Below are 119,127 nucleotides of genomic sequence, written 5' to 3'. Positions count from 1 at the left end.
AATAACCAGGGATAGCATTTTAAAAATGAAAGAAGAGGAGCACTAGAGCCAGGATTAAGGATTAAGCCAGTTTCTATGTCCATGCAACCCTTTCCATGTGTGACTCCTTTAAGGTACTTTGTAATGATTTCCAACTGCATAACATTTTGTTTTCTGGATTTTGCATCTTACTCATCTTGAGTCCTGGTGCTACAGGTTAACCTTTGTTGAATGTAGTCTTGAGGCCAGAGGAAGACAGGCCGAAACTAGTAATTGATTTAAATTGCCATTAGCAGATAAATGCCAACTTGGTGTTTGTCTTCTGGAATTCGCACAAATCCATCCTCCAATGGTATTTCTAAAATTAGTGTTACTAGAAAGATTTCAGGTCATTACAGGTTTGGGGATGCAGGGATAATCTCATGTACCTCCTCAACCCTAAACTCATTTGTTTGCTTTCCTCTTCAGAATAAAGTGTGGGAGGGAGTTAAATTCAGTATCGCTTATTACTTACTTGGTATTAATATGAGCCAGATCATGCTTGGTACTGGGAGCAGCACAGTGAATTAGGAAGCTCCCTAAAGTTGCCTACAGCCTAGCAATGGACTTAGGGACATCTGGCAGTTTCCACGTGGGCCTGGGACACGGCAGTGAAAGAAGTGCCTTGTGAGAGCAGGGCTTGTTTTTGGATGTTCAGTTCCGTATGACTGGAGCAAGGTGTGTGGTTGGAGGAGTGACAAGAAAAGGCACTGGAGTGTTGGAGGGGCTGGATGATAACAGTGTGCTATGCCAAGCCAGGAAGTTGGAGTCTTATCCTGAAGGTAATGGAGAGCCATTAAAGGATTTTAAGCAGGTGTGTGACATGATCTCATTTACATTATTGGAAGATTCTGGCTTCATTGTTGAGAATGGACTGGAGTGCTGGCCAGACTAGAAGCAAGGATAATAGGTTGTGGCAGCAATCTGGCTGGAAACGATGATATTCCTGAGAAAATGCAGTGGGCCTGGAAAGAAGAATAGTAGATAACATTTACTAAACACATAGTAGGTGCTGACTTGGCATTTCTTACCCCATGGGTGTATTTAAGGTTTAGAGGAACTAAATGACCTGTTCAAGGGAATTAAGAGTTACAGAATCAGTCACTGCTTAAAACCATTGTGTCTCAGACAAAAGTCCAAAAGAAGTGCATGGATTTCAGGGAAACCCAGGTGGAAGGGACACACTTCCTGAATGAATGCCTAGAGGTGTGAGGGAAGGAGAGGAGTTATTAATGGCTTGGGCAGTTGGTAGATGGCTGTGCCATTCACTGAGGGTAAAAAAAAAGCGGGGGGGCGGGCAGCCTGGGTAGCTCACCAGCTTAGCTCTACCTTCGTCAGGCTCCCTGCATGGAGCCTGCTTCTCCCTCTGCCTGTGTCTCTGCCTCTCTCTCTCTCTGTCTCTCATGAATAAATAAATAAAATCTTTAAAAAAAAAAAGGTAGGTTTGTGGTGATGGTGGTGAGGTACGGAAAAAAATAATGAGTTTTGTTGTACAAAAAATAATGTGTTGATTTTGTGCATATGAGAAGATCCAAATGGAAATAGACTTGAGCTGTAAATATTCTTAGGTCCTAGGGATACTGTGGTGAAGATGATGAATGTGGCTTCACTCTTGTGGGTTAGGAAAACTAGCTAACACATAGTATAGGTTGCCTGGGTGGCTCAGTGGTTGAGCGTCTACCTTTGGCTCAGGTCGTGATCCCAGGGTCCCGGGATGGATCCCACATAGGGCTGGCTCCCTGCCTCAGGGAGCCTGCTTCCCTCTCTGCCTCTCTCTGTATCTCTCATGAATAAATAAATAAAAATCTTAACAGAAAAGGTATGGCTTTTAACACAGTGTGGCTTGTGTAGGAACACACATGCTGCTATGGAAAATAGAGAAGAGGGGCCCCATCTAGTCAAGGGTTGAGGAACGGCCTTGAAAAGATGAGGAGCTGAGAGCTCAAGGAAGGATGGGAGTTGGGAGAGGGGGGGAACATTGAGATAAGAGCAGATGTACAAGGGCCTTTAGGTGAGGAGCTCATGGTGTCTGGAAGACCAGAAAGTCCAGTTAGTTCAGTGTAGTTGAAAGCAGGGAAGGTGGGGCAGCCCGGGTGGCTCAGCGGTTTAGCGCCGCCTTCAGCCCAGGGTGTGATCCTGGAGACCCAGAATCGAGTCCCACGTCAGGGTTCCTGCATGGAGCCTGCTTCTCCCTCTGCCTGTGTCTCTGCCTCTCTCTGTGTGTGTCTCTCATGAATAAATAAATAAAATCTATTTAAAAAAAAAAAAAAGGGAAGGAGAGAGTGGAATCTGATGGAGGAGGCAGTTGGGGGAAGTTTGAAGAGAATGGAGAATGTGTGAAGTGGAACTCTGGGAAATGGGAGTGAAAAGACCAGGGAAACCTGTGAGGCCATTGCCTGACATCCTGTCTCTGGCCTGAGGCTCCTCAGCCTCAGTACTATTGATTTTGGGGGGCTGGGAAATTTTCTTTGTGTGGGGGTTGGGGGGTGGGTGTTCTGTGCATTGTGGCATCCCTGGCCTCTGCTCACGATGATAGGTCACTTAAGTTGAGAATCCTCTGTGGCTGAGAACCAATAGGCCCAGCCACTGAGGGTTTCAGGAGAAAAATCATACAAGTTGCAGATGGCTGTTACTGTGCATTCATGCCCTCAGCCTGAGCTCTCAATTCTTCCTGGTTCTCCTGCTGTTTCCCTAATAGTTGAAGTGATGGTTCTCACCTAGAGGATAGGAAGAAGAAAGTGAAGACAGGTTATTTAACTTCTCTAAGCCTCAGATCATGGGGCAATAGATGTTAAGTCAGCACCTATGGAGTGTTCAATAAAGCTTAACTATCATCATTATTTCTGGGAGGGGGCTGATAGGAAATGGAAAGCCTGAATGAAATTGAAGGGACACTATGGTAGGAGTGGACTGAGCAGGGAGGACAGGCTGCTGTGTTCAGAGACGGATTGGTGTTCTAATAAAGACTTCAAAGATTGTGGTAGATTGGATTATCAAAACATCTTCTCTCTACCACACTTTGGAGAGGATTATGCTCTCTGCCCCAATGGCACCAGGCTTGTCAATGAAATGTGAGTGGGAATGAAGTATACTACTACTTTTCTTTTGTCTTCTCTTGTCCTTTCTTTCTTTCTTTCTTTCTTTCTTTCTTTCTTTCTTTTTTTTTTGAGAGGGAGGCAGAGGGAGAGGGAGCGAAAAGCTTAAGCAGGCTCCATGCCCAGCGTGGATCCCAAAGCAGGGCCCAGTCTCACAACTCTGAGATCATAACCTGAACTGAAATAAGAGTCAGATGCTTAACCGACTGAGCCCTCTGGGCGCCCCAAGTATACGGTTTCTGAGCAGAGGTTTAGGGACCATTGTGGGAGTCAGTTGATAGTCCTTTCCCTTAGCATGGAGCTATTGTACCCCCAGAATGGGGGCTGCTTCTTCAGTCTGGCTCCAAGGATGACGAGAACAGGAAGCAGAGCTGTGGCTGTCCTGCAGTGGGCAGCGAAACAAACATTTTATAGGAAGCCACTGAGATCTGGGGCTGTGTTACCACACTGAATTTGAGCTGACTGGTACAAAGGTGGAACGATCCTAGGTGAGGGTAAGTCCCAGCATGGCATTGAGTGAGGGTTCAAGTGTCATGGAAAGGAAAGTTTTTGATGTTGAGGTAGCCAATGAGGGAGGGTCCTGTGAGGTTGGGGTGTTGGATGAGTCATTCATACAACACTGATATTACCCAGGATGGTCACAGGATTGTAGGAACCCAAAGTATATAGTGCATGAATGGAATATCTGGAAGATAAGCAGATGACACAATAAAGGGGGGTCCCCAAGTGTCAAAAGAGCAGAGATGTCTTTGTGGAGGGGTAATGGCCTGGGTGCAGCATAGGGGAAACTGACCACAAGATTCTCTGGGGGAAAGCCAGATATCTTAAGGCAAAGCAACAGGAAAGCGAAGAGTTTGTGAATGCAGACAGGAATGTTTACTATGAAACAATTCATATAGAGTAGTAGTTCAAAACTTGTTTGAGGTCAAGAGGTGGCTGCTCTGGATCCCCTCTCCAGAGAACTGATATATATGTAAAATTTTATATGCAAACCCGAGGAAGTCTAGACTCCCTAAAACTTCCCCTGGACCCTAGATTAAAAACCCTGTTCTAGAACAGTAGCTCTCAAACTTTATAGCAAGCACACAGAACCACTTGGAAGGCTTTGCCAGCAGATTGCCAGGCCCCATATCCAGAGGTCCCACTCGGTAGGTCCAAGTCTCTGTCAGGTTCCCAGGCAGTGAGGAACCACAATCTGAGAATCACTGCTATAGTTTAAAACTATAATTGAGATTTGGGGGAGGGAGAGGAAGAGTATGGAATGGTTAAGGACAAGGTCATGGGATTAAGGATGGGTTTTTGTTCCACTGGACATCTAGCTCTCAGGCAGATCCTCAAATGTTTCTGCCATTCACACAAAACATCTTGCTCAGATGGAGAAGAGAAGGGAGAAAGGAGCAAGGACTCATTTCAGGTTTAGGCCAGGTGTGCAAAAAAAAAAGAGAAAAATCTCTTTTAGGTTAACATGTCTTTAAAGACAATTTTCTTCAACACACAGAAGGGAAGTGATATCCAGCACCACTTAACTGATGAACACATTTAGTCCAGGTAATCCCATCTTGCCTCCTCACAATCTGGGCCTCTTTCCCCTTCATTATAAACCTTGGAAAGAGTCACTAGTGGGAAATAAAACCATGTATTTGAGTCAAATGAAAGAAATGTGAAACCTCTAGTGCCCTAAATTGGGACATTATAACTCAAAAACTCTAGCTATATGCTGCTTGAAACTGGGTAAAGTTGCTAAGGGACACATTTTGGTGAAAACTCTGCTGTCTTCTTTCTCCGTGTGTGTGTGTGTGTGTGTGTGTGTGTGTGTGTGTGAGAGAGAGAGAGAGAGAGACAGAGAGACAGAGACAGAGACGGAGACAGAGACGGAGACAGAGACAGATACTTCTTACCATTAGGAGTTCAGGGATACTTGGCCCTGAATCAGAATTACCCCTTAGCTACTCGCTGGGTGACCTCAGGCAGTTCACATAATGTCTCTAAGCTTCAGCTCACTGATCTGGAAAGCAGAGTGTGGTGGACAAATGAGCTCATGCATGTGAGGTGCGCAGCTGCTGAAATTTCCTCTTCTTGCTGGCATCAGAGCTGGGGCGGCAGTTTCCCCAGGTAGGAGCGCCCAATCAGAGCTCTGGCCTCTTACCCACAAATGTAACCATATTATCCACCAGAGGGCACCAGGAACCTGCAAATCTAAGAGGAAGGGCTTTTGCCCTTAAAATAATTGATTGGGCCTGAGGATAACCCCTTAGGTTCAAGTCTTTATTTAAATATTCTTGCTCCTGGTGCTTGAGGGAATCATTTGTAAAATTTCTTTAAAATCCAGGAGGGAAAACAATAAAATAAAAAAAAAAATAAAATAAAATCCAGGAGGGAGGGCACCTGGATGGCTCAGTGGTTGAGTGTCTGCCTTTGGTCATGATCCCCAGGGTCCTGGGATTGAGTCCTGCATCAGGCTCCCTGCAGACAGCCTGCTTCTCCCTCTGCCTGTGTCTCTGCCTCTCTCTCTGTGTCCCTCATGAATAAATAAATAAAATCTTAAAAAAAAAAAATCCTGGAGGGAAATCTGGAGTAAGAAGTTGAGAGTAAACGGTGCTCTTACTCCACACGAGCCGTCAGAAGAATTATATTTCCATTTTTAAATTTTGTCCATTTCCACCATCCATTCTCTGTCCCTTCAGACTGTCTATAAGCCCGTTACAAATTATTTTCTCAGTGAAAGCATTGGAGTTCCCTTCTCCCTGGTTTATTCCTATTAACTGGACTGCTGTTCTTCCTTTGCTGAGCAGCCTCTCCCCCTGTTCCCCCAGCCAGTGGGGGATGGTGGCAGGGAGCTATTTCTGAGCCTCCGCCTTACTGCCAAGCCTCGGGCTCTTTCCCTGAATCTCTTTGGGGTGTGAGTCTAGTGATGGACAGGTATCCATCACAAGAGGCTGTGTTCTGTGGAAAAAAGCACTTTCTTTATCTGAGGAAGGGGAACAGTCAGGAGAAGTTAAGGCCACCAGTCTCTAGAGCCTCCCTTAAAACATCACAGATTTTATTTTATATTTTTAAAGACTTATTTATTTATGAGAGACAGACAGAGAGAGAGGCAGAGACACAGGCAGAGGGAGAAGGAGGCTCCTCGCAGGGGTCCTGGACCCCAGAATCACAACCTGAGCCGTAGGCAGATGCTCAACCCCTGAGCCACCCAGGCATCCCCGTCACAGATTTTAGGGGGAGCAGTGATATCCAGTGTACACACTGCTTACTCTTTACCTGTCAAGTTTATTCTTTAATTTGGGGGTAGGAGCGGAAATCCAGCCTCAGGTCAACTTCCAACTTGGTACCTAGGAATGCTGGCCCAGACCAGAAAAGCCTGAAAGAAAACCAAAAGGGTATGTCATGCATCATTTTAGGAACACAGAAGTATAGAAAATTTAGGGTGGGTGGAGAGGACTCCCAAGAATCTAGTGCAACCCCTCCTTGCTGGGAGAGGAGAAACAGCAGGACCAGGGTCACAGGGTTGGTTCCTAGAAGACTTGCTCTTCTCTCAGGACCAGAACTTAGCTCTATGGGCAGACATGCTAGTTCCTACCTCACCATCCCCTTTACTCAATCAGTTGTCGCTGACAACAAGTATGTGTTTGGTTTTATCTCCTGTAATCTCCACAACAACCCTATGAAAGTAGTGTAAGGTTATGTGAGGGGCACCTGGGTGGCTCAGTCGGTTGGACGTCTGCCTTCAGCTTGGGTCATGGTCCTGGGGTCAAGCCCCACATCCGGCTCCTGGCTCAGTGGAGAGCCTGCCTCTCCCTTCTCCTCTGCTGCTCCTGCTGCTTGTTTCTCTCTCTCTCTCTCTCTCTCTCTCTCTCTCTCTCTTTCTCTCTCTCTCTCTCTCTGTCAAGTAAATAAAAATCTTAAAAAAGAAGAATTGTAATGTTATGTGAATGCAGTATACTATCTTCGTTTTACAGAAGCATAGAGAAGCCAAATGAAAGGACAAAATTAGCCATTATTCCATTTCAGTATTTCACAAGGACAAGTTTTGTTTTGTTTTGCTTTAGGGACTGTCCCTTGCACAGTAAGGATATTTAGCATCTCTGGCCCCCAAGCACCAAGTGCCCCAGCCGTTAAGGTACTAATTATACCTTCCAGAAACCCCAGAAGGTACAGTAGAGGGGGTCCTGCTGCTTATGGGAACCGCTGACTTAAATGCACGGCCACAGGAAAGGGAGGATTAAACAAAATTGCTCTGCTGCTCTGGTTATTTTTATATTAATGAAAGTCACTAGATGAAGATAACGGGACAAGAGGAAGGAAATCCCGGGAGGCGAGCAGAACTCTGTAAGGGAAGAGGCTAAATTATAAAGGAAGGGAATGAGCACTAGACAAGGAGATCTTCATTTATGCTCCCTGCTAACACAAAGTGCTAGGCCTGGAGTGTGCACAAAGTCTGGCCTCACAAGCTCATACCTGTAGAGACCAGGCAGACCAGAAAGACAGCTGTGTCAGGGACAGGTGGGAGGGCTGGGGCTACAGAAGAGTCTGGAGAGTCATGCCTACATAAAGGGTGTTTTCATGTGGTAATGTGGGCTCATTGCTGTCAGCCTTTCCAGAGAATCCACCAGACCAGATTTTTATAGGAAATCTCTCTATTGTTTTTGTTTCAAAGATTTTATTTATTTATTTGAGAGACAGCGAGAGTGAGCACAAGTGGAGGCGGGAGGGGCAGAGGAGAGGGAAAAGCAGACTCCCTGCTGAGCAGGGAACCTGATGCAGGACTCCATCCCAGGATCCTGAGATCATGACCTGAGCTGAAGGCAGATGCTTAACAGAGAAGTCCCTAAAAACCAGTTTTTAATATTAGTTAGGCCAAGAAAAAGAATTCCTGCAGGTGAATTTGGGGAGTCTGTGACCTGTGGGTCAGGTCATCTCTGAGGGGCCATTCCCATGTAAAGTGCCACAGTGTACACCCACTGTGCTGGGTGACAGAAGGGATGGATGCAGGCACTCTCCTCCCCCCTCCTCACTGCAGACAGCAGGGCAGTCTGGGCAGAGGACTAGTGAGCATTCCCTGAGGACACAGGGCAGCAGAAGTGGTAGTGCAATATTTGGTCCCTCCGGATCTGAGATTCTGGAACTCTAGGTTGTTGCCTTGAAGGCAGAGCTGGGAACATGAAAACTCTAGAGCCTGACCAGCGCCTATAGTGCGAGCAGCTGAGGCCCTGGCCATGGCTTCTCAGTTTGGTCCTGTGTTCCCCCTGATGTGAGGAACGAGGAAGACGCCTCTCCAGGGTCTCTGCTCCCTAGAGGCCCTTCGTCTAGGTCCGGGTACCTGCACTTCACAGATGGAGCTGCCCTTCTTCCCTCTCAGTCAGTGGGACCCTGACACCAACGGCAAGAGCTAAACAACCAGTTTTCCAACTCAGCTGTTCTGCTACACTGAGTTTAAGTTTAAACGCACTTTTCTTTAAAAACCACCGGGAGCTGTCTCTGCTGTCTCCTCTCTGCTCATTTTCTTTCCTGTTAATCCAGCAGAAAGCAGGTACTCAGGGCAGCAGTCTCCAACACACTGAGTGCTGGTGCCCAGAGATCCTGTGTCGGACCCGCAGGTGCCTTCCTCTTAGGGTCACAACGGGGGTCCCGTGGGTCAGAAGGCAACTCCAGCCTCCAGTGCCCCACTCTCCCTACTCTTTGGCGAGGGTCTTGCTCTCTGGTGGCAGTGCTGTGCCTTTAAAAGCAGCGCCTTGACAGCACTGGGGTAGTCAGGGTGGGGGAGGCTGCAGGCCCTTGCCAACCACGCTCCTCTTGTGCAGGAGGCAAAAAGCCAGGCTGCACATGGTAGTACCGAACATGCTAGAAGTGTCTGTTCCAGTTCCCCAGAGCTAATCAGCCTGTGGCTTCTCACGTCCGTCAGCAAGCTGTCTCCTTCAGGGCTTTGCCTACATCCCTCCCCCAGGGGCGGGGGGCAGCTCTCAGGAAGGGAGGGGATGGTCCGGAGCCCCCATGCCAGCCTAGACCAGGTTTTAATGAGCCCCAGAATCTTGGGTGCTACAGCCGGGGAGGATGGTGGAGGTGAAGGCTGCTGACAAGCCATGCAGCGTAATGTGCAGAATGCATCTGGGAGCCTGCCCCAGCGGAGGGAATTTCTGCCTCAGCCTCCCTCTGGCATCCCCAGGAGTCCATCCCTTAGTCTCCTTTACTTCTCCCTTCTCACTGCAGCCTCATATGTGGAAGCCCAGTCCAGGTTGGCTGCCTGTCCTCCACCAGGACCAGGAGAACTCAGCTTGGCTGGGGGTGGTGGTGGATGGTGGTGCCAGTAGGGGGGGCCTGGGCGGTGGTGCCGGGGTGGGGGGGGCCTGGGCAGTGGTGTGCAGGATTTCCCCTCTAGCCACTTTACCTGTAACAAAATTTCAGAATTGTCAACGGGATCGGTGTTTCTAGACATTTGGCTATCACAGATGAATAAAATAAAAAATTTAAAGACACAGAACAACAAAAGCCATATTTATGTTTATAAGATGGGGGCTTACCCATAGGGTTGCTAACCTTTATCTCCTCAAACGAGTATATTTTAAAAACAACTAGTAATAGTACTAGTTACTAGTGTGTGACCACTGCGTTTTCAGAAAGGAAAGGACATGTGAATGCCATATATGTATGAAGGATGTAATCTGCAATAAAGGACAGTCTTTTGAAAGGCATCCTAGAACTTCATGGGGAGAGGATGCCTTATTCTTATTTTTCTAACATCATCCCGGATGCGTCATCATTGTCATCGTCTTCGTCACAGACTTTGTCCACCTCACAGAGGACTGGCGCTGCTGGGTAGTGCTCCCCTCCCACTGTCTGCACCCATTTCTGTCTTTTGTGCTTTGTTGTGAAAGGAAGATAAGCGTCAGGTTAGGAAAAGTTGTGAGAGACTTTGAAATGGGCAGAAAAGATTATTATTGGCTGTCTGGTCTCCCTCTGGATTATCTTTGTCTCCTTTGTCTTTGAACAAAACTGTAGAAAATCGCTAAGAATGCAAATGATTTTGCCCATAGAGATACAAATAGTATCCAGCGGAAATGCAACTGATCATTGCCCTGCAGACACTGACCAGTTCGGGTCTATTCAGCGAATTAAGTGCCGCCTTCTGTTTTTTTTTTTTTTTTTAAACAGTTTTTTTTTTTTTTTTTTTTTTTTTTTTTTTTTTTTTTAATTTTTTTTTTTTTTTTATTTTTTTTTAAACAGTTTTTATTTATTTATTCATAGAGAGAGAGAGAGAGGCAGTGACACAGGCAGAGGGAGAAGCAGGCTCCATGCCGGGAGACTGACATGGGACTCGATCCCGGGTCTCCAGGATCAGGCCCTGGACTGAAGGCAGCACTAAACCGCTGAGCCACCCGGGCTGCCCAAGTGCAGCCTTCCTGATGGATTCCCTGAGCACTTGTGACATCTTACTAGTTCCCTCATGAATTGCCGAATGGAATGGAATCATTGACATGCTTTATTTCTACATTTGCACAAGGGTCTTGATTTGATCTTTAAAACAGTTGTCCGTGGCTGGTGGCTACCTCGGCTGGTGGGTTGGAATGGGGTCACGGACAGCATGCACCTTGCCTTCTTCTGGGTTTCTGAGCCCCAGGGCACCCTGTGTTTTCACAAATAAAATCTTCTGATTAAACTTCTCATGTTACAGTATTAGTGATCTTGACTCCCCAAGGATTTTCATATGTCCGAAGAGGGCCCTGGGGGGAGAAAATAATGCTTTACCCAGAGGAATGGCTATAACGGTGGGATTCCAGAGGGATGCGGTACCCAGGTACAAGTGTGGATATTCAGGGCCAGGTGCCTTTAAAATCACCTGGGGGGGCTCAGTCATTTACATGTCTGCCTTTAGCTTAGGTCAAGGTTGCAGGGTCCTTGGATTGAGCCCCACTTTGGGCTTCTTGTTCAGTGGAGAGTCTGCTTCTCCCTCTTCCATTGCCTGCTGCTTCTCCTCTTCCCCCTCTTGTTCTCTCTCACACGCTGTCAAATAAATGAATAAAAAATCTTTAAAAAAACCCACTTGCCCTGCTGGGGTTCTGCTGCTGAGGACAGCTTGATTTTCCTCCCCCTCTTCCTCTTTCCAGTGCTGGAAGCACCACCTTCCCATGCTAGGGCAGGTGGTTTCAACCTTGTAACCAGGATCTTAAAATATATATGTATAAAATCCTCTCCTCACATCCGTGAAGTGGATGCGTTTATTCCTGCTCTTGATGAAGAGCTAGGAGAGGTTGAATGATTTGCCCAAGGTTGTGTTAGGATTTAAATCTAGGGTCTGAATCCAGAGCTATGGATTTGGGCCATGGAGTGGTCCATCTGGTGGACACTTTTCCCTCCCCCAAACCCATCGCCACTGCTGAAATCCACTGCTGAGTGTCACACGTGGGTCAAAACATTGTTCCCATTAAAATGGAAATGACCTGGAAGACACAGCACACTTGCAATGAAAATAATGTCAGAAACAAATTGATCCAAGGGTTAGAGCGCAGCCAGAGAAGAGCAGGGGCAGGTGACCTTGGAGCTCCTTCCAGCAGGGGCTCACTGTGTTCAGTGGGGATTGAGGCGGGTGGAGGGAGGTGGATAGATTTGACAGGAGAAGGAAGAAGCCAGGGAGGGTCAGACAAGTAGGTTGGTGGGAGAGTGGCGAGCACTTAATCTCTCTCTCCTTGGACTTTGAAAACTGGGGAAGACAGCGAAATGTGCAGGCCTCGGGAACTGGCCAACCCAGTAAATAGTTTTCTGAGGGTTAACCAGACAAAGCTCCTCCTTTGCAGTGTGCTGGGCCGAGGAGACACCATGGCCCCTGCCAGGTGTGGCCGGGCATGAGGATGCTGGGATGGCCCTGATGCTATGGATCAAGGACACTGAGTCAGGCCAGGACAGCGTCTGTGCCAAGCTGGAATACAAGAGGCGTGGACACACAGAAGTCAGGTAAGTGGGTGTCTTGGTGATAGATGGGAGTTCCCTGGCAAGTGTGACCTTTCCCTCCACTGAGTCTGGCTGGGCTGACCCAGGGGCTCCAGGGCCCCCTGTCATCCACTGATTACTTTGTGATTAATGCACTTATTCCCACCTCCTGTCCCTGCTCCATGTGCACCCAGCTCCCATGGTGGACCCTTCTGCACTTGGGTAATTTACTCAGAAATTATCATCCCTAGAATCTCTCAGCATGCTTGGTGTACAGGGAGTGACCAGGGTCTACATGGGGTTCCCCTGCAGAATTCAAAACCCACGACAGACAGACCAATCATAGCAGTAGGGAGAGACTTACGTGTCTGTGGTGAGTAAAGTGGGGCCTAGCTGAAGCCAGAATCTATCCTGCAGGCATCTCAGCTCCCTCCCTGCACATTTCTGGGCTCAGCAGGAAAGGCATGAATTCCCACACGGCAGTCATTCACTGGGGCTGCCTGTGGGGTCCCAGTGCAATTCCATACAGGAAAGCAGCCTAACCCTGATTTGTGTGGGAACCAGAGAACTGCAGACAGAGAAGGGGGAGCCTACCCTCCAGCCCCAGCACCACACCAAGTAGACCCTCCCCTACCAGAGAAAGCAGATGGTCCCAAATGGACAATCTCACTTCTTTCCAAACACTATTTTCACCTTGGCTGGGGGGTTCTGAAACAAAGACTCCATGTCAACTAGCTCGAATGCTGATTTGGCTGCATGGACGTTATAACCTATCAGAGTCGGAAAGACAGATCACATGCTGTTCACAGTCATCCATTCAGCAAATATTTACTGAGTACCAGACAGGAGAGAGGGGTTGTTTGGGTAAGTTTACTGGAAAAGCAGCACACTGTAAGGCTGTATGCTGTTCACTCTCTGATGCTGTAGCAGCACATCTGTCCCTATGCCCCCTGCGGCCCCCCCTCCTTTCCTCAACAGGGCAGATCAAAAATGCTTTTTGCTCTAGTCAAGGAAGCTTTATAAGGTAAAGGATGGGAGACTAATGCTCTGTTTTCAAAATAAGGCCCTGTGTCTCTGCCTCTCTCTGTGTGTCTATGAATAAATAAATAAAATCTTAAAAAGAAATTCTTTTTTCAAGAACTCAGGCAGAGGAAGAGAAGCAGGCTCCATACAGGGAGCCCGATGCGGGACTCAATCCTAGGTCTCCAGGATCACACCCCAGGCTGCAGGCAGCGCCAAACCGCTGCGCCACCAGGGCTGCCCTTGAAACAAGAATTTATTAATTCCCCATGAGGCCAAACAGGAGCTTTGGGAAGAAATTGATCTTCTAGTGGCAAGGGATATTTGGCTTCAGACCTTATTGGAGGAAGCCAGGTGCTGTGAGTGTGGGAAGCCCACATTCAGAGGGCTAGAGGTGGTCTCCTGCAAGGAGTGCTGGGACCAGAGGTCAGCCCTGCCCTCTGCAGAGCCCGCAGGCCTCCCTTCCTGGGTACTGCACTGAGGACACAAGGGCATCCAAGGGTTCCGAAGTGCTTACTCCCTCATTCCCTGACTCTTCTCACTTGCTGCCTCCAAACTCCTCTCCCAGTGAACTCCTCCCCCATCGTGGTTCCCCATGCCCCCACTCAGACATAGCCTGGAGGTCCGTGCACAAGGGAATGCTCCCAGGTTGGGGAACCAGGCGCGGCCTGGCTGAATGAGAGCACATACCACCACTTTGGAAAGGAGCCCCGGCCAGCTGGTCCAGTGGGATGCGGTCATGGCAGTGATAATGGCCTGTGCTTACACAGTGTGCTCTTCTAATCGGATATTTACTCATAGTAGCTCATTAACAACAACCCCATGAAATAGGCATTGTTATGATACAATTTGACAAGTGAATAAACTGAGGCACAGAGAAAAATGATTTGCCGGGTGTCACATAGCATATGGTGACAGAGATTTGAATCTGGGCAATTTGCCTCGAAAGCCCACATACTTAACTATCTATTCTGCCCTCTTAGATGAGCATTCTCTTCTGTTAGACTGTTTTGAATGCAAGTGACAGAAGCACAGTCCAAGGACACTCCAGGTGGAGCGTGCAGCAGTTGCAGAGGTGGGGAGGCCCAAAGGAGAAGGTGAGTGACAGGTGAGGGCTGTAAGTTACTGGGAGCAGAGCTGGAGGGAAGTCACAGCAGGGATTTTCGGTTGAGTCAGGTGCATGGAGGCAGGGGCCTTGCTGCAATGACCCAGAGCTGAGGACACAGGTCATCTTGTCCCTAAGGCCAGGGATGAGGAGAGACACCAAGTATGGCCTGAAACCTGGGCTCTCCTTGGCCTGTGCTCCCCATCCGCTCTCCTACTCCCAACTCTCCTCTTTCCTCATCTACTTTCTATGGTTTTCCAAACCCTTTTCTGCTTCCAGCTCCCCTGGAGAGCCAGTGCTCAAGGGAGGGAGCTTTGATTTGTCTCAGCTCTCTGGGAAGGGTGGTCTCTTGTACAGATTAAGGTGTAGCTGGACACCCATCCGCATGTATATGCTGTTCTTTTAGATAAGATTCAGGGGTGTCTGGCTGGCTCAGTCCATAGAGCTTGTGACTCTAATGTTGGGGTCATGAGTCCCACATTGGGCATAGAGACTATGTAAAAAAACACCCCAGAGATTCAGTAGGATGAGTGCTGTGCCAGGTACTAGGAGCTGTAGTGGGCCAAGGAAGTGGATCTGTGGATCAAAGCCTCTTTTCTTTAGGGCAGGGGTCTTTGATTCATCATTTTCCCCTTTGTACTCCCACCTCTGCCAGTTTTACGATTGGAGTTTTCTCTGAATCTCCACAGTGAGCTGACATAGAAGACAGAGCACCTCTCCTGCACTTCTATCTATTCAACCACCATATTGGATGCAGCTATGGGGTGGGGAGACAAGGTGGCCTGGGGGCCTGGCCAAGCATCTATCAGACAGTGAGAGTGGCTTCCTCCCTCTGCTCCTGCATGTGAACTTGAGCAAGCCAGGCAACCTTCCAGGGCTTCTAGAGTTCTAATGTGTGAGGCAAGGTGGTCTCTAACTGCCCCTTCCGACCTTGCACACAGGGAGCAGCCCCAGGACAGGTGGCATTGAGAGGAGACCCAATGAGCAGAGGCCCAACTCTTCTTCCCCTGAGATGCCCATCAGGTCAGAGGGCTCTCCTGTCCCCCCAGCAGAGTGCAGCTACAAGTACTTCTGGCTGTTCACCGTGGCATCTGTTAGGCTTCTGCAGTTGGGGCACGGGTGTAGGGAGGAGAGAGGGGACTGGAGGGGATACAGTGTCAGAGTGAGTAGGGCAGGGGTGGCAGCTCTGAGTCAACACACTTGGTAGATATGGGCAAAGCAGCTATGAATACAGCCTTTTCCCCTCTCTCCAGCTGGCTGCTGTGCTGACAACTGCAGGCAGATGGACAGGGGGCAGATCTGTTCAGGAAGCAGGAGACAGGGGCACGGGGTGGGCGGAGGGGTCAGAGAACGGTGCTGTCAGTCCATATCTGGGAGGCTTGTGTCCTGTGAAAGACAAGGAGGCCCTGGTTTGAGATTTGGTCTTAACCCCTTCTGCGAATGCCTAGGAGCCCCTGAGAACCGGAAGAAGGGATCTTGGAGATCTCAAGGACAACCGCTTCATTCCACAAGGAGGAAGGCAGAACAGGGAGGGAGAAGGCCAGGCTCAAGGTCTCAGGGCTCCTGGACTGCAGAGCTGAGAGCTAATTACTCACTGAGGGTTTCATACATTGCTGATCATCTCCTGGAAGTGTCTCCCCTAGTCATAACCAATGTATGAATAAGGTAGGGTGGCTCTGGGTGTGACTTCTGATGGCAGGAGCCCCCAGCCCTTGACATCAAGCCTGTTAGATAGTAACTCTATGTGGTCTGGGCTCTGCCCCTAGTTCCTGTGTGACCTTGGCCATGTCTTTTGCCTTCTCTGGGCCTGGTTTCCTCATGTGGAGTAATGATGCCTGCCCTTTTGTGCTTCACAGGGTCAGAGGCTAAAATGGGACCATTATCTCATTTCAGACATCTGCAACTTGATTACAGACTAACTCTTCACCCCACTTGCTGGGAGAGATTCTGAAACGTCCCTGTGAAATTTAGAAGTTCTGGGCTTCATTAACCTGCATCATTTTTCTGGGAATGCAGGCAGGGCGGGAAGACCACAGGCAGGGGCTAGCTGAGTGACGCAGCCACGAGTCTGGGAGTCCCCACCCCTGCCTGAGTAGCACTGCTGTTTGATGGATCCCAGAGGCAAAAAGAGTTTACATTTATGGAGAGGTTTCTTCTTCTTTTATGTTCCAGGTTTTCCGTATGTGTTATTTCATTTGAGTGTCACCACCCACGCAATCATTGCCGACGTTCTCATTTGATACTGAGGCTTGGAAGTATGTCAAGTCACACAGCCTTGTGTCACACAGTGACAGTGGCAGAGCCAGGTCTCTCCACCCAGGGTTTGCTGGGCTCCATGCAGCTTCTCTGCCCTCTGCTTCTGCTGGCCTTGTGGGCCTGGCCAGAGAGGGCGCTGCGGAGGCACTGGAGCCAGGGCTTCCAATGGTAGGGTTGGTGGGGGAGCCTGGGGGTGTGTGGGGGGTGCTGCGGCTGCCACAGGCTTTGCCAGGGTCCCTTGCCAAGGTAGCTTTCAAGCCAGCCCCTCCTTTAGGAAGCCTTCTGGAAGGCCCCAGGGGAGCAGTTCCTGACTATGCTTCCACAACACCTCGCCTGGGCCTCTTTGACAGCATCTCCTTGGGTTAATATGTTAATGTTCTCCTGTGTTGTAGGAAATAGAGTTACACCAGGGCTTCTACCTCATTACCCTGCAAACTCCTTCGGGACAGGGACTTCATTAGGCACTGCCCAGGGCAGCTTGTAGAGGCCCTGCAGAGAGTGGTAGGTGATCAATGAATATTTGTGGAATGAACTCTTAATCGTGATCACTGCAGACTGTCCAAAGTGACTCCATGTACATCGTCTTATTTCCCCATTCATTCAAGTCATATGTGCCTATTGGGCCTCCAATAACATGCCTAGACTTCACTAGAATCCAGGATGTAGAGATAGATTCCACACCTTGCAGGAGGAGCTCATGGTGGGGGGAGGGGCGCGGTGTGGGCAAAGGCAGGAGGCTAAGAGACAAAACAAAATAAAACCTGGAAACACAGACAATTGTAGGATGTGCAGCTAAGGGGACGAGCACAGGTGTTGGTCAAGGCCAGAGGAGGCCCCCAGACTGGGGATGGGGGCAGGAGGAGGAGGGAGGGGGAGGGGGTCGGCCCGAGGCAACAGGGCAGGGCTTCGTGGGCCCCGCAGGAGGGAGGCAGCCAGGAGGGTGGGGGAGGGGAGCCTCTGGGGAACCTGTTTGGGGGGACTGTACACATTTAGTAGTTTGGTATGGCAGCCTGGTGTGAAGAAGGAATTTTGAGAACCTAGGTGGGAAGAGGGGAGGACGGAAATAACACCTTTTATTTGAACCTGAAGTTGGTTTCTATTTCTCAGATCACTTCCACATCTGTGGTCTCAGATCAGCCTGTTACCAACTGAGCCCGTCGTCCACTCAGCGTGTTACCTGCTTCCGTGGGGGGCACACGTGTGTTACCTGGTTCCACGGGGGGCAGTGTGTGTTAGGTGCTTCCACACCCAGCACACGCGTGTTACCTGCTTCAGCCCCCACCACAACCCTGAAAGTACGTGCTGCCGTCACCGCCTGCGAGTGGAAGGGCCTTTGGGGCCTGGAGAACTGGCTTCTCTGGGAGGGGAGGACGGGGTGCTGTCATCGCTCTGCTGTGGAGAACATGGACTCTCGGGGGTTACTGGACATACATCTGCTCCTGTGACATAGGGTGGACTTGGGACTTGAACTCAGGCCTCTAGACTCCCAGCCCAGTGCTCTCCCCTGGAAGCTTCTCTGTCCCTTCAGGCCAAGGTGTCTGAACTAAAGCCAACAGCCAGACTGTGAGCGAAGACCAGCTCAGGCTGCCTGGGCGTTTCTCACGGATGAGCTTGTGCCTCTGACCCGGAAAGGGCCAGGCGGTCACTGCCAACTGCAGCGACCAACGGGGCTGCAAGTGCCCTTCAGTCGGCCAGCTGCTGAAGTGCAGGAGCTAGCCCCTCCCTCTGGGTACCTGTGCCCCAGCCTCCCCTGAAAGCCTCCTGTCTTGCTGCTCAATTCAGTCTGCAAAGTTCATCCGGTGATCCTAATAGTCTCTGGCTTCCCTCCTGGTGCTTCCTGTCCCCTTGCACCCACCTGTCCTGGGGTTTGCAGTCACCAATGAAGCAGAGGCCTCTCTGTTGGTTTCCTCGGGCAGGGTGCAAACTCAGGAGTCCTGCACCACCCATGAAGTCCTTCGTTTTCCTTCCATCCTCAAAATTCCCTCGACTATCGTCGGCTGTAGAAACACAGTCCCCTCTGTCTTCTTGCCTCAAATGGACTTACTTCTGGGGAAGCAATGTTCTTTGTGGCCACACCTGCTATTTCAGCCTGCATCAAAGTCCTCTTCTTTTGAATCCCAGTTTCTGAAATATTTTTTGCTTTTCCTTCTCTTCCTCTCTTTACTACCTGTCTTGTTCTTCCTTCCCAGAGGTTGCTCAGAGCACCACCGTGACAGTGACCCTGGCACTGACCCCACCACCTTCCCTGTAACTACAAACAACTAACCCTCGGTCCTCCAGCTGGATTCTCAGTCTGTGGCCTACTTTGCCTCCTGCCTGTCCCTTTCTACCATCTGGCTCTGTCAATCCTAAAATCTTGCCTGGTGACCCCCATTTGTCATCTCAGATGATTCTGGGATGAATCCTACGTCTACCTGTTCCTTGTACTCACAAATCCTCAGCCACTGGGGCAGGGAGCAGAGTAGATAGGTAATTGGTTCTCAGGGTAGTCTGGCTTGGATTTTGGCCACTGCCCACAGCCATGTGACCTTGACTGAGACTTAACCATATTTCTTTGAGGTGTTGTGCAGAGATCATGAGATGCAAATTGTAAGGCATCTAGTATAGTACAATAACCTTTCAATGAATGGTAGCTATTTAACTACTAATAGTAAAGGCTTTTCAAAGGATTTCTATGATTGTGAATTTGAAAGTGGTTGGAAATTCCAAAGTGCTTTCTCTTCTCAACTGGAAACTCCATGAGGTCAAGGGCCTTATCTTTTGTCCATGAGGTCTGGTGTTTGGTAGACTCTTAATGTACATGCAGTAGTTCCCCGCGCACCCATGGTTTTACTTTCCATGGTTTGGTTGCCTATGCTCAGCTGTGGTCTGGAAGCCGGTGATCCTCCTCCTGACCTATCCTCAGAAGATCAGTAGTAGCCTAATGCTACGTCACTGTGTCTACATCATTCCTCTCACTTCATCTCATCATGAAGGCATTTTATCATCTCAAGAAGAGTGAGTACAGTACAGTAAGAGATTTCAAGAAAGACTGCATTCACATAAGTTATTACAGTGAATTATTATAATTGTTCTATTTTTTTTTTTAATTTTATTTATTTATGATAGTCACATACAGAGAGAGAGAGATAGAGGCAGAGACATAGGCAGAGGGAGAAGCAGGCTCCACGCACCGGGAGCCCGACGTGGGATTCGATCCTGGGTCTCCAGGATCGTGCCCTGGGCCAAAGGCAGGCGCCAAACCACTGCGCCACCCAGGGATCCCTAATTGTTCTATTTTGTTACTAATTATTGTTAATCACTGTGACTAGTTTATAAATTAAACTTTATCAAGGTATGTATTTATAGGAAAAAACATAGGCTACATAGGGTTTGGTACTATCTGTGGTTTCAGGCATCCACTGGGGGTCTTGGAACATATTTCCCACAGGTAAGGGGGGAGACTACTGTATTTATTTTTGGATGAATGAATAAATCTATGCTATCTTTAATTCTGATTCTAGGATTCCTTTTTTCATATTAAATTTTTCCTGATTATAGAAGTAACACATGTTAATTACAGAAAAATCAGAAAATAATTTCAAAAACTGGGAAACAGAAACTAGCTATGGGCTTGCTCCCTCGAGATGGCCACAGTTGATGTTTTGGTAAATTTCCCTGCAGACTTTTTCTGTGCTTATACATATTTAAAATTTTTTATATATATTTTTTCAGTTGACCAAATGAGCATTTCCCTGTGCTATTAAATAATCTTCACAAGCATAATTTCAAGTGCTAGATATATTATTCTGTGATATGAATGATCACAATTTATGTAACCATTATACAGTGGTTGGATATTCAAGTTGTTCCAATTTTTCACCATTATAAATAAAGCTTCAGTGAACATCCTCCTGCATAAATCTTTGTATATATCCCTGAATTAAGATTTTTCTACCACAAATAAATTCTAAAAAGTCAATTACTGGATTTAAGAGTGAACATTTTAAGGCCCCTGATACTGTTAAATGATTCTTCATAGAGTTTGTACTAGTTGATTTTCCTCCTACTATCAACATAGGAGAATTCTCACCACTCAATGTTGTCATTTAATATAAAATAATTTTTGCTAAATGGAGAAGTGATAATAGAATCTACCTTTATCTGGTGATGTTCCCACCTTAGACATACATGGTGTATTCAGTTATACCAGAGCTTTTCCATGGCAGCACTATTGATGGTTGGATTGTATGATTCTTTGTTGTGGGGGGCTGTCCTGAGCATTGCAGGGTGTGTAACAGCACCCACAAGCTCTACCCACTCTTGGCTGCCTAGTTCCGATAACCAAAAATGTCTTCAGATATTACCAAATGTCCCCTGGGGAACAAAGTCACCCCAGTTTGAGAATGACTGAGTTATACCCCACTAACTATTTATTGGTGGCAAGTAACAGAAACTAACTCTAAGCAAAAATCGAGACTTTATAAGAAGAATCATAGGGTATCAGGGACCCCAAGGGCATAGATATAACTGGGTCTTCTCTTTCTAGGTCTGGCTCATTCTTTTCTTTTGCTCCAGGCCAGCTTCTTCCGTATTTTTGCCTGTGTAGAGGAGAATGGCCATCATTAACATTTCTGAAGCTTATAGCCCTCTCATTTATGAGAAAGCCAGACCTCACTGGAATCTCTCAATTCCAAATTCTCAAGGAAGAATTGGCTCAGCTCAGGTGGTCTTCTATTGCTGGTCTAACTGCATGGCTGCAGCAGGAGCATAAAGTGGGACTATTGCTGTGACCACGTGAATGTGCAGTTTCTAGAAAAGGGGCTGCTGGGCTGCTGATCCTCTGAGAATCTCCTGTATGTCCATGTATCTGGAGGCAGTTTATCAGGTGTGCCCAGGCATTACTGTACAGACATCCAGACTGCACACTTTCCTGGGAGGCCAGGGACTATATGTCTCAACTGGTGTTCCCCTCCCAGCTCTTCCTAGACTTGCAGGCATTGGTTTAGGGCACTTGCAAGATGGAGGGGCCCATTTCTCTGTGGCTGATTGACAGGGCATACTCACGCATGTCCAACTGAGCGAGCCAACTTTGGAGCTCAGTATTTGCAAGTCCATAAAGGTGTTTTATGTGGAAAATAATGGCTGGTCCTCCTTCATAAAGCTGGCTTTGGAGTGTGCAGCCGCTGAGGCAGAGGAGCCCTATGCCATCCCCACACCATGCTAAGCTCCAAAGCAGTGTCAGACAAGAGCAGATTGGTGCATGGGCAGCATGCTCCTGAACCACGGAGTGGAGACATTTCCACCCACAGATGGCCTTGGACCACTGGAAAGTGGCAGAAGGGAAGGCTGTTCCCAAACACATAGGAAAGACAAGCTCGCTTCATCCTATCTTGAAAGTCCTTCAATCTCACGGATACCATTCCCACCCTTGCCATCCTGTGACCGTGGATGAGTCACTTCTCTCAGGGTTTCAGTTTCCTTATCAGAAATAGGAGGATCTCTGCTTCTTCATAGCACCTCAAAAAGATCTTTGGTAGGAAAGCGCTGTCAGAGTATATGCAAAAGCAGCACAAATCTTATTGTAGTAAAGGCATTTGTGATCATTAATTTACCTCCTTTGAGGCCTCCTGTTGCTCAGCAGAGGCCCAGCAGGAGCCATTGTTTCCTCCAAGGCAACCCTCTTAGACCTGGAGCTGACTCCAGATTTCTGCTGCAATATGACTATTTCAAGGAAGTTTCATCTAGAAATCTATGAGGTTGTATGTGAGTTGGGTCTCACCCGTGTGACCATGGGCATGTTAATTAACCTCTCCAGGCTTCGGGCTCAGCCTCTGTAAATGGGTACAGTAGTGGCATTTACCTCTTAGATTAATACGTGTAGAGGACTTGGCAGAGAGCAAGTGTTCACTCAGTGTATTTATATCACAATGTGCCAGTCTCCATGCCAAGTGCTGAGAAAGAGAGACGAAGAGAATGTGACCTGGCCCTTATGATCTTCGTGGGGTAGCAGAGGATGTAGGTACTGAGGCATGTTATAAAGCAATATGGGAAATCCAATGACAGTGATCCATCTGCCCCCGGGGTTGGGCCCCTCTCCAATTCCCTGTTCAAGCCCAGGCTCTGGGGCTCCAGAGAGGCCAGGTAAGGCAAGACACAGAGAAACACCATTTTGCCAGGCTCTCTGCAGAGCACACATTCTAGGACTTAACTGCTCCAAGATTCAGGAGGAATATACTCCTCATCTCTCAGGCTCATAGGGAACACTTTGGTAGGGGGAAACCCTCTTTTTAAAAAATAAAAAAAAAGAATAATTGCCCAACATTTCCAACTGTAGGCAGTGGTTAGGTTGAGAACATCTTGTAGATGGGATAGAATGCATCAGCGAAGCTGATAGCACACGGATTGTGTATGACGTGGAAAAGCACGTGGTATGTTGTAGAGTTGCTGGTCCCTGATGGCCCAACCCCTCCGGTCAGGAAGGAATCGCAGGGATCACACAACTGTTAGTTGTGTGAAAACCTGCCAGCCACCTCAGACCAAGGAAAGGAGGGGTCAGGGGGCTCTATTGAGAGAAGGCAGAGACGGATACCTGGGGGGCTCAGCGGTTGAGCATCTGCCTTCGGCCCAGGGCATGATCCTGGAGATCAGGGATGGAGTCCCATGTTGGGCTCCCCGTAGGCAGCCTGCTTCTTCCTCTGCCTGTGTCTCTGCCTCTCTCTCTGTGTCTCTCATGAATAAATAAATACAATATTAAAAAGAGAGAGAGAGAAGGTGGAGGTGCCTCAGTGCTGGGGGAGTGGCTGCTCCACAGCCAAGGAGTCAGTGACTCGAACCACAGAGGGACAGTGATGCACTCAGAGGGAGAAGGATCTGGACACTGACAGCAGATGCAAGGACAGTGCATAGAGCTGGACCCCAGTCTGGTGGGAGGAGGGCCGTGGGGAGGGAATGGCCAGGAGGAGGTGACTAGTAAGGAGTTTGCTGTCTGCAGTGGAGGACTTTGCTGGATGGGGCATGGCTTTGCTGTCTTCAGCTGGCGATCAACCCTAATAACCTAGAGCCTAAAGCCTTGGCCTCCCTCATCTCCCAAGGCAGACATGACAGAGGGCCTTGCCTCTCAAGTGTGTGTGTGTGTGTGTGTGTAAGAGAGAGAGAGAGAGTCAGGAAGCAGAATACAGAATTCTGGCATCATTATGATTATAGTGAGGTGAAATCACACACGCACATGTGTGAAGACAGGAAATGTAAACAGGTTCTTTAGGGCAGTAGAGGGGCAGTTTGCCTCTCTTTAGACCCATTCCCCATTTCTCTTTGTCTTGTTGAGATGTGTTCTGCATCCACACATCTCCATCTGCACTTGTTCACACCCGTGTCTGTCCCCATCCATGTCCATATCCATACCTACGCTTACACAGACCTGTATCCGCCTATCTGGTAAGAAGCAACCTTCTCACTGCACGTAAATGTCAGTTTCCAGAAGTTTAAAAAAAAAAAAAAAAGTCCAGCAGTAGTCCTGCTGGATTGGCTGCCCCAGGCCTGGCTCTCCTTCCTTCTCGCCTTACCCTTCCTTTCCTTTCCCTCCTGTACCTCTTTACTCTCCTGTGTGTCCCCTCTCCCCCTCAGGTGCCCCCAGAGCTCCCCATTCCTACTCTCAGTCTGCCAAACCCACCCCCACCTGAGTGGGGGTCCTGAAGTTTCTGACCAGGTTTCTTTTCCCAAGAGGAGGAACCCCAGCTGTCTGCATTTTGATGAGGATTGGAAAGAAGACCCAACTTTGGGGTTCAGAGGGAGGCGGAGGAGGCAGCTGTGGCACACAGGAGGTACCATGCACGACCCTTGCAGAGACTAGGCCTACTTTGCCATCCCTTCACTTTGTCCGGGGCAGTTTCTCCATCTCTTGGCTTCAACAGCAGCCTAAACGTACCAGTGCCTCCCAGAGCTACTCCTCATCTCTGAACTTTAGAGCCATAAATTTAAATGCCCACTGGCCACCCGACTGTCCCTTGGCTGTTTCAAATGCTTCCCGAAGCTAGTGTGTCTAAGACCAGAGTCCCATCCCACATGCAGGCCAGGTCTCCTCCAGCAGACCCTCCATGGGGCCCCTTACCCAACCCCCAGGGCCTGGGGCCGAACAGGGAATCCCTCCCAACCCTCCTCTGTCCTTCACCCCAGTTCATCATCGCCGATTTCACTTGTCTCTGTCTCCCTCCCCATTGAGCTGCCTTGGTTGACTTTTCTTTCTTTTTTTAAAAATAGGATTTATTTGTGTTTTTGTTTTTTTGTTTTTTTAAGAGCTGTTTTAGATTCACAGCGAACTGAACAGAAAGTATTAAGATTTCCAATATCTCCCAGCCCCACACATGCAGCCTCACTCATTATCACCATCCCCACCAGAGGGGTGCCCATGAACCGACACTGACACATTATCATCACCCACAGTCCGTGGTTGACATGAGGGCTCACTCCTGGTGGTGTCCATTCTGTGGGTTTGGACAAACGGTAATGACAAGGGTCCATCACTGTAGTCTCATACAGAGTTTTGCTGCCCCCCAAATTCTCTGTACTTCACCTGTTCATCCCTCCCACCCCCACCCCATGGCAAACACTGCTGTTTTTACCATCTCCAGAGTTTTGTCTTTTCCAGAATCTCCTGTAGTTGGAATCACATAATAAGTAGTGTTTTCAGATCAGCTTCTTTCACTTAGTCACATGCATTTAAGCTTCTTCTATGTCCTTTCATGATTTGATAGCTCATTTTTTAGTGCTAAATAATATTCCATTGTCTGAATGTACTGTAGTTTACTTATTCAACTACTGAAGGACATCTTTGCTTCTAATTTCTGGCACTGATGAATAAAGCAGCTGTAAACATCCCTGTGCAGGTTTTTGTGTAAACATAAATTTTTAACTCCTTTGGGTAAATACTAAGCAGGGTGATTTCTGGATCATATGCCAAGAGTTTTGATAAGAAACTGCCAAATTGTCTTCCAAAGTGACTATACCTTTTCACATTCCCACCAGAAACGAACGAGAGTTCTTGTTGCTCCACATCCCCAGCAGCGTCTGGTGCTGTCAATGTTCTGGACTTTGGTCATTCTGATAGGTTGTGTGGTGTTTTAATTTGCATTTTCCTGATGCCATATGATGTGGGGCCTCTTCTGTGCTCATTTGCCATCTGCGTATCTTCTTCAGTGAGGTGCCTGTTCAGATCTTCTGCCCATCTTTTTAAAAAATTATTTTATTTATTTATTCATGAGAGGCAGAGACACAGGCAGAGGGAGAAGCAGGCTTGCTGCGGGGAGCCCGATGCAGGACTCAATGCCAGAACTCTGGGATCACGTCTGAGCCAAAGGCAGATGCTCAACCACTGAGCTCCCAGGCGTCCCCTCCCGCCCATCTTTTAATCAGATTGTCCGTTTTTTGACTCTTGAATGTTAAAAGTTTTTTGTATATTTCAGATAGCTGTCCTCTATCAGATGTGTCTTTTGCAGGCATTCCCTCCCAGTCTGTGGCTTGTCCTCTTATTCTTTTGACAGTGTCTTTCACACAGCAGAGGTTTGTAATGTTAATGAGTCCGGCTCATCCATTTTTTCCCTCATGGGCCATGCCTTTGGTGCTGTACCTTTTACGGGGACCACAGCAATGGTCTCCTGACTGCTGGCTCCTCCAGGTCCTTCATCTCCACCCCCCACCCTGCCCTGCGCTTTGAGGATCTCTGTGAACTCCATTAACACAGGCCTTTCATGTCCTCAGATGGTTTTACTTGCTGCTACCTCTGCCCAGCCACCTCTGGCCCATCCTGTGAAATTCAGCTCGTGAATTTCCTTAGGGACATCTTCCCTGAGGTCCTTGTCCAGCTGGGCATCCCTCCTAGCCCCTGGCTTCTACTTCCTCCCACGGGTCACAATTGTAAGATTCAGCTTCCTGCTAAGATGTAAGGTCCTTAAGGGCAGGTGTAATTTCTTTATTGATCCACTGTTTATCTCTGCCTCGGACTGTGTTTTGATCATGGCACTAATGATTATTTTTTTAAAAGATTTTATTTTTAAGTAATCTCTATACCCAATGTGGGACTTGAACTCACAATCTCAAGAGTCACAGGCTCCACTGACTAAGCCAGTCAGGCACCCTAGTAATGCTTATTTTAATAGCAAATACATCGACAGTGGTATGTGCCAGAAACCCTCCAAAGCAGGTTGCATATTTGACTTAACTCTGCAATAACTCTATGAGTCAGTATTCGATTACTTCTAGTTCATAGACAAGGTATCTGAAGTATAGTTTGTCCAAGATCACAGGGCGAGTAAGTGAAAGAGCTGGGGTTCAAACCCAGAAAATCTGGCTCCTGAGCTGGTGTTCTTTGTTGTACTAGACTGCTTCTCAAGTTCATTATACCTTTGTTGAATAAATGACTGTATCAGAAAGAAAGACAGAGACAGAGATGATGAGGAAATAGTACAAGAGAGCAGGTGGCTAAAGATCAGAGTGAATGAAAGAGGCGTTTGCCTCTGAAAAGCTCCTTAAGGTTGTTGATTGACTGATGGGATGGCTTCTGGAACAGGGATGCTATCCTGCCCCAGCCCCTCCTTCCTTCTGGGATGAGCAGCACGAGGCAGATAATTGACGAGACAGAGCCTGAGTCTTCTGTGAGGGGTGCGTGTGTTGGAAGGGTGCCACGGGGCACGTTAGGCCTGAGCCTCGGATAATGACTGCGGAGATGTTTGGGACAGCAATTAAAGACATTCCGTCAGTCATTCCCAGAAGCTCTGGCTCAGCCACAGCCTTTTAAGGGGAAGACACTGGAGCATCCAGGGGGCCCTGAGGTCACAGCCCCACACCTGTGTCTGACCCAGTTTGGGTCACATCAGGGGTCTCCATTGCAGCGGGTCCTCCTCCCCTTCCCAGTCACCCTGTGCCAGGAGATTTTGCTCTCCAGTTGTGTCATGTATAAAAGTGATTTTCCCAGGCAGTGAACATATAATTGAGCAGCCTTGGGGAATGTTCTGCTCCTCCCTGGGGAACACCTGGATGTCCTGCCCTCAATCGACAAGGCTGGTTCCTTGAGCTAACTTGTTCATTCTGTGAGTCAAGGCATTCCTGTTGTTCCTGCTCTTTGAAGGAGAAAAGCAGCACTTTTTACACGGGGAACAGAGACTTGGTGGGCCTCTGGAAAGGCAAGCCCACTTTGACAGAGCTAAGGGGCGTGGGGCAGGTGCTGACTCCCAGAGAAGCTGGTGTGAAGGCCGAAGCCCCAGCAGAGATTGCGTCCACTGTAGCTCAAGAACTGGCAAAATCAATCTATGGCAAGGAAAATTAGAATAGTGGTAGCCTCTGCTGGGAACTTCCTGGTGTGATGGGAATGTTCTATGTCTTGATTTAGGTGTTTGTTACATGGTGTATACAGTTTTCTAAGTGTACTGAACTATAGACTCAGGATGTCAAATAAATACACAAAATAACCCTATCTCACTGTTTTTAGGGAAGAGATTTTCCCACTCTTCTAGACTGTAGATAGGTGGCTGGCTAGGCCCCCTGGGAAGTCGTCTAGTGTAGCAGGAAGCACACTGGCTTTGCAGTCAGTCTCTGGTTCTAATTCTATTCTCTCACTACCATTGTGACCTTGAATAAGCTGCTCTCTGATTTCCTAATCTTTAAAATGAGCTGGGAGGGGCGCCTGGGTGGCTCAGTCAGTTAAGCATCTGCCTTTAGCTCAGGTCATTATCTCAGGGTCCTGGGACTGAGCAACCCCCCCCCCCCCACACACACATACACGGTGACAGGCTTCCTGCTCAGAGTGGAGTCTGCTTCTCCCTCTCCTTCCCCCTCCCTCATCCCTCCCCTCCCTCCTCCTCCCCTGGTCATGCATGCACATGCACATGTGCTCTCTCTCAAATAAATAAAATCTTTAAAGAAAAGTAAAATGAGCTGGAAAATTGTTATAAGTAATAAGCTATACAGCAAATTGCCTGGCATGTAGATGGTACCCAGACATCACCTCCTACAAGAAGCCTCCCCTGCCTTCTCCAGCCTGTGTCAGATATATATTCCTCATTTCCACATAACCAGCCTCAGTGTGTGTGTAGTTCAAATCTGTGTCTCAACAACAGTGCACATTTCTGACAGTCACAGACCTCTGTGGTTGCTTATTAAATAGTCACACAGCAAATATGGAATCTACAAATACCAAGAGTCACTTTTATTGTAATATATTTTTAAAGATTTTATTTGTTTATATGGCAGAGACAGAGATTGTGACCAAGAGTGCATGAGGCATAGGGAGAAGCAGACACTCCACTGAGCAGGGAGCCTGATGTGGGGCCCGATCCCAGGATCCTGAGATCATGACCTGAGCTGAAGGCAGACACTTAACTGACTGAGCCACCCAGGTGCCCCTATTGTAATATTTTTATCTTTCTGGTCCCCACCCCTCCCCCAAGCCTCTCAGATCTTAAGGGCAAGTGCTGGGTGTTGCTCAGCTTTTTATCTCCTCTGCTATAACAAGTGCTCAATAGAAGTTTGACCAGTGAGTGAGCAAATAATATATAAATTAGTACAAACGTGAGTCATTGAATTGATGCATGAAAGAATGCACGCACTAGTGAATGTATGAATAAATGAATGAGTCCAGCAGGGCATAAGTGAGGTGAATGGTGAATCAGAGAAAGAGGAGAAAGCTGAATGAAGGCAGAAATGAAGGCTGTTTGAGGGACAGATCTGAGGGCTCAGCCATTGGAACTCTCCAAATACAACTATTCCAGAGACTTCTCTCCCCTTCCTTCCATCCACCATCCACCACTGCTTTGTGGACATAGCTGAGCTGAGGGACTGTGAGGCAGGGCAAGCTTCCAGGAGGCAGGGAGCGAAGTCCATGGCTCCCCCCTTGGACGCCGTGTCCCCAGCAGATCACCCCTGTCTTGTCGGCAGCAGCACAGAGCGGCTGTCAGGAGTTTGCATTATTTATCTGCTCTGTAACATTTACTGGGATGTAGTGTTTAATAACTGTCACTCCAATATATCTTTTCTTAATCCCTTCAGATCTGCTGCTGTAGCAATTTTAAATATTTATAAACACTCTTCTTGTATTCGGTGGTTGGGTTGCAATTTTCTTGTAATTAAAGATTTACAAGACACTGCTTGAGATTTACAAAGGATTGGTATAGATCAAAGGGGGAGCAGGGGAGAGATCCAGTCCTGGAATCTGTTGCTGGGAATTCCCAAGCTGGAGTTTTCTCTTCCCCTGGGAAAGTTGGAGGCTCCTTCACTGGCTCCCACTGTCACCTCCTTTCCCCTCTTTTCCCACAGCTCAGCCTTCTAGTAAGCAGACCCTTCAGTGAGATCTAGGCCTCGGTGTGGTCCTGCCTCCCTCTGGAGCCCCCATCACCACATGCCAGCCTGGGGCTGGGTGCTGGGGGGCAGCAGGGAGCTAGGCAGGAAGCATCCCTGTTGACATGGGGCTTACACTCATGGCAGAGGCAGACAATAAACGTCAACAAATGTTTTTTAAAGGAAGTTTATTTTATTTTTTAAATTATTATTATTATTATTATTATTATTATTATTATTATTATTATTTTGAGAGACAGAGTAGTGTGCATGAGCTTGCAAGCAGGGAGGGGCAGAGAGAAAAGGAGAGAGAATCCTAAGCAGGCTGGATCTCACGACTCAGAGATCCTGACCTAAGCCAAAATCAAGAGTCGAACACTTAACTGACTGAGCCACCCAGGCACCCCAGAAATTGACAAATTTTGAAAAATCATTTTGGATTTTGAAAACTGCTGTGGAAGGAGTAAGCAGAGAGTGACTGAGGATGGGAAACTAGTATCTGAGTTCTTTCCCTTGAGCAATAGAGATTGACTCAGCAAAAAGAAATTTCTGGAAGGATAAGGGAAGTTCATAAGGGATCAAAGCAAAGGATGGAAGAGAAAAAGGATAGGGGAAGCATAGGAACCAGGGTTATTTTGTGGCAGGCACCAAAAGACATTCTCTTCAGAGGGTGGCCTTTGGGAAAAATGTCTCCTGACAGTGTTCTTTTTCTGTCACATGCTGCTCAGGAGTCACAGTCCAGAGACGGGGGTGTTCCCTCTTGGGCAGGGGAGAGAGGGACTCCCTGCTCACAGTTTCACCAGGACTGGTTCTGTTGGGGGAGAGGTAGTCACCCAAAACGTAGTCTGAGTGATGAAACTCAAAGAAGGGGTCACAGGTGATGGCATGCTGAAACATCAGGTGCACAGTCATTTATTTATTTAAAAATTTTTATTTAAATTCAATTAATCAGGTATCCCTGGGTGGCGCAGCGGTTTGGCGCCTGCCTTTGGCCCAGGGCGCGATCCTGGAGACCCGGGATCGAATCCCACATCAGGCTCCCGGTGCATGGAGCCTGCTTCTCCCTCCGCCTGTGTCTCTGCCTCTCTCTCTCTGTGACTATCATAAATAAAAAAATAAAAATTAAAAAAAAATAAATTCAATTAATCAACATGTAATGTATTATTGGTTTCAGAGGGAGAGGTCAGTGCTTCATCAGTCTTTTATTTGTTTTGTTTTTATTTTTTAAAAGATTTTATTTATTTGAGAGAGAGAGAGAGAGAGAGAGAAGGATGGCATGACCTGGGGGAGGAGCAGAGGGAGAGGGAGAAGCAGGGAGCCAGACACGGGGCTCGATCCCAGGACCCTGATCATGACCTAAGCCAAAGGCAAACGCCCAACCAACTGAACCACCCAGGTGCCCTGTCATGACTTACATACCACCCAGTGCTCATTACATCACGTGTCCTCCCCGGTGTTCATCCCTTACTTACCCCATCCCCCCACCTACCTCCCCTCCAGCGACCCTCAGTTTGTTTCCTATGATTAAGTGTTTCTTATGGTTTGTCTTGCATTTTTCCTGTTTGTTTTTTATTTTTTATTTTTTGATTTTTTTTGTCTTGCTCTTTGATTTCATCTTGTTTTATTTTTCCTCCTCTTCCCCTATTTTTCTTTGTTTGTTTGTTTGTCTCAGGTGAACCTTTATCTCAGAAGGCTTCCCAGGGGATATCTGAGCTGACATAAAATGATGAGAAGGGGCCGGACCCATGAAGAACCGAGGGGAGGATGAGCTAGCAAGGGCCTATGGTAGGAAGGCGATGGATTTTCAAGGGTCTGGGTGGCTGGTTCCGTCTCCCCTCACAGACTGGGCTTGGGAATGGGCCCATCTCTAGGTTCACACAGGCATACCTGGGCCATATTATAGAGCCAAAATGTTGTTAATTCTAGATGGAATGGAGTAAAAGTCTCAGGCCCAGGAGGCATTCTCTAGCTCCTGAAACAGGGAAACTAGTGAGGGTAGAATCTGGGTCATGTCAAGTCATGTTTCTGAAGGCCTGTGGGGGACCAGGCATTGTATTCAGTTCTGTAGATTAAGGATGGATAAGATATGTGCACAGTCCTCAGGGTGCTTACACCCTTGTAGGGGAGATGCACACAGATCACAACAGCAGGACAGTGATAGCAGTAAGCCCGGAGAGGTGATTTGAGAGCTTGCTTCTTTTCTATACCATGTGTTTAGTGCTATAAATTCTCTGTAAGGACCTCTGTGATTTTTGTTTTTTTCTCTAAGTCTCTCTTTATCAAGTACAAGATGAGAATAATATTAATACCTTATTCACATGAAATTTTTCTGGGGATTAAATGAGATAATATACGTGAAGTGCTTACATATATGTGGCACATAGAAATAAGTGCATGAAAAATGTTAGCTATTATGATTAATAATAAAAGTCCTGTGAATACTACTATCCTGACACCAACAATTTTGATATGTTGTATTTTTATTTTCATTCAATTCAAAGCACTTCCTGATTTCCCTTTGCTTTGGCCCATGAATTGTTTAGAGGGGTGTTACTTAGTTCTCAGATATTTAGGGATTTTCTAGTTAACTGTTTGCATTGATTTCCAATTTATTTCTCTTGTGGTCAGAGAGCATACTTGGTATGACTTCAATCCTTTAAAATTTATTGAGTGTTATTTATTGCCTAGAAGATGATCTTTCTTGATCAAAGTTTCGTGTTTACTTGAAAGAATATGTGCTCCTGGAATTGTTGGGTAGAGTGTTCTGTAGAGGTAACTAGGTCCAGTCAGGTGAGAATGTTGTTCAAATCGTCGATAGCCTTACTCATGTTCTGACTGCTTGTTTTACCAATTATTGAGAGTGGGGGATGGAATTCTCTGATAGTAATTATGAGTTTGTTTTTTCTTGAGGTTCTATCAATTTTCCCCTTGCATTTTGAGACCAATTTCATGACTTTGGAGCTCTGTTATATGGTATATAAATGTTTACAATTGGTATACAATAAAGAAAACTATCTGGCCCAAAAATGTCAATTGGGAGAGTTGAGAAGTCATAATCTAGAGCTAGTGAGATAAGACTCTCTGATGTGCCCTCTTCAGTGCCCCCATATGTCAGGGCACCATTTCCAGCTTGTATGAGTGGTGAGCACTGTTAACCTTAAACCTTAACCCTTTCGGTTTCCTCCCCTTTCTCCCTCCACGCAGATTCCTCACATGCACCTGCTGACGAGCACTCAGCTGAGTAATGGAGGGAGATTCTCTTTGTGCATCTCCAGAGTTCACCCTCTGTACAACTCTTTCTCTCCAGTTTCTTTCCTGCAAATTCTACCTGCCCTGCACCCTCAGCATTGTCTCCTCAACTCCAGGAGACCACCAGATGCCACCTGGGAGTCCCGCTCTCCTGTGGCCTGGACATCCTCTGAAGTTAGGGAGCCTGAACAATCATAGAGATGATCTTATTTATTTCCCATCTCAAAAGGATCACTGTGCTGCATCGCTGGCATGCCATGTCCTGTAGAGGGTTGTTTCATATAGTTTGTCTGGGTTTTTGTTGTTTTAGGGTGGGAGGGTAAGTCCTATCCCTGTTGCTTCATCTTGGCTGGAAGCTGGTCCCCTTGGATTTTGAGATCAATTTTATGATGCTGATGCCACATGTGGCAAACTCAGTAGGAGCATCCCAGTGGAGGTCCTGAGGCATCAGAAGCAAGCATACACTCAGTTTGTCAGGTCACTCTTCTTTTCAGCATTAGTTTTGGCTTTGTCCTGGCCCTGATGGATAAGACCCCTGACCCTTGGATAACACATGAACTTGCAGCCAAAGCTACTCAACATGTGGACCAAGCCATAAATTCAGACATGCACAGTAGCACCTCCTCATTGAGCACAAATGATATCAATAGAACTTGGCCAAGCAGATACCAATGGCTCATGTAAGTTCTAGTAGCAAGTGACTCACACTCTTGAGTGTGCCCACTCTTGTGGCTCTGCCTCCTCTTTCTCAATCTACACCCATAGATTCATGGAAAGTTCACCAAGGAGAGAATGATCAAGATTGCTTTGCAAGACTCTTCATGATATGCTATTATTCACCCAAAGTAAGCTACCTTAGCATTATAGCTCTTCAGAAATGTCCCTGAAATAGAGAAAAGATATCCTCCTGGTGGGAGACTTTGAGTAGTACAACTTGTTGACTACTTTGCTTAGAAGGAAAGATGGCCTGAGGTAAGGTTCTCACTAATTCATGTGCTTTACTAATGGTTTGGCCAGATGGTCAAGAACTTGAAAGGGAGGGACGTCTGGGTGGCTCAGTGGTTGAGCATCTGCCTTCGGCTCAGGGTGTGATCCCGGGGGTCCAAGAAGGGGTCCTGCATCAGGCTCTCTGCAGGGGGATTGCTCCTCACTCTGCCTGTGTCTCTGTCTCTCTCTCTGTTTCTCATGAAAAAACAAAAAAAGAAAAGAAAATCTTAAAAAAAAAAAAAAAAAAAAAGATGGGGCAGCCGGGGTGGCTCAGCGGTTTAGTGTCACCTTCAGCCCAGGGCCTGATCCTGGAGTCCTGGGATCGAGTCCCACGTCGGGCTCCCTGCATGGAGCCTGCTTCTCCCTCTGCCCGTGTCTCTGCCTCTCTCTCTGTGTGTCTCTCATGAATGAATAAAAATAAATAAAATCTTAAAAAAAAAAAAGACTAACTTACCATTGTTAAATGCCCACCATCCCATAAGCAAAAATCTGCCCTGAGTTCCTGACTTGGTTCAATAACCTATGGGGGCCGGTCAGCTGCTTTAGGCCAGGTTGGTTACCTCAGACCCCATCCATGGAGAGGTTATGATTTGTTCTCCTGAAACAGACAATTTTTCCTAGTAGAATGAGGGTCCTTGCTATCCAGGGTCACTTTTGTCATGATGGGGGTCTGCAGAGCTTTGTTTTCCCAAGGAATAGATTCCTGGAATAGAAGCAGGCTGTGGCAGACAGATTTGGCTGCCATGGGTGGATCATCAAGAGGGTTAAGAGACAGACTGGGGGGGTGGTACATGAGCCAGAGCTGGTTATAGGAATGAATGAAGAGCCAAGTCCTGAAACATTTATGTTTTGCACAGAGTTCAGTGATTGTTGTGGTGTCTGTGTCAGTGTGTGTGTGTGTGTGTGTGTGTGTGTGTGTGCGTGTGTGTTGCATGCCAATATCTCATTGTTCTGATTAGCCAGGGAGGGCTTTCAGGCAAGGGATGATTAAAGAGTTCTCAGAGGGAAGGGAAGAGTGAGGTAGTCTCTTTATTCAGGGGCTAGCATAGGTTCTATCACAGAGTAGCTTCATTTGTTGAATGAGAAAAAAGAACAGGAGAAAAGTGAGTAAATCTGTGTACCTTCAGCTTAGAAGGGATCTCAGAGATGATCCAGCATCATCCCTAATTGTATGGAGACTGTCTTTGTTGACCTCCCCCAACTGGTAGCCCTCTCATGTTCTATATAATGATTGTTCTAGCTACAATTTTATCAAGTACTTTCTTACCCTTGTAAGGTAAGGTTAACCTCATCTAAGCCTCAAGACTCGAGGAGGTAATTATGTGTATGTCCCAGTGAAGAAAGAGTTTCAAGTAACTTCATCAAAGTCAGTAAATGAGAGAGTCAGGAATTGAAGCCAGATGTATCTGACTTGGTAGCTTCCGTTCGCAAACACTCGGCTGTACTCGTCGGAATATGTACTGTGTCAGAGCTCTCACCACCTCACAAGATAACGCAGGCTCTAGATATAGACACAGATAGAAACGATAGCTTATGTATGGGATATATATAACTTAGCCAGCTTTGGCTGTTAGAAAATTCCCTTACGTCAGGTTGAAGCCTACCTCCCTGCAACTTGTGCAGCCTGCTCTGAGTGTCCTCCGAGGACTTCTGAGCGCCACTCTCCGCTCTCTTCCCTGCGACCATCCTACTGCTGGCTGAAGCTGGCTCTCACAAGCTGCGGTGTGGAAGGGTGTCATCTGGCCCTGCCTCTGGGCCGCTCGCTGACCGCTGGCCGGCCCCACTTTATGGATTCTTTTAGCATATGGTGCTAAGGCCGGGCAAGGTGAGGCCTGCCCAGCACAGAGACTTTCCAGACCATTGCCTCCTGTCTAGACACTGCACTATTATTAATGCCGCTTCACCTTGCGTTAGCTTTTTTGGCAAGAGAAATTCTTCCACTGCTCTGGCCTGTTTGGCCAAATGACTGTGGAACTTAGCTCAGAGCAGGAATTAATATGAGAGGGCAGAAACGACAAGCTCCCTTGGGTCTGGTCTGAGTCACCCATGATTCTGGTCTCTGGGTCTAAGTGCTGGGCCGGGAGGGCAGGAGGGGAACTTGCACATGAGCTGGAGCACTGGTCCTGATTTGTGGGGTGAGGCTTGGCAGCAGTCTCTTCCGGAGCAGAGTTGTGCTCTGTGTGTGTGTGTGTGTGTGTCTGTGTGTGATGTACCCGAGTAATCTAGAAAACAGTTGTTGAGCACTTCTCTCAGCCTCATCTATCTGGGCCTTTCCATTCTTACTTTGGGTGTGATTGAATCTCATTTCCCTGGAAAAAGCATCTTCTAGACCGAGCTGAGCTCTGCACATGAGATAACCTCCAGACCACCCCCATACCTCCAGCCCTCAGTGCAAAAGATAAGTCAGGAGGCTATAGCCATAGGCAGTATACTGGGCAGGGGGGAGCCAAGAGGTCCAGAAGCCAAGTTCTGGCAGCCTGTCCCAGGCTACAAGGAGTTGGCATTCTACTGCTCCCCCTGTGCCTGGGCAGAGTCCTCTGGGGCCTGTGCATGTGGGGTTCTCCACAGATGTGTTCCTTGCACACGACCTCTGCTAATTGCCTTGGATTTCCTCCTAATGAAGATGTAACGTGGTTCCTGATGCATAGAAGGGGATGAGCACAAGAGATCCTGGACACTATCTGACTCATTTCCTGGAATGGGTAAGAATGGGGAGCCAAATGCACCCAGGGGCAAAGAGAAAGGGCGGCGTGGGGCTCTGCTCTCCCCTACCCATCACATCATGGCTGTTGAGAGAGGGCAGGCATCTTGGGCTACCATCCCAACATTGCCGTCAAGTGGTGGTGTGTCAAAGGGCTACATTTCACCCACCTGCCACATGAGGGAGTGGCTCTGGGACCAGACAGACTCTGGTTTGAATCCTGGACCTGATCCTGGGTAAATCACATAAACTTTCTGGCCCTTTGTCTATAAAATGAGGTTAAAACTCTTCACCTCCTGGGATTTCTGGGATGATCGGAGATAATGTATGCAAAACACCTGTTCTCACAAGGATGCTTGAAGAATAGTAGCTATCATTGTAAGGAGCCCTTGCCTGCCACTTCCACCCTCTCAGTGAGAGCATAGGAGTAACAGGCTGATGGAAGTAAAAGCTCTTTGGGGTCCTGCATGCTGTTACTATTTAGCATAATAACAACAGAGTATTTACATAAAATTCCCTAGTACTCCGTGTTCCTAGAATGTACGGTTCTGGGGGCCCCAGGAGAGTACCAGCACTTTGGGATGGATCCCCTTCTGTATGCCTCTCCCCTAGATCATTGCTCTTTCCTTCCAAATGTTCCCAGTTTGGAGATTCACTGTTTATCAGTTGCAGGAAAAAGATTCAGGATGCTGTAGGGGAGATTTTTCTTGTGCTAAGTCTCTCCACTCTGCAGGGAATGGCCAATTATAGCCCAGCTCGGAGAGATGCATCACTGTCACACCTGGCTCCCGGGGCCCCCTGGTCAGGCTGGCTCCCTGGGCCATAGGCCGTAGATCATAACTGTCTCCTAGCAATAAGCAGGAGGGCTGAAGGGGGAAGGACATGATCACTGGGCAAAAGCTGGGAAGCCAGGGAGGCCTTGAAGAAACCATAAACTTTTCATTCTTCAGTGTCACAGGACAGTGGACAGCTAAATAAATTCAAATACACCAATAATCCAGAGCCTTGGATCAGATTCCAAAGGAACTTCAGTGTTTGTGTTTCATTTGCTTGGTCCTCGCCCTGTTTTGCCTACCCTCATTTCCCATAACTCTGGGGAGCACTGAAGGCCAGAAGACAAGGAAGAAGTCAAAAGACCTGGGTAATTTTAAACTTGACATTAGTGACTACATGTTAGAACACTTTATGTGGGTGGAAGGAGGCTGGAAGTTGGCCAGCTCTTCACTCCTCCCGTGTCTCATTAGTCTCATGATTCAGGCCTCCGTGCACTTATTCACACATTCATTCACTCATCAAAAACTTATAATGAACAATAGCCAAACTGTGGAAGGAGCCTCCGTGTCCATCGAAAGATGAATGGATAAAGAAGCTGTGGTCTATGTATACAATGGAATATTACTCAGCCATTAGAAACGACAAATACCCACCATTTGCTTCAACGTGGATGGAACTGGAGGGTATTATGCTGAGTGAAATAAGTCAATCGGAGAAGGACAAACAGTGTATGTTCTCATTCATTTGGGGAATATAAATAATAGTGAAAGGGAATATAAGGGAAGGGAGAAGAAATGAGTGGGAAATATCAGAAAGGGAGACAGAACATAAAGACTCCTAACTCGGGATCCCTGGGTGGCGCAGCGGTTTGGCGCCTGCCTTTGGCCCAGGGCGCGATCCTGGAGACTCGGGATCGAATCCCACGTCAGGCTCCCGGTGCATGGAGCCTGCTTCTCCCTCTGCCTATGTCTCTGCCTCTCTCTCTCTCTCACTGTGTGCCTATCATAAATAAATAAAATAAGATTAAAAAAAAAAAAAGACTCCTAACTCTGGGAAACGAACTAGGGGTGGTGGAAGGGGAGGAGGGTGGGGGGTGGGGGTGAATCGGTGACGGGCACTGAGGGGGGCACTTGACGGGATGAGCACTGGGTGTTATTCTGTATGTTGGCAAATTGAACACCAATAAAAAATAAATTTATTAAACAAACAAACAAACAAAAAAACTTATAATGAACACCTACACCGAACCGGGTTGTGTTCTAGAAGCCAGGGATAAAATGTGAACAAGAAGAAAAAAAAAATGTGAACAAGACTCTGTTCCTTTCCCAAGACCTAGTGCTTTAGGAACACAAGCACGTCACCCCGGAATGCACCCAGTGTGAGAAGCCTCTCATGGTCCCCATGGTAATGCCTGGCAAGAGGCTCCAACTCAGAATCGAGGAGGCCAAGGAAGGCTTCCTGGAGGAAGTGACATCTAAGCTAAGACTATTCATCTATTCTAAGGATGAATAGAACCAGCTAGATGAAGAGAGGAAGGATGGTGTTATGGGGAGAATGTTCCAAGTTGAGAGAACACTGTAAGCAATGTCCCAAGATAGATAGCTAGGATGGTATGTTCTAGCAATTGAAACTCATCCATGTGGCTGGATCTCACACAGCAAATGTACTGAGAGGTAGGCAGAGCAGGGTGGTGAAGTGCTATGATGATAGTGTCCAGGAGTTTAGTTTGAGGGCTGTGGGGAGCCATGACACATTTTAAGCAGGAAGGTAATAGGATTGGATTTGAATTTTGGAAGGAGCCTTTTGGCTCCTGATTTCCTGCCACATATAAGAAGGGAGGCCAGGAGGCCAGGTTGGAGACTGTCACAATGGTTCGGGGGAGAGTGGACGGTGGCCTGGACTTCCACACCTGTCTCCTCAGCCAGCCTCTCCCCCTTTCATCTCCTTGCCCTGAGCTATGACCACCTCCCCACCCCTGCCCCCCGCAGCCAGCTCAGGAGGGGGTGGCAGCCCTGCTCTCTTTACCCCAAATCTTTCTCATTGCTGAGTGCTCCTGAGCTGGAGCTATTACATGAGCACCATTGTTCTTGGGCATTTGCTTTACTCACTGCCTTGGAAGTTCTTGGTTTTTTGTTCCTCTCAGGCCTGCTGGAGGACAGGGCTCAGCAGGGCCCAGGAGATGGCCATGGAACCGCCCTGGACACAGAGTTGGGGGCTCTGAGGAGAAGGCAGTGGGGGACAGGGCCACACTCGTTCAGACTAGACCGAGGTTCTCATTTCAAGTCTGGAGGTGCCGGGGAGCCCCTTGTGCTCAGTGACCTCTTAAAAACAAAGCAGCGGGGCAGCCCCGGTGGCGCAGCGGTTTAGCGCCGCCTGCAGCCCAGGGCGTGATCCTGGAGACCCTGGATAGAGTCCCATGTCAGGCTCTCTGTATGATGCCTGCTTCTCCCTCTGCCTGTGTCTCTGCCTCTCTCTCTCTTTGTCTCTATGAATAAATGCAAAATCTTAAAAAAACAAACAAACAAACAAAAAACAAAGCAGGGTGGAGAAGCTGGAGCCCTTGTGTGCTGCTGGTGGGAATGCAAAATGGTGCGGCCGCTGTGGACAGCGCTATGGTGGTTCTTCAGAAAATTAAAAATAGGGCAACCCCAGTGACTTAGCGGTTTAGTGCTGCCTTCAGCCCAGGGCATGATCCTGGATCTGGGGATTGAGTCCCACATCGGGCTCCCTGCATGGAGCCTGCTTCTCCCTCTGCCTGTCTGTTTGTCTGTCTCTCTCTCTCTCTGTATCTCTAATAAATAAATAAAATCTTTAAAAAAAATTAAAAATAGAATTGCTATATGGTCCTGTAATTCCACTTCAGGGTATATACCCAAAAGAAGTGGAAGTGAGGTCTCAAAAAAGATGTTTGCACACCCTTGTTCACAGCAGCATTATGCCCAATAGCTAAAAGTTGGAAGCACATCAGGTGCCCATTGATGGAGAAATATATAAGAAAATGCGGTTTATACATACAAGGAAATATTATTCAGCGTTACAAAAGGAAAGAAATTCTGACACAGGCTACAGCATGGATGGACCTTCAGGACTTTATGCTCAGTGAAATAAGCCAGTCACAAAAAGGCTGTATGGCTCCATTTATTTGAAGTCAAATTCACAGAAACGGAAAGTAGCATGGTGGTACCCAGGGGCTGGGGGAGGGGACAATGGGGACTTGTTACTTAATCGGTACAATTTCAGGTTTGGAAGATGAAAAAATCCAGATCCTGGTTGCAGAACAGTGTGAATACCCTTAACATTTCTGAACTGCACACTTAGAAATGGTTATTAAAGTAAATTTTTTTAAAGATTTTTATTTATGAGAGAGAGAGAGAGGCAGAGACACAGGCAGAGGGAGAAGCAGGCTCCATGCAGGGAGCCCGATGTGGGACTCGATCCCCAGATCCAGGATCATGCCCTGAGCAGAAGGCAGACGCCCAACCGCTGAACCACCCAGGCATCCCTATGATAGTAAATTTCATGTTATGTGTTTTTTTAACCACAATTAAGAATTAAAAAAGGGATGCATGGGTGGCTCAGCGATTGAGCATCTGCCTTTGGCTCAGGGTGTGATCCTGGAGACCCAAGACTGAGTCTCACATGGGGCTCCCTGCATGGAGCCTGCTTCTCCCTCTGCTTGTGTCTCTGCCTCTCTCTGTATGTCTCTCATGAATAAATAAATAAAAATCTTTAAAAAAATTAAAATAAAGAAACCATATCATTTACACAAAAAAAATTTTTTTTAAAGCCAAGCAGGAACAAGGGTGGGTGGTGGGGGTATTAGCAGCAACCTTTCTCCGAGGGCAGCAGGGAGTGAAAGAAGGTGAATCCAGATTGGGACTCCCCTCACGGGGGCTGCCCCAGTAAGGACGTTAGATCCCCAGGCTCCCCTTGTCCTCACTGGGCTTTGAGGGGTACTGAGAGGCAGCTGGGGGAGGAGGAGAAGCAGCTGAGCATTTAGCTGGTACCCACATGGCCTAGGATCACAGCAGCCAACTCCTCAGCTGCATCCCTTCTGCATGTACACTCTTCCCCTTCGAATACATATTTACAACTTCCCCTTTGTATAAATCTTAGCCTGTTTCTTCTCTGCAAAAATAATGGGGAGGCTAAGAGGTGGGAAAAGTGGTCCCACACTCCTCTAGCGGTGTCTCTCCCTCCCTCTTGCTCTTGCCTAGTTTCTCCCCAGAAAACTAGTTGAGGTGCAGCAGGAGGCAGGGCATGACAGCGGGGAGGTCCCTTTGGTCCCTATGGGGAGGAGACACCGTGGAGGGAAGGTTGCTGAAATTTCCCTTTTGCTCACGTGTCACGTTGCCCTTCCTCATGCCCCCTCTGCTAAAGCAGCCGGATGCCCTGGGGTCCCAGCATGGGCCTGCGGGCAGCCCACCACCATGGGCTGGGCCTCGGTCAACCAGGGGCTTGCATGGCTTCTCAGATGCACCCTTCTCTGCTATCTTGGGGGTTCCTCCAGCCCCAGGCCCCGCCCTGCCATCTGGCCTGACATGTTTGCGCTGTGGGGTCTGGACCACACACCCGAGGGTTGAGCTCCTCCACGTGCTGGGTGCTCCGTCTTCCTATGCTTTGGGGCTTCTCTCCACCAGGATGCGGTGGGTGCTGTCAAGGGGAAGGGGAAGGCTCAGGGCTGACGGTGTCTTTCTTAAAAACAGGCTCCCTGGGATGCCGGGGTGGCTCAGTGGTTGAGCGTCTGCCTTCGGCTCAGGGTGTGATCCCGGGGTTCAGGATCGAATCCTGCGTCAGGCTCCCTGCATGGAGCCTGCTTCTCCCTCTGCCTCTGTCTCTGCCTCTCTCTCTGTGTCTCTCATGAATAAAAAATAAAATATTTTAAAAAACAAAAACAGGCTCCCTCTTGGCAAGGCCTCCCTAGTCTTTGTTGGTTCTCTTCTTCCAAGTTCTTAATCTGTGCTCCCCTGATCTGACTCTGGCTCGCCACTGTCGTGTGTCACTGGCATAGTACAGGAATGCTTTCACTGGGGGAGACTTGACTCCCTAATCACAGGGTAGACTCCTGGGCTTGGGGAGGGGGTGGGGGGGACAGGCTCTTCATTTCTTCTTTGACGCAGGTTTTGTTTTGTAAAAATGCTGGAGCGCTTCATCCGTTTCCCATGGGCCTCAATTTTTTTTTCTCTCCAGCTCATTTACTTCTGAGGGAGCTGTTGTGTCATGATCCCTGTTGATTTTCTCGTCTCCAGTTATTTATTGATCCCCCTCTGAGCCTTATTTTCTCAGTGGCTCTGTGGGTGATTTAAACACTGCTTTAAAGTTGGGGCCCCAGAGGCGTGATGTCAGGGCTTTTGTATCGTATCTGTTTGGGGGGGCAACGAGCACCCACGGTGAGCAGAGGCCGGCAGAGACCCCTGAGGCTGTGGACGCCCGGGAACCGGCAGTTGAGTGGGGGTTAAGGTCAGAGTGTGGTCGGCACCTGGGTGAGTATTTTGGGTAACGGTCACCTTCATGTCCCTGCACAACCTGTGGGAGCTGGAGAGTTCTCTCGCAGGTGGTGAGGGCCTCTGTCTCCCCCTTTCGGACTCCCAATCTGCCAGGCCTGCATCCCTCCCGCCCCTGGAGGAGCCCACGAGCCCCAGGGGCGAGGGGAAGCCTGGGCTAGGTGCTCCCCGAGTTCAGAGCTGATGAGTAGGGATTTCGGGTCAGTCTAAGGAAGAACTTTTAAACAAGTAGCATTGCTAAACCGGATGGGCTGCTTTATGAGGTGATGAGCTCTCTGTCACTTAAAGTATTTAGGCGGGGATGAGATGAGGAGGCAGCCGTAGAGCGAGCTTCTATACGGGTGAGCGGTAGGGCTGGAGGACCCTTCCAGATCCGAGAGCCAATTAGTCTCTGTCTTTTGTATCACGGTAGGAACTCCTGAGGACAGGGCTGGCTTTTATTCGTCCGTGTCCCCCCAAGCACAGCATCAATACAGCCAAAGCACCTTAGCTGATGATTGAGCAAGTGCCTGCCTGGGTTCGTTGAGTGTGGGAACCAGTCCTCATCGTCCCAATGGGCCTCAGCGCCTGGCCACTCTAGAAGCCAAAGGAAAGGTGATTTCCCCATAGTCCTTCCTGTGGAAACCAGAGCGGGCAGCTGCGCCCCCAAAAGGAGAGAGGTCCTGAAAAGAGGGGCAGCTGGCACAGGCATAAAGGAGCTCTTAGTACAGTGACTCTCAACCTTGACTGTACATTTAAGTCACTCAGGGAGCTTTTAAAAAAGGTAGCAATGGCTGTATCTCACCCCCAGAGACTCCAATTTAATTGGTCTGTGGAGTTGGGCTTCAGTTTTTAAAGCTCCCAGGTGATTCTAATGCACAGCTAAGGCTGAGAACCACTACGTTGATAAGTGCCAGGTGCTTTACATGTATTTTCTCATTAATTCTCACAACACCTCATGAGTCAGGTCATAGCTTCTTAGAGCATGGTCCTGAATCCTCAGCATCACCTTGGGAACCTGTGTTAGAAATGCAGATTTTCGAGCTGCACTCCAGAGTCAGGGGACTGGAGCCTCTGGGGTTGAGTCCAGCAATCTGGGGCTTGACCATCCTCCAGGTGGTTGTGATGTGAGCTCCTGGTTGTCTGTGAGGACCAGAGTTAGGGCTTAGCTGCCCTCATGCACAGATGAGGTGGACAGGCACAGTCACTAGTAAGGATCACAGCAGGGATTTGAATCCATCCGTATTCCTCTGTCCAGACCTGGATGTCACCCCTTTTATGTGTGGTCCTCTCGGGTCAAAGCCAAGACACAGCACACTGCTTGTGGGGAGGCGACTGGGTTCTCCTGCTAGACCTGGGTTGATTCTTTCTCCTTCCTTCACTGTCAATATGTAGCTCCATCTGGAGCCCAACTGCTCTTGCCCTAGGGAAGCAAAGGGCAGACTACCATAGGATTCATTCTGAAACAGTTTTGTTAGGTGCTTAAAATAGCTTCTAGCAGATGGTGTGTAGAATGGGGGATGGGAGCAGAGCTGCAAATGACATTTACAAAGTTGTGTGTGTTTTTGCAAGCACACACATATGCACGTGTGCACACAGCTGGTGTGTGTACACACAGGGTGGGAAGAGGTGGTCAGAGAACTTGAAGAACTGTGGAAGGGGAACTAGAGGAGATTTAGAACAGGATGGTTGATTCTAATCTACCTAAGATTAAAGAGGAAAAAGGCTTGGGAGACTGGTCTTCCCAAGGCACTTGGGTGCATCCTGTGCCAGCCCAGGGCATACAGTAGCCAGAGAGATGTTGTGGATCTCTAATGTGGCTCTTAGGGTTGGGGAACCCACGGAGTTGACATGGGGGTGCTGCAGAGTTCCAGGAAGCTTGCCAGTTTTGATGAGCTGAAGCCTGAAGTTAATTGAAAGTTAGGGGCAGACATAGAAGCCCTTGCTTTACAAATGAAAATACTGGGAATTCATTTTCCTCATTTTAAAGGAAATATCTTTATGTGTAAGTCTGAATCCCATTTAGGTGCAGAGATGATGGGTGTCATCAATCAGATCCTCCCGAACAGACTCTCAAACTAGTGGGGGTCTCTGTTTCCCGTGGCAACTCCCAACTGGCTTTGTACTTGTGAATGTGTCTCTTGGACCTTCTAATGTGGTGATTCTTGATTTTTCGGAGTTTCGGACCCATTTCAGAGTCTTATTAAATCCAAGGTGCCTCTCTGCAGAAACCTTTACAATCATATACACAGAAAAATTTGTCAGCAAATCAAAGAGGCCCATGGGCTCTCCAAGTCCATCTTTGAAGCACTGACTCTAGTGGAGGGCCCTGAGGTGGATGGCCCTCCTCTTCTGATGGCTCAGCCCAGCCCAGCCCTGAGTGAGGACACTAGAGTGCTAGTTCCCTTGCACCCCTCACTGTGATGTGAATGGAGATAATGACATTGAAGCCATTAGAAGGCAGGAGCTGGAGTCAAATGACTGTGCCTGGCTTCAGCTGCGAGAATTGGGACTACACCAAGTGGTGGCCGGTGGCCATTGGGCTCTGGAACTAGGACTTGCCGCAGCCCACTCTCTCTGCTGAGGCTCCTCTGCTCAGTGAGCTCCACTCCTATGACTCCTGGGACTCTTGCTCCTGCCCACCACACATCCATTCCTTTAATCCTTGCCGGTACCAGTAAGAGCATCTCCTTTTTATTCTCTGTCATTTGTGCCTGATTATTACCATCTAGTGTCTCATAGCCCCCAAGAGGAGTGCACTCCATTTGCTTTCTTGTTTTCGATGTAGAAGGTGGATAGAGCATGGGAGTTTGGAATTAAAACACCTGTGTTCAAATTCCAGCTCTACCCTTACTTATTGGTGTGTGACCTTGGGTAAGTTATTTAAATTTCGAGCCTCAGTCTCCTTACCTATGAAATGGCGATAATAATCCTATTTGGGCTAACTCCTTTAGTTCTTAAAAGCAGATGAGAAAGTAGATATCCATGAGCTTAGTAATGGGCTGCAGTGGGCCTCACATTAGCCTTATGAGGATGAGCCTGGGTTCCTTCTTCCCTCCTTATAGGCTGACAGCCTGCCCCTTTTTGATCTCTGACGATGGCAATGAGGGGATGAAGTAGAGATCTTACCACAATGTCAACCTACTTGTGTCCTCTTGTTGCCAAGGGAGCTGCCATTTTTCAATGATGGCTCTTTTTTTTTTTTTTTTTTTACCTTTCATGATTGAGTGGAGGTATTTTTTCTTTTTTTTTATTTTTTTTATTTGTATTTATTTATGATAGTCACACAGAGAGAGACAGAGAGGCAGAGACACAGGCAGAGGGAGAAGCAGGCTCAATGCACCGGGAGCCCGACATGGGACTCGATCCCGGGTCTCCAGGATCGCGCCCTGGGCCAAAGGCAGGCGCCAAACCACTGCGCCACCCAGGGATCCCTCAATGATGGCTCTTTAAGAGCTCTAAGACATCCACCAGCAAGACCACCTCTCTCAGTGATGCTGAAGATGGGAGTGGTGAAATGTAAGAACTGGAAATTTCTACAAATGAGGCAGAGAGAAACTCTGGGTTCTTTGGTTGGGGACTGTAGAGGCACAAAGACTCTGAGTGTTTTATGGGGACAGGGTGGGGGCACTGACTCACGACTATAGCTGGGGAGTGGAAGGTCACAAGCAGTAGAACTAGCTTTTGGGTGACGATAAAAGAATGGCTCAGGCAAGCATTGTGGTAGGACAGTGATCTGGGCCACTTGGCCAGAAGGAGGCCACCAGGACCACATTTTCTAATCAAAGCTATAAAATGGGTACAAAGGCCAGATGAAGCAGCCACGGGTACTCCTGCCATCTAGATACTTGCTTGGTGCCTTGCTCGGCTCTGAGGAGCTCCTGACTTGCCCAGTTGATGTCTGGGCTCAGAAGCAATGGAAACCCACTGGCAGAGGCTGCTTCAGACATAATTCTGACCAACAAAAAAAGAACCAGTTGGTGGGGAGAGACCAGAACCCCTGGTGGAAGCCACTACGAAGTTCTAGAGTTCACATTATCTAAGGAAGGGGAGGATGGGGGGCAAAAATCAGACACACACACTCCCCAGACCCCTACAAAGCATGCTTCAAAATTCAGAGAAAGGAATCAAAAGTGTGATTCTCAAGAGAATAGAGTTCAAGAGGTTTTAACACTGAAGTCCTGACAATGAAGTCACAAATTATCCTGAGTGTATAAAAAAAAAAAAGAAAGAAAAGAAAAGAGGGCAGCATCTAAAAATAAAGGTGGCTGCACAGGGGATCTCCTCAGTGCGTGCAGATTTTAGAAGTTCTCGCGTTCTTGAAAAACTACTGACATACTTTTAAAGTATATGAATTTGAATTTGAATATAGTCGAGCAGCGTTGTTAAACCTGGGCCCTTGGCATCAGATGGTGTTTGAATCCTGGCTCTGTCACCTACTAGCTGTATAACCTTGGATAAGTCATTTAACCTTTCTGGGCTCTGATATCTAAATTTGTAAAATGGGGGTAGTAGTATCCCCTCTATAAGTTGGCTGGAAATGAAATGAAATGGGGCACGTGAGTGCCTATCAGAGGGGCTGGCACATAGGAAATGCTCAGTAGCCACCATTACTACCATCCTATAAAAAATACAGGAGATGCTCTTGATCAGTGGGCAACTGCAAAAGGATCACACAGAAGGGTAAGAATTGTATGGGGAAGATCAAAGACGGGTTGATCTGACACTTGGGAAAACTCTGCAGAACACACAAGGGTTCTCTTGCTAAAATCATCAAGAAGGAAGGTAGATGTCAGGCCTGGAACAGCCAGCACGTTGTTGGCACTGACAGAGGAAGGTAGGGTAGGGACTCCTACTGTCCCTGCAGCCTCTCCCTCAGAGGCACCTGCCTGGTGACAAGCACAAGGTGGCACTGATGGCCAGTCAAGGTCATTCCTCATGCCCTTGAATGTGTTCCACTTGCCCTTGCTGGGCAGGGCACAGACAAAACCTGCCAACGTGATGGAGCTACTTTGAAGAATCACTGTGACAGGCAGAGCAGTTATGAGTCTGCAAAAGAGTCAGTGTGGCTTTGATTTTCAAAAATGGGCAAGAGGATAGATTTAGAAGTACAGAGATGCTTAGTGCCCATGCCCAGTAAAGCTCTAGAAGGGCTGACTAAACAGAGAGGATTATTAGAGAGGCCCACCTGGGACACCACAGCCAGAGGGATTCCCTCAAGTCCAGTCATGCCACACCTGCCCAGGACCCTGCTGTGGTGCCCCTTCTAATGAGAGGGAAAGTGCACGCCCCTCCATCAGCCTGACGAGGCCTGACCTGAACCCCCAGCTACTTGTCTGAGCTCACAGTTGCCCCCCTTTCTTTTCTTCTCTTGCTGTGGCCAAGCTGACCTCCTTGCTCTTAGCTTTCACCCTTGGTGGTCTCTGCCTGGATTCCTCTTCCCCCAGACAATGGCTTGGCTCCCTCCCCCAAGTCTTGGCTCCAAAGTCAGCTTCTCAGTGAGGCCTTCCCCACGCACCTCATATAGGGCTCCAGCCTCCCATCCTCTTCCCTGAGTTATGCTTTTCTCCATAGTTCTTATCACCATCCTACATACTATTGATTCGTACTTATGTGTCCTGTTCATCAACTTGCCCCACTCACAAAAATGCAAGGTCCTTGGGCCCAGAGATCTGTACCTGCATCCCCATTTCCTACCACTGTGCCAACCACATACTTGTGTTCAGTAACTATTTGTTGGTTGGGAGAGATAGGAAGGAAGGAAGGCACAGAAAGAGGCTGCTAGGCTAGGGTGACCAGTCATCCCAGTTTGTCCAGGACTGGGACACTTCCTGAAACGAAGGATTTTTTTGGTACTGAGACCAGTAAAATTCTAATCCGTCACCTCCACCAACTTAGCCAACCGCGTTTCCTTCTCTGATGCCAGGGCTAGAGGCTAGCTCTCAGGAATGCCTCCAGCTCACTATCTCCGCATTTCACACGGTCTCCCACAAAGTCTGTGTGAGGGTGCAGAAATGTGGGCTGCAAGATAGTGTGTTTGAGCAGTGTGTAGTCGGCTGACTGGCCATACCAGACACGCTGCATGACGGAGCCTGTCAGCCTGGTGGCAAGGCTGCTGCGGTGAGCCACAGAACTGTGTCCCGGTTCCACAATCTGAGCCGTGGCTGAGCACGTGTGTGAGCACGTGGATGAGCACAGAGAAGGCAGGGGAACCTCGAAGTGGTGTGTACTAGAAGGGGAAGCTAATATGCTCAACAATTAGGCCAGATTTTGAAATCATCTTGACAAGTGGAAATAACAGGCCCTATGTAACAACTTAAAATTTAAAGGAGAATAAATATAGCTTTCTATTTAGGGTTAAAAAAAAAAGCCATCTTAAATGTACAGAAGAGACCAGGCTTAATAGTATTTAGCTTCCACGCTAGACCGACACAGGCTTGGTCAGAAGCAGAGGTTCTCCCTGCAGAGTCTGCCTCTAACCGTCTAAACAGACTTCCCGGGTGTGGTGGCGCCGTCCTCCCACCCGGCCCAACACACCTGAGCCACGCACCGGCTCCGTACCGGGGAGAGGCTGCTCACTCTCCTTTGCTGGGTTCCTGGCTATTCTAGGACACAACACCCTGCAAAGCACCTCTTCCTCCCTTTCCCTGTGTATGTCCCTGTGGTGGCCTCTCTGCGACAGAGGAGAGGCCACCCCCTCCATCCTCTTCCAGCTCACCTAATTGCTCTGGGCTAGCCACCCTATTTAGGCCTGGGGATTCAGCTGAAAGATAGGTTCATATAACTATAGCTGGTTCTCTACCTCCCGCCCCCGACCCCAACCAAGAAGGAGGGATTCATTGTCAAGGGTGAAGCAGCATAAGCCATGACAACTGGGAGGCGGCAGTGCAGTGAAACCCAGGAACTGTGAAGACTGGAAGGCCGAACCGTACCCCTTTCCTGGGGAGCCCACCGCACCCACCAATTCCGCAGGGCTTCCTGTCTGCCACTGAGAAGGCTGTGCGAAAGGAGGGCAGCAAAGAGGTCTTCTACCTTCCGCACTCTGAGCTAGCAGGTCTAAGGCGTGGGCCCACAGCTGTGCAGGGCTGCTCTTCGGGTTGCCATGACCAGCCTCGGGGCTGGCAGAAGGGTTCTTGGGTGGCAGTGGAGTGGAGGTGGTGAGGGGAGGGGGCTGCAGGGCTTCCCAGGCTTCCCAGGGCTCCAAGGGTGATTTAAGGTAACAGACCGTGATTCTTCATGCCATGGGCCCACCAGAAAGGCAGCCAGTGCTCACTGTCCTCGAGGAAAGGATAGGCACTGATTTCCACCTCCCGTTTTTTTCATGCTCAGCACAGGCCCTGCCCCACGTCTTCCCCCTACAGAGCTCTGGAGCAGGGTATGGATCTGACCATCAGGGATGCAGAACAAGCTGGACCCCACAGGCCAGCTCGAGTCAGTGGGCGGGCTGCCCGGAGTAGCTCACAGGATCCCAAAGCTCATCGGGAAGGAGCACCAGGAGATATTAGGAATGTGGGCCCGGGGTGCCCAAATGGGAAGGGAGCCGGTGTGTCATGTCTCTGCTCTCCCAGGTCTCTCCCCTCAAGAGCACATAGCTGGCCCATGAGAAAAAGCATGCAGGAATGGGGCCCGCCAACCTCAGGGTAGAGGGTGGGCATTTGGTAACAGGGGTTGAGCAGCCCACCAGTGGTGGGGGAGTGGGGGAGACACGGGCCTCCAGACCCACTGGGGCCAGAGCCTATACCATTACCCACAAACACACCAGGGCCTGCAGTGGAGGGAGTGAAACATTCTAGCCCTCACAGGCCAGACGCCGGGGTCCCCTTGACCAGCAGCAACAGAGTCATCACCTGAACCTTACCACAAACCCCAATTTCCAGGTCCTCCCAGATCCAGAGCAAGAGCTGCAGGGGGCCCAGCCCCCGGTGGTCAGCAAGTCCTCAGGTGGTTCTGATGCAGGCCAGTGCGGGACACCCCCTGCCTGACTGAAAGAAGGGCCCTCAACTGGCTGTCACTGAGGGGCCGCAGAGAGGACCAGTGCCCTCGGGCTGTTCTCTTTCCAGGTTGCTTGGGGCCTGGTGCTCCTGCTCCTGGTCTGGCTTCCGCCTGTGCATACATTTGCAACCTCCGTGGTGGCTTGGAGACAACTCGCAGCAAGCCTGCCATCTGTGTCTGTAGCACAGGGGTGCTCGGCTTCAGGGGTTGCTTCTGCGGTCTCAGGAGACCCACGGCTTGCCCAGCCCCCTTCCAGAAACAGGAGCTATGGGCCAGTGGCCTCTGCTCTGGAGCTGCTGCTCCCCTGACCGGCCACAGCAGCCCCCTCCCCTGGGCTCTCCTGCCTTTCTGACAGATGCCCCCTCTTCACATTTGGCCTGAAGAAGTCAATCTGTCTTTAAAAAAAAAAAAAAAAATACTGCAAAAGCAAACCAGGCTCATTGCAAATGATACCGAAACGGATGGAAAGATCCATGTAGCAATTTCTTTCTCCCACAGTTCTCCCCTCCCTAAATCCTCTATCACCCCACACCCCCTTCTGCCCCAGTGAGCCAAAGTTCTTGCTATCTTGATGATTTGCAATTCTCTGCATGACTCTGCCTCTTGGGTTTGTTTAATTAGAAATATACCGGGAAGTGCTTCCTAGGCAGTGGCATGTTAATTGCTTATCACGGAAGGAGAAGGGGTGACAATGTTTGGTGATGGAAATTTCCACCCTCTACATCTCTCTGAGCTTTTTCTCTGTTTTCTTCTCCCACCCTCCCCCCCACCCTCTCCTGCTCTCTGCCCTTCTGCACACCCCACCCACCCCCGCCCCCACTCTCAGGTCACAGTTACAGGGGGACTCTGGGGAGCAGGCCCGGATTCAGACCTACAGGGAGCACCTGTGCCCTCTGTCACCACCTCCCCCTCCCCTCCCAGCTCCTCCCCTACCACCCCCTGGGCTGAAAGAGATTCCAGAGAAGAGAGCTTCACAGTTACACTTGGTATTCAAAGATTATTTTCCTTTTGTTTCCTTTCCCCCCTTATTATTGTTATTCTTGTTTATTTTTATTTTTTACAAAACAGGAGAAAAGAGTGAACTGGGTTGGGGGGAGGCGACACATTTCTCCACAAAGGTACAAAATTGCCTCTAGAAAGTCCACCTCAGAGCGCCAACCCAGGCTTGCCAAGACGAGGCATCCCTGGGCATCCCTTCTCTCGCCAGACGTCCTTCGGATGCGGTCTGGAACCCACTGTGGGAGTGGTCCCCCAACGTGGGGAGGGGAGGCCTCCCTCAGCCCTTGCCCAGGAGGGTTAAGAGCAAGCAATTAAGACTATACAAAGAGCAGGGGGCACATCCTGTGGGACACAGGCAGGGAGCGCGTCCTGTGGGACACAGGCAGGGGACATCCAAGCAGAGGCCCCTGGGCCTCTGGGCACACTGACAATGAAGGAGATGGGAGGCTCTGGACAGAGTCCTTCCTGTTCCTTGGAGATGCCCTGCAGAATGTCAGCAGACAGGCCCCACAAGGGAAGGGCAGCTCTTTGGAGCCCACAGGAGCAGCCCCTGGAGCTGAGAACCCCATCTGTCTTGGTCCAGCTGCCAGGCCTCAAGCATGCGGTCCATGTCACTTTCCTGGCAGGGCATCTGGCCCAGATTGCTTCCCTTTGGGTAAAAAGTAGTCCTCGTTATTCCTCTACTGCTGCGAGCGGCTGAGCTTCAGGAATTTTGCAGCAATGGTGGTGACAGCATTTCCCCTTCTGAAGACCTGGACAGCTTCCTTCCTGGGTTCCAGGGCAGGACAAGGGGCGCAGACACCACGCGGACGGAGGGGGTGCTCCAGCCCCAGAAAGCCCAGGCTGGAAGGAGAGCCCGCCCACCCACTCCCTGCCTGGGCTGACCAGTGCCAAGGTGGGCTGCTAGTCCGGCTGCCAACAGGAGGACAGCAAGAGCCAGGATGGCTATGAGCCCAGGTCGGTCCCCTAAGGCTCTGTGGCAAGGAGTGGCCTCTTTAGTCCTGGTCCATACACATGCCAACTGGGTGTGGGCATCAGCAAAGGCCACTTGCAGGCAGGCCCAGTACTCTGTGGCCTGAAGGAGGCGGGTGATGTTGTAGCTGTGGGTGCCCCTCGGCAGGCGGGCCAGAGCAGGAGCCCCCTGACCCCGGGAGGAGGTGCTGGACCAGGTGAGGTTGGTAGAGACTGTGTTGGGTGGGGGGACCCAAGACAGTAGGATGTGATAAGGGTGGGTCTCCTGTACCCGGAGCTCCAGCCCCCATCCCTTGTCCCGGCCCGGCTGCAGGGGAGCCTGGCCCACAGCCACACTAACCGTCTTACTGTCAGCCCCCACCAGGTTCTGAGCCACACAGGTGTACAGCCCGGCCTCTTCTGCCGTCACCCTCCGCAGCTCTAGGGTCCCCTCGGGGTACACCCGGTACTTCCTGCCCGCTCGGGCAGCTGTGAGTCGAACCCCGGCCGGGGTGACCCAGTAGATCTCGGGTTCTGGTTCGGCCAGTGCCCGGCAGTGGAGCGCCAGGCTGTCTCCACTGGCCACCTGCAGGCTGGGAGGGAAGCTGCGGGGGGAGATGAGGGGCAGGCAGTGGTCCGTCATCTCCCGGAAGGGTACCTCACGGACGGGGCGGCGCTGGAGGTCTGGCGGCTCGGCGCACAGGGTGGACTGCGGCTCAATGAAGCGAACGCGGGTGCCCGTGGCATTGGCCCAGCGGATGACACAATCACAGCGGATCGGGTTGCCATGGAGACCCACCTCCTGCAGGTTGGGCAGGGACTCCACCGTCTGCTGGTGCAAGGCACTGAGAGCATTGTTGTTGAGCATGAGGGTCTCCATCTGCGGCAGGTGGTGGAAGGCGCGGGGGTGGATGAAGGACAGCCGGGGGTTGTTGGTGATGTCCAGTTTGGTCAGCTCGGGGAGGTTGACCAGGGCAAACTTGTCAATGGAAACCAGCTCTTCCATGTTGTTCAGCCCCAGCTCCTTGAGGTGCAGCATGTTGGCAAAGTCCCCGGGCCCCACCCGCTGGAGCGGGTTCTTGTTCAGGTCGAGGAACTTGAGCCCGGGCACCTGCTCCAGGGCCCGCCGGGGCACCCGGGCCAGCTGGTTGTCGTAGAAGGAGAGGCTCTCCAGGCTCTGCAAGCCCTCCAGGGCATAGTCGGAGATCTCCCGAAGGTTCATGCCTGCTAGCACCAGGCTACGCAAATTGGCCAGGGGCCGGAAGTTCATGTCCAGGATGGCGTCTACCTTGTTGCCACCGATCATGAGGATCTCGAGGTTGGGCAGCATCTCAAACCAGCGGCTGTCAATGGCCCTCAGCAGGTTGGAGTTGAGGTGCAGCCGCAGCAGGTTGCCGAGGCCGGCGAAGGCCCGGGGGGCGATGCGGTAGAGCTGGTTGTGGTTGAGATAGAGTTCCTGCAGGCTGGCCAGCCCCGCGAAGCTGTGGTCCTCCAGCCGGGTCAGCTGGTTCTCCTCCAGGTGCAGGCTCAGCAGCTGGGGCAGGGCACGGAAATCACAGTCTCGAGCGTCCGAAAAGCTGTTCTGGGACAGGTCCAGCTCCGTGAGATTGGCCAGGTAGTTGAGCTCACTCTGGTCCACACGGATGATGCTGTTGCTCTGCAGCAGCAAAGTCTGTGTGCCCGCGGGCAGCCCGGGGGGCACGGCCGTCAGGAACAGATCGTTGCAGTCCACGGTGGTGGCCTCACGGTAGGACGATCGGGGCGTATACCAGGGCCGGATCTGGCAGGCACACTGAGGAGGGCAGGGCACTCGCCAGGGGACCACGGGCACGGCGGCGGTGGCACTGGCCACCCAAGCTAGCAAGAGGGGGGCCACGAGGAGCCTCATGATGGAGCCGCAGGAGGAGTCTGGAGTCCTTCCACTCTTAGCAGTTCACAGGCTGAGGGTCAGCAGCCCTGCCAGGGCCTGGGGAACCACCCTCCCAGGACAGTCATTCTACGTGGGGATGGGTGGGCACCGCTTCTTACCCTCCTGGGCATGGCTTTCCATCCTTGTCCGCTGGGGCTGGGCCAGCTCATTCATTGCCACGCCCCATCAGGGCAGCCCTGGAAGAAGAGGATGCAGAGTCAGGAGGTGGCAGAGAATGAGAAACTACTCCCTCTGCCCGTGTCACCCCTGTTTGACTTCAGAGGGCAAAGGGGCTGAGAGAGTTGGACCAGGCCACAGCCAGGGCTCACGGGTTCGGTCCTCCAGCCTTGAGGCCTTAGTGTCCTTTTCTACCGTCTTTTGGGGCAGTGAGAAACTGTGAGTCCTTGGGTAAGGAGGGAGAGACTGAACCAAGAAGCTTCCAGGATAACTCAGGAAGGGAGGGGTGTGCGTGCGTGCGTGCGTGCGTGTCTGTGGAGAAGAGGGCATGCAGGAGTCCTGTCATCTCCACAGTCCTTCTGAGCCGAGATGTGTGGAACAGATTCTCTTACCTTTCTCACATCTCCCCCCTCCCTCCTTGGCTCCCTGGGTAAATGGAAAATGAAGTGAGAGTTTCCAGGCATCCCTCTGAGCAGTGTGGGTATTACCAGGGCTGGTGGAAATGGTACACATTCTGGATTCCAGGGTGGGCTCTCGGGACTCTGGAAGTAGGAAGGCAGTGGTCCCTGAGCCCACACCCAGACCAGCCAGGGAAGTGGCTGGTCCTCCTGGGGTCTGCTTGGGCTCTCCTCATGGATGGCTTCCCCCCTGGAGGTGGGGCTTTCCCCTTCCCAACAGCCTGACTGAGCTCCCCAGAAAGAGGTGGGGGTGTAAGACGCCTGGGTGTGAGCTCCTCAGCCCTGCAGGTGAGGTACATGACTCGGTTTTTCTTGCTATTCTCCAGCTTACCCACCATGCACCACACTTTCCAGTGGAAGGTACCCTGACACGCCCACCTCCTTCCCATAGCTCCTTCTCACTGTCTCCTAGACAAGCCCGACTTTTTCTTTGAGCCTCAACTTAAGGTCACCTCTTACAGAAGCTTCTCCCAAAGCTTCTCCCCTGGCTGGCCAAGGAGCCCACCTTATGTTCCTATAGCGCCGCATGCTCCTAACCCGGATCACATCTCCTGGAAATGGCTCCCCAGCTGGGAAACTGTCCTGGTCATCACTGCAGTTGGAGCATACAGCAGGTGCCCAGTGAATATTTACTGTATGAATCAATTGCTGTAGCTCTAGGATCCCATCCCCCAGGATGTCTCACCCTCACCCCCAGTCCAGAATCTAAGCCACTGCTCTTTCCCACCCCCTAAGTATGGGTAATCCAGGCTCTCCCACAGAGCCTAAGGCCAGGTAGCATCACCCTGGAGGCAAGTCCAGCCTTGGCCTACCACCAACATGGAGGAAGAGCCAGGAGGCCTTGCTGGGCCCAGTCCCCTCTGGACCAGAGGTCCCATTCGGGTAGTCTTCCAAATGCAGGTATCAGGGAAGCAAACCGGCACTTACTGAGCACCTGAAATTTGCCAGGACCCTTCAAAGACTCTTATTTTATGTAACCATCATAATGGGGGCAGTGAGGGGGCATAATTGGGGCAGTGAGAAACTGTGAGTCTTTGGGGACTTTGGGGGCCAACAGGATAAGCATTAATACCCCCAGTTTGCAGATGAAGAAATTGAGGTTTAATGAGCCTCTTTAAATGAGGTTAAAGAATTTGGTGCAAGACACATAGGTGGTCAGCGGCAGAAGATGGGAACCCATCCAAGTCCAGGGGTTGTGGGTTGACACCAGCCCCTTTGTACCTAGGCCGGGCTGTGGCTGCGGCAGGCTGCCTGCCCGTCCTTGTCCCCTGGGGCAACGTCTGCTACCACCTTCTAGACAGGTGTCTCTGCTGGCCAGAGGAGCTCTGTGCCCACCTTGCCCTGCTTCCAGGATGCTGGGGCCAGGGAGGGGAGCAGCTGGAGGCGGGGTACCCTCTGTGAGCAGGAGAGCGCTACGCCTATTTACATTTGACGACTTCCCACCTTCCTCTGCAGCTATTTCTGAAGGTGGGAAAACAATCGTGGCTGAAAATGCACAGAGGTTTTGCGTGGGGTGTGTGTGTGTGTGTGCTGACACATAAAACTCAGAGCAAACAAACACACGTGTACACATGCATGCATGCCTGCAGACGTGCATGGAGGGGAGCCCAGGGAACTTGGCTACCTGAGCCAGGCACTGGTAGGCGGGAAGAGGATAGGGGACTCTGTAGTGTACTGTGAGGGTGGAGAGGCAGCAGGAACCAGGGACAGCCCTGTCATGGGGCTGGACCTAGGCAAGTGGTCCTGCCCCACATCCGTACCAGAGGCCCCTGCCTCCTGCCTGCACCTGGCATGGGGGAGCAGAAGCCACCAGCAAAGTGATCTTACTTCTCAGAGCATCTGCTCCTTCTGTCTAAAAATGAGGTTGTCATTAGGATGACGGGAGCTGAGGGTGGCACACACACACAGAGCTCGGTAAGTGTCAGTTCTCTTCCAGCTCCGGTCATCCCCCAGGGCTGGGAGACTCGCCAGCTACACGACTTCTCAGGAGGAACAGAAATTGGATCCTGTGGCTCAACAAGTCCCTACTGAGCTTGCCCACTGTGGCCCAGCCTTGCCTCAGGGTGGCACGGGGAGCAATGGGCAGAGCTAGATCACACCTTTGCAGAGTGACACACTGTGGCAAGACTAAATAAATGCAAAATGATCAGAAGTGCCCAGGATAGTTCCAAAGGGCAGAGAAGCCTGCAGGGGGTGGAGGGGCCTCTTCGGCTGGGCCTGAGCATCCATTCTCCTGGCTTCAGACACTGACTGAGCCACAGGCATCTCTCCTCCAACATCACCTTTGTCCTAACACCTTTGTCCTACAGATGCTCAGCTGTGTGCAAGGGAGGAAGGAACCACTTAAAACATAACCGAAAGCCTTCTGAGACACCATTCCCTCCACCCTGGGCAGCACCCTCCTCCTCAGCCAGGAGCCCAGGGCTGGGGTTCAGTGCCCAGAGAGAGGCAATGGCTTGATGACTCACATTTGGCCACACCCCTGATCCCAAGGCTTGGCAAAGGCCCAGACAAGTCCTTCCTCTTGCTGCTGAGCATGCAGCCCCTTCCAGGGAGGAGCACTGAGCTGCCCACTACCTGCCATCACTGGTTCTGGCCGTCTTGCACATGCCCACTCATGCCCACTCACGCCAGATGATTAGCAATTTCTGCTGGGAGCTGCAGAGAAAGCTAATTGTCTTTTATCTATAATCTCTGGGGTGAGCAGGAGTTCAGATGATAGTGTGGACATTCTCCCCAACTGGATTTCAAGCTCCTTGCGGCAGAGGCCATGTCGTACATGATTTTGTGCCCCCGCAAACAGTGCAGGGCTGAGCGCACAGAGGGTATTTGTAAATGACACCAGGGGGGAAATGGATGATCCTCCCATCAACCCGAGTGTAGGCAGAGAAGGGATTATTTAGTCTGGTCCTGCAGGGGAAGCAACTGAGGCATGATGTGACTTGTTAGAGGTTGTACAGTTTCCACGTGGCCAGGTCAGGGTTCAAACCCAGGTCTCGGATTCTAGAACCTGAGCCACCAGCCCAGCCAAGGCTTGCTGCCTGGTGGATCCCAGCCTGTCTCACAGGAGCAGCGCGCAGGGCTGGCCCGGAATGTTTGCCTCAGATGTAAATTCCTTCAGAGTTGACTTGGGTCCTCACCACCTCCTCCCCCACGGCCACTTGGTGGGCCCTGTGGATACCACTCCTTAATTTTGGGCTAGAGTGACACCCCTCCCTCCCCCACTTATGGGATAGCACAGGGAAGGCACCGTCTCTGAGTGTGGCTGGCCCTGGCACCACAGGGACAAACAGAGCCAGCATGCCGCACACAGACCTCAGCCTGCCTTCTGATTGGGGGCTGGGGGCTGCTGGCCAGCCTTGGCCTTCAGTGATGGAAGACTGAAAGCCCTGGGGCTGCAGTCAGGGAAGCAGGGCTGTCCACTCCAGGGGCAAAATTTCCAGGGCAAGAGCTGGCACTGCAAGCTACGTGGGACCCGCCTCCTCCAGGCAGCTGCTCTGGATCTAGCATAAAGTGTGGAATGGTCCGTTACACTCAGATCCTTGGCAAAGAGCTGAATGAAGAGTGTGGGAGAAGCTGTTGTCAAAGGCTGCTCCTTCTCCCACCCTGCCCCGCCCCGGCTCAGTCCCTGGCACTCTGGGGGCGGGTGGTGACAGTCCCACTCCTCCAGATGGTTGGTATGTGGGGGCTCTCTCTCTCCCCTCCCTTCTCTCCCCTTCCGGGGGCAGCCCCCACCCAGCCTCCCAGAGTCAGAGCCAAGGGTCCAGAGGGAGGAGCGGTGGTGGTGATCGATGGCCTGGCCTTCGCTGCGTCAGTGCCAGGTGCCCCCTGAGCTGCAGAGACAGATGGGCAGCAGAATTGAGTGTAGCGTTGATAAACTCCGGCCTCCTCACCAGTAGATAAGTGCTGGGTGGGAGGGCTGCTGGGGGAGGGGGACAGCCCTCCCTCTGCGCACCTGGCCTCCTGCTTCTCCAGGGAGGTGAGCGGGGCTCCTCACTCCCACCTCTCATTGAATCCCAGACAAGCAGGTCCTCAGAGGGAGGCGAGCCAAGCGTTTATCTAGCCTTGCAGAGTCTGAATTCCATAAATAACTTATGTAAAGGAGGAGCGGTGGAGCGGAAGGAGCCTGGGCTTTGCCATCAGAGTCTGAGCCTGGCTCCACCACTTGCTGTGTGACCTTGGGCCAAGCAGGCAGCCTTCTGAGCCTCAGATGCCTGAGCTGGGACGTGGGGGTAGCACCCTCCTGCCAGAACCTGGGGAGGCGCACTGGAGGTCAGGGGTATGAAGTGCTGCTCCTTCCCTTTCATGCCCACCCCATCCCCAGCTGCCTCTCATCCCTTCTTACCACCTACTTCTCAGCTCTCACTTTTTGTGATAAATTAAAAAAAAAAATAGGGCAGCCCTGGTGGCGCAGCAGTTTAGCGCCGCCTGCAGCCCAGGGCGTGATCCTGGAGACCCTGGATCGAGTCCCACGTCAGGCTCTCTGCATGGAGCCTGCTTCTCCCTCTGCCTATGTCTCTGCCTCTCTCTCTGTGTCTCTCATGAATAAATAAAATCTTTAAATATATATGTTGAAGTATAACACATGTACAGGAGCGTGTATACATGGCACTCATCCCAGGTGCACAGCTCCATGAATTTTCCCACCAGTAGGTACCTGGGCAGCCACCAACCAGAACAAGATGTAAAGACTTCCAGCACTCCAGTAAGCTCCCAGGTGGCCCTCCTGGGCGACACCCACCGCACGTAACCATTGTCCTGGCTTCCATCACCATCAGTCAGTTTCATCTTTAAGCCCAGAATTCCCCTTCCTTCTCCATCACGACTGGGGACTGGGGTCTTTGGAAATGGTTGACTCTGACTTTAGGGAACTCCAGAACTTCAGACTTGAAATTCTCTTATGTCATCTTCCTGCTTCCAAGTGGGCTACACTTCTCATGGTCTCACCCCCCTCCTATTTTTTTTAATTGAGAAAGAGAGTGAGCATGTATGAGCGAGTAGTGGGAGGGACACAGGGAGAGGGAGAGGGAGGGGGAGAGGGAGAGGGAGAGGGAGAGGGAGAGGGAGAGGGAGAGGGAGAGGGAGAGGGAGAGGGAGAGGGAGAGGGAGAGGGAGAGGGAGAGGGAGAGAGAGAATCCCAGGCAGGCTCCACATCCAGTGCAGAGCCTGATATGGGGCCAGGGTCTCACACTTAATCAGGCAGGGATGCTGGTTCCTCTTATTCTCCTTTCTTGTTCTACAACTTCCAAATCTGGAAATTGCTCTATACCTGAACAACACCCCCCACCCTAGCCCGCTCCAGTTGAGTCCTCACGGCTGGGCCTGTGAGTGCCATGTGCCCAAGACAAGAAGATGCCAGGAGGATGTCTTGCCCCACACACCACTGGTCTCTCCTCCAGCCTCCCTTCCCCAAGGCCCTGTAGGGGCACCTCCTGGGGCAGTGCTGTTGCCTCTTTTCCGCCCAACCCCTAGGTCTTCTCGTTATAGAGTGTAGGGCACAGGCATGTGGACAAATATGGGGGTGGCCAGGAAGCAGAGGCCCAGACTCACGGCTCAGTGTCCCCGGCTCTCTCCACCCAGCTGTGTCAGAGGCTCTTACACTCCACATGCAACATCTCCCACCAAGCCTGTTCTTGCTTCTGCCATCCAACAGTCTCCAAGACCCAACATCTCCGCCACCTTGACCTGTCCCTTTCTCATCTCCCGCCCCTGCCACAGTTGCTTGCACTTAGCACCCCATCTATGATAGGCTCCTCTGGTGCCTCCTGCTCAGCTCTCAGTGGCCCTCTTGTTCCCAGACACCCCCGCTCCTGCAAAACTAGACTTGCTATTTCCTTCCACACCTGGGGGCCTTTCACTCTGCAAAGCCCCTTCCAACTTCAACTGTCAGGTCCTCTTCAGCCAGACAAGCCCGTCCCAAATGCCACCACCTCTGTGACACTTTCCTAGGGTTCCATTCCCTCCAAAAAGGGTGGTCTCTCCCACCATGTCACAGTCCCCAAGACTCTTGGGACAGACCTCCTCCCTAGTAGCACCCTCCTTATTGTCAGACCTTGGTTCTGTCTTCCCAACCAGGCTGTGAGCTCATGGAGGAAAAGGTGCTTTGTTACTGATTCGTGTGTCCTCAGAGCCCAGTGCCAGGCACACTTTCCCTGTGGGGGTCGGAGGTATTCTACTGTATGAACTGCGGATCTCAACACACGTAGGGGGGCATGAAAACAATTTAAAGTGAGTCACAATCTGCATTTTAAAAAACGAAATACTACTCTCCATTCCCTGTCTCCTGGCTGGCCAGGACAGAGGGTGCTGGAGTTCTGGTGTCTGGAAGGGAGGCTGCCTCTCTCTTTCTTAATTAGCAGCAGAGGGTGCCAGGAGCGAGCCCGCCAGGCCATTGCTGCTGGTTGCACTGCAGGGCAGGAGGCTGTAGGGAGCGGGGAGTAGGTCGGACCTGCCGCCACCCGGGGCTGCCAGGTGCTGCTGATCATCTGTCCACCCTCGGGATGCCTTCCCTGATCCTTGGCCCTTCTCCTGGCTCCCCCAGTGCCCCAAGCAGCCCTCCACCATGAACTGCTGGTTCCTTGTCAGTCTGCCTCCCCCACTGGACTGTGAGCCCCTCGGGAGAAGGGGCTGTGCCCAGACTTGCCAGCTCCTTCCATAGTCTGGCACCTCGTAGGAACCCAGGCAGCATCTGCAGGAGAACAGTAGGACGGAGGGCAGGAGGGACAGAAAGGCAAGGAAGGGCAGGTGAGGAGGAGCAGGTGTAGGGGGTGCTGCTTGTGTCGGTGCCCTGGAGACCAGGCTGGTCTGGTCTGCACTCAGGCTCTTTTGCCTCCTTTCCTGCCACCTGGAAGGAGGCCACACGGCTCCTGGGGTCTGCACTCCTTAGTATGCACCCTGGCTCCCCTGCCCCTGGCTTGAGCCTTTTCTCTGCCTCAGGCTTCTGCCTCTTGATTCCACATAATCCTACGATGATCCTCGCCCTGCTAGAACTCTTCTAGGCTCTCCCTTGGGAAATCCTGTGGACTCCACCAACCCCTCTGAGAGCTTAGCCTGGTGATTCAGGGGTGGGTTTTCCAGGCAGATCTGCACTTGAATCCTGGTGCTGGCTGTGTGACCTTGAGCATCCTCACTGGAGTTCTTGCTCTGGGCATGGGGAGAGAGCTTACCTCATAGGGAGCCTGAGAACGACGATGTCTGTAAAGTGCCTGGTGCTCAATAGAGCCCCCTTCCTGTTCTACCCACCTCTGTGTGTATGAAGCCCAGTCTCTGGCTTCTAGACCATCTTTGCGCCCAAGCAACACCAGGCTGGCCCTGTGGCCTCTAAGGCAGGCACCCTCTCCTAGGCACCCTAGGTTGAAACTCCTTCCCTGTGCAGCTAGCTGCCCTCCCAGGGGCCTCCAACTGGGGTCCTGTTTCTAGTCTCCAGGACTGCTCTGGGACTCAGTTCATTGATAGGTCCCTGAGGTCTGACACAAGTCTCACCCAATAAACTGCGTGGCTCCTCCTGGCTTAGGTGAGCCATGCATCCATCTGTTTCCCCCAGATGCTCCCTGGACGCTGGGAGAGGGCACCTCCTAGCAGCAGAGTTCTAGATGTCCCAGCCTGATGGCAGCCCATAATCATTCCACACTGGCTGTGGATTCTCACAAGTCAGAGGGGCGGCCAAGCCTGGCTGCTGACCCATGAGCTGCTCCAGCCTCCCTCCCTGTAGCTCCTTGTGACCCTCCTATAATCAAGTGGGAGTGCTGGGCAGATCCTGCATTATTCTGGAAGGGCTCTCTCCCCCTCCACCACCCTCCACAGCCAGGGCCCCAGGACATCTCTCCACATGCAGCAGACCCCTGGGAGCTAGGTGCAAGGGCAGCAGGAAGTGAGAGAAAATTTTGGAGAGATTCAAGCCATATGCTTTCCTGCCCCTGGAGCCTTTGCCCAAGCAGGGGCCTTGCCCAGAATGCCTCACTTGTGCATATTGGGACTTCCTTCCCACCCTTGAAGTTATCCCTGACTGTGGCCTCTCCTACAGATTAATCAATACCTTGCTCCTTCTCCCATCCCCTGAGAACCCCAACCTGATAAGATATTGGCCTCCTGTCTCAGACTGTGAACTGTCCCAGCTCTGAGGCTCCATGGCCCCGGAAAGAACAGAGAGCATCAGCATTGTCCAAGGTGAATGGGGAGCTAGATGAGGGAGTTCCTCTCTCCATAGTATTGGGGTACAGAGGGAGGGATCCCAGGGCACACGGGGGTGAGGAGGTCAGGGGGGAGGAGCTTGGAACCCAAAGAAAAGGAGGCAGAGTGAATAGGGAGCAGACCAGTCAAACAAGGAGAAAGGCCAAACCTCTTCTAACGGAAAAGGAAAACGAAATCAAAATGAAAATTGATGAGGCGGAGAGAAAAGGAGACTCATTTCATCAGCAGGTTTGCCAGATGAAGCTCGGAGATAAATCATGCGGCAGAAGGAGTCTTGGTGCCTGCGTGGGGCTCTGGCCTGCTCCTCACACCTGTCTGGGCAGCCTTGGGATAAGTGGCTGTGGCCGAGGCCCTGCTGGGGGGCTATTTGCTCCCCTAACTGCTGTGGGAATGGCCTGTTGCTCCTCAGCACCTCCTTCAGGCCTGCCCTTCTATTCCTTCACTGGGTTCCCCGGGTCCCCTCACCAGGGCCCCCGGCCTCTGCCTCAGCAGTGTGGGTCAGGCCTATAAAGAGAACTTCTCAGAAGCTCCATCCAGTCTTCTCTGCCCCTCGCCCAGGTTCCCTGAGGCCAGGAGTGGGGGAAGCAGAGGACATAGGGCGGGATCGGGCTGGGTTCGAGTCTCGGCTTGGGGACACACATTGGGACATGGCCTCTCACTTCTCTAGGTCCTTGGCTCCTCATCTGTGCAGTGAGGTGGTTGGGCTCCTGGAGCATGGCTCTCAAACTTCGGTCGCCAGACCAGCCATGGCAGCATCACTTGGGAACTTGTTAGGAATGCAGGTCCCAGGGACGCCTGGGTGGCTCAGTGGTTGAGCATCTGCCTTTGGCTCAGGTCATGAACCCGGGATCCTGGGATCGTGTCCCGTATCAGGCCCCTCCTACAGGGAGCCTGCTTCTCCATGTTTCTACCTTTCTCTATCCCTCATGAATAAATAAATAAAATCTTAAGAAAAAAAAAAAAAGGAATGCGAGTCCTGTACCCTACCCCAAGGACAGCTACAGCATCAGGTGCTCAGAGGGTGGGACCTGGCAACAAGGGCGGAACCAGCCCTCTGCCAGGTGGTTCCACCGGATGCTCCTGTTCAAGAGGCACTGGACCAGATCATCTCAGAGGCCCCTCCAGCTGAGATCAGAGCTCTGCAAACAGGACCAGCGCCAGCCAGGAACACTCAGCTACAGCCACGTGGATGACGAGCTGCTTACCACTCTGCTGGCTGTAAAGACTTGGGTGTTGCAGACCCTCCTGCCCTTTCTTCCTGGCTGCAAGGAAACTCTTTACCCATCGAGCATTACTAGGACCCCGACTGTGTGCTGGCACGGCGAGGGGGCAGAGACGCAAGGTGGTGGGAAGAGCAGGCAGGGAGTCACAGATTTAAAAAATCCCATCTACTAACATTTGATAAAAGTGGTCATAAAAGTATATTCTGAGGGCAGCAGGCGCACAGCCTAGAGGAGGTAACAGGATTCTGCTGCATGTGGCAAGGTGGGCAGATTTACTAAAAGCCACGGAATTGTACACTAAAAATGGGTGGATTTGATGGTACGTGAGTTGTATTTGACAGAGCTGGTTAAAGAAGATTCACAGAAGACGTGTTACCTGCATCCACAGGTCAGTAGGCGCACAGAAGGTGGGAGGCATTCTATGCATATTGGGGGCACCAGGAGCAAAGGTCCTGGGATAAGAACATGGAGGTAATTCCAAGAACTGAGTGGTACCCCCTTAGGGCCTGAGAATGTGGGTGATGTGGCGAAGAGGCTGGAGCAGCCGGCTGGGGCCAGAATGGCCCAGACATGATAGAGCAGAGAGTGTGGCCAGAGGGGCATCCAGGCAGAGGCTGCTACAGCCACCAGTAATGGCCTGCAAGGGCCACGTGCACCTTGCGATGTAAATTCTTCAATATCTGTGATCCTATGTGATTCTCATGATAGTCCTGGAAGATCATAGGTGTCCTTACCTCATTTTTTAAAAAGATCTTATTTATTTATTTTAGAGAGAAAGAGTAAGAGCAGGGGAGGGGCACACAGAGAGGGAGAGAATCCCAGGCAGACTCCCTGCTAAGCATGAAGCCCAGCATGGGGCTCAATCCCACAACCCTGAGATCATGACCTGAGCTGAAATCGAGTTGGAAGCTTCACCGACTGAGCCCCTGGGGGCCCCAGAGTCATTACTCCATTTTAAGGGAAAGGATACTAAATAAGTAGCCCAACAAACGAGTATGGGAGCCCGGGTTAGAATACAGCGTGCTTCCAAGGCGGGTCCTTATTTTCTCAGTGGGACAGCAGTGCTGCTACTGGCAGCTACTGATTGAAGAGTAATGGTGAGCCCAGCCTCAGGCCAGCGGCCTGACATGAATGTGCACTGAATGCTCAGAGGCACACTATGTGGAGGTAATAGCCCCATTTCACAGATGTGAGAAGCAAGGTACCATGATCGAGAACATCCAGCTGGTAGAGACAGGACTCAGACAAGGTTCTGGCTGGTGCCAAAGCCTAAACACTGCCCTAAAACCTATGCTCTAGACGCTGACCCCACATCCTCCTCCTCCACCCCTTTCCCCAGTCAGTTCTTTTAGGACCCAGGATGCAATGAGGGAGATTTCCAGTGACCTCTTACTCAACTTCCCTTGGCCTCAGCCAACACAAGAAAAAGAAACTGCCCCAGGCCTCTGCTGAGCAGCCCTCCTTCCTTGGAAAGGGAAGGCCCTGTCCAGTCTGCCAGAGGCACCCTCTCTCCTCCGAGCCTGTCCATGCCTTCTGAGCCCAGTGCATCTGCTGGGGGACCGAGGGCTCCCAGAGGCCACAGAGCCCAGTGGATGGAAATGCTTCCATCCGTGATCAATAACAGGCATAATTCAGTGACTGCGGCAAGTACAAAGGAGTGTAGGTTAAATCAATATTTAGAAGCCTCAAAATTAAACTAATTAAGAACAAGTCTTAATGATTTTTACTGTCTGGGAATAAAAAAGATAAAAAGCCCACCTATATTTCACGATTCTACCTTAGTAGCTTGTAATACTTTGGGAAGAGTAGAAGATGAAGCGTGCCCCCAGCCAGTGCTGCTTCTGCACTGCAGGAGAAGCAGCACCTTGTCCTTCGTGGCACGTGGGGAAGAGAGAGGGGGAGGGGCGAGCACAGGTTGCCAACAGCATGTTGTAGAAGGCCACTGGCTTGGGGTGAGGACTGTTATGGGGGGAACTATGACCTCCCACCCCCAAAAGGCATATTTAAGTCCTAATTCCCGGTACCTGTGAATGTGACCTTAATCTCGAAATTGGGTCCTTGCAGGTGACATCACGTGAAGATGAGGGTGGTCCCTCCTCCAGTGACTGGTGTACTTATTATAAGAGGGAAGTTTGGATGCAAAGAGGCACAGGGAGGATCCCAAGAGATGACACAGAGACCGAAGTCCTGCTGCTGTGCGCAGAGGACCACCGACAGCAGCCGGACAGCATCCGAGCTGGGAGGAGGTGAGCCAGGAGCCTGCCGGGGGTGTTTCAGAGGAAGCCTGGCTTTGCCTGCCGCACCTCGACTCCAGACTTCTGGCCTCCAGAACTAAGACAGTACAGTTCTGTTGTTTTGAAGCTCCAACCCCCCCCCCCCCCCCCCCCCCCCAGTTTGTGGGACTGTGAGATGGCAGCCTCAGCAAAGTGATATAGGGTTTGGATCCTAGTGCTCGCTCTGCCATTTGCTAGCTGTGGGAGCCTGGCAAGACGCTTCACCTCTACGAGCCTCTGTTTTCTCCCCTGAAAAACAGGGATAAGACTAGTACCTCCTGTTTTTGCACAGAGACGCGGTACTCAGGAGACGGGGAACAAGAATGTGAAATGTGCACTTGGAGCGTCTGTGCTACACAAATGTCACGTAGGCTCAGCGCTGGCCTGAAGAATCTGGGAAGGGGCCCAGGCGCCGTCAGATGGGCAGGAAGCTCCTGCCAGCACTGGCCTGGCCTAAACACCCGGGCAGCCCCCAGGTGTGAGATGTCTGCATTGTTAGAGATATATCCATGAATGGTATTTTTATCGTCTTTCTCAACAGTATTTTATTTGCTGCCCACTTGGCCCTGGTTTTCTCATCTGTAAAATGAAAGTGTTGGACAACATTATTTTATAGGTATTTTTCAGCATTATTTTCTGGGCTTATTTAAGTATATATTTTAAAAGGATAGTATGCCTTAGCAGCCCGACCTCGTTCTCGTCCTTAAACACTTCTCTGAAACCCAGCAGCCCAGGACAGTTCCGATGGGCGCCAGCTACGGGCCGTAGCCAGAGATCAGGAGTGTTCTGGGGCTTTATGCCCCGCTGCCCCTACTGCCTGGGCTAATGGAGGGGGACCCAAAGCACTTTTCCTCTGTCCTCCTTTGAGGGTTCCAGGCATGAAAGAACAGGAAACCACGTAGGCAGCAAATAAAATCTGTATTGATCATGAGATGGCTGGCATCCCAATCTGGCTGGCTCCCAGGACTGTTCGTCTTAAATAAACGTTCCTAATGATCCACTCGTACTCAATACGGGAGCCGTGTCTTGTTAAAGTGCGGTGGAACAGGGCGGCTGAGCATGGAGTTGCTGCCACTCTGTCGGGACCTCTTCCAGGTCTCTGGGGGCAGATAAGGTTCTCAGGTAGCTTCTCTGGATCCTGGAAGGAGCTGTACCTTGCTGCAGGTTCTCAAACAGGGAGGCCAACCTTCCGGCCACGTGACAACCAACACTCTTCCCAGACGGTATGAGTGTGGAGAATGAGCATCTGTTTGCACACTGCCCTCATAAGACAGGTGACGCCAGCAGCATCACCATGGTAACGGTCACCACGGTGCCATCGTGGTGGCTGCCCCACCTGCAGCCTACCATCTCCATCAGTAGCACCAGCCCCATTGTGCCACCCTGGCTGTCATCACCATACCTGATCACCCCCACCATCTATCTCCACGTCGTAAGTGTCCTACTCATCATACGAAAATTTGTATGGTTTCATCACTGTGACTTGTACAGAATCTGAAACAGATACAGATTTTGCCCCTGGAAATACACATTAGATGGTAAGACCCCTATAATGCTAACATGAGAATGACTGAACTCACATGTCCACAGAGGTCTCCCAAAAGAAGCATGAACATGGTTGTATGATGTACACATGGAGAGCACCGGGGGAAGGGAAGTAGACAGGGGACCTCCACATTCTGCGTGGGGGAAATACAAATGACAATCTGTTGCTTCTTATTATCTCTGCATTTTTCAACTCTGACTATACCATCAAATCATATAAGGATCTTTTATTTATTTATATATATTTTTAAAGTAGCTCGATGCTGGGGAGTTCCCAAATGTGGGAGACTCACAACCCTGAGATTAAGGCCTGAGCTGAGACCAAGTGTCAGATGCTTAACCAGCTAAGCCGCCCAGGCGCCCCCATATATAGGGATCTTTGAAAATATTCTTATGCCTGCATTCCACTCCAGTCCAATGAAATCAGTCTCTGGGGATATGATGCAGGCATGGTATTAAAAGAAAAAAAAATCTCTCTAGGATTTCTTTGTATGTAAATCTTACATCAAAAGAAAATAAAAAACCCTGTAAAACAAAATTGAACTCCATTGTCATTGATGCTGAAATATTTAGGGAGAAGTGTACTGATGTCTGCAATTTACTTTGCAATGCACCAAAAATAAGATGGATTGATGGATAGATGGCAGAGGGATGTGAGAGCAAGTCTAGGAATAGGTTAAAGGTAGAACCTAGATGGTGGGCTGTTCACTGTAAAATTCCAACTTTGCAGTATATTTCAAATTTTTCATAATAAAAAATTCCCAAGTGGTTTAAATATGAAGCCAGGACGGAGAACCACTGCATCTGATGGAAAAATCCATAAGCATGTGTGTTTTTCTTTCCTTCACCCTCCTTGTGTGAAAGAACATTACCCCCCCACAACCCTGCCCATCCCTCCGGTTCTCATCAAACCAATCAGAATCTCCCCCAGGACCTTCCAGCCCTTCCTAGGTCGGAGCACACACAGGAAGTATATTTGTGCGGTGCAGCTGGGGCAGCAGAGGTGGCTGCCTGCAGCAGGGGTGAGCAGCCCAGGACAGGCCTCACGGGGCCACCCTGAGGGCCCAGGGCTGTGCCTGGGACCCACCATGGGCCTGCCAGTCGGCTGGCTCTGCTCTGCTCATATCCCCCCCGAGTGTCCCCTTCCTAAAGCCCTGGCTCAGCATTCTTAGCAAGGATTCAGTGTTTTCCCAAAAAAAAAACAGAGTAGAGGCTATTGCAGCATGTGTGTGTGCGTGCGCGCGCGCTCGCACCCGCAGTGGGGAGGACACTGCAGGCAGGAGCTGACCCACCTCATCTGCATGCTCCTCCACAGCCCACCGCCCTGTGGCCTGTCCCCTGTCGGGGGAGTGCCATGGCAACACCGTGCCCTTTAAACACCGGAGTCTGGGCTGCCATAGCACAGCAGCATCAGGCAATTTAATTAAGGGGCTGGCAGCAGACAAACTTTGTGAGTTAAAGGCATTTTATTAAATCCCATTGTATTATGCAGCTCAGATCCCCCAGGAGCTGCAGAGCTGGGGGAGGACAGAGAATTTGCTGGGGTTTTCTTTTCTCTTCTTTGCTTTTTCTGGCCTCCCTTCTGCTTGGTGAAAGCACTCACCCAGTGTAGGGGCCCAGCCGTGACCGCCACTCCTGCCTGGCGTGGGCCTTGGCCTAGGTCTGCAGGCAGCAGTCGGGGCCCATGATCAGCAGCACTGACCCCACGTGTCGCCATTCACAGAGCACCTTCACCAGCAGTACCTTGGGGCCAGGCCCCTGATCCTGTTCAGCATCCATCACACACACCTCATGCTGCCTGCACCAAGGTCTGTGCTTCCCAGGCATTATCTCCCTGAATCCTCCCACACCCCTGGAGTAGGACTGCTGGCATTCCCCTTTTGTAGCAAGAGAAACTGAGGCTTACAGATGCTAAGTAGATTGCCCATGATCTTGTAAGTATAATATGTGGCAGAGAAGCCAGCCCAGACAGGCTAACCAGAGGCCATGGCTCAAAATGTGATCCCCTGCTACCTCCCAAGTCAGGGGATCTTTTCCTCTGTCACCCTGCAGAATGGGTTCCACCAGCCACCCAGCCAGGGGAACCATTCCAGGGTGAAGCTGGTGGGAGTGGGGGTTCCAGGACCCTGACCCCCTCACCCATCAGGCCTAGATTGTGTGAAGGTATCTCATGAAAGGTTACACCCAGGCCCTGGGAACTTGCTGACATGCTCAGAGGGTCCAACCACTCTTCCTGGCCACTCATGTCCATCTAGGACCCAAGATGAAGAACCCGAGGACACAGGTAAGAAACAGGGGGGAACGGAGAAGGTGTGACTTGCCCAGAAACCACAGGATACCCAATCTGCCCAAAGTGGAGCATGGCTTTGGGCCTGTCTATGGGAGCCTGACACCAAGCTCCTGCTCCTGGGGTAGGGAAGGGTCCTCTGGGGTTCTGTGAGCCCCCTGAAAGACCCCATCCTGACAAAACTCTTCTCTGGTGGGCCTCCTCAGCCCCTCACCTTTGGGAGCCCCTCCTGTGTGAGCAAGCATGGGGAGTACAACATGACTGCCAGGCAGCTCAGGAGAGGCCCGTTGTCCACTAGGGCTCCAGTAGGCCCCTGGCCACCAATACCTCCTTACCCTCCCGAGTTGGTCAACCAGGTCTGAGGGAAGAGCCCAGGCTTAGGAGCTGTGCCAGCAAGGAGGAAAAAACACCTCTCCCTGTGCAGACATTCCCTGCTCCCCACCCTGGGCATGGCACCAATGATGAGTGAGACAGGATGTCTGCCCTCCAGATCTGTCCTGGGGGGACAGTCCTCTTGAGCTGTGTCAATTCTAAAATGGGTTCAGTGACATACACCCTGTACAGCTAAAGCAGATGCCAAAAACCTAGCTAATTTCACTAAGGCCCCAAAGGCCTGGCCCCTCATCTCTTACTCCTCATAATAACTCTATTATCCCCATTCTGCAGATGGCAAGGTTGAGACTAAAAGAAGTTAAGCCTCTTTCTCAAGGTCATAGAGTTAGTAAAGGGCAAGACCCAGTGCTCTTAACAACATACATGTATATCAACCATGCACAGTGTATGTATGTGTACATCTACATACACGTATTACATGATGTATTTTAATCACAGCTTTGAGATATAATTCATACACTATAAACCCACAATCACATTTTATCTGGAAAGTAAATTTGGTAACTGGATTTGCCACCAGACTTAAAGATATGTTCTTGTCTGAAAGGAAGGTTTTGCGAATGTGGGCCGTGTTGTCCTGGAAGGGGCTCCCGGGAGCTGTAGCGAGGCCTGGGCCCTCTGCCCCTCCCCGACTCTTGCTCTTCCTCCAGCACTGTCCTCTCCCTGCCCCTGCCAGACCTTAGGCAACTCAGCTCCGGGGCCTCCTCTGTCTGTCCCCACTGTCTCACTCCACCTTAGCAGAGACGGAGCCAAGGCTGTGGGTGCTGGTCCTGGTGACCGCTTTGAGAAGTCCCTGGAGGGGTGGCTGTGTGTGTGCAGGGCCTGCCTGGGAGGATGGAACTGGCCACAGGGGAGGACCAAAGGGCTAGTTCAATGGGTGCCACAGTCCCAGGAGGGCTGTCTCCCTGGAAAAAATCAGCCTCCAAAGAGTTTGGCAGTAAGAGATCTGGTCTGGGTGGCAATTCAGAGGTTCTCATCCCAGCTCTAACACTTACTGACTTTGGGACAGTCTCACTGAACCCTGTTTCTTCTCATCTATAAAATGGGGACAAGAATGTCTGTCTTGAATTTCAATAGGTACCATTTATTGAATGCTTACCATGTGCTGGGCCTTTTTTCTTATTTAGTCGACACAGAACCCCACCCCACCCCCCACCCCCCTGTAAGAGTGAAAGGGAAGTGGTGGCTCAGAGAAGTTAAGCAACCTGCCAAGGATCACACAGCTGGTACATGTAGAAGCTGTGATTCAAATCCGGCACCGTGTGATGCTGAAGCCCTCAACTGGGAGGGAGCCTATGGAATGATGTGTGGGAAAGTGCTTGTGAACAGAAATCTCCAGAACAATGAAAGCAGGGGATCTTCCTGCAGACCTTCACATAGCTCTGCTACATAGAGCTTTACCAGCTTTCATCCAGTGAGTGAGAACGAGTATTCTAGAGGCTCCTCACCCTTCCCTCTGCCGGAGCAGCGTGGGCTGTATACACGTGTATGTGTGTATGTGTGAACATGAGTGTATCTTGCACAAGTGCACGTGAATGTTGGGGAAGGCAGTGAGCAGAGAGGCACATGCCCAGCTCGGTGAACCAGCTTGCAGGGGGTGAGTTTGAGGCTGTACTTTGCCAGTGCTTGCTCTCCTGGGCACGAGGCCTGGGGAGTGACAACTTGTTTTCATAGCCATTTTCCCAGGGAATTAACAGGGGAACATTCTCCTCTGTAATATGGATAAAAATAATAATAATTAACACAGCTATAGCTTGAATTTCTCCAGTGCCTCTCTCCCCAGACCTCGAAACTCTGGGCAGACAGCAAATCTGCTGGCTTTATAGCCACACCCCAGGACCCAGGAAGCCTCAGCATTGCCTCCACTGACTCCTCCTGCTGGGAGGCCAGCTCCCGTGCACATGAGACTGACCTGTCCCAGGAGGAGCCCTTTGAGTGCCATGGCAGAGCTGGGAAATGCCCTGGGCCTCCCGCTGCATCCCCAGGTTCTGGGATGCCCCCTGTGCCCAGAAGTAGGAGAGAGGGTAAGGGAGGGAGGGAGGTGTCCGCGATCTCTGCCCAACCTCCGAAAGCACCCCCATCAATCCCCGACTCCCCCACACAACCTGTTCTGCCTCGCGGAAGGCTGCCTTCCTGCTCCTACAGCCAGTGGGGGACACGTCCAGCAGGTCTGGTCCCTGCAGAGGACAGCTGCTGGCTTCTCTGGTCGAAGCCAGGAGTCATTACACACCACATGTCTAGTTTAAACAGGTGATAAGGCAGCTTTATTAAGAGCACACATGCTTCCAGCCAGGGAGGGATGGGAGCTTCCAGGGGTGGCTGGGGTGGGGGGTGGGGGGGCCTTGCCTCCATGGGCTCTTCTCCATAGCATTTTCCAGTGAATTCAATGCAGGGTGGCGCTCCAGGGCTCCGAGTGGCGTGGCGGGAGCCTGACAGAGTTCCAGGGGCCGCTGCCTGAGTCCCAGCCACCCCCTTCCTGACTGACTCAAGCAATTTAAATATGCAGAGACCCCAAAGCTCTCACTCGGCCAGTGGCTTCAACCTCCCCTTACACACTCTTTCAAGCAATTACTGGACCTGAGTACCATTTCCTTTGCTTTCTTCAAATACTGCAGGACAAAGGAGGGGCCAGAAGGGGAGACACGGTTAGAAACTACGTTTATCATGAATGTGTTCCCTCAGCATCTCCAGAGAGAAAGGAACTGGATCTCTTGAGTCCACAGATGGGCTGAAGAAGTACTTACAACTGTGTGCAAACACATGTGTGTGCGTATGCACATGCACGCAGGGGTGATTTTTCCTGGAGAGAAGGGCCAACACTTGCATCAGATTCTCGGGGGGGGGGGGTCTAAGACCCCCATATATTAAGAAGCGCTGCTCTCTTCCTCCGTCAGTTCTGACAGTGATGGGCTGGCCAACTTTTCCATAAAGGTGACTTTCTCTTTCGGAATCCAGCACTGGATTTTGAGGGCTGGATTCCACCTGCTTGAAAGGGGGGCCTACGATGAGTTTGAGGATGCAACGGAAGCAGAACGATGACAGCGTCTTTTGCCAGGCAGAGCGGTGGCAGCCTCTAAGCCAGAGGCAGTGATGAAGTGCCTTCCCCCTCACCTCGTTTTTCTCATTGTGACAGCTCCGTATCTACTGTTCCCTGTCACCCCTGTGACAGCCTTCTAATGATGAAGGCAGCATCAATGTCATATAAATTCCTCCAGAACCCCGGGGCTAAAAGCAGATCAGGTTCAGGAAGCCGGGAACCAAACGCTCTGCACGGCAGAGTGGAAAGAACAAAGGCTTTAGAATATGAAAGACCTGAGTTCGTATCCTACTTCTGTCTCTTATGAGTTGTGTGACTGCGAACAAATTATTTAACCTCCCTGTCCATTTCTGTATCTGTAAAATGGGAATAATACCTCATGAGGTTATCTTGAAGATTCAAGGAGGCAATGCTGCCGATCTGGCATAGTGCAGGCACGCAGAAAGAGCTCAACAAATGAGTTCCCTTCCCCAGCAGGCACAGGTGGGCACCCACACACCTCCATCCGTCTGCTGCATCACTGTAATATCAGAGGAAGGGGGCCCTGGGGGCCTGGCTGCTTGGTACCATGTGGATGGCAATTAGAGGCCACTTTCCCCATATTGACCCAAATCTTCTGATCCTTCATGGCTCCCTGGGGCCCCTCCTTCTCCATGAAGTGTCCCTCACAGTACTCTGTCTTGACATCCCACAACTGCCATCTGTGTGTTCTGTCTGTATCGCACTCTCCTTTCCATCTCTTTCCCTGTCATGAGAGAGGTCACTGCTCCCCTTGATCAAAGGGCAGACCCCTTGGCTACTCCAGCAGTAGCTGTACCCCCAGGCCCTCCCCTCCTCTTCTCTTTCCCCAGACTCTAGAGGGACTGGCTGTTCTCTTTCTGCTTTCAGGTCTTTGAACTTGTTGTTCTGGAATGTCCCTCCATTCTCTGCTTAATTATCCTCCAAGTTCCAGTTCAATTGTCATCTCCTTTGTGAAACATTCTCTCCCACCTCTTGTTCCCACAGCACCTACCCCAGTTTAGCAGGAGCCATGGAGTGGACATCGACCTCCATAGTCTGGGCTTCTTCAGAGCATGGGCTGGGCCTGTTCCATCCTGGCTCCCCTTCACCTTGCATAGAGTCTGGCAAGCGGTCTGTAGTCAATAAATGTGGGCAGCAGTAAAATAACAAATGGTGTGCTTGTCTATGGGTGGCAGTGGGGCCCCCTTAACCAGAGGCTTCCTGTGAAGGTGGCAGTCCCCACTCAAGGGTGGCTAGCTTGGGTCCTGCTGAACTAGGGCCTAACCCCATGTCCAGATTAGATACCTAGTCAGGTGACAATTAGAGGCTGACATGTGCATCCCATTTGGATTCCACACTTGGCTACTCTAAGCCATGAGGCAAGGGCAGAGGAACCCTGGAACCTTCTCTACCTCACACCTGCACAGGAGAGGGAGAGGATGGCAAGGGGATGAGGAAGGGGGTTGACAATCGTGAACAGTGGCAGTGTTTCAGGTCTAGTTCTGAGACTGGCCTCCTTGACTCATCTCACAGATAAAGACACTGAGTGAGGCTTAGAGGTGGCTTCCTTGCCTAGAGCCATGCATGACATGGCACAGAGCTAAAATCAGAGCCAGGTTGGTTAAGCTCCAGAGTGAGTGTTCTTTTCTTTACAAGACGCTGTCTTCTGCAGAAATCATCACATAGCACCCAGGTGAAACAGGACTGGAGGAAAGGCTCACACTGAAAAACTGTGTGTGCATGTGTGTGTGTGCACATATACCCATGTCGTGTTTCTTCTTCACCGATGACAAAGACAAAGAGAATGGCTGGGGGATGGTTTGAATCAGTTGCCAAAGTGGTTTTGGACAGATCAACACGTCTGGAAGTGGGTCAGAGGATTTCACACTGTCTACAAGGTAAAGCTCTAAACAAGTATCCCTGTCTCCATGAGGTACAGCTATTTTAGCTTAGTGTCTTTTTTAATTTTTATTATTTTAAAGACTTATTTACTTATTTTAGAGAGAGAGAGAGAGCACCATGGGGGGTTGGGGCAGAGAGAGAGACTCTCCAGCAGACTCCCTACTAAGCACAGAATGCCATGCAGGGCTTGATCTCATGACTCTAAGATTATGACCTGAGCCAAAACCAACGCTTAACTGACTGAGCCACCCAGGCGCCCAGCATAGCGATTTCTTCCTCTAACTCCCTGACAGCCCTGAAACCTTTATCCTGCCCGTTTCTAACCTACCATGTTTGTTTACTTGCACTACTTGGCCAAAGCCTCAACGCCCAAAACGTGAAGAGGAAGTGCAGGGATGGGGGCGGGGGGAGTAAGCCCTCCAGAGTGAGAAAAGTGGGAGAACTCCAGACACAAGGGTGAAACGGGGGAAAGAGCCAGAGGAGGCTGCTTGGACTGAACCAGCCCATCTCATTAGGAACTTGAGTTGCCTTTATTTTTTATTAGAAATATGTGATTGGAAAAAATATGTGACTTACTTTATGCTTTTTGAGGTTTTCTCCTCCTATGTGTATTATTATATTTTTCTCTTTTTTAAAGATTTTATTTATTTATTCACGAGAGAGAGAGAGAGAGAGAGAGAGAGGCAGAGACACAGGCCAAGGGAGAAACAGGCTCCATGCAGGGAGCCTGACGTGGGACTGGATCCTGGGTCTCCAGGATCACACCCTGGACTGAAGGCGGCACTAGACCACTGAGCCACCCAGGCTGCCCCATATTTTTAGTTTTTAGTGAGCGTTCCTTTCCAAAAACCTAAACTAGTTTCCATTGAAACTGAGAGAATGTAGGGACCATAGGTGCCTGGATTAGTGCACGGCTGGGGAGCAGTAGAGCCCCTTGGGGAGAGGGTGCAGGCAAGCTCCAGAGGGCTAGAGGAGTGGGGCAGGGTAGAAGGGAGAGGGGGAAGGGACAAAGGACCAGCTGCCTAAAGAGGCTGGATGTCCTCCCGGCTTCAGGATCCAGGTGAGATTCCTGGGCAACCCCCAGCACCTGGATTCAGAGCCAGGGCCCTGCAGCGGGTGCAGATTTGACAACTTCCTGTAGGAGTGCCAATGAGGGTGGCTGGCTTGACTCCTGCCGATGTGGGAAAGGAGGTGCCTGAGAGGGTGGCCTACAGTAGCTGGAAGATTCTGCCTCCAGGTGGGAAAGGAGGCTGGAAAGGAAAGGCGAAAGAAGCCCTCAAGGAGCCAGGGGTGGCGAGGTTAACAGATTCCTTCCTTCTGGAGAGATTTCGTGCCATGTTGAATAAATAGAATACGACGCAATTGCAAAAGACACATTCTACAGTGTATTAGATGCCACCACACCGTTACTGTCTGTCAGCCGCCATCAGGGTGACTGATGACTTATCAAAGGCCACTCTGACATTTCCAAATGAGATGTTGTGATAGAGGTGCCATTCAACAGAGCCCAAAATGCCAGAGAGAACCTGAATGTAAATGAGGAACATTTGTCACCTTTGTCTCACCTATTTAAAGGTTTCTTGTCTGACAACAAGGCCTTCTCCAGGGGAGAGCTCAGGAGGGAGAGGGGAAGAGAGCAGGCGAGAGGGAAGGAGGGAAGGGAAGAGCAGATCCCCATAGAGCCCACAGGAAGGGAGGGGCTGCTCCCTGAGGAAAGCAGGAAGTCTGGGGTAGCGGAAGCCAGGGGAGATGGCTCCCAACTTTGTGCTGAGTCACCCTGTCCCATATGGTGGCCCCCATGTGGTCACCTGGCACTGGGGAATTGGCCAAACTGACACGCGCCGTACCTGCAAATGCACACCAGTTTGAGATTTAGTCTCTCAGCAAAGAATGCAAAATGCCTCATTAGTAAGTTATGCTGATTAAATTTTGAAATGATAATTTTGGGCGATATATTGGGTTAAATAATGGGATTAATTTTACTTGTTACTTTTTCATGTGGCTGTGAGAATATTAAAATCACACACGTGGTTTGCATTATAGTTCTACTGAACAGCGCTAGCCTTTGACCTCTCCAAGTCCCAACTTCCTCATGTTGTCACACGTGAAATTGTGATAGCGTGTTCTTGTGAGGACTGAATCATGTGGCATGTGGAAACCACCCGGCCTGACACCAGCTACACAGGCACAGGTGCCCCCCACCCCGTTCCTGGGGGCCAGGACTGGATGCCCTTCTAGCCTCATCACCCATTAGCAGCACACTTAGTTAGCTCTTCCCCTCTCTGTGAGAATCTGGAAAACTACGACCCTTTGTAGACCTCAGTTTTTCTCTCAGCTGTAAAAGGAAAGGATTGGGGCATGTCACTCCCCAAAGTTAGACCCTTCATATGAACTACCTGACCTCTGTAGGCCTCTTTCCTCACCTGGATCATTCTGAGGGGCAAGCAGCTGTAGTGGCTGGGTGGGAGGGGGTGCAGCATTGGTGCTCCTATGTAAATGGAGCACCCTATGTGTCCTAGGGTGACATGATGTGCTTGTGCCTTACGGCAAAGACACCACTACCCTCTGGGTTGGGGTCTGAAACCAGCCAGGGGCTGTGCTAAAGCTTCCATAGCATCTGTATGTGATGCCTGGGGCTGTGACCAGCTGAGTGAGCCCAGGTGAGGAATTCAAAGTGCTCTGATCACAGGGTATGTCTACAGAAGATGAGAGAGGCCTTAAAACCTTTAGTCAGGGACACGACAGCATTGCCTTATCCCTGGGGAAAGAAATATCCTTCCTATGGAGATCTCTCTGCTCCCAGCTGCCACCCCCAGGCAGCTCCTCCCCCGTCCTGTGGTTCTGACTCCTCAACCAGTGCACTGGGGATGCAGGTCAGGATCACCAGGGGCGACTGAGGCAGGATGCGAGTGCTGACAACAATCTGAAAATCCAGGGTCAGCCAGTCCTTGAGGCCTCTGACAAGGCCAGAGCTGGGAGCTGATGGATTCTCTCTCTGATCCTAAATGCTAAAGCCTTAAATAGCAAGAGACAAGACCTCTGCTTGGTGGACCCAGACCAAGTTGCAGAGGGTGGTCCATGGTGCCCCTGAGCCACAGCCATCCAGCCAGAGTGCCCGTTAATCATGAAGATTCCTGGAATCTACCCAGACTCCCAGCATTGGACTCTCTGAGGTCAGACCCAGAAACCTCTGTGCCTAACACACTCTGTAGGTGGTCTCTGATAGCCACAGAGGGAGAGGCCAGGTCTACTGACTCTGAGGAGGACAGGACCCTTGCCTCCCATCCCCAGTGGGACACCCACTTCTCCATGAGGCCAGCTTCCTCACCATTGACCCCCTCAGCAGCTGGGCTTGAGATGTTTGAGCAGAAGTGAAAGACCAGGTATGTATTATGAGGGGAGGGAAAGCTGAGGGTGGTGACTGCAATGCTTGGATGCTTGGGGGTAACAGCTCACGCTGCAGCAACAGGCGTTACCATAACCATAACGTCCCACCAGGAGGAGGTAACTGCACTGGAGTGGCTGGTTTCTCTTCCTTAGAGACAAGGGACAGGCAAATGATGATGGGTTCTAAGCTGCCTCTGAGGGGACCAGGTGGACCCAACCTCCCAGCACTCTTCCCTCGGGCCAGGCCAAGGAGGGGTGGGAGGGAGGGAGGTGCTGCCACTGTGGCAGGTGTAGAGGCAGCGCAGGGAGGGGAGGAATTCGAGGCAGGTAGCCCAGCTAAAAGCACTAGAGGCTTGACAAGCAGTGGGGGAGAAAAGGGAGCCCGAACTGGATGGGTGGGGAACTAGGGTTGTAAGAGAGGAGGGGAAAGGGGATGCAGAGAATGCAAAGCGGAGGAGAATGTTGGAGAAGAACAGCTTTCCCCCTGGAGACAACAAGAGGGGCCTGGGCTGGACACAAAGCCGCAAGCTCTCCTAGGCCACCCTCCCTGTTGGAGGAGTCTGCACTGTGGGGTTGGACATGTCAGGGCTGGTGGAGTGAGACACAGCCCCATCCAGTGGCCCTAGGAAGCTGAGGATGAGAGAGGGGAAAGCCCTTCCTCTCCCAATTCCCAGTTGTGTGTGCTTTCCACCTCCCCACCTGCCTCCACTGGGTTGAAGGGTGGTACCCAAGAGGCAGGAGGGACCACCAGACACACTACCACCACCTTCCCATGTGCGATGGCAGGGTTCAGTCACGGGGTCACGTGGGCACTCAGGACTTGTCTGCTGTTTTGCAAACACTTTGACCTGCATGGAGTTGTCATGGCACAACACAGTTTTGTCACCACCTCCCCCACTTTGCAGATGAGGAATAGGAGGCCCAGGGACTCCAGGCTACCTGGTGGTGGTGGCAGACTGGACTGGACCTCCACCAGCATGTGAGACCGGGAGGAGGTTTTGCCAGAGTCACAGAATCCAGAGGTGGAAGCTACACAGCCCAAGGCCCTGGCTTTGGGATGGGGAAGGCCAGGGAAGGAACGTATGTGAGGCCATGAAGCAAAGTAACGAGAAAGCAGGGATAAGACCTCAGCATTCTCAATTCCAAACTTATAAGCCTCAGCCACTCAGAGATGTGGGGGAGCTGAGGGTTGCCCCCCAGCCTGGGGCAGAAGTCAGGAGCTAGGGCTGATTCCCTTACCTGCTGCTGCTCAGGACCTGGGGTCAGTTCTCCCTGAAGAGCGATCTACTGAGGGTGTGGGGCCCAGGGCTGAACCCCCAGACTGTGAAGTCCTTGAGGGCAGGCCGGGTCTTACTTGTCTCTGTATCCCCGCACCTGGTATGGCTCCTGTCACACTGCTACAGGCGTGAACAAGGGATGATGGGCAAATGAATGAATCAAAGCAGCCTAACCAGAGTGGAAGCTCCGTAGAGAGAGAAGTGTGATATAAGGACACAGACTAGGACTTGGGACTTTTTATTCTTCTTTCTTGCACCTGCACTAAGCCAGGCATTGTGCTGAGTGCCAAGCCTGGGGCATTAGAGGAAAGATGTATCTGGGGAGGGAGGACAGAATTCAGTAAGAATAGCAAAGCATGACAGATCTCTGTGTGACCTAAAGCAAGTCCCTTCCGTCTCTAGGCCTTAGCCTGCTTAGTGGGAGTCGGCGTTAGACCACCCACCAGACCCCCATGACTAGCAGATGGCAGGCCTTCAAGCCCCCTCCAGCTGCAGAGAATCACTGCCTCACTACACCAGAGCAGTGGGGTGCGTGGGGAAGAGCATGGCAGAGGTGCCCTGGCCCAGGGGAGGCAGCCGGACGCTCTCGGAAGCGGGTCCCCAGAGACTGCGCAGCCAGAGTTAACTGGCTGTGACAGAGGAGCAAGCCAGTAGTCAATTCTGTTCAATAAAACTTTGATTGCCTAGGAGCCTTGTAAACAGGCAGCTCCCCTGTGGGCCGGAGGCACTCTCCCTCCCTCCCTCCCTCCTGCCAGCACTTGCTTTCCCCTGCTCAGTGCAGCCACAGCCCAGTGCCAGCCTGAAAACGTCCCTCAGCCACTGGTGTAAGGTGGGTAGCTGAGGGTTAAATGCCCCCTGGCAGGTGAAGAAGGCCCAGGGCCACAGGGCAGTGGTGGGGAGGAGGAAGCCGGAATCACTTAGCCCTCATTAGTCCAAATTAAAATCAGGAGTGAGATGACAATTACAATTTGCAGTGGGCTAATTGTTTTCCCTCTGAAGCTGATCGTTTTGCAGATTGGGGAAATTAATTGTTTGAAGTCCCAGGTGGATTGGCTTTGAACCCAGCTGAGGCCTGGCAATCTCTGCCTCCTCTTGGACCGGTCCTCCATCCCTTCACCATCCTCAGGGCAGCCACCCAGCGTCAAGCTTCTGCCTTTTGGGATCCTCAGGCAGGGAGAGATTGAAGGGGGATGGAAGGAGGGGAGAACACGTGGGAAAGGCAAAGGCAGGACGGGGGAAGCAGCTGGTCAGAAGGTCCAGTTTCTCCGAAGCCAGCAGAGCTCAGGGCTTCCAGCCCAGATGCCAGGAGAGGGTGCTCTAGCCTTCAGGTGTCTCTCTGCCTAACTGCACACAATCTGACCAGCTGAGGGATGGGCTCCGGGAAGCCTCCTGAGACTTGCCAGAAGTTCTCACTTCTCCTGAGCATTCAACAAACACCAATGGCCCACTATGTGCCAGGTGCTGTTTAAGGAGGATTAGGGACATTGTAGTGAACAGCAGAGACACGGTCCCTTGTCTCATGAAGCTTATGATAGTGGAGGAGGATGGACAATGAATGGAGACTCAACATGTAAGTGAACATGACATCGGGTCCCAAGGGCTCTGAGGGAACACGGGCAGCAGACTGGCTCTGCAAAGACATCTAGACCCCCATCCCTGGAACCTGTTCAATTTGTTAGCTCTACACAGCAAAAGGAATAGTGCAGATATAATTAAGGTTGAAGACCTCAAGATTAGGGAGAGTATCCTGGAGTATCTGCATGGGAGAAACCCAATCACACGAGTCCTGAAAAGTAGAGACCTTTCTCCAGGGGGGAGCAGAAGAGGGGTTCCAAACATTCAAGCATTTCATGTCCTATTTGCTGGTTCTGAGATGTCTGCCCAGGGATCAAAGAAAGGCATCTAGGAGTTGACAGGTGGCAAGGACACAGGGACCTCAGTCCTACAACCTCAGAGGACAGGATTCCACCAGCCACTTGAGTGAACTCGGAAGGAGACTCCAGAGCTGACATCTGATTTTGGCCTTTTGAAACCTGGAGCAGAGAAACTAGCCAAGCTAACCCAGATGGACTTCTAACCTACAGAACCATGAGACACCACATCAGTGTTGTTTTTAAGCTGCTAAATTTACGGTAAATTTGTGGCAGCAACAGAAAATGAGTTTGGGAACCAAACCCAGACTGAGGGTAGAGTGGCTCCTCTGAGGAGCCAGGGAAGGCCTCCTGGAAGAGGGGACATGTGGGGTCTCAGACAGGGCTGAGACCTGAATGGGGAGGGGGCAGGGTAGGGTGACTGATCCATCCCCATTTGCTGGCATTAGCATTTAAATCCTGAATCCCCCACAGGCCCCATCCATCCTGGGGAAGCCAAATGGTCAGTCACTATAAGGCAGAGGGAACAGCCAGAAAAGGCTCTGAGGTGGGGGCCTCTCAGCTGGGCCACCCCAGAGCAAGCCTCCTTCCTGACAGAGGTGTGAGGGTGCAGTCGAATCCAGGAGCAGGTGACTGGTCTGATGGGGAATCCCACTCAGAACACTCTTTAGAAGGGGGGCCAGGCAGCTCTGGCTAAGGTGTAGGGGGTGGGGGGCAGGCAAGGACTCCTGGCACCTCCCTCCTCCCAAATTCTGGGCTGCTGAACACTCACACCTCTGGGTCCCAGCTCAGGGCTGCTTCCTCTCCCCACCTGCCTTCCGCAGCTGGCCTCCGCAGCTCCCAGGTGTCCCCGGGGCCAGGGAACCAGGTGCCTTCCCGCCTTCCCGACAGGAGCGCTGCCAGCCGCTCACAGCAGGGGGAAGGATTCCAGGCATCTTCAATTAGGCGGACAATGGGAGGCCGGGAAGGAGGGAAGATGAAGGTTGTGGCCGCCTCCTGCCCTGTCAAAACAGCACCTAGAAGCCTGAGAAATGCCCAAGAGATAGAGGGACAGGGAAGAGATGGGCAGTGGGCCTCCAGCGCCGCCTGCTCCTGCTCCCCCGAAGCACAATGGCTCTGCCTTCCCACATACCCACCCCCTCCCACCTGTTCAGCTGGTCACCTCCAAACCCTGGAGGCAGGCGAGAAGCAGCTGTTGAGGTGCTCAACAAGGAGCCAAGGTTGGTTAGTGGAAGAGCAAAGGAGGACTGGAGTTAAAAAATTTTTGGCTCTCTGTCTGGTTAGCTGCGTGGCGTCTGGGCAAGTTAATTGCTCTGGGTCTCAGTTTTCTCTTCTGCACAATTACAGTAATAATACCTACTTTACAGGGTGGTTGTTGTAAAGATTAGAGATGTCAAAAAGTGCCCCTCATGGAGCAGGTACTGGATAAATGATAGTTATTTCGATTATGAGCACTGAAACTCCTCTCCCAAATCCCAACCCCCCTTAATCCAACATTTCTCAAATCAACATACCCCAGGATCACCTGGAGTGTTTGTGAACATGCAAATAACCACCCCACTCCTCTGCTCCCTGACCCCAGAAACCTGCAGACTGAACCAATTCTCAAGCAGGTGAATCTGATGCAGGCAGCTAGGTGCACACTTAGGGTCCCGGGCCAGTGTCTGCCTCCCGGGGGAGAAACTGGCCTAGGCTGTTCTGCGCACTTCAGAAGTGGCTGGCGCAGATGGAAAGAGCTAGCTGGGAGGTGGAGCCTTCCCCCCAATCCTCTACCCTCACCTGGAGGTCTGTGCCGTGAGCGGCTTCCACACCTAAGCAAAGTGAGGTGGTCCTCTACCTCCCGGGATGTTTTAGCACCTCAGAAGGTCAGAGCTGGAAGGCACCTGCACATCTACCTCATCTAGCTTCCTTGTTTTGCAATAGGAGAAACTGAGGCCCAGAGCAGGAAAGTGACTTGTACAAGGTCACACACTGGAACTCTGGGCTTCTGGTTCTGATATGCAAGATGAAAGTGCCACATGAAAGCTAGTCCCTCTCAACTCTGAAGTTCCATGTTGGAGGTATTATCTATTCTAGGAGTTGGCTCCTCTGGCTCCAGGTTGGGGAGCCCTGAGGGAACCCCAAGGCTGGTCACTTTCCTTGATCACTAGCTGACCTGATTTCTCAGCCAGAAGTTCTATAGAAATTTTATGGCATCCCAACCCCAGGTCTCATTCAGTTTATGGTCTACTTTGATGGGGGTTTTCTCTTTCCTATTTTTCTTTCTTCCTCCTCCCTCCCTCTCTCTCTACATCCACTGAAGCACAGATTCTGTACCTGCTCTCTGCCAGGCGCTGGGGATAAACAAGATGAACAATATCCAGCTCTGTTCTGGGGAGCTCTCAGCCCCTAGCAGCACAGATAGACACTCACAGATCTGACACAGCCCAGGAGCTGTGAGATGTGTTAGGGGAGCCAGTGGTGCAGGGTAATGGCAGTTAGAGCAGCCTGCTGGCCACCAGACCACCACCTTTCTCCTGTACTGCTCCTGCCTTGGGCTCTCTGTATGTTACAGACCAACAAATATACAGTAATTTAGGTACAATATAGCACTACTATTAAAAATTAGGAAATATGGAAAAACATATGGAGAAAATGTAAACAGTCTCTTGTTTTTGAGAGAGCAAAGGTGAGGGGAGGCAAGAAGGCAGAAAGAGTATCTTAAGTGGGCTCCATGCCCAGTGCAGAGCCTGATGCAGGACTCGATTTCATGACCCTGAGATCATGACCTGAGCTGAAATCAAGAGTCAGCTTCTCAATGGACTGAGCCACCCAGGCGCCCCCACAACCACCACAATCTCCTTTTCCACCTCCTCATGCTAACCACTGCTATGATGGTGTATATCCGTCCATGTTTCCTCCTATGGTGGTAAATATTCTGTCTCTCTTCCTGGGTTTCAGGTCATCTTTCTTATTTTGGTGCAGCACATCTTTTAGCTACTTTTGAAAAAGAAGTAAGTTACTTGAAAATTTGCATGTTTGAAAGTACCTTTAATTGTTCTCCATAATTAATTGACAGGTTGACTAGAAATACAATTTTAGATTAAAAATAACTTGCCCTCGCAGGTTTGAAAGCATTTTTCCATTATCTCCTTGCTTCCAGGGTACTGGGGAGAAGTCTGCTATCCTAAGGCCTCTTTCTTTCTAGATAGTTGTAGAATCTTCTCTTTATCCTCGATGTTTTGAAATTTCGAAACGTATCTCTGTGTGGGTCTTTTTTCATTACTTATGCTGGGCACCTAGTGGGTCCTTGCAATTTGGAAAGTAATCATTTTCACTTAAGGAAGAGGAATATATATGTTCAATTTATGAGAGCTCATTCTTGTTCTCTGCATTTTCCTTAAAAAACAAAAATTACCCCAAAGTCCATCAAGTGATAAATGGATGATTAAATGTTTAATACCCATACAATGGGATCCCTGGGTAGCGCAGCGGTTTGGCGCCTGCCTTTGGCTCAGGGCGCGATCCTGGAGACCCGGGATCGAATCCCACATCGGGCTCCCGGTGCATGGAGCCTGCTTCTCCCTCTGCCTGTGTCTCTGCCTCTCTCTCTCTCTCTCTGTGACTCTCGTAAATAAATAATAATAAAAAAAAAATAAAAATAAAAAATAAAAATAAAAAAATAAAAAAATACCCATACAATGCAGTATTATTCAGCCACGAAAAGGGAATGAAGTCTGATCCATGCCACAACATGAATGAAACTTGAAACATTATGCCAAGTGAAAGCAGCTAGTCACAAAGGTCACATGTTGTACCCTGCCACTTATGAAACGTCTAGGCAAAGGTATAGGGACAGAAGGTAGGTTTGTGGTTGCCAGGGGATGGGAGAGGAAAGAATGCGGAGTGACTGTATACAGGTATGAGGTTTCTTTGGGGGATAATTAAAATATTCTGGAATTACGTAGTGGTGATAGGTGCACAGCCTTGTATATAGACAGAAAACCACTAAATTGTATATTTTAAAAGGGCAAATTTTATGGTACGTAAGTTCTCACATTTTTTTAAAAGTCCCCTTGAATGTACTGTGGGGCACAAAATCCTCTCCTCTGAGGATGTCCAAGGTGGTGGTGGCAGTGATGGTGGTGGTGGTGGTGGTGATGAAGGTGATGATGATGGTGATAATAGTGATGGTAGTGATGGTAATGGCAGTGGTGGTGGTGGTGGTGGTGGTGGTGGTGTTTATGTTTTCTCTGGCTCCACATAGTACCTGCTTTTTCAAGTTGTTTTCTGTTTACTTTGGTTTATGGTTTTTAAATATTTGATGCTTTCCTCAAAAATCTAATAATCCTTGGTTGCTGGTTCATATTTACTAGTGAGACATTTTGAAGCTGTCTGGAAGCTCTACTTGCATGGCCAGAGCTTGTTAACTGCTGGTCTCCCCACAGGGGCAGGGGAGTATCAGTGGAGCCCCCAGATGTGGCCATCTGCCCAGCCACCAGCATTTCTAAAGCCAGCAGGAGGAAATGCAAGGGGCTCTGCCACTGGCTTGCAAACTTGCAGCAAACCCCCATTTTTCAAAATATTGTCCCATCTCCGCCCATGTCCCCATATCCCCAAGCCAACACTTGCTGGGGTCAGTCTCCCTGATGAATAAAGTTCTCTCCAAGATGCCGTCAGGGTAAAGCAGGGATAGCTCTGTCGTGAAATGGGGGTGAGGAATCACTCTGGGGGATTACTCTCCTGGTTTTGACCCTACTCTATACCCTATCTTCAGATGTCACCAATTTCCAAGCCTTTCTGTGGTTCTAGGGCAAAAATCTGCCCCTTTCTCATTGGTTCCTCCATTTGGGTCTTCAGGTTTCTCCCTATCTACACAGGTCAGTTAGCTTCTCAACTCCCAAAATGGCATAGGCGTTGCTGATTGGCTGTGTTCTCCTTCCCTTGACCTTGTGGCCTTGCATCTTTTTGACTCCTTTGCTCTTACTTGGGTGTGGCAGCAGACAGGAACATGAAGGTGCTCTGTCTACCATGTTTAATCAAAGTCCTTCTTTGCTTTGTCGTTTGAAAAACAGCAGACAGTTGGCGCTATCAGGTTTCTGATGAGACGATTTCTCCTGTACCAGGCAAACCCTACCTGACCTGAAATAGTGCAGTGCTGAGCTGCATGGGCCGAGAGCCTGATCTGGGAAAGTGTCCAGGTACAGGGCTGAGTTCGATGACTTTGCCCGGGCTCGCCATCCTCTCTGCAGCTCTGTCCTACTCAGCTGCATTATATGGGGAGAATTACATGGCAGTCTCTACTCCATGGATCCATGAAGGGCTATGATGGATCCCTCGAGATGTCAAGGGTCTAGTATACCTCAGTCGCTACGGAAACTAGTTCCCTGGTGACAGTTGGGCTTAGTGATATCCACAATGGTGTGATGTAAATGGATTCTGGCTCTGGCAATGGGCAGAGAGCAGTCCTTACAGAGAGGGTCATGCTTACCCTAAGGGGCCAGCCATCACCTTCAGGACATCTCCTGGGTCTCTCCCTGAGCACCTAACGTGGGGTCTGGCTTGGAGCACCTCAGCTCAGAAGATAAGGACAAGAACCAGGAAGGAGACAGTGAGCCTGTTTGGCCCAAGATCTGGAATCACTCGGTGCCTCTGGAGCTGCTTCCCAATTAGCCCCCCAGGACTTCAGTTTCATGTTCACCCAAGCGAGGGAGAGTGGGTTCAGAGCTCTTTCGGTGGCCAGGCTTCGCAGCGTGTGCTGGGGTGGGCAGGAGATAGTTCAAAAGTCGCTTGTGTTTGGCTTTGAAATTTACCAGTATCCCCCTTCTCCTACATATTTACTATGCAAATGAGTTAATACAAATTAAGTGCTTAAAACAGCCTGGCTCATGGTAAGTGCCTTATAAGTGTTTGCTATTATTATTATTATTATTACCAAGATTGTATTTAGCTTGGATCAGTATGAAAACAAATTTGCACGCCCTCCCTCTCTGCAACTCCCTGGACTTAGAAAATGCATGAGATAGAGACCCAGAGATTGAGAACTCCTGGGTTTTTGACTCCTCTTTACACGACAGGGAATACACTCCCGTACAAATATTTTGCTTATTGATTCTCCCCATTCACTAGATCCTGGAGCTCCTTGTCACTTCACCAAGAACCAATCGGCTGCTTGTGAGGTCTCCCCCTCCAGGCTGCCCTCAGGATAGTCCCTCCCTGGTGGAGGGGTGAGATGCCCAGCTGCTCCTCCTTCCTGCTCTTCCTCCCTGCTTTGTCCCTACTGCTCCAGAACATCCCTGGTCTTGAAATGGCCTTGGCTTGCTTGGGTTGGGGGTGGGGGTGGAGGTGGGGGCGGGGGCGGGGGGGGGGGTGCAGGGTGCACTCTCCTTTCCAGCTGTGGGCACCCACCGGCTCTCCTGACACCCTCCAGCTGCTCCTCCTCACTTTCTCTCACGGCTCCCTCTCTCCAGCCTTCTCTGTCCTCCTCATGCCTCCTTTTCTCTCTTTCCCCTGAGCGGGGAGCCCCTTAAGGGCAAACTGTCAGTCTTTGTAGCCTGAACATCCAGCACAGGGCCTGTTACATGGTAGATGCTCAAAATATCTGTTTCCCTTCTTTTTGGAATGACAGAGCCCTCCTGTGTTGTCTCATCTCTGTATTTGCTTCGTGTCCTCTTCCTGTCCCCCCTCCGCCCCCCACACCCTTGGGCTGCTGCCCCATCTGGCGGGTGTGAAGGGGACGGGGTTTCCCAGGTGCTGGGAAGCCTGTCTGACCTCGGCTGCAGGGATGACCTGAGGGGGTGCTCCGCTCAGCGTGTCAGGACTGCTACCTCCTGATGAGGAGTAGGCTTGTTCTATGCAATTTCCATCTCATTTGTCTTTTCATTTGTACCTTAAATTGGCCACTTTCATCTGGAATGTGCTTAACTCTCTGGCAGTCCACGCACAACAAATGAGTGGCCCCAGCAACTGACAGACCGGCAGGGGAATGGGTGCCGGTCCCCCTCGGCAGCAGGATAATGGGTACTGAACCCCCAGAAGCACTAATGCTTGAAGGCCAGTGACCAAAAGTGATCCCCACAAGGCTCGAGGAAGGGAGGACAGAGGGGAAGCTGCAACCAGAGGGGTTTATGGTTAGGACCTGGAAAAATCTATTTTCTTTCTTTTTTAATTTATTCCTATCTATCTGCCTGCCTACGCACCTATCAGGGGAAGTGCAGGGAATGGGAGAGAAGTTGTTTGGGTTTTTAGAAGTAGGCAGTATGAGATAACACTGAGTGAAAGAAGCCAAGAACTCCAATCTTACGAAATTCAGAAACAGTAAAACTAATCTATGTCGCTGGAATGCTGATTAGTGGCCACCCCTTCAGGTGTTACCTGAGCATAAGGGTGTGCGAGGGAGCCTTGGTGGGGGCTACAAGTGTTCTGTGCCCTCATCTGGGCTGTGGTCACATGGTGGGTATTATAAAGCCTGTGTACAAATGCATCTAGTTGCACACTTAATGATTTGTGTGTGTATGAGTTCCACCTCAATAGAAATGAGGCAAAAAAAGACAACAATGGTTTCCAGACTTTACAGTGCATAAGAATCACATGGGAACTTATTTACAATGCAGTGTTTAGTTGGTCTAGAGTGCTGTCTGGGAATGCGCACTGTTAACATCCTCCCCTCCCCAAGGGTGATTTCTGAGATAGGTGGTCCACAGACAAGACTACACAGTGGCCTGGCCATCTGCCCAGTCAAATGGCCTAAGTGCCATCCTGCTGGGAGCCCTGAGGGCTGGCTGGTTAAGGATTCCCAGACGCCATTGTCAGGGAGGGTAAGAGGTTGGCCACACTGTAGCATAAAGGAAACAGTAGTGGGAAACGGGTGCAGTTCTCTGGGCTAAGAAGGATTGGGACAGGGGCACCTAGGTGGCTCAGTCAAGCATCTGCCTTTGGTTCAGGTCATCATGCTAGAGTCCTGGGATGGAGCCCCACATGGGCTCCCTGCTCAATACGGAGTCTGCTTCTCCCTTTCTCCCTGCTTGTTTTCTCTTGCTTGCTTGCTTTCTCTTGCTTGCTTGCTTGCTTGTTCACTTGCTCTCTCTATAATAAAATCTTTAAAAAAAAAAAAAAAAGGATCAGAACAGGGATGTGTCTCCTCATCAGGGAAAAGCATTATTTTGAGCAAGGGGCCCTCTCCAGTACTCCTGCCCCCTGGGCACCATGGCCCAGGACGGCTGGGCATTCATCATGGAGAACCTGTTGCTCAGAAGCTGCAGTGGCTAGGGAAGCAGAGGTGGAGTGCCATGGAATGGCCCACTGACTCTACGGGGACTGGGGACTCGGTATGAACAGTCGTGCATTTCTCAGCAAGCACCTGCTGCCGGACAGGAAGGAGGGATCCAAGCCTGAAGACACATGGCTAAAGAGGAGACCCTGGGGAGAGTGCAGACAGGGTGGTATTGCCACAGCCGAATGCCAGGACAGGCCGAATGTCTGTAAATGTATGCAAAGGATGTCTGCTGAGCTGACCTTGACTTGAAGGCCTGGGAGGGCTGAGATACAGGGATGGGAGCAATGTCTGAGGAGCATTTACCATATGCCTGACCATTTACAAACACCATGGCATCTGGCTTTCATGATAATTCCCTGGCCTGGCTTACTTATGTCCACCTTACAGAAGATGAAATCAAGACAAAGACACATTCACCAACTCTTCCAAGCCACAGATTCCCAGACAGCTGGACTGTGAACTCACTCAGGTCCATAGGACTCAAGCCCCTCGGTCTTTCCCTGCCCCCTGCTACCTCTCCCTCTCAACCTCTAAGGGTGACAGCACATTTAGGAATTTGCAAAAATGCTTTCTCACACATTATCTTATTTGATTCTTGCAAACATCTTGTGTTAGACAGGTATGGATGAAAAATTGACCTTCAGGTAAGGAATAATCTGTTCAAGGTCAAACAACTGATAACTTGCTGGGAACAAGGCCTTAGGCACGGGTCAGATGGCTAGAAATGTGCCTCGTCTGGACACTGAGAAACAGAGCCCAGCCCTGTCATAAGTCATCTGGGAGGATCTGGGGATGCTACTGCCTAGGGCACAGCTTGGTTTCATGATGACTGGAAATTGGTTTTACTAACCTCCCCCATCTAGGGACTGAGATGGGAAGCTGCCCTCAGCAGGGACAGAGGCCGGGAAAGCTCTGGTGAGCTGCTTAAGATTATACAGGACACCGAGGTAGGAGCTGAGATCAGAACCTATGTTTGCTCAACTGGATCATTTCCAGAGGCCTTTTGGGATATTCTTTCGATCTCAGGTGCTTTGCCTCAGAGGCCCTCCCCTTCATCCTTCATTTGGAAAATGAACTAGCTGATGCCAAAGGTGCAAAGGAAGCATCAGCCAATGTTGGGGGTTGGGGGGAGAGGGCACGACAGTAGCCCCTGGGAGTCTTCACAGTTCCTCTGGCAAAGAGCATCCAGGGGCATCAGCTCATGGACCTGGGGGCATGTCAGCAAGGTGCAAGTAGGGACTGGGATGTCACACTGGATCGCTGCCCTGACCCCACCCCTAAAGGATTTCCCTAGGCATTTTCACAGGTGAACACGGCCATTAAAGGGATCGACATACAACAGGTGAGGAACACATTGATTAGAAAGCTGTGTTCTGGGGTGACCTGCCAGCATCTGGACTGCTCTGGCTTGTCAAGTGGCAGCCACCATGGACCTTCCATTCTGCTCACATGTGCGCTGGAGGATTATTCCCTTGGTGGCTTTCTTCCAGCAAACATTCTTTGCCCATCCTGGTTTCTTCTCACTGTCTACTTTGGGAAATGAAACCAGTGTTCTCCAAGTCAGATCTAATTAGACCAGCAAGTCGGTGGCACAAGGCTCATCAAAGCACACACCAAGCACGAGTGGAAACACTGTTTGGATTATCCTGCAAACCACTCCTTTGCCTATTTGTCTCCTTGGATTATCCATTCTCTGTTTCCCGCCTTCCATCACCTCCCTAATGGAGAAGCAGGACGCAGTCCCCACAGGCTGGCATTCATCTTCCCAGCCTGACCCTCTTGCAGGCTATTAAGCTGCAGCTGCAAGATCGTGGAGGGGAGAAATATGAGAGCAGCGCAGAGAGAGCAGTGGAGGGCAAATGGGACTCTTTTAGAACCGGGTCCATTGGTAAGTCAGGCCAGGAAGAAACGGTCTCAAGCTGTGGGAAGTGGAACGCTCCCCAGATGGCAAGGCCAAGAGAACGGACCTCCTCGCTGGGTTGTTCACAGGAGGCCAGGCCAGGAGGGTCTCTCTGCAGAAGGCTGGGCGGCGTGGGAAACAGGCCAGGGCTGTCCCTGCCTCCATGAGAAATTTAGCAGTTCTCCCCACCCCTGGTCCTCTCCTCCCAGAGCACTGCAGGGGGAAGTACGGAAGCCGGCAGCCCAGCCCTATTATAGATTCAGGATTCCAGCTTCGCCCGCCCTCTCTGCTGCAATCCTTCCATTCCTCTCCCACTGCCGCCCTGGCACACTCTGCAGAGCCCTCTTCTACATCTGCTGCTCTCCGTGCTCCCATCGGCACCCTGTCCTCCGCGAAGCCGAGCTGGTGGGCTCATGGGGCCTGCGCGCGGGGCAGGCCTGACCTCCTTTGCCCACCCCCTCGCTGCCCACTCCCTCTTGCTTCCCTCGGACTTGGGAGACAGGTTTCCTCCCTGAAACACCACCCACTTCCCCTCCCCTCCTTGGGCAAACCTAGTCCTTCACCACCCCCCCCAACGTGTTCCTCACCTGTTGTACGCCCTCTCCCAGACCTTTGAAAACCACCATCAAAATGCTCCTTCTGCCCGTTACTCCCTCTAAACACAGCGCTTCACGCAGATGCTCCGTGAGCCGCTTCTCAATCTCCCAGCTCTGCTCCATTCAGCAGCATTTCTCAGCGGTGGCTCCGGAGCTCTGGCCAGAATCACCCCGCAAGGCTAAAACCCTTCCTTCTGGGGGTGCTCTCCCCGGCACCTGTGCTTCCAGTGCTCACCCTCCCTCTGGGACCAGCCCCTCCTTACAGGCCTCAGCCTCATAGAGCCTCCGATCCCCCTGGCCCCACTTTCTGATCTGCCCTTCCTCCCAGCACACCCTCTACTTCCCCTGCTGCCCCTGACCATCACTGTGGTTTACTTTTCTTTGGCTCCTCCTCTGAAGTGCCTCTGACAACACACAGTGGTGTGCACCCCCAGGGGTCTGAGGACATCGTCCCAGATGACCTGCCCAAAGGTCAAAATTCCTCTGAAGTCCTGTTTTATGCCACTTTGTGAACTTCCCCTTTGCTATTTGCTTCTGTCTCCAGTCCCTCCCCAAGTCTGAGTCACTGGGGGGGGGGGGGGGGGCACGGCTGGGAAGCATGTTCCTAGGCTTATTCTTCAGCTGGGGCCTGTGTCTCCCATCCTCCAGGACACCTTCTCCAATTAACATGGTCTCTTGTTTTCCCCAACGACCACTGGCTTTAGGGCCTGTACAATGTAGTTTGGCATTTAATTATTTCTTAATTGCCCTCAAGGAAGTGCTAATGGGTCGACCTAAGGACCTACCCCTTTTTATCTGTCCTCTGAGGTGTGACCCTGGGTAAAGCCTTGACTGGAATAAAACCACAGGTTCCCTTGGAGGCCCTGGGACACGTTTCCCCAATATCTTCTGTGAGTCCCACCCTGGAGACCGCACTTATCTCCAATGTGTTGCTGGAGGCTGGGGCAGGCTCCCTGTCACCTTGCCCCTCCCAACAGGGGGAAGGCAGAGATGTGTACACAAACCCATCTCCTGGGCGCCATGCCCAGGAGAGACTGGTCTGACTTGTGGTTCCTTTCCAATCACTTAATCGCATTTGGCTCTCCACACCTGAGGTTGAGGACTTCCAGCAGCTCCACAAATCCTCCTTAATTAAACCTCCGGAGGCCCCTGCGGAGTGGCAATAACTCGGCTCTTCTACAGGCACAAACAGCCTGGCGGACTTTTCAGCTTCGGGTGGGCACGTTCGGGACCCAACCAGTTGTTTCTGTGGGCTGAACCAGCGCAACACGACCCAGAAGCAGCATAGCCTGACCTGGGAACAGCTGAGAGGGCAGTGGCGACAAGAAGCAGGAGCCCGAGGATTTCTCTGCATCGTGCTAAAATGAGCAACCTGCAAATTAGATGCAAAATACCATGCGAATATGGCATATATTAATTTGGAACCAATAGCTCTGGGCATTTTAGGCAATTAAGTGCCAGCCCTGTGTGTGATCATATTTACTGCCCCAATTTTCCTTTTCTGATATTCCAAGAAAACCCTAAAGTACAGTTATGTAAGATATTGAGAGGGACCTATATTCTCTCACAAATGTCCAGGCACAGGGATAAGTTAGATGTGGCTGCTACCTAAGTGGATGTAAGATACTATCTCATCCACATCCTTACTGGCAAGCCTCTACTGAGCACCTACTCAGTGCAAAACACCAGAGAGGAACGTGAAGTGTCCTCAAAGAGTTGAGCTTGGTACAATAGACAACTATTGGGTGCCTACTACCAAACATAAATTAAGTGCCACTTACTCACTGTGTAACCCTGGACAAATTTGTTGTCTCCCTTGAAATGGGGTAACGCCAATGTGTTGTGTGCATGAATAGTTAAACTGCAGGACATCCCTATCACAGGATACCACTCAGCAACACAGAGGAGCAAACTACCAATATAGGCAACAACCTGGATGAACCTCAAGGAAATTATGCTGATAGAAAAAGAAAAGCCAATAACAAAAGATTATAGACTGTATGCTTCCATTTATGTAACATTTGTGAGCTAACATAATCCTAGACATGGAGGGCAGAGGAGTGGCTGTCAGAGTTTAGGGATGGGGTGTGTGTGGCTCTAAAGGTTGGCACAGGGAGCCCGGTGATGGTACAGGTAAATAACCTTGATTGTGGTGGTGGTTACACAAAGCTACACACACACACACACACAAATGCATATATGACTGGTGAAATTTGGATGAGCTCTATGACTTACATCAATGTCAGCTTCCTGGTTTTGGTATTGCACTAACCTGTGTATGCCGTTAATATGGGAAGGGCTGGATGAAGGGTACTCAGGACTCCCTTATACATTTCTTTGCAGTTCTAGTGAACCTGTGCATATTTACAAAGTTTTTTTAAAAATAGGATATAGTACCTACAGCATAAGGCTATTTTTGAGATCTGATGAGTTAATACCAAGCACTTAACATAGCACGTAGCACATCATAAGCCTTCGTTATATATTGTTGTTGTTACTACAACACACCAGGCACTGGAGTCCTAACGTGAATAAGGCTCAGTCAGTGTCCTTGAGGAGCTTCCTATCCAGCAGAAGAGGGAGACACAGTAAAGAGAGATTTTTAATAGGATATGCTGAGTGTGCCCACTATATGGGAGGAGTTCTGTGGGTTTGGGGAAAGGTTTCCTGGAAGAGATGTCATTAGAGCCAAGTATTGAAGCATGGCAAGAGTCACCCAGGCAGAAGGAACAGTTCGAGCAAAACTTAGAAGTATGAGCAGCATGGGATGGCTGAGGAACCAGGGACAGTTGGTCTTACTTGGCCATTTGGGAGGCGAAGAGTGGCAGGGGAAGAGGTTGGCTAAGTAGGCATAAGTCAAGCCAGGAAGGCTGTGTATGTTTCAAGAGTCCAGATTTATTTATTTTTTTAAAGATTTTATGTATTTATTCATAGACACAGAGAGAGAGGCAGAGACACAGGCAGAGGGAGAGAAGCAGGCTCCATGCAGGGAGCCCGATGTGGGACTCGATGCAGTCAAACTGCATGTCACATTCCAGACCCACCTTCTTCCCACCTGACATGGGTTTCTGGATTTTTGTGGACTGTTCTGGTACCATTCCTCCTCCCTCTACTGTGGATAATCCAGTCCCTCTTTTCTACAAGCCTGTGTATGGAGCAGTACAGAGAGAGCATAGAAGCAGGGCCACAAGCACCAACCCCAACCTATGGGAAAGCCACTAAGCCTTCCCGAGCTGTAGGTTCCCCTACTGTGAAACAAGGGTTCATAAGACACCAGAAGCTAGGGTGTGGCTCAAGGGACACAGCAAAATCCAACACCATAATGTACGTGAAAGAGCTCTGTAGGTTGTAAGGAAGTGTTCAGATATCAGAGATTATTATTATTGCTCCTGAAAGAGCTATTGGTTCATTCAACCTGCACCTCTGGTTGGAAAATCAGAGTAAACCCCCTTTGAATCTAGGCAAAGTCTTTAGTTAGGCACAGACAGAGAAAGGAAAGGAAAAGAGAGAGGAACAGGGGCCAGGCAGTGGTTATTTGGTCTACCAATGCCATACTCAGGGGCAGCTTTTCCCATGAGATCATTTTGGTATCTAAAGGTCTTTCACTAGGAGAGAAAATGAGTATGAAAAATCAGAGAAGGTGACAGAACATGAGAGACTCCTAACTCTGGGAAACAAACGAGGAGTAGTGGAAGGGGAGGTGGGCGGGGGAATGGGGTGACTGGGTGACGGGCACTGAGTGGGGCACTTGATGGGATGAGCACTGGATGCTTTTTTTTTTTTTTAAGATTTTATTTATTTATTCATAGATACAGGGAGAGAGAGAGAGGCAGAGACACAGGCAGAGGGAGAAGTAGGCATTATACCGAGAGCCTGGCAAGGACTTGATCCAGGGCCTCCAGGATCACGCCCTGGACTGCAGACGACGCCAAACCGCTGCACCACCGGGGCTGCCCGAGCACTGGATGTTATACTATATGTTGGCAGATCAAACTTCAATAAAAAGAAAATATACAAAAAAAAAAAAAAAAGGTCTTTCACTAATGAATTCACTCCCTAAATGTTTTTTGAACGCCTAATAGGTGCCAGGCACCAGTGCCATAATGGTGAACTAAACAGATAGGGCCCTTGCTCTCATGGGGTCACAGTCTACTGGCAAAGACAGACATTTATCTAATAAACACCCAATTATATAATTAGATATCATGATGCATCTTATGGGAAGGAAGCGTAACGGGACATTGTAAGAGTGTCTACCGTGGACCTGATAAGACTCTGGAGGTACCCTCCAGAAAGGAAGGGCTATTTGGACAAGAAAAGGAGGCTTTTCAAAGGAAGGGTTATTTGGACTGAGATCTGAAAGATCAAGGGAATCTAGGGAGGACACGTATGGGCGGAAAGAGTGACTAAGGGTCAGGAAACAGCGTGCGTCAAGGCCATGAGGCCAAAAAGAGCCTAGCAGTCAAAGAACTGGAAGAAGCCAATGTGCAGAGTGCAGCACAGGGGAGGGCACAGGGAACCACGTGTTTTAAGAGTACAAGAAATGGTGACCGCATCAGACTTGTGTCTTTAAAGGTCATTCTGGCGGCTATTTGGAGACGGGGCTTGAAGTGCAAGGGTAGATGCATGTATACCAGTCACATGGTGACCCCAGCACAGAAGGCTGGGGTAAAGTGGAGGCTGTGGAGACGGGGAGGGATGGCTGGTTCTTGGTGCTATCCAGGGATCAGACAGGCACCAGTGAGGGACCAGATGCAGGGGGGTGAGGAGAAGTGTGGACAGTCACTCCCAGCATACACAACTGGCCAGAGGAGGTGCCATTCACAAACACAGGCAACACTGGAGGGGGATGTGGCAAGGGGTAGGAAGGCAGCGAGGGATTTAGGAGGAGAATCATGGCTGTCTTTAGATACACCAAGTCCGAGGTTTCCTGAGACTTCCAACTGAGTCAACTGGGCAGGTGGATGTAAGGATATGGATGGAGATGAAAAGACGCAGGCTAGAAGTGTATTTTTGAATGTCAACTGCACGTGGCTGATAACAGAAACCTTTCATGAGATGGCCTAGGGACAAGTGTCTAGTTGGGAAGAAAATGTCTTGAACCAGACCAGATAGAACGCCAACGCTTAGAGACAGAGAAGGGAAGGATGAGTCAGCAAGATGACTTGGGAGTGAGCAGAAAAGCCAGGAATATGGGGCCAGAGAAGCCAAGGGAAAGGAAAGTGTCAGAAAGGAGTGAAAAATGCTTCTGAGAACTAAAATAGGCTTATGGAGAGCTGTTTCGGGAGAGTGATGGGGGAGGAAGCCAGGCCCGTGTGGGGCATAGGAAGAAGTGGGGGGGGGGCAGACGTGAGGAGCACTTGGTCAACTCTTCCAAGAGACGTGGCTCAGAAGGAGAAAGGACACAAGGTACGAGCAGGGAGTGGAGCTAGGTTTGAGGAAGGCTTTTGCTTTTGTTGAAAAAAATCTTTTGTTGAAGATGGGAGAAGCTTGAGCACAGCAGGAAGGATGTTCTTGAGGAGCCCAGAGGAGGGGATCAAGAGCATAGATTGGCGGAGAAGTGGACTGGGATGGAAACGTGGCGTCCTCTGCTGAAGCAGGACGGGGGAGGGAGGACTGGCACACAGGCAGGTGTGTGTGTGTGTGGGCAGGGGGTTGGCGTGATGAGTTGAGGGGTCCCACCTGATGACTTGTATTTCTCTGGCAAGTGGGAGGTGAGGTCCTCTGCTGAGAGTGACGTGTAGGTCGAGGTCTGGGGAAGAAGGTGGGAATCAGGAGAGAGACAGCCAGGGGGGTAATGTGGTGGGAACACCAGGTATTTCTGAAGAATAAGGTGGGTTAGTGACGGTGAATTTCTGGAAATACCGATCTGCCTCATTTTGTGTCTTTTCTAAGCGAGTGGAGTTATCCAGATGCAGGCGGAAAGCAGCAGATAGTGATTAATCCAGAACTGGGGATCTGGCAGACTGGGGCAATAAAATGACAGAGGGTCAAGAGAACTTGGGAATTTTGGAGGGGGTGGTTCTTAAAACGATGGGACATGGGATGTATCTGGACTCAGAGAAGGGAAGGCAGAAGGAGGCAATTGGTGGCAAGGACAAGAGGAGCCAAGGGTGCCAGGGGACCAAAGATCCCAAAGAGCCCACAGAATGGTTGGGTGGGAGCCACTGGACAAGCAAGCTTGGTGGCCAGGGGGAGGTGGTGACCAGAAAGCAGAATGCTCTACCAGGTGATCTTTGGGTGATGGCAGATTTTCAGATGACTGGCTGAGGTGGGAAGGTGCTAATGGGTCTGGGGGTAGTAAGAGTGACCCATGGAGTCACTAGTCTCACCCAGGACAGTGCGTGGACTGGGAAAGGGAAGAATGTCTATGGGCAGATGACAAAGGCTTCACTGCAGCACGAGAAGAGTGGCTGGTGATGATGGGGAGGATGCAGCCTGATTTTATGAGATTTGGAGAACAACAGTGTTTTAGAGAAGAAATTATATTCCCTTGCATCTGAAGTACATTCTCCACAGTGAAAGTTCAGGAAAGAAAATGGAAGGAGTCTTAAGAGGTAATAGACACGGCACAGGGTCAGAAGTTAGGATACTCATATGTAGTCCTGATGAGACTTTCATACTGTGTGACCTTGGGCAAGTCTTTTCCCCTGCTTGAGTCTCAGATTGCTCATCAATAAAAACAGTTAGGGGGTTGGCTAAGCTAAACCTTTCCAACTGATGTTAGGGAGCCATGAATAGGTTCAGGTGTGCTGAGATATTAACACCCAGCCCCCCCACAGCCCTTGGATCAGAGTCCCTGAGTCGTCATCACTGTTTACATGTGCTATAACACAAGAAGGTGGGGGAAGCGTGGGCCAGACACTCTCCAGGGCCCCAGCCATGTCTGACATTCCGTTTTGCGCATCTCTGCTGCTCAGTCTTGGAGGGGGCTATGGGGAGGCTGTAGAAGAACAGACAGGCTCCTGCTGTAGGCACAGGTCCATGTGCTGGCAGAGATGGAAGCCAGGTCTCCTAGCTGCTCCCTGCTGCTCTCGCCTCTCGCCCAGCACCAGCCGAGGGAGCCGTGACGTGCTCAGGTGCCCAGGTGAGGGTAGGTGCATCTGCCTCTCTTCTGTCTGGTGGCTGGGTGGTCCCTGATGGCACCCTCAAGCTTCAGCAGTGGCTTACAAAAGTGGAGGAGCAGCTTCCCACTGGCTCCTTCACCCACTTTCCAGTTGCAAAAAGACTCACTGTTTCTGAGGAGTCAGGCAGCAGGTCTCTCTGCACAGGCCCAGACAGAGCCTTCACAATGTATACCTTTCTCCTGGGGCCAGCCACTTCTCAGAAATCCATGGATGGTCCACTTCTGTGGTTGACTTTGGACTACCCTCTCTCTCCTTCCATCTCCTGCCAGGTGCGCTATGCTTAGAGAAGGTATACACAGCCTAATTCCACCCTAATCATAAAATATCAGGAAAGACCCAGTGCTTGACCTAGCACTTTGTACACAGTAGATAATAAATATTTACTGAATAAATGAAGACTATTCTCAAATATTTAAAAAAAAGAAAACCCTACCAAGCCCAATGGAATTTTCTAAAATTATTGATCACATTGCTCCTACTTATTTGTGTAGATAAAAGATCACTTTTAAAATTCTTCAGTATTTACTGGTGCTTACTAGATGCCATGCATTTTACAAGTCGGAGCTGATTTCCTTTCCACAATCTGTGAGATGGGTGTGTTAACCCCACTTTACAGATAAGCACTCCAAGGCTCACAATGAGGTTAAGAAACCTGTCCGAGGTCATAGAGCTGGCAAGCAGTGGCCACGGGATCCTAACCCAACTTTAAAAACCGTGAGCTTTGCGGCGCACCGGGCTGCCTCTAAGGATACACAGAACAGAGTGGAGAGAGACAGAACTAAAGGGGGAGGCAGAGAAGTGTGCAGGACGGCGGTAGCAGCGCAGTCGGGGCTCCCTACCGCCTTAGCCCAAGGAACTGCTTTTGAGGTTGGGATAAGTTTTGCTGAAGAAAAGTGAAAAGTGTCAGGCCCTCGCTCATCTCGCCCCCTTTGATTGCTGGGCCGGTCTACCTGTGCAATCTGGCGTTTCATTCGGCGCTGCCGGGCTTGCGTCTCTGTCCTGGCAACCAACCTTCCCTGCTTCCCTCCCCGAAGGCAGTGACTAGGGGCCCAGGGAGCAGGCAGGGGAGCGTCAGGAAACCGAGCGCTCTCACCTGCCAGGGATGAACTCGGCTGTTGCCTGCCCCCCACGCCTGTCCGCCGCTGCCTGACAGGTGAGCAGCTGTGCTCTACATCTGTCTGTACATCTGTCTCCCTCTCAGGGGCCCGGAGAGAGCTGATGCTCCCGAGACAGGAGGCCCTGGATCTCCCTTACTCCAGAGATTAATCGACAGGAACTAGAAAGGGTGGGGCGGGACGAAGTGTGCCTCTTTCTCCACCCAAACCCCACCTCCCGCCACCCCCCCACCTCACCAGCTCCCCCAGCTCTGCCTGCCAAGCTCTGCAAATTACCACACATGCCAATAAGTCATTAGAAACCAGAACGGCAAATGCAGGGTTGCCATGGCGACCGATACCAGGCACCCGCAGCCCTGGCCGACCGGTGGCTCAGGTGTGCTGTGGGGAGAGCCGGGAGGGCCCACAGGCCTGATGGAGGCAAGGGAAGGTGCTCTGCTCTCAGGGTGCGGATTTTGGGCCCTTCCCTCCCGGGGCCAGCCCTGCTGCCTGCCGAGAGCTGGGGTGAAAGCGTGGCAGGGCTGCGGGAGGGCACAGGGAGGGCAGGTGCGCCGGGCCAGGGGCCGAGCTGGAGGAGGGCGGGTGATAAGGCCCAGCTGGGGTGGGCCTGGGGCCCGGGGACAGCCTGGGTTTGGAGGAAGCAGCTCAGGGGCGGGCTGAGGGCAGGACCAGCACTCACACGACACTCTCCCATTTTCCTGGGCTCAGAACTCACTCTTGCTTCCGCCCCGCGCTTAGCGCAGCACCGGGCCTTTGTAGGTAAAGACACACATGTAACGTTTGTTGAAAATGGATGAGCGGACGAGTGAAGGCTTGTAAGCACCCGAGATTTCAGACAAGACGGGAGCAGCCCCCGCTCTTTCACTAGCTCAATGTGGTCTCCGACACAGCCCCTTCTCTTGGGCCTCAGTTCCATTATCTGGAAAATAACTGGATCACGCTTCACACATAGTGTATTTCCAAGCCCACTCCCCAGAGCTGGCGAGTCGCGGAGGGGTGCCTCTGAAGTTATGGGCCAGGAGGAGGCCGAAGCCGTGGGGTTCCGGTCCACTGGCTCGGCTCTACCTGCAGCAGCTTTATTATCAATCCCCTGCTGCTGCTGCAACGTCTTACCACAAAATTAGTGGCTTCGGACAACCAATTTGTTATCTCACGGTTCAGAAGCCAGAAGTCCAAAATGGGTCTCACTGGGCTAAAACCAGAGTGTCCGTAGATCTGTGCTCCTCCTGGGGGCTCTAAGGGGAGAATCCGCTTCCTTGTCTTTCCCAGCACTCTAGAGCTGCCCACATTCCTTGGCTCACAGCCCCTTCCAAGTCTTTCTCATGTCTCATTGCTCTAACAATGCCTTCTGCCTCCCTCTTCCACATTGAAAGGACCCTTGTGATTGATTACATTGGACCTACCTGGATAATTCAGGATAATCCACTTGAAGGGCAGCTGACTAGCAACCTTAATTCCTCTCATCTGCAACCTTAATACCCTTTGTCATGTAACAATCATAAGTTCTGGGGATTCACAGGCAAACATCTTTGGGAGGCCATTAATCTGCCGACCACACGTTATACAGTTGACCTTTAGACAACACAGAGTGCAATGCACGCCCCCCCCCATCCTCAGTTAAAAGTCCGTGTATAATTTTTGACTCCCCAAAACCTTAAACACTGAGCTACTAATAGCCTATCGCTGACCTTCCAGAAGCCTTTCTGATACCATAAAGTGTCGATTAACACATACTTTGCACATTATATGCATTATATACCGTATTCTTAAAGTAAGCTAGAGAAAAGATGTTAAGAAAGTCAAAAGGGAGGGATGCCTGGGTGGCTTAGTCAGTTAAGCATCTGATTCTTGATTTCAGGATCATGAGTTCAAGCCCTGTGTTGGGCTCCATGCTGGGTGTGAAGCCTACTTTAAAAAAGTCAAAAGGAAGAAAGAATACATTTACAGCACTGTGCTGAATTTATTGATATCATAATTTAAGTCCTCTGTTTAGAAGATAAATCATCTGTCAGAACCTATATTGATACTGTCTTACATGATACAGAGAGCTGTAGGTGTTATATGTGTTACTAACGCTGGACATGAAAAAATGAAAATGATGTGACAAAGAAATTCATACTTATTTACAAAAGGGTTTTTCCAATATATTTATTGACAAACATCCATGTACAAGCAGACCTGCACAGCTCAAATCTATGCTGCGCAAGGGTCAGCTGTATACTTATTTTGAAAAAATGGATCAATTTCTGTAAATGTTTGAAAGTCACATGACCAGAAGACTCTCAGTTGCCACCAGTTTTAAAGTGTTATGACCTGAATGCCTTCTTTTCTCCCTAGGGGGATCCTGGAGAGGAAATTCAGAGGAACCCTGCAGACTGCCCCTTGAGTGTGAATGTTGGCAGGCTTGGGCTCTCCTGATGGGGGCTGCAGAGAGATGGGTCTCTACGTCCACCAGAAAAGGGGGACCCAGGGAGGAAAGCATGAGGGACATTTTGGGGAATTTGGGGAACCCACCTCTTTCAGCTCTCTCCTCACCATTCCACATGCACCCCTGTATTCAGACTCCTCTGCTGTCATTTGTTCTTATTTTTATTTCTAGGTAACATCAGATGGAACTGTGTGTGCATGTGTGTCCACACATGCATGTGCATAGTGGCTCCCATCACACTGAAATGTGTGTGATTCTCTGTGGCCACGACCTTGTTCGTTGTTGCTTGTTACCCACCCCCACCTCTTGGCACTGCAGCTGGTACAAAAGGGATACTGATTTCATAGTTATAAATTTGAGATGGCACCCTTCTTCCCACACCCTGACCTTCAATATGGTCTGTCCTCCTCCTAGGTGTATCCAGAGGAGTCCCCAGATTATTTCTAGCCAACTCCAGAAACAGTACCGGGTTCAGAAGGCATAGGTCTTAGAATCTTCCTGTGAGCACCTTCCAAAGCCCATACTGATTACCTCTAGCGTTTGCAGGTGGGACACGCCCTGACTTGCCCCTGGGGGACCCAGTGGCCTCCCATTCTCGTCCCATACAACATTGCCTCGGTTCTTACCTCTGCAAGACACCCTGTGTTGACCGCCTGGGGCCCGGTATGGCTTGACAGCAAAACTCAAAACTGGGCATCAATCACAGGCCTGGTGTTTAAAGATTTCATGCAAATTCCTCACCCTCTCTCAGCCTTATTTTTACCCTTGGTATAAGCCGACAGCTCATTCTCGTGGCTCCTCTGTCATATGTCCCAGGGGATGCTGGAAAAGAAATGTGATGTGGTAGGGAAAGCTATTCTTTGGAGGAGCGGCCCTGGGGACATGGAGGAGAAAAGGAACTCATATTTATTGAGCCTCTACTTTGTAGCAGGCACTTTACACAGATTAGCGGTGGTTGAGAACCAGGGCTCTGGAGTCAGGAAGGTTTGGGGCTGCATCTGTCACTTGCTGGCCGTGTGTGGCCTCCAGCAAGTTACCTACTATTTCCCAGCTTGGTTTCCTCAGTTGCAAAGTGGGGGAAAATCATATCTACTTCACAGCATTCTGTGGATTAAATGAGATAAATGAGGTAAAGCTTTCAGCACCTCCTGGGCACCCACCGATGCTAACATCTCTTGGCATTAACGACCCCATGAAGTGGGCACCATTAACCTGGATTCACCGGTGAGGAAACGGAGGCTCAGGGATGTTAGGTCAAACGCCCAAGGGCCTATGCTTAGGGAAGGGGCTCTAGCCCAACTCTAACTGATTCTGGCCCCTCTGGGCTGTGAGCCACAAGGAAGAGAGGAGCCTCAGCCTGCGTCTTCCTGGTGGTTATGCCAGGAGCCTCCGTGGTAGAGCTGGTGGGCTCTCCTTTCTCAGGCTGCCCAAGGCCCAGAGGAGCAGGAGAAGGCTGTTCTGCAAAGCCTCCGGCTTTGCAGGAACCGTGACCCTTGGTTCCTGCTCTTTGGCCCTCGGCCGGGGAGGGGAGGGTCTGCCTGTGTGGGCGAGGGCACTACCAACGGATCCTGTTCCACTCCAGAGCAATCTCTCTCCACGTAATGGGAGTGAGCCCAACCGCCAAGACCCAGGCAGCCTCTCTCCAGGGTGAGGACAGACTCACCCTCCATGGGGGAACGCTTGCTCCTTTCTTTTTTTTTTTTTTTTAATTTTTATTTATTTATGATAGTCACAGAGAGAGAGAGAGAGACAGAGACATAGGCAGAGGGAGAAGCAGGCTCCATGCACCGGGAGCCTGATGTGGGATTCGATCCCGGGTCTCCAGGATCGCGCCCTGAGCCAAAGGCAAGCGCCAAACCACTGCGCCACCCAGGGATCCCCGCTTGCTCCTTTCAGCACAACTTTACTTCTAGTCCACCCTAAGTGAATGTAACTGGAATAACCTACCCAATTGGGAGTAACCTACCCAATAGGAGCCCAGGCAGTGAGGGGAAGGGAGAAAGGAACCTGGCTGCAGACCCGGTGAAAACTGGAGCTCATGGGAATTCCAGACAAAGCAGTCCAGACACCAGGCAGGGGTGGAGGGGTTGAGGAGGGGTTGGGGGTGTTGCTGGTGGCTGGCAGCAGACCAGGAGGGTACAGAGTATGAAAACACCTGGAGAGCTGTCAGCAGGACCTGCTTAAAGCAACACGGCTCCACGGCACAGAGATGGCTGGCTCTCCAAAGGGAGGAGCACCAGGCAGTGGTTTTCATTCTCTAAAGGGCTGCTCTTCTGTCCCAGGATGGTGAGGAAAGGACTGCACCAGGGACTGATCCTTGGATGCTTGTATACTGGCTGCCTTACCCCCATGGGTGCCCTCTCAACCCCCCGCGTTGGTCACACGTCTCCGCCTCCTGCTCCCTGGGCTGGAAGCTTCCCTGAGGGAGAGCCATCCGCTCTGCAGAGCCACACCACACCCCCTTCCCAGGTCCAAGTCAGCGGCACCTCCCCGAGGAAGCGTTCCTATATACTCCCACACAGAGCTCGTAGTTCTGATAACATTTATAGTCTAAATCACACAGTTTAGCACTTGGTTTTAAATAACTGTCTGGTATTATTCACTTGTTATTTCTTGTGAATATAAGTTTTGCCTTCCCAGCTGACTGGTAGGTAGGTTTCCTTACCAGTAAAGACTGTGTCTCATGCTTCTTTACCTTCTCCCCTACCCCAGAGCCCACACTGCCTGGGAGACAGTACCCAGGGAAAGGGCACTTAGTGGGTAAGTACTGATGGACTACACTGGCTTTGATGGCTGAAGAACCGCCTGACCAGCTACCCAGTGAAATACTGAAATGGATGGGCTGGAACCTCAGGTTTTAAAAGGCTGGGTCATGTCACCACTGCCCTAACCCCTGCAAAGGCTCCCCATCTGGCTCCAAGGAAAACTCTTCACTCCAACTCCAGCGTTCTCCAAGATCTGGCCTCCTAATGTCCCTCAAATCCAGCAGGCACAGCCCTGCCCCTGAGCCCCTGCACCAGCTGTTCCCTCTGCCTGAGGCCCCTTTCCCATCTTGCCTCCTGCTTAATTCTTTTTTCTTTTTTTTTTTTTTCTTAAAGATTTTATTTATTTATTCATGAGAGACACATGGCAGAGGGAGAAGCAGGCTCCATGCAGGGAGCCCGACATGGGACTTGATCCCAGGACTCCAGGATCATGCCCTGGGCTGAAGGCAGGAGCTTAACCGCTGAGCCACCCAGGGATCCCCCAACCTCCTGCTTAATTCTTACCCTCACGTCATCTTCTCAGCAAGGTCTCCCCAGGCCACCCTGTACAGAATTACAAACTCTCCTCTTCCTTGTTAGGACTCTCCCATCACCACCCCCTCCTTGCTTTATTATTCTTTTTCTAGCACTTGCCACTCTCAAGCACACCATTCATTTTACTGTATTTCCCAAACCATAAAGTATAAGCTCCACAAGGGCAGAGATGTCTGGTTGCTTACTCCCGTCGTCTGTACCCCCAATGCCTGGCACAGATGCTTAGTAAATACTTGCTGAATGAAGAGACCCCAGTCCCACCCTGTGTCTGAGATGGCTCAGGTACAGTTGTGCTCAGAGATGGGCAATGGGCAAGAAAATTGTGGAAGTCCCCTCTAGAAGTGAGATTCCAGCATTCCACTCCTGGGCCAACTCTGGGGAAGCACCTCCCCAAAGGTGCTGGGGAAGAGACTGGGGAAGTCTGGAGCTGTGTGAGCCCCAGTTACCTTCATCCCACTAGGAGGTCCATCCAGAAGTAGAAGTGGGGGTACTGCCAGGGAAGGTCAAGTGTCAAGTTCCCCCTCTGCCTACCTACAGCTGCCCAGAAGCTGCCCCTCTGTGGTCACTCCCTCTGCTGGACATCATACCTATGTACTCCCAGGCCAGAGACAGACCCTTTCATCACCTGCCTTTGAATGTTCATTTTGAGAACACTTTATAGAGGAACATAACCTTTTCCACCTTTCTTCTTTCCTCCTCCTTCATCTTTAAAAAGAAAGGTTCAGGTAAGATAGATCCACTTTTCCTGGGAGACCCATACTGGCTGTCTAACACTGCTGCCCCTTCTTACATATGTTTTTTTCCTGAATGATCCACCCTGTGACATGAATGATTGTACTTGTACCTCCCAAGACACATGAGCCTCCCTTGTTAGAGACACTCCACTGACAGCACTAATTCCAAACCATCCCCACCTAATCTGCCTAATCTGGGGTCTGTGCCCCATCCTCATGTCTCCCAGAAGTCACCTTCATATTGGTTCTTGGCACTGTGGCTGTGGGGACTGGCTCTTAGGGTCCCCCTTCACTGAGGCCACTGGCTCCCTGTGGCCCCAGAGAGGCTTAGCTGAAATAGAAGGAAACAACGCTGGCTCTTGAAGAACTGTGATCTACAGGAGCAAGAAGAGGGGAGACCCTCTCTGAAGGTCCCCCAAAGGGGACAGGTAGTTCCCAGCTTGCTCAAGACTTGGGAACTTTTCAACCTAGGGAGGAAGGGGAATGGGCAGGATGCCCCCAGAGAATGCTGCAGGTCCAAGGGGCACTGGATTCTGGGAGTGGTTAAGGAGCAGGAGCCCTGGGGTCAGAGAGATTGTTTACTCTGTTTTTTTTCTAGTTGTGCTCCTTGAGCAAGTTACTGAACCTGAGTCTTGGTTTCCTTGAATTTAAATTGGAGATAATAAAAGTACCTACCTGATAGAGGTGTTCTGGAAGATTTAATGGGATAACATAGGTAAAGCACTTGGCACAGCACTGGGCACCTACTAAGTGCTCAATAAACGCCAGCTGCTATAGTGAGTGCTGTGTTGGGGTGAGAGGCAGAGGCTGTGACATGGATGTTGCCCCAGAAACCCTCTGCCTGTTCTTCAACTCAGGACTCACTTCAAGTCCATCAAATGCTGATCCGCAGGGAAAGAGTGGGTGGAAGAAATATACAGAGAGAAGCCGAGCTCTAAACCAAACCTGGTTGAGCTCACCTCCTAAAAGGCAGCTCCTTTAGCCCATCTGAACATCTGAGAGGCCGTGGTCGTGAGACCAATCCCAGCAGGGATGCACCAGATCCTTCGGCCAAAGGCCAATGATTTTAGGCTGAAAAATGTGGGGATGTCCCGGGCTACCTGCCAGCCCCACTGGAAGCTCAGCTCTGAGCATGGAAACAGAGGCCAACGTGGGACATGGTCAAGGTGTTCCTGACAGCCCTAGAAGTCAACGCACATACAGCATGGCACCTCTTCATCCATGACTCCAGGGCCCCAGACACCCTCGGCACCATGGTCCCCAGACCCACCATCTGTGCCTGGCTGACTCCTTTTCAAGCCTTGCCTCAACTATCAGGTCCTTTGAGAGCCACTTCCTCACCTGTGGACAGGGCCAGTCACCTCTCTATCTGCCCATCCCTATATTATAGCACTTGCTTCATTATTGTAAGACTGATCCCCATTTAATAATAATGGTAGTCACATAGCACTTACTATGCCAGGCACTGTTCTGAGCTTGCTACATGTAGTAACTCATTTAATCATCATAGCGAGTCTCTGAAGTAGATACTATAATTATCCCATTTAGATATAAGGAAACCGAAGTACAGAGAAGTTAGGTGACATGTCCAACGCCACCCAGCTAGAAGTGGAGCTCCACCCAGATGGAGCCTGGATCTGAACCCTAGCTGTGTGGCTCCAGACTCTACACTCTTACGGTGTTCCTGGAAAGCAGGGGCAACATCTGATGGGTCACTGTCCCTAGCACCCAGCATGGGGCTATGCACACAGTAGGTGCTTAGAAAACATGGGCTGACTGCATAAGCAAATGCCTGTCTAAGGCTACCTTGGTGAATATTTCAGCCTCTGAGCTGCAGGATGGAGAAACCAAGCCTCTCAGGGAAGTATAAGATAAAGGCGCCCTTGTTATCCACTCTCTTAGCCATCCCACCGCACACGGTTGCCTGCCCTGTCTGCTTCTGCCTCGTCTCTTGCCTTCTACTTTTGTTGTTTCTCAGTTTATCGTTGGCCTTTGTGCTCCTCCCCTTTTGTTCCTTGGTCACTTTCCCACTTTCCTGCTCCATCCAGCCCCTACCCTACCCATTGTCCTTCCCAGTAGGTCTTGCACACTTCAAAGCCTCCCCCCACCACCACCCCGACCCCCCCCCCCCCACCGACCCCCGTTCTTGGCCTTGGAGTTTTGAGAGTCCAGGCTTGCCCAAGGAGGCTGAGAACAGCAATGATATTGACTCATTACACTGGCCATGGACCAAGCTTCTACACCCTGATCCTGAAGGAAAACAGCAATATCCCATCAATTCTACCTGGATGCAGAGTGGGGGTGTGGGCAGGGGGTGGTACCTGCCTATAGCTTGTCCCTAATCTGTGTGGGATGAGGAAGATCTACTGCCCTCCCTGCCTCCTCTCTCAGGCTCCCAGCTCCTCCAAAAAGCCCTCCCATAGCACTTGAGAAAGCTTATTCATACAACCGCGCAGCAAATCCTTTTATTTTCTAATACTCTGAGTAGAAGAGGTACCCTTCTGAAAAATTCAGTTACAATGTAACTTCGGACCACAGTGCAAGTGGCCAGCTGTCACAGGCATCGGGAGGCCAAAAGAACTGCAGATAATCAGTTACTGCAAAACAGAAACCAATGTGACCTGGGGCAAGTAGTTTATTCTCTCTGGTACTCAATATCCTAGCTATCAAGAAGGGGATGAAGATCTAGACTTTAGGTTGTCAGGAGCATTGAATGAGATAATTTTTGTAAAGCTCAGGACAGACTGGTGCTTAGTAGGTGCTAAAAAACCCATCTGTTTCTCCGTTCTCTGTCTAAAACATGGGCTGTCTACTCCACCTCTCAGACAAATAGTGTGATACAAAAGGTCCAGCTTTTCAGATCAGAAATACCTAAAGGACAGGATGACCCTCGGTCTCCAAGCTCTGTGGTAAGTGTATGTTATAGGGAACTGGGCCCATCATGCTAGAGGTCACTCACTGCAGTGATGATGTCAATTCACTAGGATTGTCCACATTACCCTCCCCTACCCCCAAGCAGTGGGTCTTTGAAAGAGTCTGGAGGGCACAGAACTAATCAGCTAGGGAAGTCCAAATGCAACTTCATTTCTCCCTTGGGACACGGAGGTTTGTTTAATTGCTATATCTTCGGCTCTTAAAATAGTACATAGTAGGTGCTCAATAAATTGCTAAATGATTTTTTTTTTTTTAAGCAATGGACTTTCTTTTTCTTTCAAATAAAAAGATGGGTGGGGATGGGTTAGAACGTAAATGGCAGGGTACCGGGGGCATGGCAGGGAAATGCAGCTGCCAGGCCCGCCAGCCCAGGCTCCTCCCCTGCAAAGGGGATACAGCAAAGCCAACAGTGCTTGTGTCCCCACCTTCAGGATGTTCGGGAACCAAGCTCACATGCCTGGCTTGAGGTTTATGCTGCAGTTTTCAGAAGAGAATGGGGGGGGGGGGGCAAAGGTGGAGACAGAGATAGGAAGGGAAGGAGGGAGAGATCTTGGAGAGCGGTGTGAGAGGGAGATAAGGAGATGCCCGTGGAAGAAAGGGAGTGAGGGGAGGACAGAAAGAGGAGGGAGGAAGGAGGCACAGGGAGAAAAGAACGGAAGTGGGGAGCAATCCTGGACAGTTACACAGGAAGCCTGCTGTCTCAGCCTGCTGGGGCATTCATCTCAGCAGACCCCTGAGTTCCCACTGCCTTGGCTGTCTCTTAGGGGTTAGGCTGTGCCAGGGGGAAGGTGTGATCTGGGGGTGCTCCTAGATACCAGGTGTCTGCCAGACCCTGGGCAGGTCTCAGTCCCTGAAGCACCGTGGCCCTAGTTGTATCCCATCTAGGTCCAGGGGATCCCTTAGGCAGGAGACTAGGAGGAGACTCAGTGAACCAGCCTGAAAAGGCCCTGGAAGGCTCAGACCCCTAGCTGTGCCATTCTTTTTCCACCCTCTCCATACAAGGACACCTGGCCAGCAGGGAAAGTGGGTCAGGCCACCTACATCTGACTTTTTTCTGAAAACATGCAAGGGAGCCTCAAGGCCCTATACGCAGCCTTTGCCCACCCCATGCCCAGTGATCTTTGTTGGTGGGACCTTTTAAGAAGCAGTGGGCAGTGGGAACGGATCCTGGCCTTCTCACTCAGGAAGAAGACACCCGCCAGAGCCCATCCCAGGCTGGTGGGGAAGAGGGAGTCTGCAGCTGGACACGGAAAGACCCAAATCTCAACGACGGTGACGGCGCTGCTGGGGAGCCGCCTCTACTCCCCTGACCCCGGGAGCCTGTTCTCTCTACCACCCCAGCCCCTGGGGTCTTCGGCCTGCGCACTGACCCGTCCATCTCTGGCAACTGCGCGCGGTGCCCGGCCCACCCCATCCCGACCCTGCCGGTCGCCCAATTAGAAGCTGCGTTGGCTCCAACAGATGGGAGCTGCGGCAGCCTGAGGAACAGAGCACAAAGCCCAGCTGACATTTTCCTTCCTGTTCTTTCGGCGGGGGAGGAAGAACAGGGACGGGCGGGGGGTGCCCAGCAACACCCCTAGTGCCCACCCCCAGCGCCCAGGTCTCCGGCCAGGCTTTAGCTGCTCAGCGCAGCCCTAAGTGGGGGGCAGTCCCCCCTCACCCAGCGGTTCCTCGCTGGCTGGGCAGCCACAGCCTGCGCCGCCCTTCGCCTGCAGGACAGACAGACCACCTGTGGCTGGCCAAGCCCTCCCGTCTCCCGGGCTCTGCGGGGGCCCAGAGCTGTCCTTCCACGAGCCCCGGGGCTGGGCCCAAGGCCGGCCCCTCCCCCACCCCAGTGTCCCAGCCCGGGCTGCGGACAGACCCCAGGCGGCCCGGCAGAGATCCGGCTCCTGGTTCCAGATACTTCGGGCGCACACCAAGGCCACCTTGTCCCTCCGCACGGACGCCCGAGCTCCAAGCAACGGGCGGTCCCCGCGGCCCCGGCGAGCGTCCACTCCGCCAGTCCGCCTCCGTCCCGCCCTCCCCACCGCCTGGGCCCCCTCTCGGCTCCCCGACATCTCTGGGCGCCGCTGTACCCAGCAACAGTTTGGGGCGCCTCGGTCCTCCCCGGGGAGGCGGCCGGGGGTCACGGCCCAGCCGCCCCCCCCCCGCGGCCTCGGGCGCAGTCCGCGCGGTCGGCCGCGCTCTCCCTTCCCCAGCCCTGCCTCCGTCCGCCCCGGCGGCCGCCTCCCTCCCCGAGCGCCCCCGGCCCCCCGGCCCCCCGGCTCCTCCCCCGGCCCCCGGCCCCCGCGGCCGCCCCTCCCCCAGCCCCCGGCCCGGCGGCCGACACCGCGCGGGGGGGCCTGGGCCAGCCGCTCCCCCCGCGTCCCCCCCTCCTCCCCCGGCCCCGCGCCGCCCAGGGCTCGGCCCGGGCCGCACACTCACCCGCGGGCGCCGTCCGGGCTCCCGGGGCCGCCGTCCGCCGCCCGCGCCGCCGCGCCCCTCTCGGCTCCGGCTCCGGCTCCGGCTCCGGCCCGGGCTGGGGGAGGCCGGGCGCGCCCTCCCTCCGCGCCGCGGGCGCAGGCCGGGAGGGTCTCGGGCGCCGCCGCCGCCGCCGCCGCCAGTCGTCCGGGGAGCGCTCCGGGGCCCCAGCCGGCGAGCGCGGCCGCAGCACCGCGGTTCTCGCCGCCCCCGCCCCCGCCCGCGCCCGCGCCCGCGCCCGCGCCCGCGCCCGCGTCCCGGTGCCGCGCAGCCCTGCGCGTCGTGGCCGGAGGCTGGCGGGCGGCAGGCGGGCGCTCCTTCCGCGCACCCGGCCGCAAGCGCCCCCGGCAGGCCCGCGCCCCCCGCGCCCCCGGCAGGCCCGCGCCCCCCGCGCCCCCCGCGCCCCGCGCCCCGCGCCCCGCGCTCAGCCTGCCCGCCGCTCGCCGCCTCTCCCAGCCTCCGCGGCCCGCTCCGGTCGCCGCCTCCGCGTCTGCACGCCCCGCCACCCCCCTCCGGTCCCGCTGCCGGTTTAACTCCTGAGTGGCCGGAGGCCCCCCCTCCCCATCGCGCACACGCACCCGGGAGGGAGGGGAGCCGGGTGGGGCCGGCGCCAAGGCCGGAGCTGCTGGGGCCGAGGAGGCCCAGGGGTGGTCCCGCGGCTTCGAGCGCAGGTCTCGGAGGAGAGGGGAAAGGGGATGGCGCTCCTGATACTGCCTCGGCCTCGTGCAGAGGCCAGGACAGAGGGGGAATTCGGCAGCTTTTAGCGGACAGGTGCATCTCGCAGGCGGAGCACGCTCCGAAGACCACATCTGTGCTACCCTCCCGAAGTTAACAGCGGACTGCGTGGGTTAGAACTTGTTCCTGGGCACAGACACCCCTCATCCTAAAGAATGAAGTGGACCACCCCCCCACCCCCACCCCCACCCCCACCCCCACCCTCACCGGTCCTCATGCCCTTCCAGCATTGCTCTCTGACCCGGCAGCTCTGGCATCCTGGAAGACCCAATCATGACCCTAAGTGAAGGACGTCAAGCTACAGAGGTGTTAGGCAGGAACTGGCAAGTCCGCCCAGGGGCTTGGCTTTGGGGGATGTCCGTTCAGCGGGCTATGCTGTAAACGCCGAGATAGGAGAACAGGAGTGATCCATGCAGAGGGAGGGGGCTGGGCTGCTGCCGGGTGCCTTAGAAAAGCTGGGCCACTACCACTGATTGGGGCTTAGGAGAGTGGGTCTCCTGCTGGAAGCAACCGCTTAAGGCCCGTGCCTTGGTGGGGCCCTCAGCCTGGATGAATCGCTCCCAGTGCACTAACGCACGCAAGCTCAGCTCCATGAAAGGCCACACCCCGATGATGGGTTTTGAACAGAGGCAGCAGAATCAATCATAGGGGAGTGGGCCAGGGGGAGCCCAAGGTCTTGTCGGGAGTGGCACCTATCCAGTCCGTCTTCCTTCTTTCATGGCTTGAGCTCAATGCGTCCTGCAGAACCCTGACAGAGCTTTCTGGTTCTGTCTTTTCCAAGGGCACAGCCAGTGGTAACTCCATGCCTGGAGGCTTTTATAAAGTCGGCTTGAAAGTCTGTGTGTTCTGTATGCACAGAGGGGGTTCTCACCTTCATATATCCAGTAAGCACGTATTAATTTCCCATTGTACCTCCTAAACCACCACCACCACCACCACCCCCTGTTCCCTCCACCCTCCACCCCTGCCGTGGGGCATAATGGTCTCAAGGAGCTTAGAAGGATGAGTTGGAGGTATATGAAACAAATTTTAACATTTCAAGGCAATGGAAGTGCCATAGAAATGCAGAATGAAAAAGCCATTATTGGCTAGGGTTTATTCATGGAAAGTTTTACGGAGGAGTTGAGATTCAAGCTGAGTCCAGATGGTAGGATAGGATTTGAAGTGACGGAGGAAACAGGGACCGGCAAAGGCAGGATAGTGGAGATAAGCAGAGTAGAATGGGTGGTTGTGTGGAGAGTAGGGGGCAAGAGGCAATGTATAGAACTACTATTAGATACCAGTCCTTTTCACATATTTCTCCCATTTTCTTCTCTGAGTTGGTGCTTACCCCATTTAATAGGAGAATGGAGGCTCGAAGAGTTTAAAATCTACAGGCAAAATCTGAACCCTCTTCTTGAAACACACGATGCCCCTGCTGTAACACCATATTGGAGCTATGCATGCAAAGTGGGGGCAGCCAAAGAGCCTGAATTGCCAGGCTGAGCAGTTTGGCAGTGACCCAGAGTACAAGCAATTTGGGGTGAAAGAGGCAGGAACATGGGAGACCAGAGAGGAGGCTGTGGTCAGAGCAATGAGGAGAGAGCCGTGAGCATAGAGAGTACATGCGGTGGGCCATTGTCAGAAAGTCCCAACAGAACTCTAACCCTGACTATTCTAGAGAGGGAGGTCAAAACTTGGCTCCAGGCTTTTAAGCATGAGTGTTTAGGTCCTGTGTTAATTCAGTGGTGCCACCTCGCCCTCTTGAGGGCCAAGTCCAGCGTATTCACAGACTGATCCTGAAAATGGGGAGATATTATCAGTCCTTTACCCTCCCAATGACCTGAGCACTCAATCCAGTGTTTGTCCCCCACCCCCACAATATCTGTGCAGGCTGCCATGTGTGTCTCAGCTCCGGAGCAGACTGTGCACTTCTGGGGGGCTGAGACTGTCCCATACAGCATCAGGTCAAGACTAGTACCTTACAGCAGATGCTCCGTAACCAACCGCTGAAGGACAGATGGGGCAAAGACAAGTAATGTTTGCCAAGTGGCTGGGTCCCAATTGACAGACCCTGTAAGACACACAATGGGTAAAGGATAAGGAAATCACATTCCCCGTGGGGAGAGAATGAGGCAACGTTCTCTTGAGCCGACTCTTAATTTCACATAACCCAATGGGACAGAGGAAAGACCATAGGTTTTCGAGCCAGAGATTTGAAACTATCACTTACTTTGTGTTGCTCCAGAAAAAGTCTTAACTTCTCTAAGCTCTAATTCTTGCCTATGTAAAAATATTAATTTGAGTAATCTCAATTAATTCTTGTTGAATACCAACATGTAAGGCACAATGCTAAACTCATTTATGCATCAGCTTTTTGAAAAGTCCATCAACGCTAGGACCCTGGAGGTGGGGGGAGGAATGTTTCGCATTTGTGTAACCTGTGATAACAGAGCTGAAATCTAAACCAGGGCTCTCTGATGGCCAAGGCCAAGCACTGAACTGCTACCTGGCAACACTTCTTCAAGATGAGGGTAGCAATAAGGGTATTCATTCATCCTCACAGGACTGTTGTGAGATGTAACAGAGGTTGCACATGTCTGGCAGTGAGCACTGTGTCTGACACGTAGTGCACCTCAGTAAATGGGTGTCTCTATCTCTCTCTCCCACTCTCCCTCTCCCTCTCTCTCTCTCTCTCCCTCTCCCCTCTTTCTCTCCTTCTCCCACTCTCTCTTTCTCAATCTGGCTCCCATGGCAGCCACTCCAAGCCAGATACTTTGCTGGGAAAAGATGAAGGCTCAGTTCAGTCTTTTGGAAGCTCTTAGGTAATTACCAGAGGACTTAATGGCCCTGTTAATGACCTTTCACCCTGTCCGTTTAAGCTCTAGGCTTAGCCATGCATAACTCCCTGCCAGGAAGGTGGGGACTCTGTGACACCAGAGTGTCTTTGGAGAGAGATGCTGGGTACACTGTGCCCCTATGAGTATTCCTCAGGTCAGCTCACTGGGCTCTTAATGTAGGGGTCAGATACTGAGCTAGTAGGCATGCTGTTTGTGTGGTGGGGCAGTGAGGAGAGGAGGGTTCCTCCTGGAGCCTGGCAGAGAAGCCAAGTCAAGGAAGGAAGGCTGGGGACATGGGACCACCTCCTCCTCTGGGCACTCCACTGCTATAGACAGCCTCTGCCCAGCCCTCACCTCAGGAGGCCCTGGTGGGGTCTTTGGAATCACCAAGGGCTGTTGCCCCACCAGTGCCCCTAGTAGGTAGGGAATATGGCTCAGAGCAGTGGTCCTTAGGCATAAGCCTCACCAGAGCATGTGTACAAATGCAGACCCACTGGTCTTCCTGAGAGTCAGATTCTGCAGTTCTCTGAATCTGTGTTTTGGCAAATTCTCTAGGTGATTCTGATTCAGGTCAGTGAATTAACCCTGTTTTGAGACACACTGGCCTGAGGTACCCATTGCTCTCTGACTTCTCCCTTCTTGGGCTCAGCTCCCAACTGGCTGTTGGAAAACAGTGAAAGGTGAACTCAGGGTCCCTACCAGAAGCGGGTTTGTGGGAAAGCTGATGAAGCTTAAACTTTAGGGTTGCTCACCTGTGGGATGAGGGGAGAAATCTGGGAGTTGTAGAGTGTTCCAGGTGGGGAGAGGAGGCCATTTTGCAAATAGGGAGCATTTTTATGTAAGTATTTCTGGTCAACTTAACAAAGAGACGTCAGAAGAAAGGGATCGGGGTTTCCAAAGCTTGTGTACATTGCTGTGATCTCTCTAGTTCTAAAGAAATAGTGAGGGAGTGGTAGTGACCATCGACTGAATTTTGTATTTGTTCTTTTTCTTGAGAGACTCCCACAAAACCTGGCTCTTTCCTGGCCCCTGACCTCAGGAAGCTCCAAGGATCCACAGATATCCTTGGAACACAGAGAACCAGAAGGGCAGGAGGACATTGCAGATGGCAGAGCTATGTGGAGCAGCAGGGAGTCTTCAGATTCCTGGAAAAGGCACTGCAGGTAAAAATGATGGAGGTTGAATCTGTTTTTGCCCAGAAACAATGTGATAATGGAAATTACACTCCTCACCAAGGTCCTGGTGCCCAGCTTCTTATAGGAAGAAGCATATATATACCGTAAACACCATATTTAATCAACTGTAAATGATCTACCTGTGCTCTGTTAAATTGAATCTGAGGATACAAAACAGCTAAACTGGGCAATATGGTAACCAAATTCCATTCTGTTTAATTTAATGTATTCAAAAGATTCCCAGGAGAACTGCTTTTTGGGAGGGTGGGCAAGAGGGAGACCCTCAGAGGCCCAGAGCACAACTGAAAAGGGACCATCAGGCAGCATCATTTGTGGGTGCACCTGGCTGATTGTGAAGTGCACCTCTGTAAGTCAAGCACTGCCTACACACACACACACACACACCAGGAATGGGGGATATTTTAGAGGGCTTGGGGTACTTGAAATTGGATACAGCTGGTCTAGAATGATCTTTCTGGAGGAGTACATTTTTGAGAAGATACTTGAAGGCAGAACCAGAAAATAGTTAGGTTTCCTGAGAGATGAGCACCAGGGTTGCACAGGTCATATTCATTTGACTTTTGCCCCACCTCACTGAAACCAACAGGCTGTCAAGAAGACTTGGTCCCTAAGTGTTCAATTGCCACCTTGCACCTACTTCAGTGTTTTTCAAACTGCAGGTGGAGACCCATTAGCAGGTTACAATAAGAACTTGTTTTTAAGAATAAAATGGAGGGCGCCTGGATGGTTCAGTTGGTTAAACAT

At 51.1% G+C, this 119,127-nt stretch overlaps 1 protein-coding gene across 3 annotated transcripts; it reads right to left on the bottom strand.

Moving 5' to 3' along the window:
- Positions 1 to 51,913: 51,913 nt before the first annotated feature.
- LRRN2 (leucine rich repeat neuronal 2) lies at positions 51,914 to 113,978 on the bottom strand. Of its 3 annotated transcripts, none has more exons than XM_041723590.1 (2): positions 113,598 to 113,978; positions 51,914 to 54,963 (listed from the first exon to the last, which is right to left on the bottom strand). In XM_041723590.1, exon 2 carries the CDS (start codon positions 54,743 to 54,745, stop codon positions 52,610 to 52,612), a length of 2,136 nt encoding a protein of 711 aa, XP_041579524.1. In that variant the 5' UTR covers positions 54,746 to 54,963; positions 113,598 to 113,978; the 3' UTR covers positions 51,914 to 52,609. The 3 variants fall into 3 exon arrangements, with proteins under 3 accessions (XP_041579524.1, XP_041579526.1, XP_041579525.1); XM_041723592.1 differs by lacking the exon at positions 113,598 to 113,978 and adding an exon at positions 75,362 to 75,471; XM_041723591.1 differs by lacking the exon at positions 113,598 to 113,978 and adding an exon at positions 55,907 to 55,999.
- Positions 113,979 to 119,127: the final 5,149 nt, after the last annotated feature.

Source organism: Vulpes lagopus, chromosome 11, assembly GCF_018345385.1.
Source record: "Vulpes lagopus strain Blue_001 chromosome 11, ASM1834538v1, whole genome shotgun sequence".
Classification (NCBI taxonomy): Eukaryota; Metazoa; Chordata; class Mammalia; order Carnivora; family Canidae; genus Vulpes; species Vulpes lagopus.
The sequence above is the reverse complement of the archived record's forward strand: the minus strand, read 5'-3'. Positions and strand labels throughout refer to the sequence as shown.

What these genes read in the sequence shown, in the direction of transcription:
- LRRN2 (XM_041723590.1), bottom strand. Translation starts at nt 54,745, where the DNA reads ATGAGGCTCCTCGTGGCCCCCCTCTTGCTAGCTTGGGTGGCCAGTGCC.